The following is a 144,179-nucleotide window of genomic DNA, read 5'->3' on the forward strand; positions in this document are numbered from 1 at the left end:
CAAAATGATGCCATTTGCAGCAACATGGATGGACCTAGAGATTATCACACTAAGTAAAGTCAGACAGAGAAAGACAAATATCATATGATATTATGTGGAATATCATATGATATTATATGTGGAACCTTAAAAAATGGTGTAAATGAACCTATTTACAAAACAGAAACAGTCACAGATGTAGAAAACAAATTTATGGTTACCCAGGGGGAAAGTGGGGGAAGGATAAATTGGGAGATTGGGATTGACATATACACACTACTACATATAAAATAGATAACTAATAAGGACCTACTGTATAGCACAGGGAACGCTACTTAATACTCTGTAATAACCTGTATGGGAAAAGAATCTAAAAAAGAGTGGATATATGTATATGTATAACTGAATCACTTTGCTGTACAGCAGAAACTGACAAAACATTGTAAATCAACTATACTCCAATAAAAAATTTTAAAAAATATCAATGGTATTGGGTTTCCCTGGTGGCACAGTGGTTAAGAATCCACCCGCCAATGCAGCGGACACGGGTTCGAGCCCTGGTCCGGGAAGATCCCACATGCCACAGAGCAATTAATCCAGTGTGCCACAACTACTGAGCCTGCGCTCTACAGCCCTCGAGCCACAACCACTGAGCCCATGTGCCACAACTACTGAAGGCCATGCACCTACAGCCTGTGCTCCACAACAAGAGAAGCCACCGCAGTAAGTCCGTGCACTGCAATAAAGAGTAGCCCCTGCTCACTGCAACTAGAGAAAGCCCGTGCACAGCAAAGAAGACCCAACACAGCCAAAAATAAATAAATAAATAAAATAAACTTATTTTTTAAAAAATCAATGGTATTTCTATATACTAGCCTTGAAGATCCTAAAATTGAAATTAAAAACAATGCTACTTACAATAATATCAAATATATGATTTTGATATAATGAGCAGACAAAAGATGTGGAAGATCTGTGCACTTAGAAGTGTAAAACATTACTGAGAGAAATAAAAGAAAACCTAAGTAAATCGTGAGATATAAAGTATTACTGGATTAGAAGACTCAATATTCTTAAAATGTCATTTCTTTCCAACTTGATCTGTAGATTCAGCACAATCCTAATCGAAATCACAGCAGCTTTTTTTTCAGAAAGTGATAAGCTGATTCTAAAATTTATATGAAAATGCAAAAGGGACCTAAATGTCCAAAACAACTCTGAAAAAGAACGAATTGGTATAGATATAGACATAGACATAGATATAGATAGTGGTGAAAAAAATTTTTTAAACTTCAGGGAGTCAGCATCAAGGATACACATTGCTTCTTCTTTAATTCATATTGGGCTTCATGGAGGAGACAGAATTTGAGCAGCAGTTGAAAAGACCAGTGAAGGAGACAAACTGAGGGCTGGTAGACCTGATAAATGACCTGAGGTCTATGTCCCTGAGTGGAGGATGGAGCAGTTCTAAGCATCCTGCTGGTCCAAGGCTAGGTGGACACACAGGATAGTCTATGTTGGCAAAAAACAAGATGGGAACTACACTGGATTTCAAACCACAGAGGGCATGGCCAAGGAAAAATGCATTCATAAATCCAAGTTTTTCTGGTTTCTGTTACCTCTCTTGTTGTGCCTTCTCAATCTTCTGGGTCTCAAAATGACCCTTAAATATTGCTGTTCTTTACAGTTCTTTCCTAAAACTTCTATTCTTTATATCATACAAATTCTTCCTGAGTGATTTCACCCCCTCCAGTGTTTTAAACTATTCTGACAATTTCCACATTTTTATCTCTATACCAGACTGACCCTCCCAGTCTTCAGATTTATATACTCAGCTTCCTACTGGATATCTGCACCTAGATATCCTACAGATATCTCAAACTCAAAATGTTCAAAATTGAATTAATTAGAATGATGTCAGCAATAATGATGTGGTAAGGACCACAGAAAATACTCTCTTCCACAGAAGCAATGAGAACATTGGTGATAATGGTCACAATCAACTTTTTTAGGCCTCTGGGAATTAACAAAATGCTTGCAGGAATCAGAGAGCATTTACTGAAGAAAAGCAGCTAAGTTGTGATAAGAACAGCAAGCTTAGTGGCATTGCTCTATGCCCATCCCCTTCTCTCCAGCTCTGCAGTAACCTTTAAAACTGACAACCCACAATCATGTAGAAAACCAAGAGCCTGGCAGCCACTGGGGGAGGCAAAATGAGGTTAGAGCGCCTTCAAAGTGCTATACCCATATACTTATCATCTGACCTGTCTGATATTTCCCTGGAAGATCCCACTCACAAGACTTGTCTTTATTTGACCTGACTCAGAGTTCACCCAGTGTGAACAGCCTTGTCCCGGAGGGTGTTGACTGAAAATAATAAGTGCCAATTATTTAACGTCATTGCTGCTAGATGCAATGGATAATAGTTGGGACACAATAGGCTAACCGAAAAGCTTAAAAGGAAAAGCGGGGAAATGAAAGATCCGTAGGGGTTTTGACAAGCTCGGACAAATTCCTGGGAATCTAGAAGGCCACACACATGTGTTGGGCTATGTGCATGCTTAGGAAAAACCTAAGGAGGCCCAAAGCTCTCACCTCTGGCTGATTTTGAGGTTCTACATAATCAGGAAATGCAGCTAAGACAGAGTTTCAAATTATCTGGCTCAGTGTTGAAAGCCCCAAAGTGAACACAGAGCCCCTCAATAAATACTGGGAGACATTGATTCCAGGCATTTAAGGAAATCTCTGTCTAATCATTAGCTGATCAGTAAGCCAACCAAGTGAAAACTTCAGTGGTCACACATGACAAAGAATACAAACTTTACAGAATTACTTCAGAAAAGTCATTAACCAAACAAACAGCAACAATAACAAAGACAAACAGAAAAACAAAACAAAACATAAAACACCCTGGGCATAAGAGAGCATCTAATTTCAAGAGTTGCCACGTTATATTTTTCAAACAAAACAAAACAAAACAAAACAGTATAAGACATGCAAAGAAACAAGAAAGATAGGCTCATACACAGGGGGAAAAAGAAGTCAATAAGAACTGTTCCTGAGAAAGTCCAGATACTGGAATTACCAGACAAAAACTTTAAATGAGTTGTTTTAAATATGCTGAAATAAAGGAACTCGAGTCTACTGAAACTAAAGCAAAGTATGAAAATGATGTCTCATCAAATAGCAATTATCAACAAAGAGATAGAAATTATAAAATGAATGGAATAGAAATTATGGAGTTGAAAAGTACAATAACTGAAATGAAAAATTCACTAGAGGGACTTGACAACAGAATTAGCAGGCAGAAGAAAGAATTAATGAACTTGAAGATAGGTCAATTGAGATTATTTTTTAATCTGAGGAGCAGAAAGAAGAAAAGAAAAATGAACAGAGCCTCTGAAACCTCTTGGACACAGTGAAGCATACAATGGGTGACCCAGAACGAAAAGAGAGAAAGAATGGGAAAAAAAGTATATTTGAAGAAATAATGTCAGAAAGCTTCCCAAATTTCATTTTAAAAAAAGAAAACATGAATCTACACATCTGAGGAACTAAATGAATCCAAGTAGGATAAATGTAAAAAGATCCACACCTAGACACATCATAATCAAACTGTCAAAAGACAACGCAAAAAGAGATCATCTGGGCTTCCCTGGTGGTGCAGTGGTTGAGAGTCCTCCTACCAGTGCGGGGGACATGGGGTTCGAGCCCTGGTTCAGGAAGATCCCACATGCTGCAGAGCAATTAAGCCGGTGCACCACAACTACTGAAGCCTGCACGCCTGGAGCCCGCGCTCTGCAACAAGAGAAGCCACCACAATGAGAAGCCCATGCACCACAACGAAGAGTAGCCCCCGCTCAGCACAACTAGAGGAAACCCGCGCACAGCAATGAAGACCCAACACAACCAAAAATAAATAAATTTATTAAAAAAAAAGATCATCTTGAAAGCAGCAAGAGAGAAGTGACTCATTAGATACAAGAGTTACTCAATAGATTAACAGCTAATTTCTCATCAGAAACAATGGAGGCCAGAATGCAATAAGATGACATGTTAAAAGTGCTGAAGGAAGAAGACTGTCAACCTAAGAATTCTATATCCAGCAAAACTTTTCTTCAGAAATGAAGGAGAAATTAAGACATCCCCAGATAAACAAAAACTAAGAGGAGTTATTGCTGGCAGATCTGCCCCACAAGAAATACTGAAGTGATATTTTCGGGCTTAAATGAAAGGACACTAGATAGCAACTTGAATTCACATGAAAAAATAAACTGTTAAATTTATTTACATAGGTAAGTATGAGACACTATGAATGTATTTTTTCTTTATAATTCCTTGTTTTGATCACCTCCTCTTCACCCCATTGGTGAAGGATGGATTCCCCATTCTAGGGTTATGGGGATGGCTAGGACAGGTGAGATGGATAGCAGTTTATTAGCCACATATACTCACAGTCCAGGGGAGGAAGACACCACATGCCATGCAGGGCCACAAGGGGGTTGCACTTGGGAACAGGGTGAACAAACAGGGTCTGAAGGAGTCATACTTTATAGTATCAAGAATATAGGTCTTCCCTGGTGGCGCAGTGGTTGAGAGTCTGCCTGCTGATGCAGGGGACACGGATTCATGCCCTGGTCTGGGAAGATCCCACGTGCCGCGGAGTGGCTGGGCCCGTGAGCCATGGCCGCTGAGCCTGTGCGTCCGGAGCCTGTGCTCTGCAACGGGAGAGGCCACAACAGTGAGAGGCCCGCATACCACAAAAAAAAAAAAAAAAAAAAAAAGAATATGAGGTGACCCTTGGTTTCCACAGAAGGATGTGATTGGCCTGTTTGAATAATTCCATGGGCTGACATGCTACTCAGGGTTAAGTAAGAACTTGCCTGATCCCCATGATAAGGAGAATTTTTGGCTGGGGGACTTTATCATCCATACGAGCAGAGTGAGGAGAGGAACTTGGAGTTAGGCTATTTGAGGCCCTCCTGATTTTACCAGCTGTCAAGGCAGCACTTAATTTTAAGATTTACATTGCAGCTGACCTCTTGAAGGTCTTGATATCACTTTAAATCTTGGTTGTGATTGAGACTTTTAGGGAGTAGAAGTGCCTCCCTAGGAAGTGAAGGAGGAACTTGACCAGGAGAAAGAGGGCCACATGGTGAGGTGATCATCAAAAAATAGTAACTTTAGAGGTGACCCCTTTGTGGCCAATAAACGCATTGGACGGACCTGTGTGGCATTGGTACAGGGAGTACCTGTCCCCAGGGGGCATGAATTTAGACTAATCAATGCCTGTGGCAATAGTGACACCCAGTGGGGGGTCCATTTGCCACTCTGTAACTTAAATAAGAATTCTCTGAGGAGTTCAGTTTGCCTTTCAATTAAACCAGCTTCCTGGGGCCTATTGGAGAGGTGGAAGTTCTGCTGAATGCCTTCTTTAAGAGCCAGCATTGTGTATTTTGAAAAGTGAAATGAGTACCTTTGTCATGATCAGTTATATCTACAACTCCAAAGGAGATAAGAAGTATCCTGGTAAGAACTTGTATTGTGGCCTTAGTATATGTCAACACATGTGTGACCTTGATTTATATTTTGGGTATCTATGAGGCAAGAGATTCCCAGAGTTTTTACCCCAAAGGGGGCAACTCTTAGGCAATGGCCCGAGAGTTTGTAAAAATGTGCAGATGAGACTAAGTTTTGGCTAGGGCATCCACTGTTAAAATGACTACCTGAAGTGTGGCCAATTGTGCTGACTCTTGTGTGCCATCCTTTTCAGAGACATTCTGGTTAAGGGATGAAAAACAGCAACATTCTACTGAACTCCATCAGGTATGACGGTGTGATGCCACCCATAAAGTGTATGAACTCCTATTATTAGTCACTCAGTTGATCCTAAGGGAGTCCCCAGGTAGCCAAGAGAGAGGCTTGACCTCCTCCAGCCTCATGACCTCTGGCAAAGGACTGAGGATAGAGGAGGCCACGCCTCCTGTAGCTGGGATCCACTAGAGGGCCCAGGTTCAGTTCCATCCTGTGTCAAGGAGGCCTCATTAGCTGTGATATGCTTGTGGGGTGCTGCTTCCAAGACCCAAGGCATAATGAGCCGCTAGGTATAAAAGGTCACAGGCTCAGGGACTGTGAGAACCTCAGTTTTCAGGGGATCTCAATATGTGGCCATCAGTTGCTGCTCTGATGGTATATAGTGCAGTCCTATGAAGGGCAATTTCTTACATCAGAAGCCTAGGGACAACTAGGTCATTGTAGGTGGCCTAGAGATTCCAGGAGGTATGAAAGGAGGTTGCTGAAGCTACAATGAAGGAGTCTCTGAGGGCACTAACAGAAGTGCTTGTTGATTTCAATTTGACAGATTCTAGAGCTTTCTGTTGGAGAAGGCCCCATTCAAGATGGGTCAGTTTGCAAGTAGCAGCATCAGTGAGGTAAAATAAAATTTGTAAATGAAGAATATGGTGCCTCCAGAACCCCAAAGGGAGATCAGCTCGGTGCTTTGTGACCGCCTGGAGGGGTGGGATAGAGAGGGTGGGAGGGAGGGAGACGCAAGAGGGAGGAGATATGGGAACATATGTATATGTATAACTGATTCACCTTGTTATAAAGCAGAAACTAACACACCATTGTAAAGCAAGTATACCCCAATAAAGATGCTAAAAAAAAAGAAATACTCAAAGATATTGGACTTGTATTAACATTGTGGGCACTTAAAGGGTCAATAGCTGTTTCCTGACAGTGTCAGAGATAGAGCAGCTCTCAGTTTACTAAAGAATTTTCAGGATTGTACAGAGGTAGTGGGGCCTTGCACTGTGTGTGGAGCGATAGTCTATCCCCTTTTATGAGCTCCTTTGTGAGTATTTGTATGACCTTAGTAAATGTGTTAAATGAATCTCCTTGGAGGAGGACGTCATCAAGGTAATGTCATATCTGTATTCCTAGAGAAACGTGGTTGCAGTTAGGATCTTTCGTGTGATGGCCAGGCCGCTGAGGTACCCCATGAGTAGCCTAGTAAAGGTGTATGTATCCTTTCGGAGGTGAAGCCAAACAACAGTTGAAAAGGTATTGAAGTAGATACTGAACAGAATATATTATCCAAATCTATAATAGCAAAATAGCTGCCAAGTGGATGGAGTCAGTAATTCCAATAATATTGGGTATTGGATATGGGGGCCATAGTGGATGGGGCTGCTGAATTGAGGTTGCACTTACGTACTGTGAGGCACCATTCATTCTTTCCAGGTTGAAGAACAGGCCAAATTGGGATGTCAGATGAAGGAGCAGTGGAGATAATCACCCCTTCACTAGTTCAGTCTTACATATAGTAAGTTCTAATCCTTGAAGGCCCTATTTTAGGTTACATTAGGTCATATTAACTATTTTAACTGGGGAATCCATGGCACCTCACTTAGTCACAGAAATTTGTAAGTGCCAAAACTTTATTTAATTTTAATTTATTACTCATGGGTCAGAATGTCCATGCCCACTAAAGGATATTTTAGGATAATGGGTGCAATGACCATGGAGAATTTAGGCAAAATAGTAATTCTGATGGTTAAGGTGAGGCATACCTATTTGTCCTATATTTTACAGTCAGTAATTTCCTTAAGATTATAGAGGGTGCCTTGTTTAAATTTAACGGGTCCTCAGGTATAACTGTGATTTGAGTCCCAGTATTAGTCCACGAACGTTTGCCAATTGGTGCATTTCAACTGCAAGTGTTGAAGTGAATTCAGAACCTATGTTGTAAAGGTGTAAAAGTGCCCTTTGTCTTTTTTGCTGTATAAATTATTTTAGTAAATTTTGTATTTCCAGTTGTGTTAAATTGTGGACCTTTGTTTCAATTTAATTTTTTTCCTGCAACCCTGAGAATTGAGCTCTTTGTTGCAGTGGAGGCGTAAGCAGCAGAGTGGTATAACAGAAGATCATTGGGTCCACAATTCTACTACAGCCCCACTCTTTCCCCTACAGGGACTTCCCTTTCCCCCTCTCTTTTCTTTTTCTAAAAATTCCCTCATAACAATTTAGATTTCTAGCCATGTAAAGCTGCTGCTTTCAGTTTCTGTCTCTACCCAATCACCTGTGATGTGGACCTTCTTGGTGGTTACAGGGAAAGGTTCAGGGCCCTGGGGCCCACTTCATAGGCAGCTGCCTTCTCCTCCAGGGAATTCCAGTCAATCTTCCCTGAGCTGAGTCCACATCCAGTAAGATCATTTTGTCTATGGCCTGGATGGGATTCATCAAGCCCCGTGATTGCAAGATTAGGACTTTTGGCGTGCTTGTAAGCAGCAATGTTAGGTAAAGCCCAGGCACATTGGCTAGGGGTTATGGATTGGGACAGCAATTAAGTATGAAATACTCCTTTCCATTTTCTTTTTATCATCGGTGCCTGGACCATGGGCCACCATGGATATGCACCTCAATACCTTTGGGGGTCAGGAGAGCATACACAACAGTAGCAAGGGAAGCAGCAGTATAGAGAGAAGTGAAAATGCTACCCTTGCCTGAATAACAATGACGATTAGGCAACTAATAGTCAACTTAATTCTCCCCAGGGTGATGGTCTCCTTCCTTTCCACGAACCTCACAAAGAAGTGTCCCTGGGCCCATCCTGGCAGTGCACAATCATGAACAAGGTATGTTATGGCTGCCCAAGCAGCTAGTGACAGTAACCAGGCTAGATACCGTGACCACAGAGCTATAGCCTCACTGCTGGTGACTGTGACTCAAGTGCCAACTGGTCAAGATGCTGTGTGTGCTGCCTTCACAGGCAGGAGTCTCAGAGACCACCTGCCAAACACGGGCCCAAACCAACAGCATACCATGTTGGGATATAGTCAATTAGCAACCATTCTTATCTTGAGTATTAGAGCATTCAGAGTAGGAATAGATGATAATACCCAGCAAAGACAACACATTGCCTTGCAAGCCAAAGCACAAGTCCACTGGCAATTGTCAGTTCTGTCCCAGACAGTATTTGCCATATCACGGAACCAGTTAATTAGCCGTGAACAGTTAATTAAAGCTGACCCAGTGTCCTTGGTCATGGTTGGTCCATCCTGTTCATGACGCCAGTTGTGTTGATCACCGCCTCTTCACCACATTGTTGAGGGAGGGTTACTGCCCTAGGATTATGGGGATGACCAAACACACAACACCCAACACTGGACAGTTGAAATAGACAGCAGTTTATTTGTCACATATATTTACAGCCTGAAGGAGGAGGACACTGCATGTCACACAGAGCCACAAGCGGTTTGCGCTTGGGAACAGAGTGAACAACCAGGGGTGTGGGAGGCAGGCTTTGTAGTTTCAAGAGGATGGGATATTCCCTGGCGGTCCAGTGGTTAAGACTCGGTGCTTTCACTGCGGAGGGCACAGTTTCAATCCCTGGTCAGGGAACTAAGATCCTGAGTGGCACGGCCAAAAAAAAAGAGGATGGAGTAACCCCTGGTTCCTGTGGGAGGATGTGACTGGTTTGTTTAAATAATTCTCTGGGCTGGCAGGGAACTGGAGCCCACTACTCAGGGATAAGCAGAAACTATGCCTGGTCTCCATAATGAAGATGGTTGTTTGGCTAGAGGACCTTATCTGTGGAAGGAGGATGAGAAGGGGAATTTGCAGTTAGGTCATTTGAGGCATTCTCAGTTTTACCATATGTCAAGGCAACGCAGAATATTAATTTTAGGCCATATACCACATTCCTTTTCCTCCCTTTCTGATTTAATATTTATTTATTTATTTGGCTTCGTCAGGTCTTAGTCGAGGCACGCGGGGTCTTTACTTGTGGCATGTGGGATCTAGTTCCCTGACCAGGGATTGAACCCGGACACCCTGCATTTGGAGCACAGAGTCTTAGCCACTGGACCACCAGGGAAGTACCCCCCTCCCCGTCCCCCACCTTTCTGATTTAAAAGACAACTGTGTAAAGTAATCAGGACTAATCTGTGTTGATGACATACAATGTATAAAGATGTAATTTGTAAGACAATAACAGCATAAAGGAGTGGGGAGAGAATGGAGCATTCTTGGAGCAAAGTTCTTAAATAATATTGAAATTAATTTGGTATTAATTTAAGTTGGTTTTTATAGACTAATATACTAATTGCAATCCCCAAAAGCCACTAAGAAAATAACTGAAAATATAAGAGAAACAAGGGGGACTTTCCTGGTGGCAGTGGTTAAGAATCCGCCTGCCAATGCAGGGGACACAGGTTCGAGCGTTGGTCTGGGAAGATCCCACATGCCATGGAGCAACTAAGCCAGCACGCCACAACTACTGAGCCTGTGCTCTAGAGCCCGCGAGCCACAACTACTGAAGCCCACGTGCCACAACTACTGAAGCCCACACGCCTGGAGCCTGTGCTCTGCAACAAGAGAAGCCACCACAATGAGAAGCCTGCGCACCGCAACGAAGAGTAGCCCCTGCTCTCTGCAACTAGAGAAAGCCTGCGTGCAACAACAAAGACCCAAAGCAGCCAAAAATAAATAAATAAACAATAAATTAATTTTTTAAAAAAAGGTAATCAAAATGGTAGGCTAGAAAATAATCCACTTAACCCAAAAGAAAGCAGTAATGGAGGAACTGATGAACAAAAAAGATGTGAAGTATAGAAAACAAATAGCAAAATAGCAGACATAAATCCTACCTTTTTGCTAATTACATTAAATTCAAATAGATTAAACACTACAATCAAAAGGCAGAGGAGATGGGAAGAATGGATAAAAAAGCATGATCCAATTATATGCTGTCTACCAGAGACATGCTTTGAATTCAAAGACACAATTAAATTGAAATTAAAAGGATGAAAAAAGACATCATGAAAACAGTAACCAAAAGAGAGTTGATATACTAATATCAAAATAAACTTTAAGACAAAAATTATTACTAGAGACAAGGGAGAGCATTTTATAATGATAATAGGGTCACTAATTCAGGAAGATATAACAATTGTAAATATATACATACCAAAAAACACCCCCTCCCCCAGATACATGAAGGAAAACCTGACAGAATTACAGGGAGAAATAGACAATTCAGCAGTTATAGTTGGGGACATTACTACTGACCTTAGAGAAATTTCTTTAAAGGCATACTATGAACAATTGTATGCCAAGAAATTAGATAACATAGATGAAATGGACAAATTTCTAGAAAGACACAAGTTATCAAAACGATTCAAGGAGAAATAGAAAGTCTGAATAGACCAATACAGGTAAAATGATCGAATCAGCCATCAAAAATTCCCACATATACACACATACACAAAAAGCCCGGACCAGATAGCTTCACTGCCAAATTCTACCACGGAAGAATTAACACCAATCCTTCTGCTCAAGCCAAAAACCTAGAAATCTTCCTTGACTCTTCCTTTTTCAGCACCCCTCCCCCATGTATCCCAAGTGCTTAACACAGCACTTAGCACAGAATAGGCATGTATTCATTTATTCAATGAATATTGTGTTCTTACCATATTCCAGGTACTGTTCTAGGCGTTAGACCTACAACAGTGAACAAAACAAGCCCCTGACCTCATGGGACTTACATCTTAGAAAATGAATGAGTGAATGAGTAAATCTTTTAATACTTAAATCAGGCACCACTTCTCCCCTCCCTTCTCAGTCCTCTGTCAGAATCCGGGATAAATCTCCTTTACCATTGCATTTAGTTTTTTGTGTTGAAATTATTATTTTTATTTGTTTATTTTCTTTACAGATCTCTCTCTCCCCCACTTAGCTGTGAACTCCTTGAGGGAATTCCCTGACTGTCCAGTGGTTAGGACTCCATGTTTTCACTGCCAAGGGCCCGGGTTCAGGGTTCAATCCCTGGCGGGGGAACTGAGATCCCACAAGCTGCACCATGTGGCCAAAAAACCCCAAAAACCAAACAAAAAAAACCCTGTGAACTCCTTGAGAGTTCCTCCTTGAGGATTTTATCTATTTATTGAATCTTGTTTATTTCTAGGGCCTGGTACATAGCAAGTGCTCAATAATGGTTTGTCCTATACTATTCAAGGTGTTTTCTAACTTTAAAGACAGTCTCTACTCTCTCTGGTTCAATTCCGCCTCTAGCCCCTCCCACACGGCTGCACAACTTGCTGTGGCCAGGAACACTGGTCAGTTCTTTGTTTTTCCTGGCTTTCAGGTTCATTTCATACATAGGACCCTGGGGCGGTGCCTCAGACCAAGCCTGGGAGTCCTGAAGTACTCCCAACTGCCCAGGGAAAGAGCCTGCTCAGCCCTCTGCATTTAGAAAGGGTTCTTACAGCCCAATCCACTTTGATCCTTTTAGTCCTGAAAGGCTACCCTTTCCACTGTAAACTGGGGCCTCAATAATTCCAAACACTTCCCTCATCCTGGGTCAGGTCCCTGTGGTGATTCTGGGGTACACCCTGGAGGAGTTAAGTGGAAGTTTTTCAAACTGGGGAAACAAAGAGCAGCAAGAAAGTGTGACTAGCTCATTCAACCTGGCTCTACTACTGGGAAAACATCTCAAACCACAGATCCTTGGTGAAGAAGGCCCAGCACAGTCAGCTTGGGTGTAAGGCACACCATGGCATTTGAGTGGCAGGACATGGCAGTCACCTAGGTATCTGCTGCATTTCCTACCTGTTAAGGAGTATAATACTGACTACAGAATTTCTGTGAGTCAGTATAACAACCTCTGTGCTTCTGATGGGAAAATAGACCAAGAAGGGTTAATTAGACCAAGGGACTCCAGTCATTTTGTGAGGAGAGACCATTTTTCATTTCACTTAAGCCTTGAGAACACCTGTGTGGGGAGGGAAGGGACGTATGCTTGTGTGTCTGCGAGAGTGTGCTGGAGGAAGCTGGAGGGGGGAAGCACTAAGAATGATGGACCTGAGGGGACTCAGGGAATGGATAATAATGATAGGAGGGGGTTAACGGAGCTGACAGGGAAGACCCTGGGGGCAGGAAGGTGGCGGACAGTAAAGGTCCTTGGAGTGGGGAGGAGCTGACAATCCGACAGTGATGACCCTACACAGAGCCATAGAAGGGCTGCTGCTGTTTGCAGCATTTCCTTACTAGTTGATCCAGTGTCCTAGTTGGGCCCCCCTGGGCTGGACTTATAATGTACGTGCCCCACTACAATGCCAACACATCAAACAAGCCACCATTAGAACAGGATCATTTTCCTCCAGGCAGCTGCTTGCTGCAATCATTCTGCTGATTAAATTTCATTCTGGAAAGTACTGCACAGACATTAATCAGGTGTCACAGCCACTCCATCCTATAGAGCCAAAGCCTCTCTGACCTTTAAAAATATACCAAACAGTTGCTAGAACACATCTCCCCGGGGAGAGTAGGTCCTCAGGCCACCCCACAGAAATCTCTGCTGTCCTTGCCCCCTTCCAACCGATCTTCCTCTCCCCCGGAGATAGAAAAGGGAAACAAAGACCTTTCTGACATTTTTGCCTGGGGGACTCTGGTCAGCCTTCCATCTTGGCGGTGCCAGCAGCCCCCTACACACGTGGCTTTGAAGGTCTGGAAGGGTTTCCCCATCTCAAAACAGCTTCCCCACTGGCCTGCTCCACTGCCTGACATTTTCACTGTAATAAGCACTCCTCCCAGCTAAAACACTGTAGTCTCCAGAAATCCCCTGTTTAAACAAAATAAAATCAAACTGGTTTATCTGGAAGAGAGAATCCATAAATAATAACGGCACCTTACAATCACAGAACACTATTCCTTGCTTTCAGTGGACCTTCCCCTATGCTACCTCATTTCCTCTCTACATCAACCCAGGGTTGATGAGGATAGAAGATATTATTACTATCCCCATCTTGCAGATGTCAAAATGGAGGCTCAGAGAGATTAACTGATTTGATCAAAGTCCAAGGGGTAGAAAATGGTCTCCTGATGCCAAACCTTAAGCGCTGTCTGTCATGCTAACACAAATGAATACTGGCAACTGAGAGTTCTAAAAAGAGATGTGTTTTGATGGCGGTGCAGGCAATGGCTGAGGTCACCTCCAAGTAGGGTGACCCTTTCCAGAGAAAGGGCCTGCAAACAGCCAGAAGGTTAGTGGAGACAGTGAGCACCTGGGTGTAGGGGAGGGAGGTGGGGAGGCGAGAGGGGTGGAAAGCAGCCTGGTCTCTTTCATTTCAGATGTTACAATTAGTGCTCCCCTATTTCTTTTCCCCAAGCCAGTAGGTGGCAAATGAAGTACCTTATCTCTAGTTGGATCTTCCTGCCAGAAGTGGTGGAGAGATGCTGGGTGGAAGTGGAGGAGGGAAGATCACGTATTTGTGTCTCCCTGGGTTGGTTGGGCTGCCCCTGCTGATGTGTACCAGCAGTCTCTGGCTGCCCCACCCTCTACAGGCAGTACCCATTCAAGTCCAGGGCATTAATATGAAGATAGAGCATTATAACACTGTGTCAGTAATGTAAGACAGTGCCCTGTCCTTAAAGCATAATGTCGTTTAAAATGCAGTATGTAGTAGGCTGCGACTTAATTGGAAAGGATGCTTTGGACCATTCGGGATGCTACAGAACATTTGGCATGGCCATTAAAAACTGTTCTCCAGAGCCCAGGAAACTAATTGCAAATGCTTAGGTAATGCACAGCTGATGGAAAGAAGATTTCCCCTTAAGATGATTCCATGGTATATGTACAGGGATGTTTATTGCACTATTGCTTGTAGCTATGAAAAACTGAAACTAAATTAAATGTCCAACCATGGGGATTTGGCTAAATAAGTCTGAAACATTCCCACGACAGAATGTTATGCAGTTGCTAAAAAAATGAGGTAAACCTATATATACTGATATGGAAACATGCCCATGAAATAATATTGGGTTTTTTAAAAAGTAAGTTGAAAAATAATATTTATAGTTTGGTTCCATTTTTGTTCACTACCTATGTGTGTAGTTCCCTGTGTGTGTATGCATATACTTGTTATATATGCATAGCAAAAGTGGAAAAGTCTAGGAAAATACACACCAAACTTTTAATAGAGTTTACCTCTGAAGAGTGAGATTGGGGAGGGAAAGAATTTCACTTTTTAATTTATACACTTCTGTATTGTTCGAAATTTAGGTGCATATCTCACGCTGGCTGTTTGTTAAAGGAAGGCAGACTTTATTGAGCAACTGCTTCCCCGTTATAGCAGGATCTGGGTTCCTAGCAGAGCTGAGAGGAAGGCATGGAGTTAGGGGCATTTCACCTTCAACAGAACTTCCTACAGGACCATCTGAGCTGCAGTGCTGTATTTCTTTTAAACAGCAAAACACTAAAATACAACCTTACTAATGGTACCCTAATAAACAAAGCTGCTCATTTGATCCCTCTCTATATTCTATCTTTCCCTCAAGTTACAGCCACCTCACCCTACCCCAGGCAGAGTTCCTTTTATCTTCCCAGGCAGGTCAGTTTCCCACAAAGCTGTTCCTTTCAGGCAATCCACAGAGTAGACAGCCCCCTACCGGTGTAATTTCAGGGGCATAGAAAGAGCTGGACCAGAAGAAGTACTTGCCACCTGCCAGCATCAACAAGCTTTAATCACACAATGAAAGAGAAGTACAGATTCCCTTTAGAGAGGTGACACCTTGCCTGAAACTTGTACTCAGGCAAGGAAGACTGAAAGCAGAGCCGTGCGTTTGTGTGTGTATGTGTGTGTGTGTGTGTGTGTGTGTGTGTGTGTGAGTGTGAGAGAGAGAGAGAGAGAGAGAGAGAAGAACCAGAGTAAGTGAGCCCTGAGTGGCCCCAAGCACACACCGCAGGGAGGATAGAGTACAATTATGAAACATTCACCTGTTTGTTTAATTTGTTTATAAAATAGCATTTGGAGGGTTTGGGGGGCTAATGTGAATAATAATACATTCTCACTGGGTATATTTGAAAGGTACAGAAAAGTATAAAAAGAAGGTAGTCGCCTATATTTCCACCTCCCAGAGGTAACTACAGTGAATGTTTATGACTTTCCTTCTAGGCATTTTTCTGTGCATGTGTATGCAATTTTAAACAAAATTAGGATCACACTATACATGCAGTTCTTAACCTACATATTTGCTCATTATTATGGATATTTCTATGTCCTTAATATTTGAAAACCCAATTTTAATAGCTATATAATATGTGCATCATATGGCTGTGGTATCATCTGGTTAATCATTCCCCTAAATTTGGGCGTTTCAGGGTTTTTTTCCCCAATTTTTCTCTTTATTATAAATAACATTGCCATGGTCATCCTTGCACATAAATCTTAGTCCAGATTTCTCTTTCCTTAGTAGAGGTTCCCAGAAGTGGAAATACTGGGTCACAGAGTGTAAACATTTTTAAAGGCTCTGTGGAGCAGTTTGAACTGGGAGCAAATCTATTGCTTCCCAGAAACTACTGAACACAGAAATCCTCTCCAGTCAAACCTGCAAAAAGCAGTTGGACATACACGCCCCTGCCCGCGACAATGCCACATCTAATTAGGTGTTTAATGAATGTTTTTTGATGGGGATAAAGGAAAAGGATGTACTGAGCTCTGTAATTAATTAGAGGAAAGAAACAAGGCAGTTACAGCTTCACTGAATCCTATTCGACGATCCCCACCAACCACCATCTCTGGCAGGTAAACCCGGGCATCCAAACGGTGAAACCCACCAAATGATCTCCCAACCCATTCCTGTGGGTTTGAGGCCACTCAACATCATCTCCTGCCCTTTTTTCCTGATTGTAAAGCAGTACATATGGTGAATTTTTCTGTATGGATTTTTTTCCTTCAATAAATAGTTTACAGTATAAAATATGTTAATTTTATCACTGATCTCGCTCTAACATTAACATTTTGTGATTATTAACCTGTCACATTTATTCTAAAATTCAAAAAAGCATGATCTAGCCTTTTTGAATATCCAGATTTCCCTAGTGTATTATTTCTGCATGCATTATTGTTCTCTGTTTTATGCCTTCAAATTAGGAAAATGTGAAATTCTGTGGGGAAAAAAACACTGATTTTAAAAAGAAACTACCTTCTTTCTGTAGGAAGAAACAGGTTGTTTGTTCTTCAGAACTTTCCTATCAAGAACTTACTAGAAGTATGTATACCTGTATCATTTTTTATGCTTTTGGTAATGTTTCCAAACCACGTACTTTGAAATCACAATCATTTCTTTATATTCATTTTCATATAATTCTCTTGATATTCTTCATCACACATTAGTGATCAGAAGCGAGATGTAATTTCCATTTCCTGCCCATAAGAGCTAAGTAGGTATTGTAATACAAGTTGAAGGGGGTTTTATTGTGCAAGGATGAACTACTGTTGGGTTTGACTGATTGAAGATGAACTTTGATGTGGCATATTGGAACGCTACTAAATGCAACTTACAATGCCTAACAAAAAATATATTATTTTATTATTGAGAAAATTTACTTTTTAAAAGGAGTATTTAACTCTCAAAACAAACAAAAGGAAAAGTATACATGGAGAACAAAACCAGGAAAGATGCACTCCAATCCGTAAATTGTTGTTATCTCTGGGGAGTAGAATTGTGGGGAGAGGGTAATTTGCTGCATCATGCATCTCTGCAGTTTGGAGAATATTTACAGTGTCATGTTTTATTTCAGTAAGCAGAAAAAAGCAATGGATAAAAATTGCCATATATTTAACAAGTATTTAAGTCCCTACTGTGTACCAGGCATAATTAAGTGATCACTATAGAAAGTTTGAAAGCTGCATAAAAAAGAAGACTTTGGGTATGTGCAACAGAGAGAAAGCAACTGAGCAGTTGACAGTTTCTAAGGTACTTGTGGACTGCCCTCCACCTCTGGCTCCTAGATCTGTGGTTCCCACTGGATGCCTAGCGCCCAGCTGAACTCCAAGCTGGCTTCTTGACTGGCCCTTCCGGTCGCTGACTGTAACCAGGTGTGTCTTAAGTGCTAAAACATCTCTTTTGCAAGGTAAAGCCTAGAGGGTGCGAGGCCCCAGGTACTTTCACATGCTGATGGTGGGAATGTACTTTGCTACAAATATTTTGGAGGACAATTTGGCAATATCTATTAAAAACCTTAAATATGTTCGGATGATAAAAATCAGAATACTGGTTACATCTAGGAGGGTTATTGGCTGGGAAGGGGCTCAAGGGAGCCATCTGGGATGTTGGGAAGGTTCAACATCTTGATCTGGGTGATGGTTACAGGAATATAGTTATGTAGAAGCTCATCGATATGTACACGTAAGGCCTGTGCACTTTACTTATGTTGATTAAAATGTTTTAATTGGGAAATATATTTGAAACGTTTGAACCAACAAGTCCACGGTAACGTCGTATCCTATGGAAATAAGGATGCAAATATTTAGTTCATTGTGTTATTTATAATGGTGAAAAATTAGAAACCTCTAAAATATCCCATACCAGGGAATGATAAATAAATGATGTTCCATCCGTTTAAAATCATGTTATTAAAAATTTTGTATCGGTATTGGAAAACACTTATTTATGATATAGTGTTTGGTAACTGAAGCAGGTCACAGAATAGGAAGAAAACAATAACAAGTAAAGACAAGTACCAGCTTTATTCCCTGATGCTGTGGCGATTTTCCTGGTACTCAAAAAAAATGCCCAGCTGACGATGGGAACTAGTCAAGCTTCGTGGGCAAAATAACACCACCAACCATGATTCTCCTCTGATTCAGCTGTTTGTGGTGCAGGCACTGGGTACTAGGCATTGACCTAAGGTAACCTGGTGGGCACAACTCCAGTCTCAATTAGGGATGTTTGGACTCTTTCAGGTTCTCCATTATTCTGAAGCTCCTTTCTATACTTGATCAACTCAAGTCTGCAGCTGAGAGGTAGGTGGTGGTAACCACCGTGGAGAGGGAATGGTTAGGATGTAAATAGGTATGTGTGTGTACATGTGTCTGTGCATTTGTGAATACTTGTGCAGCCACTATTTCAAATATGCATGAATGCATGTATGTTTGTGTACACATGTAGATATGATCCCTCTAGTTTGCATCCCCATATTTGGAATCAGGAAGGTACTATGGTATTTTAAGCAGTCAAACTGATCATCAAAATAAGGGCGTGATGAAGTGCTATGACTATTCCCAGGGCGAACGTATTAGAGGCAGAGCGCCATCTGGCATTTTTCTAGTGGTCTGAAGGCTTCTGGGGAGCGCGCTCATCATTGGTTTGAAGAAGACGGAGAGAAGCAGGCTGCAGCCCCATTGGCAAACGTTTCCTCATGCTATAAAACAGTTTGCAACCTAGGGCAACACTGTATGCTTGATTAAGCTTGCAATGAAAAGGATTTATTTTAAGCCATTTTAATAATTTCTTTTTTATCAGAAGCTAACCAAGCAGTTTTATAGTAGCCTTCATTAGCATGAAAGACCCGTTTCTTCATCTAGGTGGCTTGACTATTGGTAAATTTTACTATGAGCTAATTTATGTATAAAACCCACAAGTGTTCTGACATGAAGGAAATCAGAATAGAGCCCATGAAAATTCGCCTCTTGCGTTTTAATTGTCCATCTCATTCAGAGTTAAAATAAACTTTCTTTTGGAGGAAGGGGGGTCTCTGTGCCAGGCTCAGTTGAAATGTGCTGTGGTTTTTTATCCCCAAGTTCCCCTTCTAGTTCCTCCCCTTATCCCAGATCCTCTGACCAAACAAGCACAGCATCTCTGGGGAGAAGACTGCTACTACTCTCTGAGCTGCCGCAGCTGCTGCTATTGCCACTGCTACTGGTCTCAAAGTCATTTTTAACTTGACTGAGAGCCTGCTGTGTTCCAAGTCCCATACGGTACCCCGAGAGACAGTAAGAAGGAAATATACAGTATGCAGTTCTTTGAAATAGCTAGCTCCTCTAGTATTTTTTAAAATAGTGTTTCATTTTCACGCCAGATTCAGGAATATGGATGTTGCAGAAAGCAAGGCTCACCTCCATTAAGGGCACCTCCCCAGTTTACGGCTTTGATTATAAAGGTCAGATTACATACACTTTCTGTGTCAATTATCCCGTAACGTGCTTCTCTCTAAAGTGAAAAGTCCTCATTCTACGCATCGAAACCAGCATAGTAACAAGTTTCTATTTGGCTTCTTTAGGGATCTCTAGCTGTCTCGTTGCTATTGGGGGGCCCAAATCCCCGAAGAAGGTGTGAAGGTGTCTTTTGCAGCCTGTATAAAAACCTCTTCAAGGCTACTTTCACAGAAACAAAATCAGTTAATTATGAAGTACTCCTGAGAAATCAGTGCTGGTTGCAGGAGTTCTTCGCATTAAATATATGAGATATTTAGACTGGGGGAAGGAAGAGACTAGTAAACAGAACTGGAGACACACATGGCAAGAGTGTACATATGGGGTTTCTCTCTGCCTTTGTGGAGTTTATGGAGACTCTGATACATAAGCCAAACATGCTTAAGACACACACCCCTACAATAGTGGGCATCTTGTCTCTATCTAGGGCATGTATCACAGATTTCTAAACTGCATCTATAGTGTACAGCTGCTAATAATACCTGACATGGCCTTCAGCGTGGCCCCTGGGGTGCCCTGAGTTCTTTACAAAGGGCTTCCTTTTCAACCTTCAGGAAGCTTCTTTTCTTCCTTTGGAAGATGGGAAAGGGCAAGGGCCCTTGGTTCCATTTCCTGGATAAGGAAATGAAGCTTCGCAGTAGATTAGCAAGCCAGAGCTGGAAAGAACCAAGTACTCTCCTTCATCCCATCGACTCTCAGGAGTGTTTTATACTTGATTTGGGGATGTTTTGAGGGTGCACATGGAGAGAGGGTTGCAGCAGTCATCAGGGGGAGATGGTTGGAAGGAGACCTGGCAAGCAGAACTTGGGACCTCTCACTGGGGCAGAATGAGTGCCTTCAAACAGGTGAATTCCCTGCGATGCCAGGCCCACAGGGTTGAGTTTCCACAAGGAGCTGGAGCCCACTGCTCTCCCCTTCCTCACCTTCCTCCTCCCTTGGCCACCAGCCAGATATCTTGGGGCACTCCAAGGAGGCCTCATCCTGTTCAGCCCTTTTGGGGACATCAGAACCACCCTCTAGGCCAACAACGTAGTGATTCCAGCCCAATAGCCTAATGGGGTCTGGGAGGATGGGTTGGGGAAGGACTTGGTTGTTCTCCAAGATCAGGAACATTCCTACCACATCCCCAGTTTCCCTTAGCAATGCACAGTGGGTCTGTCAGCCATGACTTTCTCACTCTTTCCAAGGCTACTTGTGTTTTCATCCTATTTCACCTCTTGGGGCTAATGACTTCCTCAGGTTTTCAATATACTAGATAGAGTAGCGTTTCTCTACTAGCTGCCGTAGCAGGAAGAGCACTGAGCTGGGAGTCCAACAGATCTAGGTTCAAATCCCACCCCTGTCACGTACTAGCTGAGTGAGTACAGGAAATTTTCATCCCTTCTCTGAGACTCAGTTTCTTCAACTGTAAAATGGGGTTATCGATACCTCTTCTTCCTGCCTTGCATGGCTGCTGTGAGGAGAAAATGAGATCCTTAACATAAAAGCACCTTGAACAAAAGCACAAACTTGGGTGCTGATGCAGAGTCATATTTGCTTTAGCTGAATCTCCTTCTAGCTCTTAGGGGGCTATTGGTTCTAGAATTCTCAGATCTGGTGAATAAGGCTGTGTTCCCTTGCTCCATCTCTGCATAATTTTATACACTCTAGTCACATCCCTTCCCAGCCTTCATCTTTCTAGACTAAAGAGTCTGCATTTGTTTAATCTATCTTCATATGGCAGCCCCCTCCACCCTCCCCCATCCTCTTGATTATAGAGTGGCCCTTCTCTGGATCATCTCCAGCTCCATTATGTCATTCTGGAAGCACTAAGACCAAACCTGCACAAATGTGTGTGTGTCTGTGTCTGTGTCTGTGTGTGTGTTCTCAGCTCTGAACCTCTTACTCTGCCCCCTCCCCAATTATAAATCCTAGAACAGGGTGCTTGCCCAAGACCCTCTCTCCAAACTACAGAGAAGACCGGTCGGCCCCAGGTTGTAGCCTCCCCCTCTTTCTCTACGCAGTCCTGGCCCCAAGGGGCTAAAACGGCTCCCTGTCTGGCTTGGGAGGCTGGGAGGTGGATAACTAGGATGGGGGGGCCGAGGGGGAGGGAGGAGGGGGGTCTTGCGCAAGCGCACGTCGCTGCTCGGACCGCCAATGCTGCTGCCTCCCGGAGCAGAGGGGGGCAGGAGAGGAGGGAGGGAGAAGAGGGGAAGGGAGGAGGAGGCGGCACTTGGGCTGCAGCTCGCAACCAGAGGCAGTCTCTCTCAGCTCTCGGGAGGGACGGGGAGCGCAGCCGCGGAGTAGGATGCTCTGCGGGGCGCCCTGAGCCTGGGGCGCGTGAAGCAGCTTCGGGGGCCGGGGCCACAGGGCAGCTTTCACCATGCATCAGTCCCTGACTCAGCAGCGGTCCAGCGACATGTCCCTGCCGGATTCCATGGGTAAGTCTAGCCGCCCTGCCTAGGGGCGGCGGCGGCAAGGGGTGAGTGCGCTGCCCCCTGGACTGCGAGCGCCCCGGCTGCCCCGAGAGCCAGGGAGCGGGAAGCGGGGCGAGGGAGGGGGGTCCGCGCGCCCCAGCGTCAGGGTCCCGGACCCGAGCCCCAGGGGAGCGGCCCGGCGGAGGCGGGGACGACGCGCGGAGATGCGAGCGCCCAGCTTGCGTCGGAGTATCCCTGCCCCGGAGTGCGGGTGTGTGCGTGTTTGTGTGCGTGTGCCGACAGTCTTGCAGCCGGTGGTAAATCCCAGCTGTCTGGGGATCAAAACACTTCCCTGCAACCTGCGCCTTCGCTTTCCATTAGACGCTCCCTCTTTGCAAAGTCCCCGTCACTTCTAAGAGCTCACGACTAACGAGAATTAGAAGAAGCAGGGTCCTCGCCCCCTCCCAACTCTGTCGAAGCTGCCCTGAAATTCAGAGCTGCGGTGGGGGAGGCCTGACTTGCACCTCGCTGATGGGGGGGTTTGCGCAACCCTGGGGGATGGGCGGCGGGGGGTGGGGAGAAGAAAAGGGGGGCTGGCAGGAGGGGAATTCCTGAGGAATCACTCAAGACCGCCCAGCCCTGCCGTCTGCAGCGGCAGGATCAACATTCCTTGAATTCGATTCCTATTTTGCTCCAAATGCCCGGAATTGTGCGTGAGTGTGAAAAAAGAGGGGGGACGACGAGTGAGAGCGCGAGAAAGAAAGCGAGCGCGAACCCGCGCGTCTTCTGAAGTCGCGCTTTTCCTCTCAGGGTGGAAGGGAGAGGGAGGGGGGGGAACCCACTAGCCTGATTTGGTTCAACACCTTTCCTCATGAAAAGTGGGGGACAGCTGCCTCCAGGCACCAACCTGGCTGCCCCTAGAAGCTGCTTTTTGGTAGTTACAAACAAACAAAAACCCCAGTCCCACTCAGCGGTTAGGCACCTTCCCAAGTACTATGATTTCACTGGGCGGAGAAATTAATTTGGAGCCCAGGAGAGCGGGAGGGGATTGTCAAACCATGATCCCACCTAACCTTAAAATTCGCCTCGGATACACTTTAACCAAATCGAACTCTCTCTTTCCAACATACTTTACATTCTGCAAAATCCCTCCGTCCCGAATTCTTGCCATACAGTCGGCTCAGGTCTTCTCCGAAGAATTTGCGGGAACATCGAGGGGAGGGGGCGGGGAGGGGGCTGAAACCCCTACGTGAGCTCCCTACTGCCTGCAAAAGACCTCGTCTCAACAGAAGTCGTTCACCGGAGGGGCCCCAGAAAGTGTTATCTCCTGGATGGTGGAAAGATCCGTATTTCCAGTGGTTTTGCATATTCAGTATAAGAATTTGCTCTTTTTTTATTTTTAAGGGCGTAGTTATTTGCAACGTGGTACAAATGAGGCCAAGGACTCGGGTCCGAATCCAGAACCCAGCAGTACCAGCCCCCCCAGCTCTCTCTCCCCAACACACGCGCACACACACACACACACACACGCACACACGCGCACAAGCACACGCACACAGAATGCACTCCTCACCTTGGCCAGCTGTGGCGCCAACGCAGCCCTGGCTCCCCGACGCCAGGCCAGTGCGCGAGGGAGGGCTGGGTGGAAGAATGCGAGGTTTCGGCCGCGCGCATCCCCGCAGTGGGCCACAACCGCCTGCAAACCCGGCCGCCCGCGCCCGCCCGTCTACCCGTGCGGGAGTGGGCAGGTTAGGGACCCCGGGCGTAGAGCGTTGCTCCTTGGCACCCTGCTCTGTGGGTTGGGGAACGAGATGAAGAGAGCTCTTTCTTGGGCTCCCAGGGGCCCTCAGCCAATCATGCGTTTCCCGAAAGATCTGCGCAACAAGAAGATGAGTGGGTTTCGCCCAGCCCAGACTCGACACTGAGGGGAAAGAATCAGAGATCCCGTATGGACGCGCGAGCCCTCTCCACGCAGCCCGCTTCGTAAAGTGCGCAGACCGAGGGCACTAGCAAATTCCCCAGTCGAGTGGTAACCCTGGGTTTCCAGAGTTTGGACAGGGGAGTCTCCCCGGAGTTCCCTGGCGCTGGTCCCGCACAGCCCGGGCCTGAAACAGCGTCTAGGCTACTTAGGAGCTACGCCCACTTAACTCAGCCCTGGCAATGCCTCCTTCCCTTGCATGGGGGGGAAGGGAAGTGGAGGTGGGTGGGTTTAGTATTTCAGCCTCCAAGGGCAGCATTTCTGAGGGGATTCCCTCTACTGGCAGGACACAACCGCAGCCAAAACAATAAAATATAAAACACACGGACACACACTGCACCAAGGTGCCTGCACTCTACTCTTGCTGGCTGGCTGGGGCGGAGCAGGCGCGTGGCTGGTAATTTGACTCCGGCGCCCCTTCATCCCCTCCCAGCTACCCCCATCTCCCTTTTGGCAACACCGCCCCCAGGCGCTAAGGCACCTCTACTACAGCGGGGCTCTCCTTCCCTTGCAAATAACATATTTGTGATTCACCGGTGGCCTTGGATGTCTCCGGTCAAAGAATTGCCCAAAGGGGGGATTTCAGCACCTTTAAGGAAATGTTTGGGAGACTGGCAGAGCCTTGAGGCTCTTGTGTGGGCAGCCACCTGTTTCCACCGATGCTCAAGGCTGGGACTTCTGGGAGCCTCCCTGTATGGCAAAGCTGACTCAGGTAAGCAAATCCGAATCGGTTCAAAGATCAGCCCGAAGAATTAGCCAGTCAGCAACAACATAGTGCACAGGACAGGATACTGGGCCTCCATCCTTGCTGCACTCTGACGGAGATTACACACCCTATAATCAAGGGGTGGAATCAAGAACAGGTACTAGGTGAAAAAACAAGTGAGCAGAGACAATCATCCTACCTTCTGGCAACCCACACCTTGGTTCCCGTCAGATACGTAATCCTGGAACTGGTGGACATCATATGGGTGGTGGCCCAGACCCACAATTACAACTGTACTTGTAGCAGTTATAATTAATATACTTACTGAGTGACGTATCTAGGAACTCAGGGACATGAAATAATGAGTGATTAGAGTGAGCTTGATCAAGAAAAACTTCTCGGAGGAGGTGAATTTTGAGAAGGTTTCAGAAGAAGGGAGGGACTCAGATTCAAAGACCGCAGTGCAGGTGGGGCTCTGACCAGGGAGGGGACTCGGAGGAGGGAGAAGCTGGCTGTACTGGGAAGGGTGGAGACAGCAAATAATTGGGCCCTTCTAGAGCAGAGCATCCTGGTCGTCACGAATCTGGGGTGGAGGAGGGGCACTGCAGAGAGGGAGGGCTGCAGTAGTTCTGCAGGGAGGCTGCTGGGGGCGGAGGGGGGCAGGCAGTGCCAGTAATGGGATTCAGACTCTCCCACTGCTGTTGGTTGCAGGGCTGGTTGTTTTTGTCTAAACAGAGAGATACTGGGCGCCAAGTAGACAGGCTAGTGAGAGCCACTGGGGTTGCGACACTAGTTGGCCAGAAAGCTTTTAGATCTGGGGAGCCCTTGGGTGTACCCTATTTTAAAAAACCAATTCTATGAGCGTAGCCCATATTTATTCTCACAGTTCCCCCCTACAGCCTTTTTGATTAGAAAGGAAGCTATTCTGAGATGTTGACTTTTGTTTATTCAACGAGTATTGACTGCTCACTAGGTATCAGACACTGTGATGGGCACTGTTTTCACATACCTGCTGCTTTATTGAAGTACCTTATGGTGTCTGAGGGTTTTTTTATATGTTGATTTACTAAACAAAATCGGAATAAGATGTTCCTGTGTTTACGGGAACATCTAAGGCAGGCCCCAAATTGTACCCTAATAAGAACAGAACTCTACTTCTCCCTTCTTAAATAGAACAACAGCCAGGAAAATGTCCTAAGTAGACACAAAGAGCTGCTTTTTTCCTTTAGAGGACAGGTGCATCTTGCTCTAAGTAGATGTGACTTTTCAGTCAAATTGACACTAAAGATAAATGGAAGGGATGATTCTTCACTTTTCAAAGGGTTTCACCCTGGGGTTCCTTAAAATGGTCAACTCCCCAAGTGCAGCTAGAAGTAATTTCATTTTACACAATTTTAGTCCTTATAAGTGTAAAATAAGGGGTGACTTGGGGGAGGATGTGAGGGGACAGAGAATAGATATTCAACCTAGTGATGGGAGAGTTTTCTTAGGAATTTTATCCCAAACTAATCCTGTCTGGAGGCAAGGCCCCTGTGGAGCTGTAGGATCTCTGCCTGGGTTTCTCAACTGACTGGATTTTCAATTCAGGTTCCAAAGCAGGAAAAAAAAATAGATTTTTCAAATGACACCATGTGGTTTGCTGAGTCACTTTTCTGACCTGGCTCCTGTTCTTTTAAGAGTTAGAGTGATATTTGCAAAGGAGACCCAAGAGCTGTGAATAAGATCAAAAGCCAGTTGGCCGGGAAGGAGCAGGCGAGTGATACTCCGAATTTAGAAAGACTGTATACACACACACACCCACATCTAGTCTCTAAGGTGACATGTTTCCCCTGTGAGGTGTTGAGACACTTTGGTGTGCCACAAAGATACCCTTGTTTCCAGATGTTCCCTCACTCTCTTTAGCCAGTTTGGGGTGGGGGGGGAGGGCTAAGATGGTGTAGAAATGCAGACAGGGGTGGGGGGCGATGTTGGTAAGTTTATGTTATTTAGAGCCCCTCTGTGGAGCCAACTGGCAGATTCACTGAGAACTGGCTATCATCAAATGGACTTAGGGATCCTGGTTTGGAGGCTCATTTAAGGTCCCTCGAAATCTAGAGGAGGGGTAACTAACCTTCAGATAAACAGAAGAAATAAATCCCTGCTCTTCTCCCCCCGCACCCTTCGCAGTCTGTGTTTCCCCGCTCTGCTCCTCTGTTTACCAGCAGTCAGCTCTCCATCTGCATCCCAAATAGCCCTCTCACACAAAGGGCCCTGATGTCACAGGTGTCTCCAGCGGTCCCGTTGTTTTTCCCCCTGGAGGCTGGACTCAGGCCCCCCAGGAGAGGAGCCTCGTTTCCCAACTCACTTTACCTCTCCTCCCAGGGTGCGATATGGCGCTTTAGTCTGTGGGTGCCTCCAAACGCTCAAGCCACTTCTACATTTCGATGTAAAATGGTCTTGGAATAGTACCGTATTAGAAATGACCCTGATGAGTCACGGCCCTCACTTTCGAGGCTGACGTCAGGGGAGAGACCGCCAGCCCCTCCCACCTCCCTTGGAGCCTTGGGCAGGGACCGCACTGGGGGAGACGAGACGGATGGTGGGGCTCACCCAGGGTGGCACTTCTGACGCTCTTCTTCCCTCGAGGAGGGGCCATCTGCTGGGGGCTGCAGAGCCAGCCACAATGCCTCCCTCTCAGCACCATCAGGCCTCCTGGGTCTCCCTGGTTTTCTCGCCTCCCTCCCCCTTCCTTCATCCCCTCTCCCCTCCCTCCCAGTGGTGCAGTCTGGGCGGCTTCAAAGGCAGCTGCTTCCTGAGGCTGCAGCGAGGCCTCCCAGAATGGCGGGGTCCTGCGATCAGTCCCAAGTGGCCTCTTTAGGCCCATAAATGACAGCCAAGCCACCTGAGTGGGCAACCCTGTCATAAGGCTCCCCACTAGAGAACTGGACTCTCACAGCAAGTCCCCCAGTTGCTTATTTTTATGAGAACTCCTAGGTGTAACTCATCCCTGGTATTTCCTGTTGAGAACCCCCTCCAGAAAAAACGCACGCAGAGTGTTGAGCAGTGCTTCATTCCTTAGAAAAAAAAATTAAATTCAAAAGCGAGTCTAGATACCATTTTTCTATCTGACTTAATAAGCCTGTTTTCGAAAAAAAATATTGGTTTGCACTATCATGTCCGATAAGCACTGAGTAGAAGAACGGGTTTCTCATCATTTGTATTTATGTCACCCTCACATAAGCCTAAACGGTGTAAGTTATAATCCTCCCCATCTACCTCCCCCGATACATATCTTTGTGGACTAATGGCCTCCAAACACTTACTTTATTACACACATTTGTTATGTGGCAAATCTTGCCAACACACCATTTTTAAAGTTTATACATGAGGTGGCAAATGTCAGAAATAAATGAAAAAAAAATCCCAGTACCTGGCTTGGTTCTGATATTTACACTGAAAATGAAATTTCATATCTCCATCTTATGAAAAAACCCTCCTTAGTTGCATATTGGCCTTAAAATATTTTCATTTAATATCTCCACAGTACACTTTCCATCTATCATGTACCTTATAATTTGGCTTAAAAAAGAAACACTTCACTAAGTGGGTATGATACATCTTTTATTGAATGCGTTTACTTTTTATGTAACTGGTACAATTTCTTCCGTTGTTTATTTTCAAACTGGAAACATATATATATTATTGTAAACGTAACACCTGATGACTGCAAAAAACTAAAGCTCCATCTCTTCCCCATAATCCCACTCCCCAGAGATAACCCCGGTTACCAGTTGAAGTAGGAAAGGAAAACCTTCCTAGTGATTTGTTTCTGGAAGCCGAAATGAGCAATTTCAGTTTCTCTGTGTGCTTTCAGGAGCCTTTAATCGGAGGAAACGAAACTCCATCTATGTCACCGTGACTTTGCTTATCGTGTCCGTATTAATTCTCACGGTGGGCCTCGCCGCAACCACCAGGACCCAGAATGTGACTGTTGGAGGTTACTACCCGGGAGTTATTGTGAGTATCAAAGGCATAGGTAGGTCTCAGTAGCTTGCTGGCTACAGACATTTGGTTCTACTCTGATGGTTTTCAATTCTGTTTGAGTTTCTGTGTTTGCTCAGATTTCCTCTGGGCTGGTTTAGGAGAGCACTGAACTAAGACTCAGAAGAATCCCAGCGCCATCCCTAACTAGCAGTGTGATCCTGAGCAGGTCGTCTCACTCTTTAGGACTTTGGTTTTCTGGTCTAGGACATGTTACTAATGAGCAATGTTAACCTTAGGCTGAGGTCCTTTCCTCTCTGGGCATCTGCTTTCCTAGATATATAATAGGGGTCATCTGACCTTACCTGAAATCTGAGGACCCTTGCAGCTTGACGGTCTGTGACGCACAGCACTGATCTCCAAAGTCATCCTGCCCTCCTCTCAGGAAAAATATGTGGGATGCTTACTCCTCAAATATGTGTAATTATTCATTTACAAATTATATGCATATTCATAACACATACAAAAATGGAAGTTCAAAAATTAGATGAAAATGAAATACACTTTAATTTTTAATATCTTCATACTAACACTAGCTAAAATTTCAAGGAATGGTATGCACTTCGCATGAAATCTCATTAAAGATAGTGGCTGTAAGTCGTTATTTCAAATAGCTTACTAGATAATTTTGAATATTTTGTGCTTTCTTCTCAGATATGAACAGATTGTCATGAGCATCATTGTTTTTTTCATGTGATCTCACAGTGTGGCTGACAAAGAGCTCACCCTGAGAGTTCCAAGGGTCAGCTCTGTCATTTTCTCGCTGTGTTACATTATTAGGGTCATCTTCAACTCATGGTTTATCAACAGGAGTCTTTCCAAACTCCTTGTCCATTTTCTTGGGACTAGTTTAGTGAAGACTAGATAAGACTATCCGGGCACACGTGGTGGCTGCCCCACCACCAACCCTTTGCTGCTTGGAACCTGCCCTCCTCCAGAACGATAGCTCTTGCCTTGTCACCTGACATTCACACCGAGGGAGGGCGCCAGTGACAGTCTGTTCACTGAATATTTGTAACGCGTAATTTCTTTCTTATTCTTTTAGATAAACAAAAAATAGGAAACAAGAGTTCAAATCGTTTCTTTCCATACTTCAGTGGATTGTTTTACGGATCCCCGGGCTGCATGCAATCCACTCTGGAAAGCGCTGAACTCTTTGCATACAAAACCTCATTTTATATCAAATCATCATGTTGTATATGAAATGAAATGAAATATATACCATTTTGTCTGCCAATTATACCTCAATATAATTGAGGAAAAAAGAAAAGAAAAAGAAAACCAAACCAAAACCTCATTTGGATCTACACACACTGCTATCGAACCCTAAAACCTAACTCTAGAGGTTGGATCGTATTTTGAATATCAACTAAATGACTTCCCAATTGTAACTGCTAGAGAGCGGGAAGGAAGGTTAGGGTGGGTTTTTGTTGTTGTTGTTTACATTTTAGGTTATCAGGGAGGGCAGACGGCTTTGTTGCTGTTGTTTTGTTTCTTTTCTTTTTTACTCTTTTTTTGGAGTGGGGGGTGTTGGAAAGAGAAGCAAAGAAAGGGGAAGGGATTAAAGATGGATGCCTTTGACAAACCAGCGCCGGGAGTGACCAAGCCTGACGCCTGTTGCCTAGGTCACCGATTCCGCAGTCAGCCGTCTCAATAGCCCTAGCGGAGCCGGGGCCTGACACTGGGGCCCAGCTGCTGAAGGCCGCCCGCCCTTCCCGGGAAGTTCCTTCGCAGCTCTTGAGCTGAGCCGAGGGCAGGTGTCCCACAGACACCGTCTGGTGCCCTCTGCTAAGCATGTGATGTGAGAACTCACCCGGTCCACTTCCTGTGGTGAGGCAAGAAAACCAGTCATCAGCAGAATTGGGTTTTATTTTTAAACACAAGAGGGGCGGGGGACAGAGGAAGGGGGGGCTAAGATTGCATTTTGGTGGCTTGGGAAAGCAATTTATAGGGTCTACGTGACTTCGTGGGCTTCAGGTAGCTGCATTTAGTAAAAGGTTTCCGACTGATGAGCAAATGCTCAAGCCAAGATTCAGACTCTCCCTGGGTGAGAGGAAGGTATTTTCCATGTCATTTAAGAGTAGCAACTACTATTCATGAACGGTGCTTCTGAACCTTCTCTGTAGAATATCTGCCTGTGGGTGGCTGGGCTGGAATACATTAACAAAGGAAGGAGGGCGCGTGATTGTTGTTATTGGAGTACCTGACGTTCAGCTAGCACTGGAAGTTGAAGCAGTGGGGGCGTGTGTCTGTGCGTGTGCGTCTGGCTAAGAGCTAATATGGAAATCTTAATAGGAGAGCCAGCCCTAGCAGTGTGCCCTATGGTTTAATCTTAATTTTTTTTGCTTTTATAGTTCCTGTAGATTGTTTCTTTAAAATGGGTTTTAGTTATAGGAAGTGAAGGGGGGAAGACTGCAGATCGAAGAGCAGAAAAATCCATTTGAGTTGATAGGTCAGATCATGTTATAACAAATACAATAAACAACTCATACCTCTGAAACAATAAATGCCTGAGAATCCAGATTTATCCGGGACTGGGGTGCTTTCACTAATTGAATAGTTTGGTTATTAGAGAGGTATTATATAAACTCTAAGCCAGTGGTTTCCCCACCTTGGTGTGTATTTTAATAAACACCCCGGGGAGTCTAATTCAGGTGGATTGGCAACCACCTGGAGAACTAAAACACAATAAATAGAATGGATAAAGAAGATGTGGCACATATATACAATGGAATATTACTCAGCCATAAAAAGAAACGAAATTGAGTTATTTGTAATGAGGTGGATAGACCTAGAGTCTGTCATACAGAGTGAAGTAAGTAAGTCAGAAAGAGAAAGACAAATACCGTATGCAAACACATCTGTATGGAATCTTAAAAAAAAATGTTTCTGAAGAACCTAGGGGCAGGAGAGGAATAAAGACACAGACGTTGAGAATGGACTTGAGGACATGGGGAAGGGGAAGGGTAAGCTGGGACGAAGTGAGAGAGTGGCATGGACATATATACACTACCAAACGTAAAATAGATAGCTAGCGGGAAGCAGCAGCATAGCACAGGGAGATCAGCTCAGTGCTTTGTGACCACCTAGAGGGGTGGGATAGGGAGGGTGGGAGGGAGGGAGATGCGAGAGGGAAGAGAGATGGGAACATATGTATATGTATAACTGATTCACTTTGTTATAAAGCAGAAACTAGCACACCATTGTAAAGCAATTATACTCCAATAAAGATGTAAAAGAAAATACCCACAATAAACAAAGTATGCTTGCAATAAAACCAGAATGAGCAAAATGTGTCATTTTCAGATTCCACACTATCAAATTGGTCAGTTTGAATATAAAGATCATGGTATAGATTTGTGGGAAAATGTCAGGTTATTTGGAACTCTGCTGTTTTAGGACTCTGGTTAAATGTGCACATGAGAATTTAAAATTTTAAAACAAACAAATTAGGGAGCAGTTACTAGATTTAAAGACGACTTAAAGACTACTTACCATACAATTCATTTAAATATTGAGATCTCAGGCATTGAAAAATATAATCGCGTTTGCATAACTCTAAGTCATGCAAAACTTTTCTGAGCCATCTTTATTTTGCCAAACGAGATGCCCTTGTACAGTGAGGTGCATTATGATAGGGTGTTAGCTACTCTACCTGAGCTAGAATGTGGTATCATCATCCTAAGACATGTATGCAACAGGCATCTTTACAGATGTGCTCATCTGTACGGGCTAAAATGTAAAATTAAAAAAAAATTAAAACCAACACAGAAAGACAAACTGGCTTAGGATTTTTACTGTCCTCGAATGTTCAAGACATAGTCCGTTCCAGAAGCGTTCCAGTGAGCTTTCTACTCTGGAGGCCTAAAGAAAACCAAGAGCCTCGGTTGTATGAAGATGGAAAATGCAGGGGAGAGAGCCAGGTCCTTCTCTATAGCTCTCTAACCTTACATCCAGGAGAACAAGGCCTCTACATGTGTTTCCCATGCAACCCGCAAGATGGAGTTGGCCACCTGATCAGTGCTGAAAGCCTTTCACTCTAGAACCTTCTCCACCAGCTGTTATACTGCTAGGGCCCACACCAGCCTGGGTTTTCTTTTAGGAAAGAAACCAGGAGCTTCTGTCCCCTCTCCCAGGCGGGGGAAGGGGGGGGTGTCCAGTTAATTGAAAATTATATCAGAGTTGCCATGGGGTAGTAGGATACAGAGACAACAGGGATCATTCAAAACAGTCAGTAGGTCAGAAACCTCTAGGCCAGCGTGGCTTCAGCTTCACATGTGAAGACTCTTGATAAATCCAAGAAAGTTTTGACTAACTTGAATGTTCAGGAAGTAGAAGGAGGTCTGGATAGTGGGATTTTGTGGTTTATTGTGAATTAGGCAGAAATTTTTTCTACCTCCTGTTGAAAATGTTTCTAAGATACAAGATCATTCTAAGATAAAGTTCCTAGCTTAGTAAGTACATTTCAGAGATGACACTTGAGCCTTGATTTACTAGATAAGACTAACCTTCATTGGCTTCCTGTTGCCTCCTTAGCATTGTCATTCAAAGCTCTCTGAAGATGCCCTTGGCCTGGTCTCCCATACCTTTCTTTTACCAAAATTGTCAATTCACAGTCCCCTGAACATGACTTGGGCTGGAACGTCCTCCCTGTGCTCTCTCTCTCTGTTTATCCAAATGCTCTGTCCTATTCCAACTTAAAGACACAGCTAGGACATTTCTCAGCTACTGGGATCCACAGTGGTGTCTACCATCTTTGAACTCCCTACCGTAGATTCCTTCCACTCATAGTTCTTGGGAAATAGTCACATTCTGCTTTGTGGGATGTTGGGCTATATTCTCATTTAGCTTTGTTTATACAGGTCCACAATCCCTTATCTGAACCCTTGGGTGAGATGTGTTTGCAACTTTAGACTGTTTTGTTTTGTTTTTAATTTCAGAAAGATAATAGACTGCATATATCATATATTATCTAACATCCCAGTGGGGTCTTGAGATATACCCCATAATCAAGCACCTTCATCTTTCTACAATAAACTGTGAATTTTTACACTAAGTAGATAAACATTATAAAATAACCTCACGTCAGTTCAAGGTCAGGTTTTGCCACCAAGTTAGTTACCAAAAACCCTTTTGGTTTTAAGAGCTTTGTTGATTTCAGTATTACAGAAAGGGATTGTGGACCCATTATGTAATTACAGCTCCTCCAGGCCGAGTCTTGTTGGTCTTGGTATCATACCCCACCCCGCTTCCTGGCCTCCATATCACAGGTGTAGCACAGTGCCTACCACAGAGTAGATGTCCAATTAATACTTGTTGAATGATTAATCCATTTGCACCTCAGTCCCAGTGGATGGGAATAGGCATAGATTATAGGGTGCAGCCTAAAAAGAGCTCTTGAAACTGAGTTCTCATGATTTGCCTTTTTTTCTTCTACAAGTGGAGGGCAGCCAAAACAAAGCAAACTGGTTATTTGTTCAGGTAATGGGGAGTCAAGATGGAGTTCCAAAGGTCTGAACATTCCATGATTCCGGGCAGTTCTCGAGCAAGGACCACAGAGCTTACCTTTCGGAGGCCTCAGGAGAGCAAACAGTTGATTAGAAGCAGCTGCCCATTTTCAGGAAATTCTGTTGATTTTTCCTTCTTTACTTTCACCCCCTCAGCTCTTCCTCAAATAGGACTTCTCACTCCATCCTTACAGGGAACTTCTTCCCTGGGGGGCAGAGGTGAAGGTCACTATTCTGCTAACACTGGCCACAAATACAGCAAAGTGTGGCTGGAAGAACACCAGCTGTTAGGGTGTTCTTGAGGGCTCGTCCTGGCCCTGCCGTGAACTTGCTGTAAGAGGGGATGAGCCCATACAATTCTCTAGGCCTCCGTTTTGCTATCTATCAAATGGGAATGATATGAGCTCCACCGAACTCCCTAACATGACTGTGACCAAGGCAAGCGCTTCTTTAAATTCAAATGCTCTTCAAATGTAAGGTAGTTTTAGTGATACTGGTGAGTTAGTTCATAAACCTGTCATCCAGATGAATGAATTCTTCCAGCCAGGACTCAATTGATATTAGTTCCCCACCTGGTGAACTCTACCTGTCTTTGACCCCATTTATCCCCTCTGTGAGATCTGAGAACGACCATGTATATGTATTTAGCAGCCTACCTTATGCAGGTCACGCTACGTACATACCTTATCTCATTTAATCCTCACAGCAGTCCTGTGTGGTCATGACCATTATGATTCCCATTTAATAGATGAGGAAAACGAAGCACAGAGTGGCTAAAGAACTAGCCCCAGGTCACACAGTTTATAAGTAGCAGAGCCAAGGATATAATACAAAATGAATTATTCTCTGCTCCTTCAGCACTTTGTTTCTACCTCGCCTGTGGTCCTTAAGCCACAGTCTGCCTCTCCCTCACTAGACTATGCACTCCTGCAGGGTAGGGGCCATGTCATCTTATTTATCTCCCAAAAGTACTCAGTGAGTGTTAGAAAATGGAATGAGTTGGAGTGGAATAGAAATAGAATGGAAGGAAAGGGGAGGGAACTGGATGAATTAACTGGTTGGCCTGGGATTTCCAGTCCCAGAGCACCTTGTCTTTCCGGCCAATTCCATGAGGCTTCAGGCCACCTCTTCCGGTCACTGCCATCAGAGAGTTATTTGAGAGTGTCAGGAAGAGCGAGTGTCTTTGCTTCCCGTCTTAAGGCAAAGACTGCTGTTGAGGCTCAGAACATTCAGTGAATATCTGTGGAAACTGATGAACCGCTCAGTGAAAGGACTTATTTTCCATGTAAGAAACTGCCCTCTGACTTTCTTTCAGTCTCCACAAATGGCCCAGAGTGTCATAAGCACAGGCTATTCATGGAATTCTTCCTGAAAAATAAAAGCTGTGCAACATATTGGGAGGGGAGATAAGACAGAATACAAAACTCTTATGAAATAGAGCAGATAATGATAGGATTTGCCAGCTCAAATCAGGTTAGAGCTGCCCCAAAGTTAGGTGTCTTTAAAAATAGTAATAATAATCACTAGAACAATAACTCGTATTTACTGAGAACTTACTGTGTGCCAGGCCCTGTGCAAAGTTCTTTGACTGTATTGTCCTGGATAATCCTTATAAAAATCCTATAAGACAGCTACTACTATGGTCCCCATTTTCCAGATAAGGAAACTGAGGTTTAGAGAGGTCAGTCAGTTTGTTCAAGTCGCACAGCCACAAGTGGAAGAGCTGGGGTTAGAAGCCAGGCTAGTCTGATGACCAGGTTTTAATCACTATACCTCATCACAACACATTTTAATTACATTTCAAATAAGACCAGGCGGGAGACAGGTATAGTTTAACCGTTGAGTGAGGATGTTCTCAGTAGAGTCTTGGACGGCATGGGTTACACCTTTATTCTCTTCAGCTTCTATTTCTCAAGAGGGGTTGCTGGCTGAGTGGCCCTGCAGAATGAGTCCTTGGAAATTTGTATTCATTCCTTCCATTCATTCTCTTCTTTCATGCTTAGGTTTCTGAGGCAAGCACCCAGTCCCCCTACACTGCCCCACCAGGCTCCTGCCCAGCCCTTGGGTCCATTAGATTTCCAAGACTTGGTGTAAGGCTTGGGGGCCTCAGACTGAAAGAGATGTCCCTGTGAGCCAAGGTAAGGCGGCAGATGGAAGGCCAGATCCTTAGTGAGGCTCAAGAGAAGTGTAACTACATTGCTGGACTTGTGTTAAGATTTATTGGTCCATTCCCACCACTTTTTACTTCTTCCACTTTCACCCCTGACAGCAGCCATCGGTTAGTGATCATTTTCAGCTGAGAATGGCAGACTCAATCCACTAATGGCAGAACTGAGAGCAAAGTGGAATCTGCTACCCCGAGCCATCATCCCAGCCGCTTAGGCAGGGAAATTGTTTTTCAGGGTTTTACACCGCCATTTCTATTCACCCTTTAATGAATGCTTTCTGTCCATAAATGAAGCAGAGATGGAAGAAGAGGTGAATAAGTGCTAACATAAATGGCAGTGGGTCAACCACAAATACAGGCTTTCAAAAAATAGTTCTTTTTTTTTTTTTAAGTCTAGGTTAAGGTGCTTGCTGATTTCTAAAGTACTTCCTGCGTTTGATTAGCGTGTCTGATGCATCAGAAATCGCTATTTCAAACCTTTATTTTGTAATTCGTGCATCAGGATAGAAGGTCTCTTTTCAAAGAAAAGATAAAGATCAGAATATAATGCGTGCTTTTCACCATTATCCATCTCTTACTGACTCACCAGTCACATGCTAGGTAATGGATATTGAAATTGAAATAAGCAGCCTCTGAAAAGCTATGGTTGACTTTTACTTTTAGCTCCTGGGCACACGAGTTTCTTTTTAGGTGTGATTCATATCTACGAGGAAAAATTGGCAAATGGTGGGAGAAATACTTTTCTTACTCATACTGTATTTGTGTAACAGCTGCACGGGTTTAGCATCTGTACCCCGGGTATTTTCTGTTATCCTGAATTGTATCCCAGGGGTGGAACGACCGTGCGGTCAGGCTAACCATCTTCCCACGTGCTATCTGTGCCATGTTGCTTTGCAGCTCGGCTTTGGATCATTCCTTGGAATCATCGGATCAAACCTCGTGGAGAACAAACGGCAAATGGTAAGTTTTCATCGTTATAGAATCAAATTCTTCACCTGAAAAAGGTCAACATTTCTGTGGATAAGTGACACATTTCTTAAGGTTGCCCAAATTGGGCCACAAAAGAAACAGCTACTTTACTTTTCTCCTAAGCCTCCGGGGAACTTGTTTTAAAGTGACCCTGTGGTATGGGACTTGTTCTCACCCTGCCTGATGATGTTCCCTCAGTGGCCCAGCTAGTCTCCTTAAGTCACAGGGATGGAATAATCTGGATCTTGCCTTTTGCTTTTCTCCTCCTTCGCAAAGGAGTGTGCCAGCCTATCCAGTCAGGCCAGTTGTCCTCGCATCAGATGCCTTTGCGTCTTCGATTCCTGCTGCTGCAGCCCTGGCTCACTGGCGACCCTCACACCTTCCTCTCTGATGCATAATCTTGGAGAGGAGTTTTCGCAGAGGGTTCCTGCCTTTTAGGAGATTCCAATCTAGGGGACTTTAATTAACAGAACAAATATATTTAGGGCGCAAGAAGACGAAATGAAATTACGAAGCCAACCTCAAGTATTCCCATTACCCATACATAGTTCAAAGCTAAGTATGTGTAACGTTGAGAGGAAGGGTACGCATATAACAGGAGGTAAAACTCACAAAGTTCTATGTCCGAATGGGGGCCCGCAAGGGCAGACTGTTGTATTTTCTTGCTTCAGCCTGAGAAGGCTTCCTAGAGGGCAAGAGAAGACGGTACAGACCGAATTGCAAGCATATTGCAGTTTTATGGGCTTGTAAATCAAGATGCCTGGTGAGTTGTCAGATGGTGGACTGATTAGGCTTCCCCGTACAAGTCACTGTGGCATCTAGACTGATGCTAGGGTCTATTCAACAGCAAGTTTAATCAGATAACGTAATAGCTCCAGGGACAGGGAACTCTAACCGTGTGTTCTCCCCCCAGCAATGTAGGGAATCACCCTCAGAGGGGTTCTAATAGTTCTCTTCTTCCATTTCACCTGGGCTCTCCGCTGCCAGTTGTGTTTGCACTTTGGGTTTAAATTATTCAAAATGACAGGGGAGTTCTAATTGTAGAGCTGATCATAGCATAGCTGATAATGCCAATTTCATGACATCTTTCATCCATTATTTACCAACTCTCGGTAGTGCTGTGAAGCGAGATTTATGGGGCGACGTTTCTGAACAACTCCCAAATGAGATCAGTATTACCTTCTAGCCTGTGAGATGGGAGGACCTTAGGGTGGCCTTGACTGTGATTTCCTCCTTCTCCCTGGGGAGCAGCTTAATGCCATGCTATTTCTCTACTTTAGCCCCCAAACACCTCAAAGAGGGTGTTTTGAGGGTCAACACGGGCAGATGGTGGGCTTAGGCAGTACCTATCCCTGCCCCTGGTTACGCCTTGAAACACCTACCCCCACGTTGGGTTGTGGTATCGCCCTTGTAATGGAAGACAAATTACTAGGAAAATTTCTGTTATCTAACACGATCAGAGAATAGGGCAGTCTGCTTCCAGCAAACATTTCTCTTACTTGAACTTTTTTGTATGTACCACACAGAGTTGATCAATTTCAGAGACTTCAACCCTTGTAAAATGTCTTTGACACCTAAGCCATAATAAGTTGAGTGTTCTCTTTCTTCAGTGATGCAGGGCCATGTAGGGTTGCGCAGGGCCTCAGAATCATCCCTTCTTCATCATTGCCCACCATGAGGGGCTGGGAAGAACACTAGACTAGGAGTTGGTGGGCACAGGCTCTTCCATAGACTGGATAGTGACCTTGGACACACCACTTCCCCTCTCTGAGCCTCCAATTCCACAATAAATAAAATAGGGGGTGGGACTTCATGATGTCAAAGGTCCAACATTTTTCTGAGTCTGAGAATGGAAGAGCCATGCAGTCTAGTTCCTCAGCCTTCTCTTCCTTGGGCACTCATAGACTCCTGGAGTGAATTTCTTAGCTTGCCCTGAAAGTGTAAGAAGTGCTTCAATGGCCCCTTCTCCGCGTCGCCCTCCCCCGCTCCCACTCGTGCTGCGTGACTGAAAAGGGCATTCACTCTTCACACGGGCTGGCAGGCCAGAGTTCTGCTTTGGCTGGCGGTGTCTTGGGGATCGCCTTGTCTCCAGAAGCAGCAATAGTGGAGGGCTAACAGACACTTTTGCTTTGTCCCCCACCCCTACTCCCACAGCTGGTGGCTTCCATCGTCTTTATCAGCTTTGGTGTGATTGCAGCCTTTTGTTGTGCCATAGTCGACGGGGTCTTCGCTGCCAGACACATTGTGAGTATTTTTAGTCCTGGGTTAAAGTAAATGGGCAATACAACAAGGCTTCATCGAGTGTGTGTGTGCTGGGTGTGTGCTAAGGGCTGTGAGGGGTACAGGAGAGGGAGGTGACATCACCGGCCTCAAGGAGGTGACGTCAAAATGAGGACATCCCTGGACACACACGGGCATCTAGAGAAATTGGTCTAAGCTGGGCATATAAACTCTAAGTGCCCAAGTGGTTTACCTTGGATCAGAGCAGGCTTCCCCATGGTGGAGGGGTTGGAGCTAAGCCTTTGTTGACACGTGGGTGACATTTGGAAAAGTCAGAGACAAGGGCCAGGGGACTGGCTTGGAATTGGTGTTGGGAGTGAGCAGGTAGGGAGAGAGCCGCAGGAAGCCACATGACTTCCTGAGAGCCTTGGAGGTGGCAATAGCTGACCTCCCCCACCTCCAACAGTGACAAGAGCAGCCCATGAGGACAGACACCTTTTCTAGGATACCTGAACTTCGCTGTCTTCATGGTTGGAGAGGAGTGATGTGATTGGGATCCGGAGGAAGCCCCAGAGCTGGGAGTCTCCAAAACGAGCCCAGTTCTGGAGTAGAGGCGCCAAATGCTTCCTGTTCTGGAGAAGCTGTGCCTCGAGTAAGGCTACTTTACTCCTGAAACCCAAACCTGTGCTCCTTCTTGGAGAAGCCTGGGATTCGGGTCCTTCCCACAGGGCTCCCTGCAGGAGCCCTCACCCCTCGGTCGGCGCTTTCCATCTCTTACGATTCCAGATATCTGGCCTAGGGCCGCCTTCTCTGTTGGGCTCAGCAGACAACAGTGCCTGTGACCCACGGACTTTCAGGGTCCCAGAAAAATATGATCATTTCTTTTCAAATCAGAAGAAAAATGATGAACTTTTAGGCCAAAAAAAATGTTTTCACACATAATAGAAATTTGTCTTTATACCAATGCAGTCATAAGATATAATCAAAATAAATGAAATATCATTTTCAACAATTTTTAATGGAGGAAGCTGTCCACAAAAGGCAGAAGTCCCAGGGAGGTCATAGTATAGCCCTGATCTGGCCCACAAACCCAAATCGAGAGCAAACCAAGCAGCTTCCTGAGCTCCCACAAAAACCTCAGATACTCATTTTTTCCCCCAAGTGAACCAACATTGAAAATGAAAACATCCTATGAACTAGTTGGAATTATATGTTTTCTAAAACAATTGAATTAGAGAAAAATTGTATTATCAGAATATTGTGTGGATCCATCATATTTTATTCCGTTTCAATCGTTGGCTAATAGTGCAGGTCATCCTGAGGGAGTGTCCTGGGTATGGATGGATCTGGGAAAGGATGATTTGCATTATTAACATAATATTAACATTTGCATATGATTAACATTATTATTTCAATCCCAACTTGCTCTTGGACTCTCCTCCTAGACATAAGAGTCAGTCCCTCATTTGCCAAGATTAGTGGAATTCCTATGGTCAGTGCTGGCATGTCAGGAGATAATTACTGGGCAGGGGGAAAAGTATGGGATGGAAGAGAGAAGCTTTTAGCCCAGTTTTCTTTTGGGGTCAGGAATATGTCAGCCCCTACATCAGACTCATCCCTTTTGAGTTTAGCTGAGAGAGCCATCTTTTTCTTCATCTTTTTCTTTTTGAAAAGGCAAGTGACACAACAGGAACTTGTAACATCCACTATCCTACCACCCTAACATAGCAATTCTATTGCATATGCAATTTTTGCATATTACCCTCTGAGTATATACCTATTTTTGTAGCATGCTTGTAAGACAATCATAGTACGTGTGCTATTTTGTTTCAACAGGCGCCATCTTAATAACAATAATTCCTTGTTTTTGTATAGTGAATTTAGTGTTTCAATGTGCCTTAACATCTATTATCTCATTTGAGACCCACAGCAATCCTGTGAGATATGTAGGGCAGGTGTTATTATCCCCATTTGACAAGCGCTCTTCACTCCGAGGCAGTCTCCATGGCAACATAGGCCTAGTGGCCAAGAAGCCTGCAGTAGATTTTCATGGCATCATGAGCTAAAATGGCTTCCTCCTTTTCCCTCCTCCTCCCACTCCTAATGTTTCTTTTTTTAAACATCTTTATTGAGATATAGTTCACGTCCCATATAATTTACCCATCTGAAGTATATAATTCAGTGGCTTTTAGTACATTCACGTGTATGTGCAAACTATCACGTCAATTCTAGAAGATTTTTATCATCCCCCAAGCAACCCCATACCCTTTAGCTATCACTTCCCTATTCCCCCTGCTCCCCCAAGTCCTAGGCAACCACTACTCTACTTTCTCTATAGATTTCCCTATATTAATTAACATTTCCTGTTAATGGCATCATATAATATGTAGTCTTTTGTAACCTGACTTTTTTTACTTAGTATAATGTTTTCCAGATTTATCCATATTGTAGCATGTATCATTGCTTCCTTTCTTTTTATGGTCTAATAATATTCCATTGTATTGATATACCACATTTTGGTTATCCATTCACAAGTTGATGGACATTTGGGTTGTTTCCACCTCTTGGCTGTTATCAATAATGCTGCTATAAACATTTGTGTTCAAATTTCTACGTGGACATATGTTTTCATTTCCTTTGAGTATATACCTATGATTGGAAGTACCGGGTCATATGGTAACTACGTTTAACCTTTCGATGAACTGCCAATTTTCCAAAGTGGCTGCACCGTTTTACATTCGCACTGGAAGTATCTGAGTGTGCCAGTCTCTGCACATCCTTGCCAACTCCCGTAATTATCCGACTTTTAAATTCTAGCCATCCTAGTAGGTATGAAGTGGTTTCTCATTGCGGTTTTGATTTGCATTTTCCCGACTCCTAAACTCCTAAAGGTTTTGATCACTGGCCTCAGCCAAAGGCAATGCGAGAAAAATCCAAATTATATTTATTGGAAGTTTCTTCCAGCTTCTGAGTCTAGGCCCTCTGTACCTCCTGCCGTTAGTGGCTTGCAGTAGAGCATTTGATTCGGGAGGTTGGAGTAAGGCTGGAGGAGTCTTTGAGAACAACTTTTTGCCTACATTGTACCTGTCCTAAGACATCTGCCAGTCCTCACTGGTACCCAGACAGTTTTGAGGGAGAAGGCTTTATTAATCTATGGTGATGTCTGTTGGCCAGTTTAAATGAAAGGCACGTTTGGACCCCAGCACCGCTCGGGTGGGTTAGAGCCAGCCTTTCCTGTTGTTGGAGCCCTTTAACCTCCTGGTGCCCTGTCCTTTGGCTTGGGGACATGTGCACTTCCCCTTAAGACCTACTTCCTGACCCCCCTCTAAATGTGTCTCATTCCTTCTCTCTCGTCTCCAGTTTCCTTCCTTTCCCCTCCCCGAATATAGCAATTAACTAGCTGGGAAAATCCCTTTCCCTCCTCATGCCCAGTCTCTCCTCTTCCACGTGGATGTGATAGTAACCTGGTTGCCTCTCAGGGTTAACATGAGGACGGTATGAAATAATGGGTGTGAACGCGCCCTGAGAGGGCCTCGCCCAGAGCACACTGACACTCAGCAAGAAGCAGTCTCGTGGCCAGCCCTCCACTCCGGAGTCGCTAGCCCTTCGGATGGAAAAGGCTGCGCGGCTAAGTGGCCTTTTCTTACTGGCCAGTCACATGGGCTTGTTCCTCCCCTGGGGCCTCAGTGCACAAGAGCACCCAGAGGCAGCATATGGGCGACCATCACACACACACATCTGTCTTCATTTAGGCAGTTGGTGGCTGAATGCTCTTTGGAGAACCAGGAGGTCAGGAGGGCTCCGACCAGCACATCAAGCCTCCCCTTCGGCAGGATGATGATGACTTCTGCCATTGCCCAAAGTCGGAAAATAAACCCTGCTGGCAGTGACCATGAGAACCCTCATTCCTTTCCAGCCTGACTCCAGGCTGAGCCCACAGGGCAGTGTACTTTCAGAACACGGAGCGGTCAGGACATTCATGTGGAAGCAGCTGATGGAAGGTCCTAGGTCCTTGACGGGGCAGCAGGCAGGGAGGCAAGGAGGCACTTGGGTGTCTGGTGCAGGAGATGCTCAATCACATGTGTGGGGAAAAGCAGCCACCAGGATTATTGAAAACGGTGAGAGAAGTGGGTTTAGGGGGAAGGAGGGGCAATAGATAAACTCCCTCTGCCAAGGTGCTTTTGGCCGAGTTCCAAAGGTCAGTTTGCATAAACTGCTTGTCCTGTGCTAACCTGCTTTTGGTCGAAGCCCCCTACCAGTCAGGGGATGTTTACTGTCCCCCGGAAAGTGGGCAGCATCCCCTGACTGACAGTTTCCAGGTAGCACTGGATTGCATCTATCTGTTCCACCCCAGTCCCTGTGTCTGAGAGCTCCCTCACCAGGAAGCTGCCCAAGCCAGCAGGGTTAGTCAACTGTCCTTGAGCCCCATGTTAGTTTTCTGGGCTTCAGTGGTATTTTTGGAGTTCACTGTCTTTAATCTGTGTAATTGAGTGAAAATGGCTCATCATTCAGTTGAGTTAAAATCTACAGCAGGCTCCATGGCTACCCATCCCCCTGGGGCTTGCTTCCTGAGCTCTTCCTTCTGAAAAAGCTGTGGCAATGACAGCAGAGGGTGCATGTCAGCCAGCCCTGGTCCTGTCCCCAGGTGATAATGAATCCTCATTGTTGGAGCTGGCCTCCCTCCGATTGGGAGTGTGATGTTACAATAACTTGGAGTTTTGACTTTTGTTCCCTGGGGACTCTTTGCAAAGAGACAAAGACTAGAAATAAAAGAAAACCAGAGTGGAAATTTCAAGAAACCCACTTCTCAGTCAATTTCCTAATTTCTCATTAACCAAGTGGCCCAATAGAAAGCAGTTATTAGAACATTTTTATCTGATCCTCACATTCTCAGGCTCCGTAGATGGGCAGCTTTCAGAAATCAACCCAACCCACTACCTGCTCTGGGGTGTGTGTGCGTGTGTGTGTGTGTGTGTGTGTGTGTGTGTGTATTCAAATCTTTTATTACCAATCAGAGCACTTGCTGCTCTATTTTCCAAAGCCAAAACCTATTTGGTTTGGTGTTTCCGTTTCCAGGATCTGAAACCACTCTATGCTAACCGGTGCCACTATGTGCCCAAGACATCCCAGAAGGAAGCTGAGGAGGTAAGAGCCAGAAGGAGGCTGCACGTCTTACCTTTGGGGAAAGTCTCCTGTTCTGCCTGGAACCCCTTTTCTTTTACTCTTTTTCCCAGGCCTACAGCTTGCTACAAGGTATGTTTAGTTGATTTGTTCAGTGGGTCAGAGCACAGTGCTAATGGGGCCATGGTCATAGGTTAGAGCCTCATGAGGCCTAATCAGATTTACTTTGTTCTGTGGCCACAGGCTGCCCCTCTGACCCCAGCAGGCAGCCTCTCAGTGTGTGGCTTTGATCCCGAGAGGGACAGACGAAGAGTACAGAGGCCACAGGGTAGGTCCCTCCCCCATGTCCGTGGATGATGGTTCAGCTGCCTGGACTTGATGTCCAGCTGGAAGAAAAGTGGGAGCCCCACCAAGGCAGCAGGCCTGGACCGGGGAGGCAGAGTCTGAGTCCCACATATGGGAGGGGTCAGGAAGCCAAATGAGGGTCACTGAGAAGCCTTGTCCACTTTGAGGCTCTGGGGAGGCCTGTCACGACACGCCCGGAGGCCAGTCTGTTGCTGCTTGAGTGGACACGTGAGGGTGTGTCTCTCCTGCCCCGCATGGCTCTCCTTGGGTTCCTTGTTGCCTCACACAGAAGCAGAGGCAGTGGGCGGTGAGGTGAAGCTCGGCTCCAGGTCATTTTTGGAGAGCTTTCATTTCAGCTCACATTCACCTCTCTCCAATCCAGAGAGCCCTTTAATATAAAACTCTACCATGTGCTTCTAGCAACCTCGACCATTTGGTTCTCTATTAACTTCAAATTGAAAGTCAGTGCCCCCCCCCGCCCCTGAGAATAGTTAGAAAAATGGTAAACTTGTGACTGTTAGAAAAAGGTGGCAAGTGGATATAAAATGGTGACTGCATTGCATAACTTCAGGGGAAGCTGTTTTCCTTGACATACAGTGTGAACAGTGCCATCCACTTGCCCCATTTTCCTTCCCCAATCACCAGTTTACCATTTTTCTAACTATTCTCGGGTTAGAAAGGAGTAGAAAGATGTATGTGCCAACAGCTTATCAGAAAGGCATGAGCTTTTGGATGAAGGACCCAATATAGAAAAAAGTGCGCGTTTACCACCAACATTCTCTATAACACAGTGAAACAAATTTACAAGCACTTCATTGCATCCATATGGGGCGGGGGAGAGCCTGGAAGATTTCTCACAAATAAGAGATGATAAATGGAAGTTAATTTTTACATTTTTTTTGCAAACACGAGATGTGTAAAATATCATTGCTATTCTCTGGATTTCATCGTGTTCTCATTCTTGTGTTAACTTGGTGACTGTAAAAATGTTAATAATGACTTCCATAGGTTCACTTGTAACCCTGGTCCCCCTAACCCTATTTTTCCTATATAAGGTCATAAGTTCCTCAACCAAAAATTCTCCTTCTGCGAGGGTTATGAGGAACCTTACCCAGGCAGCTCGAGAGGTACTACTGTACTTCAAAGTGCATGTGATGGCCCCTCTGTCTTCCTTCCCATCTGGTCCCCTTTCCCCCATACCCTGATTTCCCGCCCCTTGTATCCTCATTTCCTACCATCCATTTGTTCTTCTGTCCGTCCTTCCATCCGTCCTTCCTCCTCTCCATCTCCACCCTTCAGGGATGGGGCCCTGAGGGCTGTGGACGAGGCTGCACGTGAGCCCAGCTCCACAGTGACTTGCCTCACACACGAGTTCAGCCAGCCACCTGCCCAGCCCCATCCTGCCCGTGCATTGGTGTATTCATTTCACAGCCATCCTTACCGTCTCCATCAGTCACTAACTCACAGTGCCAATCCCAGAGGGTCCCGCCTCCCATCCAGTGCCAGCTCACCTACTCACTGTGGTGTGTCCCCAGGTGAACTGCCCTCACCTCAGCCGTGGATTCTGCACACCTCGCATCCGGGGCAACACCTGCTTCTGCTGTGACCTCTACAACTGCGGCAAGTGAGTGCCGAGCCCCTGATGGTTTGACCACAGTGGGCACGAGCAGGGCTAGGGTGGGGGAAGGGCGCACGGTAGGGATCAGAGAAGTAGAAGACATTGGTCCTCAAAGGATTTCAGCTGACATGCATTACCTGCCTTCTCTGTGCCAGGCATTATGCTAGGTGCTGTCAAGTATCTGATCTCATTTAATTCTTACCTATGATGTATGTAGAATTATTATCCCCATTTTACAGATGATAAGACTGAGGCTCAGAGGAAACAGACAGCTAGTTCAAGGTGACACAGAGTTCGAAAATGGTAGAGGTCGGGTTCACACTCAGTTCTGTCTAAGTCCAAGTTCAACAACATTCAACAAATAGCCTGACTGTGTTCCAGACGCTAGAGATTCAGCAGCAAACAAAACAAAATTCCTTGCCCTCACAGAACTTAGATTTTGGTGCTAGTTCTGTTACAACCACTCTGGCGCTCTGCCCTTCAATTGTTAAAACATCATTTATTCTCTTTCAAGACATATTTAGGTGCCAGGAATACAGAGAGTCCTGCGGAGAAACTCGCAGACTAGCAGGGATGACCGACCTGTGAGCCATTGATTGCAGTCTAGTGTGAGAAGTGCAGTGCGGATCTGGGGGCTGTACTGGAGACCCTCTCTATGCAAATGACTGGAAGTCAGAGTCACTGGGGGCAAAGGGGGGCGTGTCAAGGAGGAGGGTATGTGGGAGCTGAGATTTAAAGGATAAGGAGGGAGTTAGGAAACAAACCCAAGTGGGGTGGAGGTGAGGAGGGTCTTCCCAGAAGTTGTGGGGGAGGTGAGGGCAGAGCGCTGGTCACAGATCAGATCATGGAGGGCTCACTGGCCATAGGAATGCCTCTGGACTTGACCCTGTGAGCAACTGGGAGCCATTGAAGGGTATAGCGTGCAAGATGGATTTGAGTGGTTAGAGACTGGAGGCTACTAGGGGGCCACTGCAAGAGTCCAGGCCAAAGGGAACGGAGTCTAGATTAAGTTGGTTTGGGGATGGTGGAAAGCAAGGAGTACTTTTAAGAGCAATTTAGAAGGTGGAATAGACAGGAATGCGTGAGCAGGTGATGCAGAACGTAAGTAAACGGCCCTGTACGTGGGGTGTGTCAGCCAGTGCCTGCCATGCACGTATTTTTTTTCAGCTATCAGTGCAGGGGTGCTGAGGAGGGGGAGGGTGGAAGGGAGGGAGGAGTTGGCAGAAGGGGCCCGGATGGAGCTAGGTCCAAAGAGGTCAGCAGGATGCACCCCTCCTCACTCACACTCCCTACTCATGGTTTTGGGGGGCTAGTGTCTCCGGTTTGAGGATTAAAGACCTGACAGACCAGAGGCAGTGGAGCGATGGGAGGAGAAGGGGGACTCTCGCCAGCCCTTTTACTTTCTTTGCTAGCACCGGTCTCATTTCGGTCTCATTTCATTAAAAGGTTTGGCGGTGGAGGAAGAGAAACTTAAAGACTCAAATGAGGTTTGGGGATTATCTGGGAGATTCAATTATTCATGTTGTAATAATAACTAACACTTGTAAAGGACTTCCCTCCTTAGCGGTGATGGAGAGCTGGCTATAATTGTACTTCCTGAGCCCATCCTTCCAAAAATGATCAAAGGAATGTAAAATAGGTCCTAGGGGAATTGGGGTTAGTTCGCTATCTTTCCTCTTGCCTCCCCTTGTCCATCCCCCTCCCCCTGCTCAGTCCTCCGCTCTGTTTTTACCCCCTCCCTCCTTTTGACACCCCTTCCTCTGGCCAGCTCTCCTCTCCTTTCCCTTTCCGTTCTGAGATCCCAGGAGGAGAGAGGAGGCCCGCTGAGAGGGCTGAGAAGTGATTCCTTATGGGCACACCTTTCTCTCCACAATTAGGTGTGTTTCTGAAAAAGGTCTGAATAAACTAAATCCTACCTTAAATTCCATTTAGCTGAGCCCTTAGGTGAATTTTTTTTAAGTGGAGACTCAAGCCCAATTTATCTTCCTGTCAATCTGAACTTCATAATAACTGACTTTCTTATAGTCGTGCCAGGATCGTCTTCAAGGCCCTAAAGGAATTTTATGAGGAGCTCTGCTAAACTCTGGGCTCCCTAAAGGCAGCGAACACAACTTCATCTTATCTTTATCCTCAGGCCCCGGCACAGGACCAGGCTTGAATGAAAGACCTGATGATAAGGGAGTGACATGTGTTAAAAAGGATCAAAAAGGAACACCCTTTTCCCCAGGAAAATAAACTATTGGACCAGACAACTAAGAGGGTTCATGGGGACACTGCCCCTAACGACCTTTGAGCTGGAAACGCTGTTCACCTACCTGATGCCTGGGGACCAGCCTCAGGCGGCGATCGAGGCCTTGCCCAGGTCTGTAGCGTTGAGATTCCAAGGGCAAAGCCACTAGAAAAGCACTTACTGAGCTTTTCATCAGGACACAGTCCCATGCGGTCAGAAAGCAAGGCGCGAGACTTAAGAGGTGATGATCCTACAATAGAAGGAAAAGATTTTCTTTGACCCGAGACTTTTTCCAGCCAGCTCGAAGGAGACCTAATCTCCAGGCCTAAATATAGCTAGCTGCAAGCATTCTGAGGCTCGGAGACTTTAATTTTGCCGAATGCGTATTTTTTTTTCCTCACACGAAGCCTATTTTTAATCAATTACCAGCTCCTCTAGTCCATTTCCTGGAAAGGAGGCCAAGAAAAAAACAAGTGGGAACAAAAACATCAGGCAGTCATTTGTCCAGCGCTACGGAAACAGAGTTTCTGCTGTCCCCTCGAAGCCACAGACCTTCTTTGACGTCAGGGGCAGCGAGGTTTTAATACCAAACATAGACGATTCCATTTCACCCTGTGCAGGAAGGTGGTTTCTCTAGGACGCAGCTCTGCAGCAGCTGCCTTTCAGCCTTCACTCAGCTTTGGAGAGGTCAAGTCAATATCACTGGTTTTCGGTGTGTAACCTAAAGGACGCGAAAGGAAATGGGCGTGGTTTGTGAACTGCCGCAGCTGACGATGAATAAAATGAAAGATGATAGCTCACTTTCATCCATTCCTCCCTTTGCCAAACTTTTACTGAGCTCCTACTGTGTGCCAGGGACTGTTCTAGAAGGATAGATATCCTTAAAATAACATTTTGCCCTTAAGGAACTCAATTTACCAGGGGGATTATGGGGAGGGGGGTTTAGACTGATACACAGAATACACGCAGTGAGAGAAAGGTGCACAGAGGCTGCCCATAGCCGCTGCCTGTCCACCAACAGTTGGTGAATAGTTCCAGGCCCTTGTGGAAGAGCAGAAGGATGCCCTTTGGCTTTCTCCAAGATCTGTTGCCTCCTACTCTGTTGAATGGGGACTGAAACACAGAGAGGTTATCTGTTTCTCCAGTCACACCCGGCAAGTTGGGAGCAAGGGGGTAAAAGCCCGCACTGGGTAATCAATCTTATGATCAATGCAATGATCCGTCTTTGAACTCAGTTACTCATTCACCAAGTATCTGTTGATGACCCATAACATTTCTACCACCCAGCTAGGAGGCAGTGAGGGAGACACAAAAGAAGTGTAAGAGATGACCTTGCCCTCCAGAGGTTAGAATTTAGACGGAGCCGTCGTGTCCACCTTGGCCTTGGTTGTGGTTTTAGCACCCAGCACGGTACTCAGCACTGGGTAGGCTCTCGGTAAATATCAGATGAAATGAATAGCTGAATTATTGACATATGCAACGTGCCAAACTGAGAAGAACAGACTGAGGCTGTGGGAGTCCAGGTACAAAGCTAATGAATAGGTGCTGGAGTCCTTGAAGAATGAGAAGTGTGTGTTGAAGCTTTGTGCAGCGGGAGAGATCAGGACAGGCAGAGAACAGAGCGCAGTACCTCCCACGCAGGGGGAGAAATCTGAGCAAAGGTCTGGAATAAGTACCCAGCATGGCCAGTTTGGTGCTTCTGAGGATTCCAGCCTGGCTGGAATGTGGATTCCATTTTGGAGTTGGATTATGGCAGACTGAGGAATTGGGATACTTTTTCCTGAAGGTAATGGGGAGCCAGGGAAGGCTTTTGATTAAATGAATGACTTAGTTTTACAAATGTGTTAGGAAGCTGAACCAGGCAGTGATGGGGTCCGGCAGGAGGGCGCTGCAGTCACGGAGGCTTGAGGGTGGGAGCAGTGAGAATCCAAACGATGGAATATCAGGCAAAGCTCTGCCCAGAGACTGAACCAAATGGAATCGTGAATCTCAAACAGAAACAAACCACATTAATTAGCTAAACCCTGAACCAGATCTAGTATTAATGTTCTTTTGCTTCACGGTTCAGTTAAAAAATCATTTTAGTAGCTGCTGAACCCACTCAAACTGAAACCAAATATATATTCTCTACAATTAGTGAATACTTTTAAATGAACTACTAACCTAGCCCCATGTTGTGGTCTGTGCTTTTAAAGCGTCACTGCCTTTAAGAACATGATTCAAAGGTTTGAATCATTTTGCCAGAGGTTGGCTCTTAAAAGGGAAAAAACACAGCTACATGTTTTGGGGGGGGCCCTTACAATGTGCTAGAGTACTGCTTCCGTGCATTCGCTCATGAAATCCCCTGGGCTCAGAGAAGTTAAGAAAGTTGCTCAAGGTCAGACAGCAAATAAGTGACAGAGCCAGGGTTCAAATGCAGTCTGACTCCAGAGTCTGCTCTGCTGTACCACCCATCTATATGTGCTACCAGCCCACCCTCGGTGTTTTAGGACATAAGCAAAGATACCTGGGGAGAGGTCAGAAGCTGATTCTCAAGCCTCCCCTGCACCCCTACAACCCCACACTCGCCCTTATACACAGGCCTGCCTTTTTCAGGGGAGAGTCCTTGTACAGCGGTGCCTTTTTGAGCGGTAAGTAATCTGTGTATCCTCCCTGCCCCATCCCCAGGCTCGAGTACCATGCCAGCTAATAGGAGACACTCAGTGTATGCTTCCAGGTGGTGTCCAGCTATGTTCCCGAAAAACCTGAAATCTAGCTCAAATTCTGATGAATTGAAACACCATTAAAATTTCACTATGGAAGCTTACTATTTAAGACAGCGGGTCTCAAATATCAATGAGCTCATTAACACAGATTCCAGAGGCTCACCCCAAGAGATTCTGCCAGATTTAGTAGGACTGTGGCTGGGCCTCAGAATCTGCATGTTTAACCATCTCTTTCTCAAAGATGCATGCACACACACACACACAGACACACAGAGACCCCCACAGGCACACACAAATAACACAGTGACATAGGCAGGCACATAGACACACAAACACAGATTTTGACGCAGGCTGTCCTGTAACCACACTGATTTCAATTCTTTAAAGAAGCACTGGTTTTAAAGAATTCTAAGATAATTCATCTGTAAAGTTTAAAAGTCTTCTGTGAATAATCTCTCCCTGATTCATTTTGGAGGTTAACGTTTAATTTTTTTTTCTTTTTCATTTTCTATATTCTTATAGCAGGGGAGTCACACATAACTATCCTGATGCCAGGGGGTTTGGTTCTAAGTTTAATTGTAAGAATCACAGTGTTTAAGATTCATTATTGATTCCAGTGGCCAAGTTGTAAACTAGTTTGCAACATCCAGGAAGACAGGAGCTTCCATTTAATTAATTTAACCAGTATTTATGTAGCACCAACCATGTGTCCAACACAGCAATGAACAAAACAAACCAAGTCCCTACCCTCATGGAGCTCACATTCAAGTTAGGGAGACAGACAGTAATGAAGCACACACATTAGTAAGGAGTAAGTGCTGCAGAGGATTTAGGGAAGGGAAATTAGCTTGGGCTGCCATAACAAAATACCATGGACTAGTTGGCTTAAACAACAAATCTTTATTTTCTCATAATTCTGGAGGCTGGAAGTCCAAGATCAGGCACCAGCATTGTCAGGTTCTGGTGAGGGCTCTCTTCCTGGCTTGCTGATGGCCACCTTCTTGTTGTGTCCTCTCGTGGTCTTTCCTCAGTGTGTGCATGCGTGTGGAGAGTTCTCTCTTCCTCTTTTTGTAAAGCCACCAATCCTATCAGATTAGGGCCCCACCCTTATGATCTCATCTAACCTTAATTACCTCCTAAGAGCCCTTCTCCAAATACAGTCACCTTGGGAGTTAGGGCTTCAACATATGAATTTTGGAAGGGAACACAATTCAGTTCATGGCAAGTAGTGGGCTAGAGAGTGACCAGGCTGGGTGGGGGTGGGGATGTCTTTGGACAGAGTGGTCAGGGAAGGCCTCTCTGAGGAGGTGATATTCAGATTTTGTGCAGGAACTCAGCTTTAGTACTTTATTGGGATGTTGTTTTTTGTTTGTTGGTGTTTTGTTTTGGGAGAGGAAACACTGAAATCTTTGAAGCCTGAATTCAGATCCCAGCTCTACCGCTTACGACTTGAGGAAATTCCTAACCTCTCTGTGCTTCAGTTTCTTCATCTGTGAAACGGGAATGGTGGTAGTACTTACCTCACACAATATTGTAAGGATTTGCAGCGCAGCCTAATAGAACTTTCTGTGATGATGGAAATGCTGTAATCTGCTGTGTCCAGTACAGTAACCAGCCACTAGTGTGGCCCTTAAAATAGTGGCTGCTGAGCACTTAACATGTGCCTGGTGAGACTGAAGAACTGAATTTTTTACTTAATTTTAATAGTCACCTGTTGACTAGAAGCTGCCATATTAGCACAGATGTAATGAATTCATGTCTGTAAAATGCTTAGCCCCTTGCCGGGCACATAGCAGGTGTCGATAATTGCCACCTAGGATTAGCCTTAGCTGATGGTAACAAGTGTTTCTCTGGCAGGTAGGAGGGTTTCAGGGATAAACGGTAGTCACACTTTGATTGATTATCGTATCTTGCTCCCCGAGTGCATTGTTGGCTACGATGTCCCTTACGATAGCTCCCCACCTGCCCATCTGTCTTTTCACTGAGCCGCATGGTAGCCAAAGCCCTAGAGGGACAGCCTGCTCCCTGGAGACTGACTGGATGTGCTTCTCCCCGTCCAGCCGGGTGGAGATCACCGGTGGCTACTATGAGTACATTGACGTCAGCAGCTGCCAGGATATCATCCACCTCTACCACCTGCTCTGGTCCGCCACCATCCTCAACATCGTCGGCCTCTTCCTGGGCATCATCACTGCCGCTGTCCTGGGGGGCTTTAAGGACATGGTAAGGAAGGAAGTGACTTCCCATCCCACAGAGGCCCCTCCTCCTGTCAGGGCTGGAGCGAGGCAAGACGGTTGGGGGCAATGGGGACCCACGCTTTGAAGGGAGGAACAGAAACCGTTGGTTCAAGAATGTAGCTGCCTTTGGGACTTCCCTGGCGGTCCAGTGGTTAGGACTCCGTGTTTCCACTGCAGGGCGCCCGGGTTCGATCCCTGGTCGGGGAGCTAAGGTCCTACATGCCATGCAGTGGGGCCAAAAAAAAAAAATGTAGCTGGTTTCAAACAGCTCAAGTCGAAGGAGCCAGGTGATGCCATCAGCCTGCAGGCATTTCTTGTTAACATGAGTTGCCTGTGTGTTTTTTTTTTTTTTTTTTTTTTTTTTTTGCGGTACGCGGGCCTCTCACTGTTGTGGCCTCTCCGATTGCGGAGCACAGGCTCCGGACGCGCAGGCCCAGCGGCCATGGCTCACGGGCCCAGCCGCTCCGCGGCATGTGGGATCTTTCCGGACCGCGGCACGAACCCGTGTCCCCTGCATCGGCAGGCGGACTCTCAACCACTGCGCCACCAGGGAAGCCCGCCTGTGTTTTTTGTGTTTTGTTTTTGTTTTTGTTTTTGCGGTACGTGGGCCTCTCACTGTTGTGGCCTCTCCCGTTGTGGAGCACAGGCTCCGGACGCGCAGGCTCAGCGGCCATGGCTCACGGGCCCAGCCGCTTCGCGGCATGTGGGATCCTCCCGGACCGGGGCACGAACCTGTGTTGCCTGCATGGGCAGGCGGACTCTCAACCACTGCACCACCAGGGAAGCCCTGCCTGTGTTTTTGAGGCACATTCTGGGGGCGGGTGGGGCTCATGCTAGTTATGTAAACATAGCCTTTAATTACCGCCCCCCACTCCCTCCACACACACACACACTTTTAGTAGAAACCTTTTTGGGTGGTATTTCCATTAACAGACTTTGTGAGAGCTGGAAGCAAAGACGTTTTTAGCTACAGGTAAGAGTACTGCTCGTCTCCCCCTCCCCAGGAATTTCCTCCTGGAGTTTCTCCAGAAAGAGCCTCCGGACTCTTTCTGCATGTGAAGGCCCAGCCCTAGGCTAAACTGCTGGTCAGGTCTTGTCCTCAACCTTAACCTCACTCTCAGTCTCCCTGCGTCCCCCGTGCTCCCTTTCAACTCTATTCCATGTTTGTGTGTATGTCTGAAAAGGCACCCCAGGACTCAGCGCCCAGTAGGTGCTCCATAATAGTGGGGTCCTTCCTTCTTTTGCTTTTAAAGCATTTCAAAGCATTTATTTGCTTATTTAATAAACCTTGATCTCTAATAATGGAGATAATAGCTTTAGAGCTATGGTTCTCAACCTGGCTTCAGATTAGAATGGAATCACCTGAGGTGCTCTAAAAATTCAGACTGCCCGGACTGCTCCTCCAGAGATGCCAATTTGATTGGTCTAAATTGAAGCCCAGGCATCAATACTTTTTAAAAGCCCCCCAGGTGACTCCAACTGTGGCCATGGTTGAGTATGGCTGCTTTAAAGAAATGTCCCACCCACGTCTAGGGAATCATTTTGTGCCTAAAAAGCGTTTTCCTTTGACCCCAGAAATGAGGCAGATAACCCCTAGGCCTTTGGCTGTTTCTGTCCCATTTGGGGGGTCACTGAGGAACAGGAAGCTGAAAGACAGTTTGTAGTTTGGCCCTGGACTGTCAAAAGGATGAGTAATGGAAAGTGAAAGGTGCGGTAGGACCAGGGAAGAGAAAAAACTGCAGTTTTGGGCACCAAGTCCCCAGGAGAACCGGGCTAACTGGAAGTATTGAGTGTTCCCGCTGGTGACCCTGCTCCTGCCCAGCCCGACTGTCCTTCTCTTTTTTCCCCTCCCTCTCTCATACGCGCATTTCTCATTCCCGGGCCCCTCCTCCCACTCGGGAAAGCCCAAGCTCGGGGGAAGCCTCAAGGTAGGGGGGCCCCTTGGAGGGAGAAGGCTGTCCTGTAAGTTCAGGCCTGATGGAGCATTGGGGTGAGAAAGCTTCAGAAAAGCTGTTTCTGGGTTGGAGCTTCTTTGGAGAAAAGAATGCCCTTTGTTCTTGGAGACTTTCCCCAGGGGGGCAGGTGAAAGCAGAGGCCTTGTGTAGAATCTGAGCCGCTCTGGCTGGAAACGAAGCTTCTGGTTGGGGCTGGCGAGTTGAGATGGGACATCAGGGTGAGTGTTAAGGCTTCTCTGAATTATCCCTCGAGCTCTCGGACATGGACAGCCAAGTGCCCTGATGTACAAATGGAGTGGCTGGCGGCCACTTGGTAGGCTCTGTGGGGCTCCTGCAAGGACTGTTGTCAAAACTCAGGTGACCATTGATGTTTAGGTTTATTTCTGAACTCTTTTTAATTGTTGAAGTATAGTTGACTTACAATAGCGTATTAGTTTCAGGTGTACAGTCTGCACTGTTAATTTCACTGTGACCTTGATCTCTAGGGGAATAGGGGTTTGTTGACAGGCTGTCCTGAGAGGTGCCAGTAATGGCCCCTTTACTCTCCTCTTTCTCTGCTTCTCACCACCACTAGTACCTCCTGAAGTAAATATTACTCCCCCCATTAACAGATGAGGAAACAGGCCAACAGAGGTCAAGTTACCTGCCCAGGGCTAAATAGCAGAGCTGGGAGTGGAACCCTTTCTGGTTTTACAAGTGTTTTAACAGATATTACCTCCTTTGTTTAGTTGCTTTCATTAAAAAAATTAAAAGCAAGTTGTTTCCACCTGTTGGGAGCTTCTCCGAGAGGAAAGGAGGAGAGCGAGGGAAGACCTGAGCGTCATCAAATGCCAGGCCTGGGAACCCAATCAAGGGCCAGTGGGGAAAACGAAAGATAAGGCAAAGAGCAGGGGCAGGAGATTTGATTCATGACGGGAGAGAACAAGCGGGAGTTATAAGATGGGAGCACCAAGGAGGAACCATTGTTTCGATCACTTTATTAAAATGAGGCATGGTGTGGAAAATCCTGGAACATCAAGCAGGTAGGCCTACATAAAATCCTCGGCCTGGGTCCAAATGTGCTTGGTGACTCTTGGCTTGCCTCCGCCTTGAGTAGAATGCCTTGGGGGCTGCAGGGAGGCCCAAGGGTGCTGGCTGATGAAGGGCATTCCTGAGGAGGGAGGCCGGGAGCCCGAAGCTGTGAGCTGGCAGCCTTCAAAGAGATCAGCTCAGAGCATCGTTTCCAGAGTTGTGGGAACCTGAAAGGAAAAAAGACGTCTTCTTTCCCTGACCAGAGGGGCTTGGTGAAAAGGGTCTTGAACAAATGTTTGATGACCAAAGTGCTTGCTGCCCACAGATATAAGAATTTGAGGTGAATCTTTAAAAGGTGATGATATCTTGCCACTTTCTCCTACTTGATGTCTCTGGTTTAGAGTAAAGTGAGGAGAAGTCAAAGCGGCCTTCTCTCCAAAAGTCCGCAATTGTTGTCTCAGAAGAGACTCAGTGTTGTCCAGGAGAGACGGCTTTGACCATTTCCTGTGCTACCTAGTAACTGTTTGTTTCACTGGAGCTCAGAATGCTACTGGTCAAAAAAGGGGCTCTCATAACTTAAGCCCCAGAATTATTGGTACAGAAATACACACACTCCTATATGCACACACAAGTAGAGATGGAGCCCAGCTTTATTGGAAAATCAGAATTACTGATTTAAAACATAACCAGACCATGGGACTTCCCTGGTGGTCTAGTGGGTAAGACTCCATGCTCCCAATACAGGGGGCCCGGGTTCGATCCCTGGTCAGGGAACTAGATCCCACATGCATGCTGCAACTAAGAAGCCCACTTGCCGCAAGTAAAGATCCCGCATGCCGCGACAAAGGATCCTGCATGCCGCAACTAAGACCAGGAGCAGCCAAAATAAGTAAATAGTAAAAAGAACAACAACCATAACCAGACCATTATTTGGGGCCATCCCTTTTGCTTCTCCCCTGCCTGACTCCTGACTTCACCCCCCTTCACTCCCTCAACCTCTCTTGGTGCCCGTCCATTTTCTCTACGTCCTCTACACTTCTCTTCTGTGGCTTTCTTGTGCTTATTTAATCTTCCGCCTGTGTTTCTTTCTCTATAATAGTCAACTTCCTTTCAAAGATTATCCTGGACCCCCAGCCTCGCTGCACGCACAAAACCTTTTCTAGATAGAGTTTACATTGCATGATTGCTTCTCTATGGTTAGGCTTAGTTTATTTGCATAGAAGAACTGGTTTCGTTTTGCAAGAGCTGGAGGGTGTGTTTTTAACTGACACAAGGCCAACGGAACATGGTTTCTCGGACTTCCTCAGGGATGACATTTCTTTTTGGAATCCTTGTGGAGAGGTAAGGGCATTTCTGAGCACTCTTCTGTAACGCGAGCCAGCCCTTGGAATGGTCAAGATCTAAGTTCTCTCCCACACAAGAGAGAGGCTGAGAAACATTTCTCTGGTTGTCTGTGAGCAGCATCATAATGACTGAGGCTTGTAACTCTTCAAACCTCCTAGAGATGTAAACAGTAACCCACTCCAAGGAAGAGAGCAACAGACTGTGTTGAAACTTGCTATAAGGGAGTTTCCTCTGCCAACATCCCACCATGGTTGCCTGTGACATTGCCAAAGCCTGCCCACACATTTTCATCACTTGAGAGGAAGCTTCTGCTCTCCGTTAGTGCAAAGTCGATACATACCAGAAACAAGACATGTTGATTTTACAGACAGCTGTCGATTATCCACATGAATGGAGGGGGTGTCAATGACATGGATGATGGAAAGAACATTTACCCACACCTTGACCCATGTGGCACTCATAAGGTACAGCGCACAGTCCTGCTTGGGAACTAATGAGCGGTGATGGCTTCCTTGAGCAGTGTTTTGGCCTTGTTGAAGTCTGCAGCCCCATCCTGGATAAGATTAGCTTTAACCCTTGAAGGGCTACACATGTCACCGTGTTATGAGAATGGTATTAAATTCTTTCTGCATTGCTTTGTTTTCCCAAAAAGTGGGGGTGGAATCTGCAAGAATCCTTACAACTTTTATAAACCCTTTGTGATCGATCACATTTCTGTCACAGGAATAGCAATAGCCTTGTCCGTTTGGCATTTTGTATTTGGGGTCTCAATTTCTTCTTTTTTGTTTTTGAAAATCATACAAATGATTTCAACTTTTCTATAGGTTTGAATTTTTCAAAATAATAAGTTGTGGGGGAATGACACAAGTAATACATATTAATTGTGAAAACCTTGGCTATATAATTGAAAGTGAAGAGTCCCCATTTACTTCCTAGTACTGCTGCCCTCCCCAGAGACAACCATAGTTAACAGTCTGTTGTGACTCTTTCCAGATTAATTTCATTGACAAACACACATATGTGTATAATTGAGTCTTTATTTTTTACATAAACTGGGATTATGCTACATTAATGTAACATGGTGCTTTTTTTAAAAGATTTTATTTTTTAGAGCAGTTTTAGGTTCACAGCAAAATTGAGAGGAAGATAGAGAGATTTCCCATGTACCCCTTCCCCACACATGCATGGCCTCCCCCATTACCCACAGCCCCCACCAGAGGGGTGCATTTGTTACCAAGGATGAAGCTATATCGCCACATCAGAATCACCCAAAGTTCATAGTTTACCTTAGGGTTCACTCTTTTTTTAAAAAAATAAATTTATTTATTTATTTATTTTTGGCTGCCTTGGGTCTTCGTTGCTGCGCACAGGCTTTCTCTAGTTGCGGCGAGTGGGGGCTACTCTTCGTTGTGGTGCACGGGCTTCTCATTGCGGTGGCTTCTCTTGTTGTGGAGCACGGGCTCTAGGCGCGTGGGCTTCAGTAGTTGTGGCTCGCGGGCTCTAGAGCGCAGGCTCAGTAGTTGTGGCGCACAGGCTTAGTTGCTCCGTGGCATGTGGCATCTTCCCGGACCAGGGCTCGAACCCGTGTCCCCTGCATTGACAGGCGAATTCTTAACCACTGCGCCACCAGGGAAGCCCCAGGGTTCACTCTTGCTGTTGTAATTCTATGGGTTTGGACAAATGTATAATGACATGTATCCATCATTATGGTGGCAAACAGTATTTTCACTGTCCTAAAAATACTCTGGGCTCTGCCTATTCATTCCTCTCCCCAACCCCAACCCCTGGCAACCACTAATCTTTTTATTGTCTCCATAGTTTTGCCAATGGCTTGTTTTTGTTGTTTTAATTTAACAATATATCCTGGACAACTTCCCTGTCACTAAATATAGGTGCACATCATTGTTTATCAGTAGCTCCATAGTATTCTGTAGTACGAATGTACCATGGTTTATTTAACCATTCTCCTAGTGATGAACGTTTATGTTGTTTCTAATTTATGTTTTTCTGCAGAACCCAGCTCTCCCAGCACTGAACTGTTCTGTTGAAAATGCCCATCCGACTGTTTCTTACTACGCTCGTCCTCAAGTGGCATCCTATAATACCTACTACCATAGCCCTCCTCATCTGCCACCTTATTCTGCTTATGACTTTCAGGTATGTTTTGAGAGAAAAAGAACTCTCCATTACCCTTGCTCTCACTCATGCTGTCTCGTTCTCTCCCTAATTATGGACCCTTCCTAATATATATGACGTAGCCAGGCTCTCTATCCCTGAGGGCCTTTAGCAGCCTGTGGGTACCAGTGACTAGCTTAAGGACTGCATAGGCAGGCAATGATGGGAGAGATGGGGAGTGTGGGAAAGACACAAGAGGAGAAGAAACAGAATGAGGGAAGAAAAGGGGAGAGGAGATAGGATCCAGGTGTCCCAAGTTGCCTTGACCTACACTGAGGTACTCATGAGTATGTCACCACGGACCCCTGTCCAACAATGACCTTTTCCATTTCTCTGCCACTGGGAGAGGCCTGCCTCCTTAGCACAAGGGCATTCTGAGCCACACACGGGTTTGAATCAAATCTGTAATGAGGAAGAAGTCCCTTCTTTTTCTCCAGACTTCCTAACTGGGACTCTACAGAGAAAATATTTTTTATAACACCCTCCTCCCCTTCTTTTGCCTTGTTATCACGTGGGTCAGAAATAAGTGTTACCAAATTTGCCCTTTACCGTTTTCCTTTTGAGCTAAGACTAAGCACAGAAGAACAGAACCCAAAAGGCACTTAATTAAAAGGAATTCATTGTATGCAGAGCACTGAACTAGACACTTCAGGAAAACAAACGAAACAGTCTTTTAGGCATTTACAGTGACCCTAAACCCTGGACCACAGAAGGATGGGATTACACTCAAATCTGGTTAATTCAAAATTTGGGGACCAAGGAAATGCCTTTGAAAGGAGGGAAGCTCATAATGAATTTACTTCTATTGACCAAGAGCCCTGAATGCTCCAAGGGGACATAAAAGCATGACTGTTTGGGGGTGGTCCCAATTAACCAGCCAGTTGAGAAAAACAGAGCCCTTGGGCAACCTAATTTCCACTTCAGATTAACAAAATAATTGAAACTGAAAAACCCCCTATTTAGTTGAATAAAGTGTACTTTGGTTTGGTTTACATACTGTACAGGGAGGTCTGGGACTCTATATGGCAATAGGAATACGTATCTATAGTGTGAAGATGGATTTGTTTGCTGTCATAAAATATAGCACCAGCACAAGGAGGCATCCATTAAAGCTTGGGAAAAGATGTTAGAACTTGTTTTAAAGCCTACTGTATTCACAGGTAGACAACTCAGGGAACTTGTTCCCCAAATAGGCAATATAGACCGGAAAACACAAATAAGTTCTAAAAGGGCATAGGTAATTGCAGTAGTGACAGAGGCAAAGGAATCCTTTAAAAGAATGCAGGGATGTTGAACCTAGCACAGGAGGGTCACCATTCTTTGGGGACGCCCATAATAAAAACTCATCCTGGGACAGAGGGGCCATGCATGGCTCCCAAGAGGCTGCTTCCATTTTTTTATATCGAAGTAAATTATATTGACTATATTGATTTTAGGACTTTTCACTTTATAACGAACCCCTGAAGTAGTAACAATAACCTCCTTGGTGATGGCTGCTGCAAGCCCTGAGACAGGAAGCCCCTGTTTAGGGGATGGAGCCATCTCTCTGTCCATCATTCCTCATTCAAACACTACCCCAGGCATGAAAACAAGATTACCAATGCTAGTGGTGGCCCAGGCTGTTGGTTTCAGTTCAGTCAATGTTGACTCTGTGTTCCCATGTGCCAGGAACTGTGCCAGGAGCTATGGATGTAGAGATTGAATGAGACATAGGCCCTGCATTAAGAGACCAGTCTAGGGACCTGAAGGGGACTGGTTAGGGGACAGCAGTGGGGACAAAACAGTAAGTAGACTATTACCCAGAGTGCTATGGAAACCCAGACACAGGGTACCTAACTCAGAGAAGGGATCCAAATCTAGCCACCTAACCCAACCCTACGCCGTGGGCTCAAAGCAGGCACTTCAGGGATTTGTGGAAGCCTCTGCTTTTTAATGACAGCTCCTATTCAATGAGCACCTACTATGTACCAAGCACTGTGCTAAGTGCTTTACAGATATCATCTCATTTTTGTCGTTTGAGGGAAATAACTCTTGTCATTGCCATTTTTAAGTTGAGATGACTGAGTCATGGAGGAAGTAAGTAACCTCTCCACAGTCACAGAGATGGTAAGTGGAGGACAAGAATATGTATCCAGGTCTGTCTGATGCCAGAGACTGGCTTGAGGGATTCTTTGGAGAAGCTATAAGTCTGAGTATAGCACTGATCTTTTCCCCAGTTAATTTTAGGATATTTACGCATTCTACTGGTTTAAATTATGGGCTTCCTAATCATGACTCAGAAAGGGTCTCTTTACTCTCTCTCTCTTTTTTCCATTTGGCTGTGCCATGCGGCTTGTGGAATCTTAGTTCCCTGACCAGGGATTGAACCCGTACCCTTGGCAGTGAAAGCGCGGAGTCCTAACCACTGGACCGCCAGGGAATTCCCTTTACTTTCTCTTAGTATGCTATTAAATTGCTCCCCACTCCAAGAACTTCTGGGACACTTCTTATACCTCTCCTGGTTCTTTCTGTAGGTTCAAGCCATCTTTTGTATTTCGTTTTTGGAGATTTTATAAATTTATGGGTTTTAAGGTGTATGTTTTTAAGTGATTTGTTTCCTTCTAGAACTTACAAAGTATTTCACTTTAGTATTTGAGTGGAGCTTTCTTTTGTTCACCAAGTTCCATTCCCTTATTGTTTCATAGGAGGAAATACCAGTCTTTCCCCAAGAAAGCCAAGAGGATGAAGGAACATCTGTTATGTTCCCAGATAAATAGAAAGTAGTCAGCAAAACGCACACCATCTCTGACAATAAAACCACCAGAAGCACAGACCTACCCAAAAAATAAAAAGCCAGAGCTCCCTTAGTCTCATCTCAGATTGTAAAAGGGCCCAAATCATAGCAGGAAAACTGACCTTTCTAGACTTTCTCCTGAATGACTTCCCCATTCTGGTCATTTCCAAATAGGACTATTTATGTCACTTTGCCTTTGAAGACTTCTCTTTCCTTTTTATCCCAAGGCTGATAGAAGGAAGAGGAGATTTATAGGGTTTTGTTTTCACCCCTCAAAGTCATGCTCTTATTGGGTAGCTGTCCAGTCAGGAAGCTTGGGAAACGTTTCTTGTGGTCAGACGGGAGCGAGGACGTGGGTCTGGTCAGCGGCCCTGAGGATGTTGTGACTCTTGCAAATGTTGGACTCCAAGGCGTCCAAGCTTAGAAGTCAAGACTGCTGGTGCCTCCTTGCTCACCTCCCCAGCGCTCACTTCTCTTGCCCCTTGCACTCATTTCCCCATGGCCAAGCAGTCCATATCCTGTAGGGTATAAAGCATCCGTTTCTACTTCTGGGAAATTCAACCCAGTGTAGCTTTGGGGTAAATCCCTTAAGGCTTCCAGCCATACTCCCCAGTCTGGCCTACTGGGCCAGACCCGCTATTTCACTCTAGCCATTTGGTGAATCGCCAAGTTTAGCTTAAAACAAAAGCCTCTGCAAAATGCGAGCACCTCTGTTTATGCTCTTTATTAAATCACATGAAGGTACTCTAGGTTTCGTCGTAGCCACTGAACAGGACCCATTATAAATCGGGCCCCTTGAATGAGAGAGTCGCGCTAGTCCGGGGGGAGGCGGTAGATGGCGTAGGTTGCTGAGAGCCTTAGGAGGCCGCCGCTGCTGCCGCCACTCAACTTTTTATTTCCCCTCTCCTGCTGAGGTTCTCCTTGCCTCTCCTCCTTTCTCTTGTTTCTGATCCCTCCCTTTTTCTTCCTCTTCCTTTTCTCTACTCTTCTCTCCGTCTCCCCTGGCTTTGCTTTCTGGGTCAGAAGCAGAGGGGGAATGCAAAGAACCAAGAGACCCTGGATTTCACCCTTGGGACACAGCATCTTTTGCTGGTACCCTTTATCACCCGGCCAGTTCCGGGGCTCTTTTTGGAGTCACTGCCTCCCAGTGCTTCCGAAGAGAGAAGCACACGTGACAGAAACGCACAAGGGTCTTGCGGACTGTGGGTCTGCATGGGGCAGGGAGGGGCAGGCTAAGGCGGGAGAGAGAGCCCGCTCCCTCCTCTGTAGCTCCACCGCCCTAGGCCACCCCAGCCTCTAAGCAGCAGCTCGGGAAGCTCTAGCTGACCAGGCCCAGCAGTAGGCTATTTAGATGCTTTTCATGCTTTTCATGCTTTGTGGTGCGAAAGGATTCAAAGCTCTGTTCTTCTGAGCTGCCTGTCCCTAGTCAAGTCGACTCTTAGGCAGGAACCAAAATGCGCCGGGCCAGCTCTCCAGCTGCAACAAAGCCAGATCTTTCCCAAGGTGCCTGCCTGTTGCTAGGAAACTATGCACTGGTACGGTGGGCGACCCCCCCCCCCCCCCCCCCCCGCCCGCAACAAATCCCAAGGGTGTGTGTGGACTGCAGCCAGTTAGCTCCCTAGCTCTGCCAGGAGCCCTTTGAGTTTATCCCTAAGACTCCCAGCATCCTCAAAGGGAAGTGAGAAGCATCCCACCCCCTTCCCCCTTAATACTTTCCCAAACATGAAACTGAGAAGTGAAAACCCAAGGCCGTTGTACCACCCCCTCTTATTATCAAAGTGTACAACTGCCACCCACGGCAGCTGCTACCCACGGCAGCCTTTTACTGCCTCTCAGGACGGAACGGCCTTTAGCTCCACCTTCAGAAACTTGCCCCTCCCTTCTGTGGCTGGGCCACAGAGAACTGGCCTCCTGGCTCTCACTATCCTGGAACGGGATTTAGAAGGGCAGAGTGGCACATCCCCGGCCACAGAGATCTTGTCCCTGGTGGGTTTTTGCTCTCCTCTCTGGTTTAAGAGGACAGCGTTCTTAGTTGAGGAAAGCAACAGAAGAGGGGGGAGAGAGAGGAGAGAGTTGTGCAGGGCGGAGTGGAAAACTAGGAAATCACGATTCCAGTGTCTTAGAAAGCATATCTCCTCCTGGAGGGAGGAGAAATTTTGAGATTTTTGGAAGGAATCTGGCTTGTCTCGAGTCCACTGCCTCAAGTTCTTTTGTCTTTAAAGGCTTTCTATGACCCTGTCATTCCTTCTCTCAGATCGAAAGGATGGATGTGATGGGGAAGGAGGGGATGTTGGCCGCTACGGCCTCTTCTCAGTCCTGACATTATGTGGTGAGAGATGGAGATTTCAGTGTCTCAAGCAAGACCTAGAAAGCAGGACAACGCTTTCTAAGGAGTGCAGAGGTCAGGACTGGTGCTAAGGAGAATCAGCCAACTGGTCTCGGGCTCCAGATACCTCATGGCAAGGCTGACTCTAGATTGCTCTAGGCCTGAAAATGACGTGATCTACTTAGACTCCGGCCAGCTGAACAAAGAAAAGGCATTGACCTCCCCAGACAGCACTTGAACTCTTGAGAAATTTTTTGATTTAAGTGGGTCTTTTTTTTTTTTAATATAGCAGTTCCTCCTAGAGCTAAGGCACAACAGAAAATTGCAGTTCTGCAGCCCCGTTCGTTGGCTTACGTTTCCTCTTCCTGAGAGCCTAAAACTGGCCTCCTGCCTCTTGCCATCCCTATAGACCCCTCCAGCCTTCAGGCCTCAGCCATGCTCCACCACTGGAGCAAGGCAACAGTACCCACAAGATGTGACCGTAGTCTTTGAAAATAGATTTTATTTAAAAAAAAATCATACCAAGTTCATCTTCTATGCTCCTGAAGTTAGAGTACCTCCTACTTGCCAAGCACTGTTCTGAGTTCTGGGGGAGAGAGCAGTGAACAAAACAGGCCAACTCTCCTTGAGCAGGAAAATCATTAGGGTCAAGGGTATATACATGGGCCAGGGAAAGAGAAGTGGCAGATGACTCCTAACACTCCAGTTCACTGGGTATTTTTTTTTAACCCATATCTCGCTCCCTTCCCAAAGACTACAAAAGTTAGACAGCACAAAGTAAGAGTCCTCAGTGTCCTTGCAACCTGGTAGATCGCTCCTCACTCTTACCTTTGTGATTCTTACCTCCACACCTTTGTTCCTCTTTGCCCTCCGACATACCCTGCACTTTGGGGTGGTGGGCTACAGTTAAGATGAAATAGAAATTGTTGGACTTCAAGTTAGAAGACCCCAGATCCAAGAAAGCCATTTAACCTCTCTGACCTTAGTTTTTTGGTTTTGTTTTGTTTTGGTCTGTGAGATGGGCTCTGTGATGATATATTTTTGTAGCAAAGACTTTCCCAGGTATTAATGGCTTAACCTCAAATATTCTTAAGGCCCAAACTACCTTTTTGAAGACTAGTTGGGATGCTGTTGCCATGGCTCAGGGGGTAGTTGTTGGAGGCTTGAGTTATAAACGTGGTAAAGGGAGTGATGGATTCCAGAGACGACACAGAAGTAGGAGCAACAGGGTTCGGTAACTGACTGAATGAGGGGTCCAAAGGGAGGGGTGGGGGAGGATTCCAAGGCCTCTCTGCGTGAGCTCTGCAGCCTGAGTGACTGAGAGAAGGTGGGACCAGCTCAGTTTCGTGCCCCTCATTAACCCTGCGAGGTTTAGGAACTCTTGGTTGTTCCAAACAGAAACACACTGGGTCCGTATTCATTTTAAAATAATGACTGACATTGGAGAAATGCAACCTCGCTGCCTAAACTGATGTTGTTCTATTTTGATTACACAGCATTCCAGTGTCTTTCCATCCTCCCCACCCTCTGGACTTTCTGATGAGCCCCAGTCTGCCTCTCCTTCGCCCAGCTACATGTGGTCCTCGAGTGCTCCACCCCGATACTCTCCACCCTACTATCCGCCTTTTGAAAAGCCACCCCCTTACAGCCCCTAAAGAGGAATGTCTGCTGGCTATTGAGATTATTGTGGCTTTTATATTTCTGCTTTAGTGGAAGTGTGTAGGGTACAAACTTTAAAGTGTGATTCTTATGCATAAAGTTTTGCAATGGCCTGCCAGGCTAAGGAAAGATAGGGAAGAAGCTTATTTGTTATCAGTGCAGAGCAGGGGTGGCTAGACTGAGCCCAGCACTTCCAAGAAGGGCAGCGCAAGGCTGGAGAGCCATCCCAGCAAGCAGCTTGTCTTGTTTGGACCTGCATTACCCTATGGCCCCGCCTCTGTGTGCAGCAGAAGTGTGGTTGCCATCTGCTTCACTTTGTGTAAATGGAGTGTTGTCCTCCGGCCGTTGGCAGATCGCCACCCTAGCACCTTGGTTGAAGCGCCTGGCTTATAGGCCCTGTCTTTCCCTACCACTAAAGTCAGTCCCTAAGGAAAATTTCCCAGATGATGGGGCTACACGGTAGTTCCAATGCAGAGAGTTCTAAGATTTTGTTTGCTTGTGTCTGGATGCTGAAAAAAGCTGCCCATGTCTCTTACTCCTTTCTTCTCTGTATTGTAAAAATGGCTATTGTGATCATTCAGCTCAGCTTTTGTGATTGGTACCTCCCAAAGGGAAAAGTGCAATAGTCCTTTGAGTAGTGGGGAACAGGATTGATTGTTCAAGAAGCACTGAAAAACACAGAACATGTGAGATGTTTTAAGTGGATCTCAGTTATACATCGGGTAACTTAGGAGACAGCGGTTCTACTACATGTTGCATTTGCTGCAGGAGATACAAATCTTACGGTTAAAATTGAGTTCAAAAATGCTAGATTAGGTTCTTGGGTCGTGTTATGATTGTTACTAATCTTTGTGACTGTTTATCTTCAAATATTGTGCTTCAATCCCAGCAAACCGCACGTATCCTGCACCCCACCCCAAAAGAATCATCTGTATTTTAATGCCACTGCTCTTATTGGTCCTTTTTTCTGTTGAGACCAATCATGACAGTGTTCAAGGTTATGAAAGTGTTACAATGCCGCTTTGTCTGCAATACCTCAAATGTAGCCAACTTGACAAATTCTTAAGTGTTATCGTAGATTTAAAATCCATCTGGCACATTGTGGTAGGTATTTGTACAGTTCTTTTAATTATACATAGCTTTAAACCTCAATCTGATGAATTTAACACTTCGGCACCATGCCTTCATTTCAGAATGAACACTTTCATTGTGATCTTATGTTAACCTGAGAATCGATTGATTTAAAGGAAGATTGATAATCCTATACTTGTACAACATAAAAATACAGGGCTATAGGAGGGTACCTAATTAGACAGTTCTGCAAACACAGAACACATACAGGAAAAATTTCCAGCCAATTTCGCTACCTCCCAACTTCATGGATTAGAGGTAGCAGGCAAATGCTGGTGCTCCCATCTACCTTGTAGACACCCAGCCATCAAGAGTTACCAAGGTACAACCAGTGTGCTCATTGTTCACAGTAAATGTTTGCAAAACATTCAGTTTAACTTTCGGCATCACGACTGATGTCTCATCTGGATTTCAAATCTGAACAACTATAATCCTTTTGCGTTATATAAAGTTACTATTATTTTCTACAGTTCTGAGCATATTAAAATTCTATTGGATTTCAAAAAGGGACTAATAACCAATTGACTTACTATACAAATATCAACTTGTAATACTCAATGAAATTTCTTGCTGTTTACACTTTACATTTTGCTTTAGTGAACGTGTATGGGTATTTAATTTTTTTAAAGGCACCATTACATAGTATATCCTACATTTATCACATTTCTTAAAGTGTCAAGATTCTATGACTCATTTCTATGTATTTTTCTTACTTTACAAAGTAACTTGAAACAGTATAGATTTTGTAACACTTAATTTGAGCAGCTTCTTTTTTTAATCACATTGAACTATAAAAAGTGCATGTTACCTTAGAAAAGTTAATATTTGCTGCTTTACTCTTTTGCAAAAACATTTGCTGTAATGAAGGAATTTGTATTTCCAAAATGTACCTTGACTGCATTTTGTAATATTTACTGCTTTATTCCTAATTCTGCTTTAAAGTATTGAACTGGGCATGAAACATTAAAATATTAATCCAGAACCTGTATAACTGGATGTTGCTTAAAATCTGTATCACTGCCATGTTGGAAACCCAGACTGCTTTTGTGATGTTTCAAATTAATAAAACTATCCTCCTCCTTATCAACTTACATGTGTCTTCATGGAATCAACAGAAGTATCACAAACACTCTAAAGCAACTGACAGCAGCTGACTCACTTTTGACTATTATGGTTCAAGATACAATGGGCATGTGATTAACCAACATATAAAACCTAATGGGAAATTCTGTCATGCCGTCATCAGAAATACAGTTCCAGTCTCCTGCTACAAAAACTGAAAAACAACAGAACATAAGCTATGTAATTTCTGAAAGAACATCTTGTAAAAAATGCACTCAAAAATCAGAATTAAAACATTTTATTTTTGCCATAAGAAGCTCTACGAACTAATATCAGGTAACGGTTAATGAAAAGTAGAACTTAAAGTCATGACAGAGAAGAGTGAACAAGTATGAACATTACAGTATTGGATGGAAATGAACAAGGTTTCATATGATTGACAGAGATGAGAAAGCCAGTGCTGCTGAATTAGTATTTAATTCTTTAGAATATGCACGCCTTGACAATACAAAATACCTTCATCATTTTTACCATTTGTTTTATCTTTTTGGTACAATGGGAAAAACCCAGCATCAATTCCTCATAGCGGTTGTGTGTGTGGGATCATTACCACCAAAATGATAATCATTTAAGATTTATTCTAAAGTGAATCTTGCAAGATTGCTACAACATTTAAAAATCTTTGCTTAGGGGCTTCCCTGGTGGCTCAGTGGTTGAGAGTCCGCCTGCCGATGCAGGGGACACGGGTTCGTGCCCCGGTCCGGGAAGATCCCACATGCCGCGGAGCAGCTGGGCCCGTGAGCCATGGCTGCTGAGCCTGCGCGTCCGGAGCCTGTTGCTCCGCAACGGGAGAGGCCACAACAGTGAGAGGCCCGCGTACCGCAAAAAAAAAAAAAAAAAAAAAAAAAAAAATCTTTGCTTTGTTTGAGCACTTTCATTTTGTCATCTTTTAACAAATTGCTATTTCAAAGTTCCTATCCAGAATATTTATAGGTAATTTAGCATAGGAGCAAATCTGAAGCCAACTTAAAAGGAAAAAAAGGAAGTTCAATTGCCAGAAAACTAAGTATAAAATAGGAACACCCCATGACAAGCTTTGAACAGCCTCTTGCCACAGATTTCCAACCCCATAAATATTGGGGGTGAATGGTTTTAATCCCAAAGGAGTATTCTGCATGAACTCTGAACTTTGTATATAGAGACTTGTAGAAAAACAGAAGACCCTGACATACATGCAAGTAAAAGTCTTCTGGCAAAAATACAATTTAAAGTGATTTTTCCAGTTTTCCTCCTCCCAAAAAACTCTAGAAGATACCTTCAGTAGGCCAAGTTGAAATTTCACCCTCAGAATTTACATAGAGCACAGCAGCAGCAAATAATTATATCCAGATAATTAAGAATGGATAGTTTTCCATTATAGAATTAACTCCTGGTTTGTCATAATGGCCTTGTAGAAACCACCAAGTTTTATTATGACAAACTAATTTACCTAGCAGTTTAGTCTGAAAGGACTGGAAGCTCTGCTGATATCAGTATCATTCACACTTGTAGAAGAATTATGTCTAACTGGTAAAACAGCATTAATGAAACAAACAAATTTCCACTGAAAAGATTTCAGAGTGTACCCTATAGTCAAAGAGTAATGTTATCAGTACCTACAAAGAAAGGAAACAGATATTGCAATTCCAGAGATCAGACTCTTAAGTTGTAAGGTAATTTAAAAATTTCCAAGGATTAGTTTACAAAATGGTCTTAAGGTCTCAACTCACAGAACAGAAAACGGAAAGATGCACATCATTCTAATCCTTGGTAAAGCAAAGGAGTATATTATTTTTCTTTCTTCTCATATTACTGCAAATACTGATGCCTGATACCCTCAGCTACCATCTTAAGAAACACTGAAACCATTATCTTCAAGTCTAGATTACTGTAAGAATGACGTATACATGAGAAATTATGATTAAAGCTTTAAGTTCAAAGTCAAGAAATAGACTATTTTCAAAAATACGTGGTTAAGGAGAAAGAAAATATCTATGTTGAATTAAGAAATACTTAAGCAAGGTTACAAATGACTAATAACTATGCACAACAATCTTTTTCAATATCTATTAATTTTTTTCCTTTGCAAAAATTCATTTACAGAAGTTCGACAAGTCAATCCTGTTATAAATGCTAGGCTATATATTTGTTCCAACCTGCTTCCCTTTTAGTACTAGCACTTCAATAAGTTTTTACTTTATTTTCTAAGTGTTTAAATATGTGTCATTTTAAAAGGGAGAAAGGTGGTATTTATTGTTCTCAAGATAAATGGGAATCAACAAGCCTATTTAACTTCCATGTATAGCTTCTGAATGCTATAATACTGCAGCAATTTGCAGATGGAATGGAACTTATTTTAGAAGGAGTAAAAACCTAAAAGGTCTTGCTGAAAGGAAAATACTAGATCACTGACTCAACTATGTCAAATAAAAACTTCCTATTAGAGATTCTAAGTAATATGAACATTTAAAAATATATGCCAGTAGCCTCCCGCCCAAAATATACAGGCGTCTCATTTGTGAAATTTGTCATTTATAAAGATTTATACATAAAGATTAATTTGGTGGCTTTCAGATTCAAAATTTGAAAAATGTCATGGGAATATTTTTAACCATAACAAGCAAAAAGGAAATCTCCATTTACTTCCATTCTCTGTCGCTATCATATAAGAGTGCAGAATTCAAAACAAATGCGACAGATCATTTCACCTCTTCCTGTCTGCACTACAGAGATTTGTTTTCCTTTAGTATTTTTGCCCATGGAAACCACACTGCAAAGGTATATATACAGTAGTCCAGCCACAGGTCTTTTCCAGACTATGGCAATAAAAGCAAGGTTTAATTCTAATTAGCTAAAACTACTTCATTGTTCAAATGAGAGATTTGTCTGCACGGCCATTTTCATGAGGGGCAGGAGGTTGCTATCCATTTGGGTTAGCAGAATACACAACCAAGCAGAGATTTATTCTGAAAATTTCCAGGACAACTTTAGAAGTTCTTGTTTACTTTTTATGCCATATATAAGACACGACACATTTATAGTCTCAATAATAAGAAAATTGAGAATCATCAGTAAAGTGCTAACACGGAAGGGGAAAGTTGCAAGATATACTAGGGTATGCTAATAACTCCAGTTATTTTCAAAGAACATTCAGACTGCTTCAAATTCTATTCAGGAAACTATCTCTCCAAGCTTTTTTTTTCTTTTTGCCTCTTTTAAATGTGCTGAAAGCTAACTATAAAAATGGATACTTGGGGGGGAAAAACTTCTCAATCTCTATTCAAACTTTCAGAATAATTTGCTTCTAAAAAATTATCAACAAATAATCCAACTAGACTACCTTCAGATGACATGGCAGATCAAATCAACTTGTTTTCACCTTTGTTTTACAGGTCTTCTGAAAGCCCTGACCCTTAATCCAAACCAAAACTTTCTGATATTTCAAAGGAGTTCAATAAGATTCTGGTATTATAAATTCAAACTCAGTACTGCCATCTGTTACATTCTGTTTAAAAATTGAATCATTTTCCTGCTGAATAAAAATATCTTCCCAGGTCATTGGCTTGTTCTGAGGAGTAGATGTGGTCCCTACTGGAGGTTCTTTCCCAGCATCAACCTTATACCCAATACCATCATCCTTCATGACAGGCATGGTGCCTGACTTATCAGAAAGGTATGCATATTGTCTGATCTGTAAAGACCTGCATGGATGTAAACGATAAAGCTTTGAGTCTCCAGAAGGATCTTGACTATGAACTGACTTTATGTGTGAAGACATAAACTGATAGTTGATGAAAGACTTGCCACAGGCCAAACACTGATACCTTCTCTCCCCTGTGTGATGAATTTCATGCTTTGTGCGATATTCTGCAAGAGGAAATACCTTCTCACAGTAACGGCAAGGATACTTCTTCTCCCAAGAATGAATGTTAAAATGTCTCCGCAAGCTTGTCAGACAGACATACGACCTTTTGCATACAATACAGATATAATAGACCCTTCCATCTACTATTAACTCATAGTGATCATCATGTTTTACCTTCATACGTTTATTTGCCGTCTCACTGCTAGATGTTTTTGGTATCTCATTCTCAAGTCTGGCCTCCCCTTCGTCAGGGTCATCTTTGACAGGGATCACTATATCATAAGTATCTTCACCAATATTTGCATAAACCTTGCAACCCGTCGACAAGCCTTCAATTTCAGTAGCTGTATCTAAAGTAATAATCTTCTGACCCTCCATTAGATGTTTTGATCCTAAACCTGGATCATTAGTGTTTCTAGTAATTATATCTGAAATTTTTAAAGAATTAGAAAGTGGCTCTTGCAGAAGTGTAGGAATCTGCATCTTCTGTATCAACGATCCATCAAAAGCGGTATTTGGGGGGATCTCAGCCTGTGGGACCAAAGATGTATTACTGACCGCCGAGTCTGGACTGGAGCTAATAGTGTCATCATCATCATCTATAATTTCCTCCTCCTCCTCTTCATTGGCCTTGTTTCCTGTTAAAACAGCATTGTTTGGTGGCTGCTGATTCTGCACAAGTACATTGATTGAAGGAGACATATGATTTGGAAGTGAAGAACTGACATTTGGTGGTGTAGTAAGTGATGTCTGATTTAATAAAATGATGTTGGGAGTCAGATGTGTTGGGGCCGAGGATACCAATAATTTTTCACTTCCTTGTGTTTGGTTCAGAGTTGCCTGATTCACAGAAGTAGGAAGTTTCTGAGTAGGTGTGATATTTGTTAAAGGGGGAGAGCTATTGCTCGCACAAGGTGCAACATCTGAAATAGCAACAGAGCCTGGGTTAGGCTGGACCTCTGCCACTGTATTGGTACTTGGCAAAGTCTCCTTTGCAGGCAGAATCTCAGAGCAGAAAATGACGTCATCGTCGTCATCATCTGAATCGGTAACAATGATCTTTTTCATCTCATAATCTTCAGCAGATAAGGAAAAAGACTCTGTTATAATTGGCATTATAGTGGCCCCATTTTCTTGGGCTTCATCTTTTGATTTTTGTATTTCAAGGTTCTTGTCACTAGAACCAGGAGGTAAGGTTTCTGCATTACCATCCTGAGCTGTACCTGAGATGCTTTTAACCTGTGACAATGGGACACCAAGCTCTGCTATAAATTTAACTCCTAATAACTGCCCTGATTTAATTAACTCATCAAGTAAATCTGATCTAACACGAACAATTTTAGAACTATAGATATAATTGAGAATTTCTGCAAAGATCTCTGCTCTTATAAAGCTCAGTTCAACAACTTGCCCAGCAACTGAGAAGAGCTGATGGAAGTAAGTACTAGAAGCTGAAAGGATGTTCCTGTGGGCTCGGAATTTTCGGTCTTCCACAATAACGGTAACATCACAGAAGAGTCCATGGCCGCGTTGCTCATTCAAGGAGTTCAGCAGACTGCCAGAGTATTGAATGTCTGTAGCAGAAATCAGTTTTCTACTCTCCATGCCTGTAAGAGAAAGGGAGGGGGAGGATGGGAGATTAGGAAAGAAGGACAAAAGCACTTCATCATTCAGAATTTCAGCTACAGCATCATTAACTAGTTTACTGGAGTTTTACCCGAAGTTTGATATAACTTTTTGGTTTTTATATAAATTATTCTTACAGGCTGGTTTTTGGACCACATGTCAAATCTCATGACTTTCCCCTGAGAAGAGACAAGCCAGTTTTAAATTGATCTACAGATTTGAACATTAATCTCTTCCTTTGAATCTTAGATTCATGCATCACCACTAGGCTAGTTTTAAAGACTAAAATTAATTTTCTTAGTTCCAATTTTGGATTTTCTCCTCAAGAAGAGTTAAGAGTTAATTTTTAACTGTCTTAAAACTTTAAGAAAAATCTTCATCATGAACACATAAAAGTTATTTCACCTGTAAATGAATGTTTTGAATGTCAGAAAAGCTTGGTGTGTGCAACACTGAGTCCAAAATATGTAGTCTTCCTAAATTTTAACTTATCTTTAAGAACATATTCAACAGCTATTCCCTGCAGCCAGTGACTAAATCAGAATTTATAAACACTGGCAATTATTACCTCTATTATTTTTCTATTCTTACTTTGATTGGGATGCCTCATCTGGATAAACTATGAAACACCTTTCTTACCCTCTCCTCTTTCTTCTTCCCCTTGCCACTTCCCCTCACCTGCCTACCCTTACAATCTCCAGAGATGGAATGTTAAACAGAGTGCCAAATGAAGTCAACAGATGCTGTTGTGAAAAAATAAAACAAAGGAAAAGAAAAGTTTACCATTTCTTAAAGCTCATTTGCATGAAAACACAAAACATTGAATTTTGTTGGTAAAGAATTATGAGCATTGATAGAACTTTCTTCACACCAAATGAACTAGTGAAAATTAAGATATAAACTTACTGGAATAGAGCAGACATCACTCTAGAAAAAAAGGGGAGGGGGACTGTCAATAAATAGTATTGCTGTGTACCACCCCCAAAACAATTTTTGGCACTTTGCAGAAGATATATCCAATAACAATGACACGGAATTTAAATAAATAAATAGATAAATAAATACATGTATATATAATTAAAAATTAGTTGACCTGAGAAAACCATAATTCAAAAAGAGTCATGTACCACAATGTTCACTGCAGCTCTATTTACAATAGCCAGGACATGGAAGCAACCTAAGTGTCCATCGACAGATGAATGGATTAAGAAGATGTGGCACATATATACAATGGAATATTACTCAGCCATAAAAAGAAACAAATTGAGTTATTTGTAATGAGGTGGATGGACCCAGAGTCTGTCATACAGAGTGAAGTAAGTCAGAAAGAGAAAAACAAATACCATATGCTAACACATATATATGGAATCTTAAAAAAAAAATGGTTCTGATGAACCTAGGGGCAGGACAGGAATAAAGACGCAGACGTAGAGAATGGACTTGAGGACACGGGGAGAGGGAAGGTTAAGCTGGGATGAAGTGAGAAAGTGGCATGGACATATACACACTACCAAATGTAAAATAGATTGCTAGTGCGAAGCAGCCGCATAGCACAGGGAGATCAGCTCGGTGCTTTGTGACCACCTAGAGGGGTGCGACAGGGAGGGTGGGAGGGAGACGCAAGAGGGAGGGGATATGGGGATATATGTATATGTATAGCTGATTCACTTTGCTGTACAGCAGAAACTAAACATTGTAAAGCAATTATACTCCAATAAAGATGTTGAAAAATAATAAAATAAAATAAAATAGATAAGCGGGGGAAAAATTAGTTGATAAGTACTTTTGGTAAAGAAACACTTTTTATTGCTAATATTCTTTCTCTTTAGAGTTACCAAAGTAGTACCACTGTCACAGTTCTTAAGTTATATACACGTGGAAGACAGGGCGTCTCAAATATCTTCTAAATTTTTCAAAATAATAGCTTAAAAACAAAAAATAGGAGAAAAGTCTAGAAATCAAGGATTTAAAACATCATGTTATAAGGCATTGCTTGTTAACGGTACCAAGGAATTCCAGGTTACCATAAAGGCATTCATCAGAAAGGGTGACCTTTGGACAGCGAGCCAGCAACCTGGGCTACCGAAATATGGGGATTTCGACACAAGTCCCTTTTCAGTGGATAGATAGGTTTTCTGAATACGGTCCCACTATTTTTGTCGTTTGCACATGGGTGTTCCCAATGGGGGAATGATTTAAATGTACGTGTCCAGGTGACACCGGGACTTGGTTTCATTTTGTTGTTTAGGTTACCTCCTCTTCCCTGTTAAGGTGGACCCAGGAACAGCACAAATCGGTCTGAACCCACCCTAACCAAGATTTGCGACCCGACTGTGGAAAAGCCGTTCCTCATTCCTGTGAGACAAATCCTTGACCGAGGGCAGGTGAAGGTGGGAAAGAGAAACACCACCCGCGAGACTGAAACAACCGACACGCGGCTCCCTGCGGCAGCTGAACCCCATCTTCCTCCTTCCACCCCCTCTTCCCATTCGCACCCGGCCGGCTGCAACCGAGGTTTTTAACCCCCATTCACGCGGAAAAGCAGCTTCTCGCAAATACAGATGGAGGTCCAGCCAGCACAGTCAGGGCGGGGGTAGTAAGGCGAGGCGAGCCGGGGAAAGTAGAAGGTGGCGAACCGGAGGGTGGGGTGTTGGGAGGGGATGAGGCCAAGCAGGCGGCATTGTTATGCCCTGGGAAGGGGACGGAAGGGGAGGATGGGCCAGGCCGAAAAGCTCTAAATCAAAGGGCTAGGAGGGGAAAAGAGGCGCAAAAAAGGCAGGCAGAGGGGCGAGGAAAACGCCGAGCGGTTCTCCGCGGTGGGCTCCCCACGCTCCGGGCCTACCCCGGGCGCCGGCAGACCCTCGGCCCCTGACGGCGGAGGGGACCGCGCCGCGGCCCTCCCGGTTCGTCCCCTCCTTCGCTCCCGGGCCCACACAAAGAAAGGGCCGGAGGAGCGGAGCCTCCGTCTCCGCCGCTTCCTGGTTCAAGTGAGGAGAAAGCGAAGGCAGGCGCGGCCCAGGGACGGAGGAAGCAGGCGCGATCCCTCGCCCCCTCCCGGGTCGCGGCCGGCTCCTCACCTGCTTCCCGGCGCTGCAGCTTCTCGTCGTCGGGCCGCGCGGAAGGGTGGGAGTCCTCCAACAACCAGAAGCCGGACTCCGCGGCGACTCGGCTCCTTCTTTAAACGTCGCTCCAGTCTTGGTCGACGTCGACGCGGCTACCGCCTCCCGCCGCCACCACTGCCACAGCTGCCCCAAGCCGCCGACAGAGGGCACCGCGCGGGGGCGAGGCGCCAAAGGCAAAGGCGCCCTCCTCTTCCGAGTGCGGTTCGGCTCTTTCCGGAGGGGCCCGAGCGTTAGGCCGCGCCGCTTCGGCGTCCCACTCCGCCTTCGGCTCCTTCCGCAGGGGGCGGAGGAAGACTGGGAAGTACCGGGGGAGCTCGGCCCCTTCCGGAGGGCGAAAGGGTGGGAAAAAGGAAAGATGGGGTAATGCGGTCACAAACGGTTGGGATGCGAGGGAAGGTAGTCGCTTTCGTCTACGTTCCGTGTAAGCTTCTAGGGAGTAAAAACTGAGAGACTAGACGGGTTTCATTTCTTTTGAAAGTTTGAAACTGCTCTATTTAATAGCCTGTTAGATGATAAACCACCTTGAAATATAATCAGAATAAATATAATCAAACAATGTATCGACTCATTATGATTTATGATAATCCAAGTTCTAGGATAACACGATGACAACTGCATTATAATATATACTTTGAAGAAATAAATTCAGTTTTTGGACAAGTACTATCTTCTTAACTGAATACTAAATGATGCAACACTATGTTAATTCCTTCATTTCAACTATCGTTTTCTGACCACCTGTTTGATCTGTACCAAATCTTATGTTAGGTTCTGTGGAATACAAAAATGAATAAACCAAGGTCTCTACCTTTTCAAAGAGCTCAGTAGATAGGTACTCAAACATCGACAAAATATTTGTAAGGTACAGAACACAGAGAAAGGAGTAGCAAACTGAATTTGAGCTGCATCTTGAAAGATAAATAATATTAACACTTGCATTGTTAATTTATTATTCTTATTTACATAGCATTTCCTCCTCAGAGGGCTTTACTGTCTGACACATGGTAGGTGTTCAATAATTGTTTAGTGAATGAATATATGAATGAGTTGTGCTAATTTTAAAAACTCTTCTGGTAATACACTTCCGACTGAGTACCACGATGAATGGAGCAATGGGATGGGTGTTTGGAGAGCAAAATATTTCCCTTTAGGCTGGTTATTGATCATATTCAACTAAAGAACAAAATAGCAGCATTTTCTTCAACAACTAGAGCCATGCACTACCTTCATTTTCTTTTAAAAAATACGTATAGGATAATATTGCATCAGTTTCCAAAAACTTGAATTGGCACTTATTTACCATTCAGTTGGAATGTCCACCAGGCTACTCACTATCTCTAATTTTCTTCAACATAAAATCAGACAAAGATGTCATCATCTATCGATCTCTCATCTATTCTACATTCTCCTCAATAAAGTAAAGCCACATAGCATAACATCAAAGTAGTGTAATACAGCTGTATTTTCACATGGAGATAAGAAATCCAAATTAAATTCCTTAGGCGTTTCTCCAAGGTTTGGTATTGTGGGAAAACAATCTATGTGGGAATTACTGCATTATTAGTTTTTGATTATGCCTTAAAATTATGAAAGTTTTATTGTTTAATATAAAAACATTTCATGGAAAATAGGAGTGTGCTGTTGTAAAAGAAACGAAGACAGATGGTAGTATTTTCCTGGTAACTGAGCATTTAACAAAACTAGTTAGCAGATTAATGACCATTTTTCTGAGTCATCCTCCCCCAAAATTTAGTAGCAAAAAAAAAAAAAATTAGGAAATAAGACAAAGTACATTTTGAAAGTTTAGGATCTATTTATCTTTCAGTAGCTTAGTTGACTAAAACTAAAATGAGACATTTCTTTGAAATACAGATCACAGTGGCAGTAGCTGCCACTCTTGATATCAAATGTGTGTTGGTTACCTCTCAGTAAATTGTAAGATGCAATACATTTTCTTTTGCACCAGCACCAACAACACCAAGGCCCCCAACAGAATTGCCTTCCCTTTGTCCCTTTCCTGAAAGGGCTTTAAAAGTGTGGAGCCACAACTGAGGTATGATGAAGGCCTATTACTTCGAAGTGCAGGAAACTGTCTCTTCCCTTCTGTCCATGTCGCTCAGCCCCTAACTCAGCAAAAACTAAGCTAAAATTTAAAAGCTACCTATAACCCATGCACCTAAGGTCAATTAATCTATGACAAAAGAGGCAAGAATATACAATGGAGAAAGGACAGTCTCTTCAACAAGTGGTGTTGGGAAAGCTGGACAGCTACATTTAAATCAGTGAAATTAGAACACTCCCTCACACCATATACAAAAACAAACTCAAAATGGTTTAAAAACCTAAATGTAAGACATGACACCATAAAACTCCTAGAAAGGTACATAGGTGAAACATTCTTTGACATAAATCGTAGCAATATTTTCTTAGCTCAGTCTCCCAAGGCAAAAGAAATAAAAGCAAAAATAAATGGGACCTAATCAAACTTAAAAGCTTATGCACAGCAAAGGAAACCATCAACAAAACTAAAAGAATGGGAGAAAATATTTTCAAACAATGCAACTGACAAGGAGTTAATATCCAAAATATAAAAACAACTCATACAACTCAATATCCAAAAAACAAACAACCCAATCAAAAACATGGGCAGAACACCTAAATAGACATTTTTCCAAAGAAGACATACAGATGGCCAATAGGCACAAAAAAAGATGCTCAACACCACTAATTATTAGAGAAATGCAAATCAAAACCACAATGAGATAACACCTCACACCATTCAGGATGGCTGTCATCAAAAAGTCTACAAATAATAAATGCTGGAGAAGGTGTGGAGAAAAGGGAATCCTTGTACACTGTTGGTGAGAACATAAATTGATGTAGCCACTATGGAAAACAGTATGGAGGTTCCTTAAAAAACTAAAAATAGAACTACTATGTGATCCAGCAATTCCACTTCTGGGTATATATCAGTAAAAAAACAAAAACTCTAATTCAAAAAGATACACGCACCCCAATGTTCATAGCAGCCCTATTTACAAAAGCCAAGACATGGAAACAATCCAAATGCCCATCAACAGATGATTGGCTTAGAGATGTGGTACATATATATACAATGGAATATTATTATTCAACCATAAAAAAGAAGGAAATATTGCCATTTGCAGCAACATGGATGGACCTAGAGAGTATTATGCTTAGTGAAATAAATCAAAGACAAATACTATATGATATCACTTATATATGGAATCTAAAAATAATACAGATGAATCTATATACGAAACAGAAACAGACTCACAGACATAGAAAACAAACTCATGGTTACCAAAGGGTAGAGGGAGAGGGGGAGGGACAAACTGGGAGTATGGGATTAATAGATGCACACTACCATGTATAAAGTATATAAGCAACAAGGATTTTCTGTATAACACAGGGAACAATACTCAATATCTCATAATAACCTATAATGGAAAATAATCTGAAAAAATTAATATATATATATATAAATAACTGAATCACTTTGTTGTACACTTGAAACTAACACAATATTGTAAATCAACTATACTTCAAATTAAAAAAAATTTAAAAAGAAAAAAGTTACCTATAATTAAAGGGGATCCAATGATCAGGAAAGGAATTTTTTGGTAGGAAAAGCAGAGCAGACCAAGAAATCTGAGTGGCCTTAACAGCTGCTTTTGGGACAAGGTCTTTGGAAAGTTTCATTAATTTTCTGTTTCTCAACAAGTTATTTCACCTTTCACTTTCTTTTTATCTGAAGGCTTAACCCTACTTCAAACAACATAGTAGCTTTTAAAGACAAGAACCTTTATCAAATGGATTTGGAGGTATCAATTGTTTCACATTCTAAAAAGATTTTTGATTGGCTGATAATGGAATCAGGTTTTATAACCATGTGTCAGTTTGCTTGCCTTTGCCTTTTTTGAACTTGATTATGAATTCCATGAGGCCAGCAACTGTCCTCTCCTGTGTTAAAATGTCAAGAATCTTGTGGATGCTTAATATATATTAATTGATGACAATAAAAGATAAAAAACCAGGACTTCCCTGGTGGCGCAGCGGTTAAGAATCTGCCTGCCAATGTAGGTGACACGGGTTCGAGCCCAGGTCCAGGAAGATCCCACGTGCCACGGAGCAACTAAGCCTGTGCACCACAACTACTGAGCCTGCGCTCCAGAGCCCGCGAGCCACAACTGCTGAGCACGCGTGCCACAACTACTGAAGCCCACGCGCCTAGAGCCCATGCTATACAACAAGAGAAGCCACCGCAATGAGAAGTCCGCGCACCGCAATGAAGAGTAGCCCCGGCTCGCCGCAACTAGAGAAAGCCCACGTGCAGCAACGAAGACCCAATGCAGCCAAAAATAAATAAATAAATAAATAAATTTTTAAAAAGATAAAAAACGGCATTCATTCAGTCCTAGAGCCCTTCCACTGAGTTATGCTTAGCTACACAGATTTAGTAAGGTCACTACACAAGTATAAAAAGAAACCACAGTAAGGTATAGTGGAAATAACAAAGACTTGGGCAGATGTGAGTGGGTTGGGATTCTGGTACTCCCACTTAGCTGTGTGACCTTGAGCCTGATTCTTCATATGTAAAATAGAGATAATAATACCTTCCCATAGAGTTGTTTTGAGGATTAAATGAGTTAACTACCGATAGTGTCAAACTGTGTACAGTTTCCAAAATATGACATGGTGTTTACTGCTTTCATGTCTGTGCCTGGAACCCTAAGCCTGTAATAACCATTCCTTTTGTATTCACACTGTGCCTCTCCTGTTGTTTGGCAAGTGCCTGGTCTTCAAGAAAGACACAACTCAAACACTAACATGTTTGTGAAGCCTGCCTTGATGGTAGATGATAGACAGATATGGTTACTTAATATTGAAGGAATGAGTGTCTGGAACCCAGTAAGTTCTAAATATATGTTTGCTTTTTCATCACTCTCCCCTTTTCTGCTTTATCCCAACAATTCTCTCTTTAAGTGACTTGTTTGATACAGTTGATTCTCCTTTTCTTCTAAAGTCAATTGGATAGGGATATATAACCCTCCTACTGAGAAAAAGGAAGTGGATATTGCCGACAATAATACAATCTACCCCCCAAAAGCAACAGGTAGCTTATTTCGAATATGAAAAAAGTTGAGGGAATATACTACAAATGTGTCCTTTGTGAAAAATTACTTGGCAATATGAAATCAAATCTGATAAGAAATGAGTCAAAATGAAGAATTAAGAATGGACATTTTGCAGTGCGCCAGTCTATGTAAATGGAGGACTAAGACCAAACAACAAGGTTATGAATATGTGATAGAATGAAACTATTATAAACCCTGACACAATAAAAATCCATTCATTCATTTGTTCATTAAATACATATCACTTAGTACCTACTCCGTGCCAGGCAATGCTCTACACACTGTGGATACAATCATCATCAAGATGAAGTCGCAGTCTTCATGAAACTTAGATTCTAATGGGAGAGACATACAGTAAACATATTATCTAAATATATAACATAATATCAGATAGTAATGAGTGCTATGAAGAAAAATAAATAGCATAAAGGGGGAGAGAATAATGAGGGTGCTATTGTAAATAGTGTGGTCAGGGACGACCTCTCTGAAAAGATGATGGATGAGCAAAGAACGGAATGAACTAAGGGAAAGAGCCATGCAAATATCTGGGGAAGAGCACTCTAGGCAGTGGAACATGTCAATGCCCTTCAACCAAAGACCATCAGGAACTTACTCATAGCTGACAAGTTGGGTTTATTATTCTTTGCAGGCAGGGAGAATGAACACCATAGGGAACCATGGGGTGTTTCAGTAAGAGAATGTTAGAAAGAACCTACTATAGTATTTGAGTGATTTACGGGAGGGTCTAAGGAAGTGGCAGTTCGCTCTAAATCAGATGCTGTCAGAAAGCAGGGCAATTGTATGATTGGGCATCTCAATAACCTCATACATAGGGAGGGCAGACTAGGGCAAAGATAAAGCTGTAATTGATAAAGTAGCAGTCACCCATTTTGGCCAAGAGAGGGGGTGTTTGGTGTTTTCTGGGTGGCACAGTGACTTTTTTTTTGTCTGTGCTTAGACAAAATTATGAAGTGGTCTTATTTCGTCTCACGTTGTCAGTCATCTAGTGACCTTGTCTTAGATTGGTGTTCTGTGAGTTTACGTCCAACAGAAGAACATGGCCTGAGCGCTAGTCAGCTTCCAGATATCAGGGGCTGCTTCCCAATCCATTTTCTCTAACAACAAGTGAAAAGCCTTAGAATATAAGGAATAAATTTTAGAGGTGGCGGGAGAGGAGGGAGGAGGTATAATATTGGCTATCTCCTCATCTTTAGTAGAAAATAGTTAATAGTGCATTATTATTGTATGGGACATACTTATACTAAAACATTATTCATTGTTTAGCTGAAATTCAAATGTAAGCGAACCTACTGTATTTTTTTTCTTTTTGCTAAATCTGACAACACTAAAATAAAAACACTGTCAGCCGCATAGGAAATACTTTGAATACTTGGTGCTTTTTCTTCTCGTCCCACTTAGATTTTTATTTGAAATCAGGATAGACTCAAAAAAATATGTAATTCGATTTGAGCCATTCCTATATATTCTACATGTACATATACGCCCACATCTGTGCATATATTGATATTATGTATATGTACGTATGTACATACATACACACACACGAGAAACAGTAAAAGCATCCAATAGTATAGAATATGTAACACACGCACAGAAGGCACCTGGAACACAAGCAGAATTGACTGTGTTGGTGATACGGCCACTCAGTGAAATGTATCTTGTGGTCTGTCATCCTTCCTTTCGGTCATTTCAAGTACGAGGCTGAGAAAAACACGGTCTCCGATCCAACTTGGACCTGGCGCGCCTCCTGAGGAACTGGAAGGATGAGAGGAACCGATTGCAGCGGCGGTTTATTTACACGGATGCACACACCCCTTTCACGTCGGCGGGAGGCCACGTAGGCCTGGGGAAGGATTTTGCCGGCGTACCCGGAATGGTTTCCTCAGCGTTGGTTGGGCGGGGGAGGGTAGCGCAGCGGCGCGTTCTGGGAGCCGAAGAGACCGAGATCTTCCCGGGCTCTTGAGAGTGTTACCTCTTTCGCGGCAACAATGGCTCGAGTGTCTCGCTCGCGCGGCCCGGAGTGGGAAGCATCGCAGTTCGTCGAAGAGCCCCGAGCCCGCGGGGCAGCCGCTCTCGTTCGCACTCTTGCTCTCGGCCCGGGGACCGGAATGGCCTCAGCCATCAGCTGGGTGGCCTCAGCCGAGGCTCCCGAAACCAGCTCTGCGGCCCTGGCTTGCGGTGTCGTTCGCGAGAGCTGCCCTCGGCACCTCGGTGCTCCCCTTCCGCTTCTGCGTCCTCGTCCGCTGAGCGCTGCCGCCACTCGCGCCGCTGCGGGAGCGACGAGCCGGGACCCAGCCTCCTGGACCGGGAGGAGGTGAGTGATGCGGCCGCACCTTCGCTCTGAGGAGCCCACTTGCCTTCAGAGTTCGCTTCATCTCTCATCCCGCTTCTGAACGGTTCCAATTAAGCATTTTCTACCTTCTTTGCGCCCATTTCCATCTTTTGCTTCAGTCCACGACAGCTCCTTATTTGCCCTTTTTCTCCCTTAATTCTCACTCATCCTTGGGCTCCTTCATACGGTGCTGTGACCCCTCCACCCCCTTTCACCTCTGGTCTGGCAGAAGACATGGCCAAGGGTCCCAGACCTATTTACGTTGTGTTATCATTTGTGAGCAAGTTTTTATTCCCCACTAGACTGAGTTCGTGGAAAGGAGGAGCCCGATTTTACTCATCACAGAATTCGCAGTGCCTAGCACTTAGTAAGAGCTCAACCATTGTGTGTTGAATGAATGAACAGATTGGTTTGAGATGATAACAGGATGTGTAAGTGGAAATTCTTTGTAGGCAGTTGGGAAGGGTTGAGATTAAGGGTTTAAACTGGAGAAGAGAAAACCTTCCCCCACGACAGGATTGGATGAACGTAGGAAAAGCAATGTGCGTAACTGCAAATGGGGCTACCTTGAGAAAGGTCTTGTTAAATGGTCTCAATCTTGACCTTGAAGAATGAGGGAAGGGTGAGATCAATTTTCCTCTAATGAAAGTGAGTATTGGAGCGGAAAAATAGTTTAAGAAGGAAAAGTTCTAATTATTGCTGTGTAAGTAGTCATACCTCCCAAGTGCCTTGAATGTGTTAAAAATGAGAAATTTACAAACATTACAGGCATTGAGGGGCAGGTTGAAATTACAACAGTTGGGAGATGTCTTGATTTTTTTTCTTCCAGCAGTGGAAGGTAATAAAGCATAGTGAGGAGGAAGATAGTGGATGGATTCAGACTGCCTGAGTTTGAAGCCCTGCTTTGCCACTTAATACCTGTATAACTTTGGGTATTGAGAGTTTACCTGAGCTACTCTGTGGTGTTGCTGCCTCAGCGTCCATTTTGTTTGCAGGGTCTAGCCCTCTCCTGTAAGCACATGCCCTAGATAGCAACCCGTAAAATCACAAGCAAATGTAAGTTCCTGATATGACTTCCCTAACAGCCCCTGTGATCTGCAGTCTCCCCTGCCTCCCAGTGCCGGTATGCTGTATGGCCCCCTTAGAGAAGACCCTCGTGGGGCTTACCAAAACCCCCGCTCTTTTGGTTTAAATTGACCAAAATGTCCCTAGCCTGGGAACCCCAAAGCACTCCACCCACAGACTGTAATAAAAGCATGTGCCCCAGGTCCTGTCACTCTCTGCACCCTATCTTGACCTCCCCATGTAACCCCTCGAGGTGTGCTGGATACTTCCTACCGGACCTGTGAGTAATAAACTTCTCTATTTCAATTTCTCTTGTGGTCTGTTGTTGAACTTTGGCTCACCATCTGGCACCCTGTGCTCCACTTAACAAATGTTAATTTAAGGAAGTCAAAACATTGGGCAAATTACTTAACCTCTCCAAGGTACATTTCTTCACCTGTAAAAACAGGGATAAAAATAGTGCTGACATTTTTAGGGTTGTTGTAATGATTTAGTGCCTGGAACATAATACACATTATGTTTTAGCTATTAGGGTTTCACACCTGGGAGGAGGAACAGTAAAAATAGTCCTGAGTTATATTGGAGACCTACCTCTCCAAGTTATATGTTTCAGAAAGGTCACCCACAATCTGTGTCAATCAAAAAGCAAACAGGTTATTTTAGAATACCAACCAAAAGGTGTAGGAACAGCTTGGATGAAATTTGCATTTGTGCATGTAGAAGATAATTCATCTTGAGTCCAGATGAAACCAGGTAGCAGCAGGGACTGTTTTAATGGTCTCTTATTCACCCTGTTGGTGAGAGAGGTAATCCCTCCCTAGGGTTATGGGGCAGCTGAACATAGGACACCTGACACTGGACACATAAGATCCACTATGCAGGGATAATCTGGAACTGCACCTGTCCCTTTAATAAAGAGGGTTGTTTGGCTAGGGGACCTTTTCTGCAGGAGCAGAGTGGGAAGGGGAATTTGCAGTTAGGCCGTTGGAGGCCCTACTGGTTTCCCCAGATGTCAAAGCAGCACATAATATTGGGCCTTAATTTTAGGCCCTACACCACAAGGACTGTGTGTCTTTACAGTCTGGCAGGCATCATTGGCCCCTATACTTACATATTCCAAGGGCTATTATTTGTATGTTTACTTTTAGATTATCTGCTTCTGGAACTGGGTGACCCTCTGAGTCCAAATCTGCAGTTATAATACCTTTTCCTCTGAATAAAGAAGTAAAAAATAATTTATTTAAGCAATGAGACCAAATATATTTATTTTGTAAGGATTAAAAAAAAAACAGAGACACAAGCAGCTAATCTTTGGAGAATTGAGCCTCTTGTTAGTTTTCTCCTTTTCTTTTTTTCAGTTTATGAGTAATAGTAAATACTAAACAGAAGAAATGACAAACATTATAATAAAACAAAAAAAATTTAATGTCCTCCAAAGAACAGATAGACAATGTACTCCTTTTCCAAAAAGGAACTAAAGGAAAAACAAAGAAAACAAACCCTGGATCTCATTGAATACAACTTCTGTCACATAGAACTTTTCAGAGCTCCCTTTATTTTCTACTTCTTGTAGTGCTTCATTTTTTTTCAAAATTGAAATATTTACTTGACAGAAAATTTTTGAATTTGGTAAAGAAATGGCAATAACTGGTACATACATTAATTCAAAATATTTCTACTAAGCACCAAATAGTTCCCAAATTTTTCACCAAGAACCTCTTCATCACTGAAAGAATGCCTAAAATGTAATCAGTTTAGTTAGGTTTTTAATCAAGAAATCTAAAGATGCCAATCAGTAGTGCTTCATTTTTAAAAGCTGTCTTTACTAGGTCCTGGGTTTCTGAAAACTAAAGTTTTAACCAAATTGGAACAGACTTCTTTTTCCTTTCATAAATATGCATAAACAAATGAAGTTATTTCCAAATGTAAAACTGTTTCTGTCACATATTGCAGAAGATGAAATGAGCAATTAGGAGCTCTGTCATGCATGCGACAGAAGGGATGCGCTTGACAGCCTCCCAGGCTGCATTTCTAGCCTGGCTGTTCAGGCTGTCTGTAGTCTGTACCATTTGATGGTACTATCAGAACATCAGACCCTAAGTGTTAAGTTTACATTTATACCAAGTTTTTTATTAATTTAAAGTTTAAAACATAAAGGGAGAATAGAATAACTGGACTTGTTGAATTTGAATATATATAAAATTTATATATATATATATATTTATATATATATATATATATAAAATGGAATTCAGCTTTTTTTTTTTTTGCAGTACGCGGGCCTCTCACTGCTGTGGCCTCTCCCACTGCGGAGCACAGGCTCCGGACGTGCAGGCTCAGCAGCCATGGCTCATGGGCCCAGCCGCTCCATGGCATGCGGGATCCTCCCAGGCCGGGGCACGAACCCGCGTCCCCTGCATCGGCAGGCGGACTCTCAACCACTGCGCCACCAGGGAAGCCCGAATTCAGCTATTTTTAAATTTTTTTATTTCCATATTTAAATTTATATTTCATAACATTTCTACCTATTGAAATCCATGAGTTCACACCAGTACCTCAAATTCCAATCCATAGCACAGCATTCATTCTAGCTTTCCCCGTTTTTCTAGAATTCACCTATTGAGTTATAATTTACATGCCTATATCTTCTGGAAAATTAAGTGAGATAGGATTAGAGAATTGGGAGCTCCTGAAGTATGAGGACTTTCTGCAAAGAATCCTTGTTTTAGACTGAATTGTGTGCCCCCAAAATTCATATGTTGAAGCCCTAACCCTCGAAGTGACTGTAATTGGCAATAGGGCTTTTAAGGAGGTAATTAAGTTTAAATAAGCTCATAAGGATGAGACCCTAATTCAGTAGGACTGGTGTCCTTATAAGAAGAAGAGACACCAGAGATCTCGGTCAATCAGTATCTCTCTGTCTCTCTCTCTCTCTCCTTCTATCTCCCCCTTATCCTCCTCTCTCCCTCTACTCTTCCTCTCTCCCTCTCTCCCCACTCCCACCTCTCCTGACCTGAGCACAGAGGACACAGAGAAGAGGCCAAGCAAGAAGGTGGCATTCTACAAGCCAGGAACAGAGGTCTCACCAGAAACCAACACCGATGTCACCTTGATCTTGCATTTCTTTTTTTTTAAATTTTATTTATTTTTTTAAACAGCAGGTTATTAGTTATCCATTTTATACATATTAGTGTATATATGGCAATCCCAATCTCCCAATTCATCCCACAACCACCACCACCCCCCGCCACTTTCCCCCCTTGGTTTCCATATGTTTGTTCTGTACATCAGTGTCTCAATTTCTGCTCTGCAAACTGGTTCATCTGTACCATTTTTCTAGGTTCCACGTATATGCGTTAGTATACGATATTTGTTTTTCTCTTTCTCACTTACTTCACTCTGTATGACAGTCTCTAGATCCATCCACGTCTCTACAGATGACTCCATTTCTTTCCTTTTTATGGCTAATATTCCATTGTATATATACACCACACCTTCTTCATTCATTCGTCTGTCAATGGGCATTTAGGTTGCTTCCACATCCTGGCTATTGTAAATATTGCTGCAATGAGCATTGGGTGCATGTGACTTTTTGAATTACAGTTTTCTCTGGGTATATGCCCAGTAGTGGGATTGCTGGGTCATATGGTAATTCTATTTTTAGTTTTTTAAGGAACCTCCATACTGTTCTCCATAGTGGCTGTATCAATTTACATTCCCACCAACAGTACAAGAGGGTTCCCTTTTCTCCACACCCTCTCCAGCATTTATTGTTTCTAGATATTTTTATGATGGCCATTCTGACTGGTGTGAGGTGATATCTCATTGTAGTTTTGGTTTGCATTTCTCTGATAATTAGTGATGTTGAGCATCCTTTCATGTGTTTGTTGGCAATCTGTATATCTTCTTTGGAGAAATGTCTATTTAGGTCTTCTGCCCATTTTTGAATTGGGTTGTTTGTTTTCTTGATATTGAGCTGCTTGTAAATTTTGGAGATTAATCCTTTGTCACTTGCTTCATTTGCAAATATTTTCTCCCATTCTGAGGGTTGTCTTTTGGTCTTGTTTATGGTTTCCTTTGCTGTGCAAAAGCTTTTAAGTTTCATTAGGTTCCATTTGTTTATTTTTGTTTTTATTTTCATTACTCTAGGAGGTGGAACAAAAAAGATCTTGCTGCAATTTATCTCAAAGAGTATTCTTCCTGTGTTTTCCTCTAAGAGTTTTATAGTGTCCAGTCTTACATTTAAACTCTAATCTATTTTGAGTTTATATTTGTGTATGGTGTTAGGGAGTGTTCTAATTACATTCTTTTACATGTAGCTGTCCACTTTGCCCACCACCACTTATTGAAGAGGCTGTCTTTTCTCCATTATATATCCTTGCCTCCTTTGTCATAGATTAGTTGACCATGGGTGTGTGGGTTTATCTCTGGGCTTTCTATCCTGTTCCATTGATCTATGTTCCTATTTTTGTGCCAGTACCATATTGTCTTGATTACTGTAGCTTTGTAGTATAGCTAAAGTCAGGGAGTCTGATTCCTCCAGCTCCGTTTTTTTCCCTCAAGACTGCTTTGACTATTCGGGGTCTTTTGTGTCTCCATACAAATTTTAAGATTTTTTGTTCTAGTTCTGTAAAACATGCCATTGGTGATTTGATAGAGATTGCATTGAATCTGTAGATTGCTTTGGGTAGTATAGTCATTTTCACAATATTGATTCTTCCAATCCAAGAACATGTTATATCTCCCATCATGTTTGTATCATCTTTAATTTCTTTCATCAGTGTCTTATAATTTTCTGCATACAGGTCTTTTGTGTCTCTAGGTAGGTTTATTCCTAGGTATTTTATTCTTTTTGTTGCAGTGGTAAATGGGAGTGTTTCCTTAATTTCTCTTTCATATTTTTCATCACTAATGTATAGGAATGCAAGAAATTTCTGTGCATTAATTTTGTATCCTGCAACTTTACCAAGTTCATTGATTAGCTCTAGTAGTTTTCTGGTGGCATCTTTAGGATTCTCTATGTATAGTATCATGTCATCTGCAAACAGTGACAGTTTTACTTCTTCTATTCCAATTTGTATTCCTTTTATTTCTTTTTCTTCTCTGATTGCCATGGCTAGGACTTCCAAAGCTATGTTGAATGATAGTGGTGAGAGTGGACATCCTTGTCTTGTTCCTGATCTTAGAAGAAATGATTTCAGTTTTTCACCATTGAGAATGATGTTTGCTGTGGGTTTGTTGTATATGGGCTTTGTTATGTTGAGGTAGGTTCACTCTATGCCCACTTTCTGGAGAGTTTTTATTATAAATGGGTGTTGAATTTTGGCAACAGCTTTTTCTGCATCTATTGAGATGATCATATGGTTTTTCTTCTTCAATTTGTTAATATGGTGTATCACATTGATTGATTTGTGTATATTGAAGAATCCTTGCATCCCTGGGATAAAACCCACTTGATCATGGTGTCTGATCCTTTTAATGTGTTGTTGGATTCTGTTTGCTAGTATTTTGTTGAGGATTTTTGCATCTATATTCATCAGTGATATTGGTCTGTAATTTTCTTTTTTTGTAGTATCTTTGTTTGGCTTTGGTATCCGGGTGATGGTGGCCTCGTAGAATGAGTTTGGGAGTGTTCCTTCCTCTACAATTTTTTGGAAGAGTTTGAGAAGGATGGTTGTTAGCTCTTCTCTAAATGTTTGATAGATTTCACCTGTGAAGCCATCTGGTCCTGGACTTTTGTTTGTTGGAAGATTTTTAATCACAGTTTCAATTTCATTACTTGTGATTGGTCTGTTCATATTTTCTATTTCTTCCTGGTTCAGTCTTGGAAGGTTATACCTTTCTAAGAATTTGTCCATTTCTTCCAGGTTATCCATTTTATTTCCATAGAGTTGCTTGTAGTAATCTCTCATGATCCTTTGTATTTCTATGGTGTCCATTGTAACTTCTCCTTTTTCATCTCTAATTTTATTGATCTGAGTTCTCTCCCTCTTTTTCTTGATGAGTCTGGCTAAAGGTTTATCAATTTTGTTTATCTTCTCAAAGAACCAGCTTTTAGTTTTATTGATCTTTGCTATTGTCTTCTTTGTTTGTATTTCATTTATTTCTGCTCTGACCTTTATGATTTCTTTCCTTCTACTAACTTTGGGTTTTGTTTGTTCTTCTTTCTCTACTTCCTTTAGGTGTAAGGTTAGGTTGTTTATTTGAGCTGTTTGTTGTTTCTTGAGGTAGGATTGTATTGCTGTAAACTTCCCTCTTAGAACTGCTTTTGCTGCATCCCCTAGGTTTTAGATCGTTGTGTTTTCATTGTCATTTGTCTCTAGGTATTTTTTGATTTCCTCTTTAATTTCTTCAGTGATCTCTTGGTTATTTAGTAGTGTATTGTTTAGCCTCCATGTGTTTGTGTTTTTTACGTTTTTTTCCCTGTAATTGATTTCTAATCCCATAGCGTTATGGTCGGAAAAGATGCTTAATATGATTTCAATTTTCTTAAATTTACTGAGGCTTGATTTGTGACCCAAGATGCGATCTATCCTGGAGAATGTTCCGTGTGCAATTGAGAAGAAAGTGTAATCTGCTGTTTTTGGATGGAATGTCCTATAAATATCAGTTAAATCTGTCTGGTCTATTGTGTCATTTAAAGCTTGTGTTTCTCTATTTATTTTCTGTCTGGATGATCTGTCCATTGGTGTAAGTGAGGTGTTAAAAGTCCCCCACTATTATTGTGTTACTGTTGATTTCCTCTTTTATAGCTGTTAGCAGTTGCCTTATGTATTGAAGTCCTCCTATGTTGGGTGCATATATATTTATAATTCTTATATCTTCTTCCTGGATTGATCATTATGTAATGTCCTTCCTTGTCTCTTGCAACATTCTTTATTTTAAAGTCTATTTTACCTGATATGAGTATTGCTACTCCAGCTTTCTTTTGATTTCCATTTGCATGGAATATCTTTTTCCATCCCCTCACTTTCAGTCTGTATGTGTCCCTGGGTCTGAAGTGGGTCTCTTGTAGACAGCATATATATGGGTCTTGTTTTTGTATCCATTCAGCGAGCCTGTGTCTTTTGGTTGGAGCATTTAATCCATTCATGTTTAAGGTAATTATTGATATGTATGTTCCTATGACCATTTTCTTAATTGTTTTGGGTTTGTTTTTGTAGGTCCTTTTCTTCTCTTGTGTTTCCCACTTAGAGACGTTCCTTTAGCATTTGTTGTAGAGCTGGTTTGGTGGTGCTGAATTCTCTTAGCGTTTGCTTGTCTGTAAAGCTTTTGATTTCTCCTTCAAATCTGAATGAGATCCTTTCTGGGTAGAGTAATCTTGGTTGTAGGTTCTTCCCTTTCATCACTTTAAGTATATCATGCCACTCCCTTCTGGCTTGTAGAGTTTCTGCTGAGAAATCAGCTGTTAACCTTATGGCAGTTCCCTTGTATGTTATTTGTCATTTTTTCCCTTGCTGCTTACAATAATTTGTCTTTAATTTTTGCCAATTTGATTACTATGTGTCTTGGCGTGTTTCTCCTTGGGTTTATCCTGTATGGGACTCTCTGCTTCCTGGACTGGGTGGCTATTTCCTTTCCCATGTTAGGGAAGTTTTGAACTATAATCTCTTCAAGTATTTTCTCAGGTCCTTTCTCTCTCTTTTCTCCTTTTGAGACCCCTATAATGTGAATGTTGTTGTGTTTAATGTTGTCCCAGAGGTCTCTTAGACTGTCTTCATTTCTTTTCATTCTTTTTTCTATATTCTGTACCGCAGCAGTGAATTCCACCATTCTGTCTTCCAGGTCACTTATCCGTTCTTCTGCCTCATTTATTCTGCTATTGATTCCTTCTAGGAATTTGTATTTTTCATTTCAGTTATTGTACTGTTCATCTTTGTTTGTTTGTTCTTTAATTCTTCTAGGTCTTTGTTAAACATTTCTTGCATCTTCTTGATCTTTGCCTCCGTTCTTTCTCCGAGGTCCTGGATCATCTTCACTCTCATTATTCTGAATTCTTTTTCTGGAAGGTTGCGTATCTCCACTTCATTTAGTTGTTTTTTTGGGGTTTTATCTTGTTCCTTCATCTGGTACGTAGCCCTCTGCCTTTTCATCTTGTCTCTCTGTGAATGTGGTTTTTGTTACACAGGCTGCAGGACTGTAGTTCTTTTTGCCTCTGCTGTCTGCCCTCTGGTGGATGAGGCTATCTAAGAGGCTTGTGGAAGTTTCCTGATGGGAGGGACTGGTGGTGGGTAGAGATGGCTGTTGCTTGGTGGGCAGAGCTCAGTAAAACTTTAATCAGCCTGTCTGCTGGTGGGTGGGGCTGGGTTCCCTCCCTGTTGGTTGTTTGGCCTTAGGCGACCCAACACTGGAGCCTACCTGGGCTCTTTGGTGGGGCTAATGGCAGACTCTGGGAGGGCTCACACCAAGGAGGACTTCCCAGAACTTCTGCTGCCAGTGTCCTTGTCCCTGTGGTGAGCCACAACTGCCCCCCGCCTCTGCAGGAGACCTTCCAACACTAGCAGGTAGATCTGGTTCAGTCTCCTACGGAATCACTCCTCCTTCCCCTGGGTCGTGATGTGCACACTACTTTGTGTGTGCCCTCCAAGAATGGAGTCTATGTTTCCCCCAGTTCAGTCAGAGTCCTGCAATTGATTCCCACTAGCCTTTAAAGTCTGATTCTCTAGGAATTCCTCCTCCCGTTGCCAGATCCCCAGGTTGGGAAGCCTGACGTGGGGCTCAGAACCTTCACTCCAGTGGGTGGACTTCTGTGGTATAAGCATTCTCCAGTTTGTGAGTCACCTGCCTAGCAGTTATGGGATTTGATTCTATCGTGATTGCACCCCTCCTACCGTCTCATTGTGGCTTCTCCTTTGTCTTTGGATGTGGGGTATCTTTTTTGGTGAGTTCCAGTGTCTTCCTGTCGATGATTGTTCAGCAGTTAGTTGTGATTCCAGTGCTCTCACAAGAGGGAGTGAGAGCACGTCCTTCTGCTCCGCCATCTTGAACCAATCCTCGATCTTGGATTTCTAACCTCCAGAACAGTGAGAAAATAAATTTCTGTTGTTTAAGCCACCCAGTCTATGGTATTTTGTTATGGCAGCCCTAGCTGACTAATACAATACTGAACCACAGTAAGTCTTTTAAAAATGTATTTTTAAAATATGTTATAACATTTATTAAATCCAGTGCCTATTTTAAATTTTTTAATTAAGTGAGGAACTTTAAGTGCGTCTCACATATTTCTTCTTTCTTGTGATTTATCCTTTTATGTCCCTTAAGTTTTAAAAATATGGAACATACCTAAGAATTAAAACATGTTGCCAGTGGATTTTAGCATGCTAATTGTTCTTTTTAAATTATAATTCATGGGGTGCTAATTTCCTATTCATAGAAGGGTTCAGTGTTAAGACAAATAATGCATTTATGTTATTTTGAATTTTTTTTTTCTTCAACTAACCCAATAACAGATTGCATGCCAGATTTTAGCATTACAAAGGGATTTTAAAGATGAACATGCCAGTATGGTTTTGTTTAGTTAATTTTCCTATATACAATACTATCTGAAGGTTTAATGCTTCTTCTTTTTCCTTGTTTCTTTTCTCTTTGGTGCTCTTTATTAGCTGCTGCTTCCCTCCTCTATTTCCGTGTCTACTTTAGGTTGAGTTGAGACAATGTGCTTCACAGATAAACTTCTAATTTGTGACTAGTTGATAAAGCATTATTATTAGAAACTTGTACTTACAGATATCCGTATAAGAACATGAAATCAGAGAATTAGAGTTGGAAGGTGCCCTAAAAATAATTTTCTAGGCAATACCTAAATTATTCCAGATGTGATGTTAAGAGGAAAAGACTGTGATACAGAAATGCCCTTTTTAAGCTATTGTAGAAGGCTAATAATACTCATTTTCAGAATTCTCTTACAACAGGATGAAATCTCTATACTGTAGTGTGTTAGGTTCTTACTCTGGGGAGACACAACAATTGCTACTGTACCGTATGTCTGTTCCACATGTAGAATGAAATTATGAAGTCTTCCCTCAGCCTTCTTATGTCCAGTTTCTTTCATCTTTCCTTATGATTCCTATTTCCCTGCATTTGCCCTGTGGTTTCTTCTGAAAATATAAATCCTTCATGCTGCTTTCAGTGTGAATAGCATTTTGTTAACTCGAAAGCATTATGCAAATGTAAATGATTATTCTACTATTTTGAAGGTGGTTGGCCAATAAGCTGTACTGTTACAAAAGCAGTCAGATGCTGGCTTTGAATGGTTCTTGGACAATCAGTTTGTTACTGAAAATTTTTAAGTGTATATTTTTATACTCTGTGGTCCATATTTTATCACTTTTCTGATTCTTACTACAGTTTTCTTTAAATTCAGCTCTGATGAACATACAGCAGTACAGGACAAAGAGCCAAAGAAAAGCACCACTTTAGCTTCTACTTCAGAAGGTATTTTTTAAATATAGGACTTTTTTATTGAGAAGTTTAAAAAATACATTTATAAATAGTTGAATATTAGACTTTACTCAAATCGCCTGTCATCAATTCCTTTTCAGTATTTTTTTTTTTTTTTTTTTGCGGTACACAGGCCTCTCACTGTTGTGGCCTCTCCCGTTGCGGAGCACAGGCTCCAGACGCTCAGGCTCAGTGGCCATGGCTCACGAGCCCAGCCGCTTCCCGGACCGGGACCCGAACCCGTGTCCCCTGCATCGGCAGGCGGACTCTCAACCACTGCGCCACCAGGGAAGCCCATCTTTTCAGTATTTTTAATACAATAAAATTGATGCTCAGAAATACTTCTTTAGAAGTTAGTTTTTTATTTGTATTTTATGTAGAAGAAAAGAAGAAGAAGAAGTCTAGTCATTCAAAAGAAAGGTCCAAGAAAAAGAGGAAGAAAAAATCATCTAAAAGAAAACACAAGAAGTATTCTGATGATAGTGACAGTGACTCTGATTCTGAAACAGACTCCAGTGGTAAGAAAGCCAACATCCTTCTGTGAGCCTTACTTCAAAACTAGTTGTACTTCTTGAAAGCTTATTTTAGAAGCAGGTTCTTAAAAACAATAATAGCCAAGAGTTTTGAACACTCACTGACTTTGTGTTGGGCACCCTGCTAAGTGCTTGATATGCATTATTGCTATTTAATCCACACAGTCACTGTAGGACACATCTTAGAGATGGAGAAATGGAGGCCCAGAGCAGGTTATAAGTACCGCACCCAAGGCCACACAGTTGGGATTCAAACCTAAGCCGTGTGACTCCAGATTGGTTGTGTGTAGCTGTACAAGGCATGTGGCACCGAACCATGTTGGGGTTAGTCTGTGAGACGTGTGGTGCTAAACCAAGCCACAGGGGGCTGCCTCAGCCCAGTGGAGCAGCTCTTTTGTGAGATTCTCACACTTAGTGGGCACCTTTGTGCAATTTTCAAAAAGGTACACCATAGGGGACTCCCTCTGGCCAGCAGCTGATTTATGTATCACACTTCCTGTGGGGCGGCACATCACAAAAAAGTCACCTTTTTGTGCCCTCTCCTGGCTGATGACTGACAGAGGGTGCCTCCTCTGGGGACACGTTACACTAAGGCACCCCTTCCTCTGATGTCACCTGGGTTTCCTGGCCCTCACTGTCACCTTTCTTCCTCACTGCTAGAAGCCTGAGCTTTCTTGAAGCGCAGATCTGAGCATGGCGGTCCCTACTTAAAATCCTTCCACAGTTCTCCATGGCCTTCAGGGTAAAGTCAGATCCCAATTGTAGAGGAATAACTGAGGACATGGAAAGGAGACGTGACCCATGAACCCCTCGGCAGACCGAGGGTTAGCGAGTAAGCCAGAACTGCAGGCAGTCCTGGATACTTTGGGCGCTGATCCATGAAATGACCTCAGTATAATCAGAATGATGGGAACACAAGGAGATGTCCTTGTGCTGCTTGTGAGCTCAAGGATGAAGCACGGCATGTCTTCAAGAAAGCCCACTGTTGCTTGTCTAATCAATACAAGCATATATTGCTGCTTTGGCATTTCTGGAATGTTAAAATTTTAAGTCTTAAGATGTAAACATAGATAATGCTTAAATAAAAGTCACCACAGCAGGATGAGACGGCGCTGTATTGCCTGAGCGAGCAGCAGCCCTCTACTGCTGTGCTTCTGCACAATTCATCTCGTGTGATGAGCTTACTTTCAGCCCTGTCATAAGAAAACTGCAACACCAATTGATCTCTCGCATCACGTACCCTGTGGCTCTCCTGCAGCGTCCTCTTTGGCCTAAGGATGACTTTCCATCTCCTTGATACTGCACGTCCTTTCTCTTGACTCTGTCGCTTGATACAGAGAGTCTGTCTGCCTACAATGCCGGTCTCTCCCTGCATGCGGCTTGGCTTACTCATTGCTATGATGGGCATGCATTACGTTTGTAATGAAACTGATTTTAAAAATAACTAGCTTAAGAGTCACCTTTTCCTGGTCAACCATTCCTCAACCACTATCCCCAAATCAGCCTGATTTTGAGACTCCTCTGTATGCCCAGAGCACCCCATGCTTCCCTCTCACTCAGATTCTAGTTGCCTCTTTCCCTGTGTCTCCTCCACTAGAATGTGCTCCTGGAAAGCAAACCCTCAAACACACACATCATGAAAATACTCAAACATTGAGAAAAGTAAAGGGAGTAGTAGTATTAATGCCATGTACAGTACTTGTCACTCAGGTTTAACATTTGTTAGCATTTTGACATACTTGCTTCAGATAGGGATTTTTTTGTTGAGATAGTCAAGGTAAAATACACTAAATATTTCTGTCTGCAACGCTTTAAAAAATGACATTTTCCTACTTAACTACAATACCATTATCTTACCAGTAAGTTAATAATTCCTTATATCATCTAATACCTAGTGTGACTTTAATTTCTATGCTTCCAGTGCCTAGCACGGTTCGTGACACAAGCGTTTGAATTTCTCTGATATAACAAATGGGACAGGAAAAGCATATTTATCTTGTCAAAGGTATTAACATGGGGACTTCTCTGGTGGCACAGTGGTTAGGAGTCCGCCTGCCAATGCAGGGGACTTGGGTTCGAGCTCTGGTCCAGGAAGATCCCATATGCCACAGAGCAACTAAGCCCGTGTGCCACAACTACTGGGCCTGTGCTCTAGAGCCCGCAAGCCACAACTACTGAGCCCACGTGCCACAACTACAGAAGCCTGCACGCCTAGAGCCTGTGCTCTGCAACAAGAGAAGCCACTGCAATGAGAAGCCTGTGTGGCACAACGAAGAGTAGCCCCAGCACGCTGCAACTAAAGAAAGCCCGCACGCAGCAACGAAGACCGAACACAGCCATAAATAAATAAATAAATCATAAATAAATTTATAAAAAGGTATTAATGTTTAGAGGTAAACTTTTTTTCAATTTTAATGTGTTTTAATTTTCAGATGAAGATACAAAGGAAAGCAAAAAAAAAGCCCAGCAAAAGAAAAAGAAGAAACACAGATGATCAGGTTTTTTAATTTAATTTTTGTTATGGAAAAGGTCAAATATATATACAAGTATAGAGAATAGTGTAATGATCTCCCATGTACATATCACCCACTTGAACAATTATCAACTTGTGAGAAGTTGCCACCACCTCCCAATTATTTTGAAACAAATCCCAGATATCATTTCATTTATAAACAATTCAGCATGCTTCTCTAAAAGAGAGACATTCTTTTTTAAACATAACCACATTACCATTACTATGCCTAAAAATTTAACAGTAATTCCTCAGTTTTTTATCACACTTCATTTGTATTTTGTTTTCTAGCCTGGCAGTTTCACATGAGGAAGACAGCATGAAGAAAGCCAAGGTCTGACCACTTCTTTTCAGTGATCTATTAATCTGGAATATTAATCAGGGCCTCCCTCTTGCTTCCAGCAGCAGTAAACCAAAATGTTCCCTTTTAGTGTTTAATCGTCAGATCTAGCGTCCTTTCAAGGACGCTGAATGAGACAAAATACATTTGAAGGGATAATTGTCACTTCTGAGCCGGGGAAGACACAACAATATGGCTCCTGTGGTGGGGGGAGGGGTGAAAAGGGAGAAGAGCCTCTTTCTGGCCTCAATGGAGGCACCTCTTGTGTTCCCTTTGAAGCAGCAGTTCCTTTGGGCCAGAATGGTTTGTTCCCCTATATCCTTCACAAAAAGGGAGGGTAGTGAACAGAATCTGGAGCATCTAGAACAAAACTAGGTGAATATTTGGATGCTACCTTCCCATAAAGCCCTATGAATAGTAATTTCTTAGGAAGCTTCCTTTAGAGTCCAGGCTTGTGCCTGAGCTCCTCATCATGAATGGAGCTTGGTCCCATTTTGCAGCACACTGTTCTCTCACTAGGGACTTTTCCCACCTCATCTTACATGTGTATGTATCTGAGAAGTGCAGGGTCTAGTGATAGTGCTTAGGGACGTCACCTCATGAAAAGAGACCTTCTTGACATTCCTTAGCAATTCTTACCCATATCATACTAACCCCATTTGGCACATAAAAACAAGTATACAAGAGAATTCACATCTTTACTGAAAATACAAAAAATATGCCCTATTAAAAACACAGTGCACTGTTTTCATTTATTCAGTTCATTTATTAGGCATTTGGTGAACTGCTCTTGAGGTGCTATGAAAAATTTCAATCTGGCAAAAAAATACTTTGGAAAAACTCATAGAAAACATGTCTTACAAGATAGGGACTAGAAAATGAATGCTGATGACAGGGACCCATGCCAGGCCAAGCAAAGCTAAGCCAAAGGAAGACATAGGTGGAGGAGGCAAGGGCAGACAAGGCAAGGATGGCATGGGTGGCCCAGGTATTTGGGGCTGCAGTGGCACCAGAGGAACCCAACTCCAGTTGGGTTGCAGAATAAATATGGCATTATAGGGTCCATCCAGGATTATGATGACAGGGTGACCCATGGCCAAAGGGGATGTATTTCTGAGAATTAAACCCCTCTGATATCTCCAACACTTGGCCCTCCCATTCTTAAACCAAAACTTTAATCAGAGGGAAAAAAGGTATTGGTTTAGTATATTGAACAGTTAATGTCTTAATAGAAAAACACAATATGCAAATCTATGTGCTATTGATGAAATGGAAGAAACTATTTCATTATTGCTCAAATATCTTAGGAAAATTAATACTGCACCCCTCCCTTCAGCCCAACCTTAGTGATCGTAGGCTATACATGCCAAGCTCTGGTCTAGGCTTATTGCTTTGTTCCTGTCCTCCCACTTTTAGTATTCTTTAACTATTTTCCATGTCCTACATGCAAACCAGCTAGTGAATTGCACTGTGTCCTTGCTGTTAATGCTTTGCCTGGTAACAGGGTAAAGACATGTTAGTGTTCTGACAGCAGTCGAGCTGCCCTGCCCCTCCTCACTAGAGACAATGTCACCCTGGTGATGGGGGGAGCTGAACATGTTAAAAATTCAACCCCTTTCAAAGTCATACTGAGGGAGGCAGCCCCTATTTTAAAACCCCATCTTCAGTCTGAAGTAAATAATTAATAGGAAGGAACATGTTGGATTTTTAGACAGAAGCCTTCCTTCAAGGATGACTAAGGAGTCATTCACCCTCTGAAACATCTTAAAAGTTAGAAAGGTGGTCTGGCAAGAGGGGCCCAGTGGGGTTTTGACTTGTCTTACTGGGACGTGAGAGTAGCTGAAGATCTGGTCACTGCCTTGATATCTTAGTCTTTAATGCTAAGGAAAGTTCAACCTAACTAGGTTCAACTCCATTCAAACCCAGTTTCTGCCCAGCCAATAATTCGGAGGGAAAGAGGCAGACCACTGTCAATTCTGCATGTGCCAACCTGCCCCCACCCTCCAGTCTTCATGGGCTCAGGACACTGTCAGCTAACCCGGTTCTACCTCCAGGTTCAGGATTCTGGATGGAAGGTGATGTTGCCAGAGTAGGTCCTGCCAGCCCTACTCCTCAACTAGGAGATCCCAACACCAACAAGAGTTCTAAGGCAGGAGAGTGGAACTAGGCATTTTAGAACAAGGTCAGCAACAGTGTGGCACCCCCGTGTTCACTGCAGCATTATTTGCGATAGATAAGGAAACAACCCAATTGTCTATCTACGGATGAATGAATAAAGAAAATGTGTATACAGGCACATCTCAGAGATATTGTTGGTGTGGTTCCAGACCACTGCAACAAAGTGAATATCGCAATAAAGTGAGCCACATGGATTTTTTGGTTTCCTAATACATGTAAAAGTTATTTTTACACTATACTGTAGTCTATTAAAGTATGCAATAGCATTATGTCTTAAGAAACAACATAAAGGGCTTCCCTGGTGGCCCAGTGGTTAAGAACCCGCCTGCCAATGCAGGGGACATGGGTTCGAGCCTTGGTCTGGGAAGATTCCACATGCCATGGAGCAACTACGCCCGTGTGCCACAACTACAGAGCCTGCACTCTACAGCCCACATGCCACAACTACTGAGCCTGCGAACCACAAATACTAAAGCCCGTGCACCTAGAGCCCATGCACCGCAACAAGAGAAGCCACTGCAATGAGAAACCCGGGCAACAAAGAGTAGCCCCCACTCGCTGCAACTAGAGAAAGCCCGTGTGCAGCAACGAAGACCCAATGCAGCCAAAAAATAAATAAATATTTTTTTAAAAACCCACAACGTAAATACCTTAAAAATACTTTATTGATGGGCTTCCCTGGTGGCGCAGTGATTGAGAGTCTGCCTGTCGATGAAGGGGACATGGGTTCGTGCCCCGGTCCGGGCAGATCCCACATGCCGCGGAGCGGCTAGGCCCATGAGCCATGGCCACTGAGCCTGTGCGTCCGGAGCCTGTGCTCCGCAATGGGAGAGGCCACAACAGTGAGAGGCCTGCGTACCGCAAAAAAAAAAAAAAAAACTTTATTGGCGAGGAGCTTCAAGATGGCAGAAGAGTAAGACGCAGAGATCACCTTCCTCCCCACAAATACATCAGAAATCTACATGTGGTACAACTCCTACAGAACACCTGCTGAACGCTGGCAGAAGACCTCAGACCTCCCTCCCAAAAGGCAAGAAACTCTCCATGTACCTGGGTAGGGCAAAAGAAAAGACAAAAGAATAGGGACGGGACCTGCACCAGTGGGAGGGAGCTGTGAAGGAGGAGAGGTTTCCACATACTAGGAAGCCCCTTCGTGGGCTGAGACTGCGGGTGGCGGAGCGGGGAAGCCTTGGAGCCATGGAGGAAAATGCAGCAACAGAGGTGCGGAGGGCAAAGCGGGGAGATTCCCTCACAGAGGAACGGTGCCGACCAGCACTCACCAGCCTGAGAGGCTTGTCTGCTCACCTGCTGGGTTGAGCGGGGGTCTGGGAGCTGAGGCTCAGGCTTCGGAGGTCAGATCCCAGGGAGAGGACTGGGGTTGGCTGAGTGAACACAGCCTGAAGGGGGCCAGTGTGCCACAGCTAGCCAGGAGGGAGTCCGGGAAAAAGTCTGGAGCTGCTGAAGAGGCAAGACACTTTTTCTTGCCTCTTTGTTTCCTGGTACACGAGGAGAGGGGATTAAGAGCGCAGCTTAAAGGAGCTCCAGAGACGGGTGCGAGACGCAGCCATCAGTGCGGACCCCAGAGATGGGCATGAGACGCTAAGGCTTCTGCTAGAGCCAACAAGAAGCCTGTGTGCAAGCACAGGTCACCGCCCCTGCTGGGAGCCTGTGCATCCCACCACTGCCAGGGTCCTATGATCCAGGGACAACTTCCCCGGGAGAACGCACGGCACGCCTCAGGCTGGTGCAATGTCATGCCGGCCTCTGCACCTGCAGGCTCGCCCCACATCCATACCCCTGCCTTCCCCCGGCCTGAGCGAGCCAGAGCCCCCGAATCAGCTGCTCTTTTAACCCCATCCTGTCTGAGCGAAGAACAGACGCCCTCCGGCGACCTACACGCAGAGGCGGGTCCAAATCCACAGCTAAACCCGAGGAGCTGTGCGAACAAAGAAGAGAAAGGAAAATCACTCCCAGCAGCCTAAGGAGCAGCGGATTAAATCTCCACAATCAACTTGATGTACCCTGCATCTGTGGAATACCTGAATAGACAACAAATCATCCCAAATTGAGGAGGTGGACTTTGGGAGCAATGATATATATATTGTTTTCCCTTTTTCTCTTTTTGTGACTGTGTATGTATATGCTTCTGTGTGTGATTTTGTCTGTATAGCTTTGCTTTTACCATTTGTCCTAGGGTTCTCTCCGTTTCTTTTTAATTTTATTAAAAAATTTTTTTTCGTAATAATTTTTATTTTAATAACGTTATTTTATTTTACTTTATTTTATCTTCTTCTTTCTTTCTTTCCTTTCTTCCTCCCTTTTATTCTGAGCCATGTGGAGGAGAGGCTCTTGGTGCTCCAGCCAGGCGTCAGGGCTGTGCCACTGAGGTGGGAGAGCCACGTTCAGGACACTGGTCCACAGGAGGCCTCCCATCTCCACGTAATATCAAACGGCGAAAATCTCCCAGAGATCTCCATCTCAACGCCAAGATCCAGCTCCACTCAACAACCAGCAAGGTACAGTGCTGGACACCCAATGCCAAACAACTAGCAAGACAGGAACCCAACCCCATCCATTAGCACAGAGGATTCCTAAAATCACAGTAAGCCCACAGACACTCCAAAACACCACCAAACATGGACCTGCCCACCAGAAGGACAAGATCCAGCCTCATCCACCAGAATAGGTACTAGTCCCCTCCACCAGGAAGCCTACACAACCCACTGAACCAACCTTAGCCACTGGGGACAGACACCAAAAACAATGGGAACTATGAACCTGCAGCCTGCGAAAAGGAGACCCCAAACACAGTAAGTTAAGCAAAATGAGAAGACAGAGAAAGACACAGCAGCTCAAGGAGCAAGGCAAAAACCCACCAGACCTAACAAATGAAGAGGAAATAGGCAGTCTACCTGAAAAAGAATTCAGAATAATGATAGTAAAGATGATCCAAAATCTTGGAAATAGAATGGAGAAAATACAAGAAACGTTTAAAAAGGACTTAGAAGACCTAAAGAGCAAACAAACAGTGATGAACAACACAATAAATGAAATTAAAAATTCTCTAGAAGGGATCAATAGCAGAATAACTGAGGCAGAAGAATGCGTAAGTGACCTGGAAGACAAAATAGTGGAAATAACTACTGCAGAGCAGAAAAAAGAAAAAAGAATGTGAAGAACTGAGGACAGTCTCAGAGACTTCTGGGACAACATTAAATGCACTAGCATTCGAATTATAGAGGTCGCAGAAGAAGAAGAGAAAAAGAAAGGGACTGAGAAAATATTTGCAGAGATTATAGTTGAAAACTTCCCTAATATGAGAAAGGAAATAGTTAATTAAGTCCAGGAAGCGCAGAGAGTCCCATACAGGATAAATCCAAGGAGAAACACGCCAACACACATACTAAACTATCAAAAATTAAATACAAAGAAAACATATTGAAAGCAGCAAGGGAAAAACAACAAATAACACACAAGGGAATCCCCATGAGGTTAACAGCTGATCTTTCAGCAGAAACTCTGCAAGCCAATAGGGAGTGGCAGGACATATTTAAAGTGATGAAGGAGAAAAACCTGCAACCAAGATTACTCTACCCAGCAAGGATCTCATTCAGATTTGACAGAGAAATTAAAACCTTTACAGACAAGTGAAAGCTGAGAGAGTTCAGCACCACCAAACCAGCTTTACAACAAATGCTAAAGGAACTTCTCCAGGCAGGAAACACAAGAGAAGGAAAAGACCTACAATAATAAACCCCAAACAATTAAGAAAATGGGAATAGGAACATACATATTGATAATTACCTTAAATGTAAATGGATTAAATGCTCCAACCAAAAGACATAGATTGACTGAATGGATAAAATAACAAGACCCATATATATGCTGTCTACAGAGACCCACTTCAGACCTAGGGACACATACAGACTGAAAGTGAGGGGATGGAAAAAGATATTCCATGCAAATGGAATCAAAAGAAAGCTGGAGTAGCTATTCTCATATCAGACAAAATAGACTTTAAAGACTATTACAAGAGACAAAGAAGGACACTACATAATGATCAAGGGATCAATCCAAGAAGAAGATATAACAATTGTAAATATTTATGCACCCAACATAGGAGCACCTCAATACATAAGGCAAATACTAACAGCCATAAAAGGGGAAATCGACGGTAACACAATCATAGTAGGGGACTTTAACACCCCACTTTCACCAATGGACACATCATCCAAAATGAAAATAAATAAGGAAACAAACTTTAAATCATACATTACACAAGATGTACTTAATTGATATTTACGGACATTCTATCCAAAAACAACAGAATACACATTCTTCGCAAGTGCTCATGGAACATTCTCCAGGATAGATCATATCTTGGGTCACAAATCAAGCCTCAGTAAATTTAAGAAAATTGAAATCTTACCAAGTATCTTTTCCGACCACAACGCCGTGAGACTAGATATCAATTATAGGAAAAAATATGTAAGAAACACAAACACGTGGAGGCTAAATAACACACTACTTAATAACCAAGAGATCGCTGAAGAAATCAAAGAGGAAATCAAAAAATACCTAGAATCAAATAACACTGAAAACACGACGACCCAAAAGCTATGGGATGCAGCAAAAGCAGTTCTAAGAGGGAAGTTTATAGCAATACAATCCTACCTTAAGAAACAAGAAACATCTCAAATAAACAACCTAACCTTACACCTAAAGCAGTTAGAGAAAGAAAAACAAAAAACCCCAAAATTAGCCAAAGGAAAGAAATCATAAAGATCAGATCAGAAATAAATGAAAAAGAAATGAAGGAAACGATAGTAAAGATCAATAAAACTAAAAGCTGGTGTGTTGAGAAGATAAACAAAATTGATAAACCATTAGCCAGACTCATCAAGAAAAAAGGGAGAAGACTCAAATCAGTAGAATTAGAAATGGAAAAGGAGAAGTAACAACTGACACTGCAGAAATACACAGCAACATGAGCGATTACTACAAGCAACTATATGTCAATAAAATGGACAACCTGGAAGAAATGGACAAATTCTTAGAAATGCACAACCTTCCAAGACTGAACCACGAAGAAATAGAAAATATGAACAGACCAATCACAAGCACTGAAATTGAAACTATGATTAAAAATCTTCCAACAAACAAAAGCCCAGTACCAGATGGCTTTACAGGTGAATTCTATCAAACATTTAGAGAAGAGCTAACACCTATCCTTCTCAAACTCTTCCAAAATATAGCAGAGGGAGGAACACTCCCAAACTCATTCTACGAGGCCACCATCACTCTGATACCAAACCAGACAAAGATGTCACAAAGAAAGAGAACTACAGGCCAATATCACTGATGAACATAGATGCAAAAATCCTCAACAAAATACTAGCAAGCAGAATCCAACAGCACATTAAAAGGATCATACACTATGATCAAGTGGGATTTATCCCAGGAATGCAAGGATTCTTCAATATATGCAAATCAATCAACGTGATACACCATATTAGCAAATTGAAGGGGAAAAACCATATGATCATCTCAATAGATGCAGAGAAAGCTTTTGACAAAATTCAACACCCATTTATGATAAAAACCCTCCAGATAGTAGGCATAGAGGGAACTTTCGTCAACATAATAAAGGCTATATATGAGAAACCCACAGCCAACATTGTCCTCAATGGTGAAAAACTGAAACCATTTCCACTAAGTTCAGGAACAAGACAAGGTTGCCCACTCTCACCACTGTTATTCAACATAGTTTTGGAAGTTTTAGCCACAGCAATCAGAGAAGAAAAAGAAATTAAAGGAATCCATATTGGAAAAGAAGAAGTAACGCTGTCACTGTTTGCAGGTGACGTGATACTATACATAGAGAATCCTAAAGATGTTACCAGAAAACTACTAGAGCTAGTCAGTGAATGTGGTAAAGTTGCAGGATACAAAATTAATGCACAGAAATCTCTTGCATTTCTATACACTAATGATGAAGAATATGAAAGGGAAATTAAGAAAACACTCCCATTACCCATTGCAACAAAAAGAATAAAATATCTAGGAATAAACCTACATAAGGAGACAAAAGACCTGTATGCAGAAAATTATAAGACACTGATGAAAGAAATTAAAGATGATACAAATAGTTGGAGAGATATACCATTTTCTTGGATTGGAAGATTCAACTTTGTGAAAATGACTCTACTACCCAAAGCAATCTACAGATTCAATGCAATCCCTATCAAACTACCACTGGCATTTCCTCCAGAACTAGAACAAAAAGTTTCACAATTTGTATGGAAACACAAAAGACCCTGAATAGCCAGAGCAATCTTGAGAAAGAAAAACGGGGCTGGAGGAATCAGACTCCCTGACATCAGACTATACTACAAAGCTACAGTAATCAAGACAGTATGGTACTGGCACAGAAACCGAAATATAGATCAGTGGAACAGGATAGAAAACCCAGAAATAAACCCATGCACATATGGTCACCTTATCTTTGATAAAGGAGGCAAGAATATACAGTGGAGAAAAGACAGCCTCTTCAATAAGTGGTGCTGGGAGAACTGGACAGCTCCATGTAAAAGAATGAAATTAGAACACTCCCTAACACCATACACAAAAATAAACTCAAAATGGATTAAAGACCTAAGTGTAAGGCCAGACACCATCAAACTCTTAGAGGAAAACATAGGCAGAACAGTCTATGACATATATCACAGCAAGATCCTTTCTGACCCACCTCCTAGAGAAATGGAAATAAAAACAAAAATAAACAAATGGGACCTAATGAAACTTAAAAGCTTTTGCACAGCAAAGGAAACCATAAACAAGACAAAAAAACAACCCTCAGAATGGGAGAAAATATTTGTAAATGAAGCAACTGACAAAGGATTAATCTCCAAAATTTACAGGCAGCTCAATATTGAAAAAATAAACAACCCAATCCACAAATGGGCAGAAGACCTAAATAGACATTTCTCCAAAGAAGATATACAGATTGCCTAACAGACACATGAAAGAATGCTCAACATCATTAATCATTAGCGAAATACAAATCAAAACTACAATGAGATATCATCTCACACCGGTCAGAATGGGCATCATCAAAAAATCTACAAACAATAAATGCTGGAGGGGGTGTGGAGAAAAGGGAACCCTCTTGCACTGTTGGTGGGAATGTAAATTGATACAGCCACTATGGAGAACAGTATGGAGGTTCCTTAAGAAACTAAAAATAGAACTGCCATACGACCCAGCAATCCCACTAGTGGGCATATACCCTGAGAAAACCATAATTCAAAAAGAGTCATGTACCACAATGTTCACTGCACCTCTATTTACAATAGCCGGGACATGGAAGCAGCCTAAGTGTCCATTGACAGATGAATGGATAAAGAAGATGTGGCATATATATACAATGGAATATTACTCAGCCATAAAAAGGAATGAAACTGAGTTATTTGTAGTGAGGTGGATGAAGTAAGTCAGAAAGAGAAAAACAAATACCATATGCTAACACATATATATGGAATCTTAAAATGGTCATGGAGAACCTAGGGGCAAGATGGGAATAAAGATGCATACCTACTAGAGAATGGACTTGAGGATACGGGGAGGGGGAAGGGTAAGCTGGGACAAAGTGAGAAAGTGACATGGACATATATATACACTACCAAAAGTAAAATAGATAGCTAGTGGGAAGCAGCCACATAGCACAGGGAGATCAGCTCGGTGCTTTGTGACCACTTAGCGGGGTGGGATAGGGAGGGTTGGAGGGAGGGAGATGCCAGGGGGAAGAGATATGGGGACATATGTATATGTATAACCAATTCACTTTGTTATAAAGCAGAAATTAACACATCAATGTAAAGCAATTATACTCCAATAAAGATGTTAAAAAAATAATAAAAAATAAATAAATTTCTGTTGTTTAAGCCATGAAAAATAAAAAATACTTTATTGCTAAAAATGCTAACCACCATCTTGGGCCTTCAGCAAATTGTAATATTTCTGCAATAGAAACAGAGATCACTGATCACAGATCACTATAACAAATATAATAATGATGAAAAAGTCTGAAATATCACCAGAATTTCGAAAATGTGACACAGAGACAAGAAGTGAGCAAATGCTGTTGGAAAAATGGCACCAGTGGACTTGCTTGATTCAGGGTGGCCGTAAATCTTCAATTTGTTTAAGAAAAAGAAAAAACCGCAATATCTGCAAAGTACAATAAAGTGAAGCACAATAAATGAGGTGTGCCTGTATATACAGTGGAATATTTTTCAGCCACAAAAAAGAATGAAATCTTACACTTGCTACAACATGGATGGACCTTGAGTGCATCATGCTAAGTGAAATAAATCAGAAAGACAGATAATGTGTGATCTCACTTTTACATGGAGGAATCTAAAAGCAACAAACAACAACCCCCCGTCAATTAAAGAAAACAAGCTCATAGGGGCTTCCCTGGTGGCGCAGTGGTTGAGAGTCCACCTGCCGATGCAGGCAGGGGACACGGGTTCGTGCCCCGGTCCGGGAAGGTCCCACATGCCACGGAGCGGCTAGGCCCGTGAGCCATGGCTGCTGAGCCTGCGCGTCTGGAGCCTGTGCTCCACAACGGGAGAGGCCACAACAGTGAGAGGCCCGCGTACCGCAAAAAACAAAAAAGAAAAGAAAAGAAAACAAGCTCATAGAACAGATTGGTGGTTGCCAGAGGAGGGAGGTAGGAGAAATGGGTGAAGGGGGTCAAAGGTACAAACTTAAGTCATGGGGAGTGTAATGTACAGTATGCTGACTACAGTTAATAGTACTATTGAAAGTACTAATAGTACTAATTTGAAAGTTGCTAAGAGAGTAGATCTTAAAAATTATCATAAGAAAAAAAATTTGGGTGTGGTGACGGATGTTAACTAGACTTATTGTGGTGATCATTTTGCAATATTTACAAATATCAAATAATTATGTTGTACACCTGAAACTAATATAATGTATATCAATTATACCTCAATTTTAAAAAAAGAGAGAAAAGGAGGTTCTTTGGGGTTCATGCTGTAGTTTGGAAATAGATGAGAACATTCTTTTTCCTTATTTTTTTCTTGTGGTTCCTTTTCCCTTCAGAACTCCATTAAGAGACCACTACGTAAACCCAGGAGAAGCAAGCCACCAAAACTTCAGTTTCTCTTTTCCTCTGAGCTTGCTTTGCCTGCTTGAGAAAGCAGAGGCCTGCGCCTCCCAAGCCCTGGCCAGACCTGACTGTGAGCCCAGCCCGTGGCCTTAGGCCGCCAGCACTGCTTTCCAGACCCCACCACCAGCTCTGCAGCCCGTGTCCATCACTGCCCTCACACACGCTCTCTGCAGCAAAGCTAATAATAAGCTCATCCTGATTTTTCCTCCTACCAATACTTCCTTGATGCAACCTAAGGTTTTCTGTGATCTTAAGTAGTCACCTCTTGATTCCATGACCTAGAAATAAGTCATCCCTGCTTGAGGAAATGAAAAGGTACTTCAGATTAACACAGGTCCAACTCTACCCTGAATTGACAGCCACCCCACCAGCACCAAAAAGTTCCACAAAACCCACTTGTTCCTAATTGTACCACCAAAAGGGAAAAAAGTCCTTAGATGAGAAGTTCCTCAAGAGAATATTCATTTATGCATTTGGTAGTTTCATAACATTGATTTTGTGTGATATCTCCAAGGCATATTTTGACAATATATTAGAATTCTCATTTTCACCCTTTTTGGGTCAGTGGAATTTTATCCATAATTGTTCTTTTTTGTTTTTGTTTTTTTAGACAACTTTAGGGCTACCACTCCCTACCTTGCTTTACCAAATGCTGAAAAACAACAGCAGGAGGACTTGAACTTTAAGCTCTCAACCCCATCCGTCTCATTGCAACTAAACAGATGCTAGTTACTCCTATAGTGTGCTCTCTGGACCAATTACTCCCTTGCACCAGTGCTGAAATGTTTACAGAATCACTCATTTTACCTCAGAGTTTATGCTTGGTTTTGAATATTTTAAATAATTTAGCACTGTTGAACCCTCTTATAACCCAGCTTCTCAGTGTATTAATGTAAATACTTCCAGGTCAGATTGAGTCCCAACATGACTGCATGGAAGATAGAAGTATTGCTTTAAGGAGGGCTAACATTCTCCCTAAAGGATACTTGTGTTAGGAGGACTTGAATTTTATTGGAAAAAACACATATCTATATATATTCAGATGGATAGATACCACAGGTGTAGGAAAAGTGGCTCTGTTCTATTTTTTCTTCTTTGGGAATGATGGGCAGTTTCCATAAACTGGAATTTACTGATCCCATTTACTACCCCTTAAAGTCCCCAAAGTTCAAAAACTTATTTTCCAATCATGGAAAAGGCAATAAAAACAAACCCACGTGAGAATGTCCATGACAAAGATGTCCAAGTCCCAAAGCAGGTTTTAGGATGGCTGCCCTGCCAGGTTGTTTTTTTCAGGTTTACTCACCTGCACCTTGGCTTCAGTATCATCCATGTGTCTTGCAAGCGAGAAGAAAATCACAAATGTTCAGTATTCTGAGATGTGGATGAAATTAAATATATGGATGTTATTTCATTCTTGTTTTAAATTTTCTATCCCCTTCATGCCCCCCACCACAGTACACTTTTCTGTAATACCCAGCTCCAGGCTCACCTTAGCAGGTGGTTTTCCCTCCCACGCAAAATTTAATGGGACACCAAAAAAATCAGTAATCAAGATAAATAATGTTTTAGTGTAGTATTTAACAAATACCAAAATTAGTGCAAAAATAGCCCATGATGAAAATATTACCAAAATTTAAACATAGGTAGAATCTGACCCTGCACTTGCTCCACGGTGCCTCATGCACGGTTCCAACAAAACGTTATTTACAAAACGGGCCTCCGGCCAAAGTTTCCCTACTTGATGGATTTAAATACCGCATGAAAATATTTACCTTGATGCCCGGTAGGTATTGCCCTCACCCCAGAGTCCTGGGGGAGGGGGCCCTGGTGGCCTTGGGCCCTCTAGGTGGCTTTTGGCTCAGACTCCGGAAGAGAGCCAGAGACACCCAGAGACAACCGAGCCCCCTGGAGAGCTAGGCACCTCCAGGGCTAGCCGCGTACATGGGGAACACGGCGGGGTATCCAGTGCGGTGTAAAAGGCTCTCCATCCGTAGCTGCAAAGGGGTGAATGTGATGCGGTAGAAGCGCCGCTACCTGTCCCCAGGCTTCCGCCCCTCAGGGACCTGGGGAGGTCAGCTCCTGCTGCTGCTGCTTTGTGGGCTCCTGGCCACCGCCTCCTTGTCCTCCCCCGCCCCAGTTCGGACCACACTGCCTCCTCTTCACCTCCCGCTACCATCCATCGCTGAGATCACGGAGGGCTTCATATCTGAAAAGGGGGAAAGGCAAAGAGAGAGCCTATAGGGAGGCGAAGGGCCGTCACTGAGCCGCAGCAGCGTCCTGTCCACTCGCCTCTCCCAGGGAAAGGGCATTTCCTGGGCTTCGCCAAAGCACCTGTCCCGGTCCGGGCACTGGCCTTGTGGTTCTTCCCGGTCCTCACCGACTCAGGCTGTGATAGCCAGTATCATCAAGGCTACTCCACTGCCCCGCCCCCACACGAGCTGAGGCTCCACGTCTTGAGTGCTGTGGATAAAGCTGCGCTGGGATCTGTGGGGATGCCCTCGTCGGGGATAGAGCTAGGGCCAGTGGCCGGGTCAGGTCCTCTTTTTGGCGCCTGGTCCCGGTTATAGCGTGTCTGTCGCAGGTGCAGTGCGTACCCGCTCATGGTTAGGTGCCCGTCCCCACCTGGCCTGCGGTGGGTAGGACCCGCTGAGGCGTGCACGAGGCCAGGGAGTGACCGTAGAGGGGTGCCAACTTGAGGCAGGGAGGGGCATGGGAATGAGACCTCACTCGCCCCTGGGGCCCGGGAAAAATGTTGGGAGAACATCTCTCGGCCTGGCCCCTCCATGGGCGCAGGCTCGTTGCCCTTAGTTACCCTGGAGCAAGAGACACAGAGGTGGGGCTGGAGAAAGCACGCGGGGCCCCAGCAGCCCCAGCCCGGTCACCACCCCTTGTCGTGTGGGCTCTGAGCACGACTCTCCCCCTAACCGCCCGAAAGTCGGTAACTAATGGATGGGACTCTGGTTCTGTTCCATTCGCCCGCAAAGTCCACGAATTGGGCTAGTGGTTCATATGAAATGATCAGGGAGCTGCTTGCTCTGGCTCCCTGGGGCGCATTATAGTGGGAGCTTGGGGCTGTGTTTGCAGAGCACTCTGTGTGCTCAGATGCCTGCTGCAAGAAACCCAACCTGTCCCTTGCCGAATGCAACAAGTGCTCCAGATTTGTACTAACCCACGTCAGAGTGCAAGTGTAGAACCCTGCCAGTGATCAGTGCTCCCAAGAACGTTTACAGTGCAAGGGGCCCTTCCTTCGACTTTGGACGTAACTGTGGAGCTATGCATCGTCCGCTGGACTCTGCTCCACACCTCTGGCTGCAGGTGCCCTACATAGGTGCATGTTTGCCCTTTACTTGGGCCTGTATTGTAGACCAGGGAGAGTTTCCATCTTCCCCATGCCGCCCTTTTCTCCTGCACCCCATCTCCCACCCCACCCCTCCCACTCTGTCTCTCCTCTAACTTCCGGAATTCCTTTTTTTTTTTTTTGGTAGCTCTCTCCTCTTTTTTTTTAATTTAATTTTATTTTAACATCTTTATTGGAGTATAATTGCTTTACAATGGTGTGTTAGTTTCTGCTTTATAACAAAGTGAATCAGTTATACATATACATATGTTCCCATATCTCTTCCCTCTTGCGTCTCCCTCCCTCCCACCCTCCCTATCCCACCCCTCTAGGTGGTCACAAAGCACCGAGCTGATCTCCCTGTGCTATGCGGCTGCTTCCCACTAGCTATCTATTTTACGTTTGGTAGTGTATATATGTCCATGTCACTCTCTCGCCTTGTCACAGCTTACCCTTCCCCCTCCCCATATCCTCAAGTCCATTCTCTAGTAGGTCTGTGTCTTTATTCCTGTCTTGCCCCTAGGTTCTTCATGACCTTTTTTTTTTTTCTTAGATTCCATATATATGTGTTAGCATACAGTATTTGTTTTTCTCTTTCTGACTTACTTCACTCTGTATGACAGACTCTAGGTCCATCCGCCTCACTACAAATAACCCAGTTTCGTTCCTTTTTATGGCTGAGTAATATTCCATTGTATATATGTGCCACATCTTCTTTATCCATTCATCTGTCGATGGACACTTAGGTTGCTTCCATGTCCTGGCTATTGTAAATAGAGCTGCAATGAACATTTTGGTACATGACTCTTTTTGAATTATGGTTTTCTCAGGGTATATGCCCAGTAGTGGGATTGCTGGGTCGTATGGCAGTTCTATTTTTAGTTTTTTAAGGAACCTCCATACTGTTCTCCATATTGGAATTCTTGTTCCCCACCAAGAAGGGCCAAATGAAAGCCAGGCCAGATTGAGGGTTTTATGGTTCTTCAAGAGGTGTTTACAGGTCCCCAGGGGCGTGTTAATATCCTGAATATTAAGAATAGCTTCTAACCATGGGTCCTGTGCTTGACATTGTACATGACTTATCCTATTTCTACCTTCACAATCATCATTATCATCATCCCCTTTTTAAAAGAAATTACACCAGGGTGGAATGGCTCAACCTCACTCATAGACAAGCCCTGCCCTGCCCTGATGATGAAGTGGTTCCACTCACTGCACTTTCAGATGTGGCCCCTCGTCCACCAGTGAGTTGGAACAGAGAAGGAGGAGCTGATAGACAGAGCCTGGGCTGCTGTGTCAGCCAACCTGCCTTTGAGGGGACAAGGGGATTTGATTAAGCAGCCTCTTAGGTACCTTTACCCTGGAGGACATTAATCATTTTTTGTCATTAATTAATTCCATTTATAAATTCTTTAAATGTCTCATTCTTAATGACAATTTAGTGCAGGTGTGGAGGAGAAGAGGTGACGTGAGATTTGTGCACGCATCACTGATGTGCTCTTTGGAAGCTTGTCTTTGGGAGTAGCGGTTACTTACATCATGGGCAGTAACACTTTGGGATTGAATATTTCTAATAAAACTTTACAGATGACCACACCACACTGCTTTATATTCACCACTTCAGTCACTTTCTATTTATTTATGTATTCATGAGGGTCTGTAAGAGGGGAGATGGTTATCCTCTGGTGGTTCTCAACGAGGACAGGATGTTTTCCTGCGAAAATAATGTCCCTCCTGCCGCTTTCTGTACCTGTGAGCATCAGTCAGTAAGCCTATGTCAGCTGCTGGTATACAGGGCCCTGTGCCAGGCGATGTGGGGAATGTCACAATGCCTGACCCAGCCATCGTGCTGTGGGTTCTCAGTCTCGAGAGGCAGATCGGCCCACACCAGAGAAGGAAGCCACAAATTATGGAGGCAGATTGCCCAGCCCCACCATTTACTCACTCTGTGACCCTGGGCAAGGCTGACCTCCCTCTGTGCCTCAATTGCCACATCTGTAGAATGGATATCATGATGGTACCTGCCTTACGGTGTTGTGAGGTTTAAATAACGTAATAAAGATAAGGCCCATGGGCTTCCTTGGTGGTGCAGTGGTTGAGAGTCCGCCTGCCGATTCAGGGGACACGGGTTTGTGCCCCTGTCCGGGAAGGTCCCACATGCCGCGGAGCGGCTGGGCCCGTGGGCTGTGGTCGCTGAGGCTGCGCATCCGGAGCCTGTGCTCCGCAACGGGAGAGGCCACAACAGTGAGAGGCCCGCGTACCGGAAAAAAAAAAAAAAAAAAAAAAAGATAAGGCCCATGGTGAGCACTCAACCAACATCAGCTGACGCTCAAGTAAAGGGATCAAGAGTGAGGTCAGTCTGTATCCACGTCCGCACTGACATGAAGATGTCAGGTGAGGAGTTATTGGGAAGAACACAAGAATGTATACATGTAAAACATGTAGAACAGTGCCTGGCACAGTAGGTAAGTACTTGAGCCATGAGAGCTATTGCTATTATATGTATTGTTATTTTCATGTTATTGATGAAAACTACCTCTGATTCAGAGATTCTTACCCAATTCACTAGCTAGGAGTGAGAATTGAGCCTGGATAGAGAGGATGGTTAGGAATTCAATATAGTACAGAGCCCAAGCAGAAAAGACTTGAGCCAAGGCCCTAGGCTGGGAGCAGGCAGGTATGTCCAGGGATCCATAGACTGTGCATGCTGGGAGATTGGAGTATCGTAGGACATGAGGTTGAAAGGGAAGGAATCAAGATGTGGCTGTGCTGTGCAAAACTGGCAGGTATTTATTATATATGTAAGGGGGAACCAGGAGATATTTCCAGCAAAGAAGTTACATAAACCCATGCCTATTTTGGGAAAGTAACACAGGCTGCAGGGGGTAGGAAAGGAGATAGGTGGAAGCTAAAGTTAGGAATCAAGTAGGAGTTTGTTGTAATAGTAAGTTGTAAAAGTAAGCCCAAATGAGGGCCTGGCAAGGGGAACTGGACGAAGGGGAGAGTCAGAGCACTCATGGACTTGAAGATGATTAGAGGGAAGAGTGTTGAACAGCTCTGAAGTTTTGAGCAGGACGACTGAAGGACAGTGATGCCATTATGCAATTTAGGGAACACTGACTTGTGGTGGTAAACAAATAGTGGGGGTTACACACGTTGAATCTGAGATTCATGTGCAACTCAATGAACGCTTAGAAACATGATCCTGGCATTCAGGAGAGACAGCAGAGATAAAGACATAGATTTGTAAATCATGAGTGTGAAGGGATGATGGTTGAATCCATGAGAGTAGAGGAGATCATAAAGGGATAAAGGGTAAAGTGAGAATTCAAGAGTGCTAAGAACTGGGCTTTGGGCAACAACTACACCTTGAGGAGTGGGGAGAAGAAAAGTCAGCAAACAAGACAGAGAAGGAGCAGTTGGAGAGAGAGGAGAAAATCCCAAAGACTGCAGATTACAGAAACCAAGAGAGGAGAGAAATTCAAGAAAAAGAAAGCAGCCAACTGTGTAAAGAAGTACGAAGAAGAAATAAAGAAGACTGAGACCTGGATGTGCTGTTTGGTAAGTCCCTACTGAAGTAAAAAAGTGTTTTGTAAGGGAGGAGTCATATTCAAGGGATTGTAGAGAAAATGGGAGGAAGAAAAATAAAATAAGTTGGCAATAAACGTAGAGTACAATTTAAAGGAGTTTGACATCAAAACGAAAGCAAGGGTAATAGATGGTTAGTTAACTGTCACATACAAATCTTTTTTTTTTTCTTTTGAAAAATCAAAGGTTCTTTTGTCAGGCACAGTAATCAAAACACCATGGTGCTGGCACAAAAACAGACACATAGATCAATGGAACAGAATGGAGAGCCCAGAAATAAACCCACACACCTATGGCCAATTAATATATGACAAAGGAGGCAAGAATATACAATGGAGAAAAGACAGTCTCTTCAACAAGTGATGTTGGGAAAGCTGGACAGCCACATGTAAATCAATGAAATTAGAAAACTCCCTTACACCGTATACAAAAATAAACTCAAAATCGTTTAAAAACCTAAATGTAAAACATGACACCATAAAACTCCTAGAAAAAAACATAGGCGAAACATTCTTTGACATAAATTGTAGTAATATATTCTTAGATCAGTCTCCCAAGGCAAAAGAAATATAAGCAAAAATAAACAAATGGGACCTAATCAAACTTAAAAGCTTATGCACAGCAATGGAAACCATCAACAAAACAAAAAGACAACCTACTGAATGGGAGAAAATATTTTCAAACAATGCAACCAACGAGGGGTTAATATCCAAAATATACAAACAGCCAAGACATGGAAACAACCCAAGTGCCCATCAACAGATGATTGGCTTAAAAGGATGTGATATATATATATATATATGTGTGTGTGTGTGTGTGTGTGTGTGTGTGTGTGTGTGTATGAATATTACTCAGCCATAAAATAGAATGAAATATTGTCATTTGCAGCAACATGGATGGACCTAGAGAATATTATGCTTAGTGAAATAAGTCAGACAGAAAAAGACAAATACTGCATGATATCACTTGTGTGGAATCTAAAAAATAATACAAATGAATCTATATACAAAACAAAAACAGACTCAACAGACATAGAAAACAAACGTACGGTTACCAAAGCGGAGAGGGAGAGGGTGAAGGACAAATTAGGAATATGGGATTAACAGATACACTCTACTATACATAAAATAGATAAGCAACAAGGGTTTACTGTATAGCACAGGGAATTATATCCAATACCTTGTAATATAATAACCTATAATAGAATATAATCTGCAAACAAAAAACTGAATCACTATGCTGCACACCTCAATCTAACACAATATTGTAAATCAACCATACTTCAGTTTTAAAAATTCTCGGGCTTCCCTGGCGGTCCAGTGGTTAAGACTCTGCACTTCCAATGCAGGGGGCGTGGGTTCAATCCCTGGTCGGGGAACTAAGATCCCACATGCCGCACAGCGCGGCCAAAAAACAAAGAAACCATTCTTTTGTCATGTCTGTAATCCTGTATCTGACTTTCAAATTTGGGTATAAAATAAGACTCACCTAAACACAGTTGTAGGGTTTGATCAGAGAAGCGGAGTGAAAGGCAATGAGGGAATTTATTATAGGGATTAGATCTCATGCAGTTGTGGGAGCTGAGGAAGAAGTCTATGAAAGGCTATTGCCTCTGCATTTGACGGTGGCCTGAAGTCAATGCACATATTCAAGGCCAATAGTTGGGCAGATAAGTGCATGTGAAATGGGGGAGAGCAAAGACCAACTGGAATCTGCAAGGATTCCCTTGAACCCATGAGGACAAACTAAAACCCATGAAGACACAAAACTTTGTGGACCTTATAACTGCCTCTTACTGTCTCCAATCTAGAGAAGGAACTGCCATCCTTTGCCACGGAGCTGCACGCGCACCCGGCCCAGGATCTGGAGACGTTGGAGGAGATCTTGTGGGTGGAGTTGCTGCGGGCCCCACTGCTGTCCCACGCCAAAATGATATGCCAGAGGGTCAGTGCCAACGTGCACAAGTGGCAATAGCACCTGGTCTTATACCAAATTTCAGAACATAATGGCTGTGGCTTCACTTCTACCTCCCAAATCTTGCCCCAATTTTTCTTCCAGCCAACCCTAATTCAGGACAGGGAAGGCAATCCTGGGAAAGTTCTAGCCTAGCTAAATTGTCAAAGCCACTACAACAAGCGTGAGACACTATAATAGAGTATAACTGGTCATTACTGGAAAGAAGGATGGCACACCATGGCAAAAGACACACGGGAGGTCATTCCGGGCCTCAGTTATAGGCAAGGATTTCCCAGCATTTGCTGCTCAGATTCCACAAGAGCTGTGTCCAGGAAGGACTCATTTAACCACCACATTTACTCCACCGATCCTGTTGAGTGTCTCTGTTCACAGTGTCAGTGGAGCAGAAGAGGAAGGAACCGTAAGTAAGCACAGAGTTACTGGCAGCATTTTGGAAATCTTCTGGCCACCATGAATTTTGGTCACTGACTGCTGACTTCTGAGATAGGCCATCAAACTCTGAACATTCCATCCAGCTTCTCAAAGAGGGTGAGTGGTCCTGGGTATATATCTGAAAACAAACTGAAAACACTAATTCGAAAAGATACATGCACCACAGTGTTCATTGCAGCATTATTTACAATAGCCAAGATATGGAAGCAACCCAAGTGTCCATCAACAGAGGAATGGATAAAGAAGATGTGGTATCTATATATACAATGGAATATTATTCAGCCATAAAAAGGAAAATTTGGCATTTGCAGCAACATGGATGGACTTAGAGAGTATTATGCTTAGTGAAATAAGTCAGAGAGACAAATACTATATGATATCACTTATATGTGGAATCTAAAAAATAAAACAAACTAGTGAATATGCCAGAAAAGAAACAGACTCACAGATATGTAACCGAGAAAGACCCTATGAGGCCTTCCCAGAATAGACCCCTACCCATGTCCTCCGCCTGCCTTTTGTTTGTAGAAAAACTTTAGTCAGAGAATAAATTAAGGGACTTCCCTGGTGGTGCAGTGGTTAAGAAGCCACCTGCTAATGCAGGGGACACGGGTTCAAGCTCTGATCTGGGAAGATCCCACATGCCGCGGAGCAACTAAGCCCATGTGCCACAACTACTGAGCCTGCTCTCTAGAGCCCATGAGCCACAACTGCTGAGCCTGCATGCCACAACTACTGACGCCCATGCGCCTAGAGCCCATGCTCTGCAACAAGAGAAGCCACCGCAATAAGAAGCCCGTGCACTGCAACGAAGAGTAGCTCCTGTTCGCCACAACTAGAGAAAGCCCATGGGCAGCAACGAAGACCCAACAACGAAGACCCAATGAAGCCAAAAATAAATAAATAAATATTTTTAAAAAGAATAAATTAAATCAGAGAAGTGAGAAAATGCAGAAAGGAAAACAGTCAAGCAAGACAAAATAGTAATACTTTAGCCATTAAACAAAGTCAAAGACCTTTAGTTCCTCCTCAAGGACTATAGATAATATTGAGCCATCTCCTTTGAGCTGTTTTGCAGAGACTGAAACTCCCACCAGGTGAAGGAGTTAACTGTATGCTGCCCACAAGCACGGAGACCCCAGACCGGTTGGAACCAGAAGGTTGATGATGCTGAGTCCTGATGACCTCACCACCAACCAATCAGAAGAATCTGATCACCCCCTGCTCCTTGAACACTATAAGACTCCTCACTACCCCCTCCAGGGTAGGTCACACAGTCTTGAGGGCATTAGCCTGCTGTGGCCCCCTTTGTCTGGCAAAGCGATAAAGCTGTTTTTCCTACTTCACCCAAAACTCTCTCCACATTTCTATTCAGCACCTGTGAACAAAGGCCGAATTTTGGCAACAGATATAGAAAACAAACTAGTGGTTACCAGTGGAAGAGACGCAGTAGGGAGGGACAAGATAGAAGAAGGGGATTAAGAGACTCAAACTACTATGCATAACATAAATAAGCTACAAAGATATATTGTACAGCACAGAAATATAGTCAATATTTTATAATAACTATAAATGTACTATAACCTTTAAAAATTGTGAATCACTATGTTGTACACTTGAAACTTATTGTACATCAACTATACCTGAATTAAAAATATACAAATCAATCAATCAATAAAACAGAGTGAGTGTTTCCTTATTTTTTGACAGCCCTTGGAGAAATAAGGTTAACACAGGCTTGGGTTAACTGTATAGGCTTTGGTAGGAATAGTGACTAGTTTCCAAAGTTTCAGATGGGAATATGAACCTGAAATCTGTCCCAGTGTGACTCATGGTGTCTTCCCATATTAAAAGCAAAGTTTCAGAGGCAACAACTTCTGCTTCTGTGCTCTCTCCCACACCTATTAAGAATAAGAAATAGTGGGCCCATGGATACAAGAGAAAATCAGAAGAGAATAGCTTGAAGGCACTGGGAAGCTGCATAGGTGATAGCATAGATATTCTGCTGTTTTTTTGGGATAAGCTGTGCTTTGAGGATTTTCCACAGAAGAAAGAATCAGGGGTGGTTTTATTTGTCACAAAACAGTTGATTTTTACATAAGAACCTCCAATGAAAAGCTATCATTTCCTGGTTTGACTGACAATAAACCTATTATAACTAGAACATGGTTAAGTAGCTCTACAGCCCACACTTTATTATTTATCCTCTGGATAAATGAAGTTAGAAATAGGAAATATTCATTTAACTACTAAAGTTTTACACCTAAAAACTTCTTCATGAAATTCTGATTACTCTCTTTTAAAGAGTAATAGAAACTATGGGAGTCATTTTGAAGAAACAGCCTTCTTCAGGGGTCATGGTGGTAATAATAATAATAATAATGGCTAATATTGATTGAGGATTTGCTATGTGCTAGGCACTAACCAATTATTTTACGTGTATTATCTCATTTAATCCTCCCAATAGCTGTAGGCAATCAGTAGTCTGATTGCTTCCACTTAAAGATGAGGAAACTGGAGCCTAGAAAGGCTGTGATTTGTGCAAAGACACACAGTAAATTCCAGAGCTGGAGTTCAAACCCAGCCTATACCGTTGCACTACATTCCTACAAAAATTCAAGCTGAACAATAGGCAGACATCACTTCAGCAAAAGATGTACAAACAGGAATGTTTAGTGCAGCATCTTTTATAAGAGTTTAACATTAGAAAAAGCTTATATGTTTATCATAAGGGACTGATTAAATTAATAAAAGTCCCTCCATCCAACAGAATAGTTATGCATCTGTTAGGAATTATATTGCAAAGAAGTATGGATAGAATGATCCAATTTTAGTAAATACAGCATTTTTACCAGTATTTGCATACATGAAGAAGTCTGGAATATTATACAGCAGAAATACAATGAGCATTTCGAAGTGGTAGGACTCTAGGTAAATTCAAACGTTAACTTCTCCCAACTTTTCCTACAATAATTACTTAATAAAGAATAAAATCCTTAAGCATCATACTACTGTCCTTTCCCTGAGAGATACTGCTTCCCACTTGAGCTCCAGACTGGAAATCAGCCCTGACTGCACACAGGTGTTCCGCGACTTTGACCGACACTTATCCTCTCTGGGCCTTCTGTTCCACATATATAATAATGAGAAGGTGGTTTAATTTCGAAAATTCCTTCCAGGTCTAATGTTCTTTGACTTGGTCAATTTCATTCCTAGAGAAGTTCTTTATTTAAAAAAAAATACAAAAAGGGCGTGTGGGGGTTTAAATGTCAATAAACGGTCTCCTCACACCTTATCTGTTTTCCTCGGCATATGAAGTTGTTGTTCCCATTATCCCCTTCCCATCAGTTTTTTGTGAAGGGAATGTTAATGCATTTCTCCAGAAATGTGTCAAATCACTCTAGAAGAATCAGTCTTTTCCCAGAAAGACAATTTTTAAAATTCATTTTTATTGCAGTATAGTTGATTTACAATGTTGTGTTAGTTTCAGGTGTACAGCAAAGTGATTCAGTTATACATGTACATATATCCACTCTTTTTTAGATTCTTTTCTCATGTAGGTCATTACAGAGTACTGAGTAGAGTTCCCTGTGCTATACAGTGGGTCCTTATTAGTGATGTATTTTATATATAGTAGCGTATATATGTCAATCTCAATCTCCCCACAAAGACAATTTTTAACCTATACCTTAAGAAACAGACAAACAAAAAACACTATATGCCGAAATAGCACACCCTGCAACCCAAACCACAAAAGAAACAAAAGCAAACTACCCAAACACAATCTGCACTTCAGTTCTTATTCCATAGACTCTTGGCTTCTTTCTTAAGATCACCTGTTACCGATACATGTGATAAATGATAATAATAATAGCAATTAACCTTTATTTTGCAGCTATCCATAGGGCCATTCAAAGTAGCGAACTCACTGCGGAGCCTCGGAAGTCGGGAAGAGTCTGTTTCTTAGAAGGGCGTGGCTGGCGGCCTTGGCTTACTACCTGCCTGCGAGCTACCCGGCATGGAGGCGGCCCCTGCGCGCGAGCGTCCGGCGGGCCGGCGCTGCGAGGCTCTCCGGCGCCCTCTGCTGTGGAGTCGGCTCCACGCCGCCGCTGAGCGCGGACTCCCCACAGCCGTGCCTTCCCTGCAAGCTTCTCGCCATTCGTGGGTTGATGTGAGACTGCTAGGTGACGTGGGGTGAAGTGGGGCTCGCGGAGGGCTGCGGTGGGGGGCGTGTGGAGTCTGAGAAGTAAGGTGCAGGCCGGCTGGGGGTGTCGTGGAAGGGAGTCTTTGCGGCGGGGAGGGATGTGCAGTCTGTGGGGCGCCATGCCACCAAGATCCACTTTCCCCTGCGCGAGTGTGGTCCTGGCGCCACCCGTGCCCACACATCTCTTACGCCCCTCAGCCCTTTACTTGCTTAGGGAAATGGTAGAAAGCTGGGGGCGGTTTCCCTGTCGCCTTTTAAACCTGCCTCCTTCCCATAAATCGGAAAATCTGTCCTTAGAAGAAGGATAATTTTCTATTATCCTTCCCAGCCAGGGTGAAAACAGAAGATAATTTTCAACATGTAAAATGCTGAACATATGTGTTGCAGGTTCTCCCCTCCCCCTCCCTCGGGGACCATTTCCCTGAGAGTGACTGGTCTGGAATCGTCCAAATTGCCTTGCTCCACACCCCACTCCTCCCCCACCCCTACTTTCCATCCCCTTAGCAAATACTTTCCTAGATGGTGTGTTCACCTAAGAACTGTAATTCTGAGATCGCACCCATTTATGTCCACTTGCTAGCTGTGTGGCAGTCACTAAACTACTCTGAGGTAATGGCATCAACCTCACAGAGTGGATGAATAAACCTCCTTTATTCACTCATTCCACATGTGTCAACTGAGCACCTACCTACTCCAGTTGGGCCCTGGGCTAGGTGCTGGGAGTACATCAGGGAGCAAGACAGATGCTTTCCTTACTGTCATGAAATTTACCTCCCTACTAGGGACTCAGACAATAAACTAATAAATACACGAATGGTGGTAAGTGTGTCCACGTAAGGAACATGGTACAAGGAGAGAGAATACAATGGATTCTGATTTAGGTTGTGAGGGCAAGGAAGGCCACTCCAGGAAGGGACACGAAAGCTTAACCTGAAAGATAAATAAGCCAGATGAAAGGTGTTGGGCAAAAATCCTGAATTGGGAAAGTTTCATATGTTCTATGAAAGGCCGTGTGACTGGATATCAGGAGTGAGGAGGAGAGATGCTCCAAAGGAGTTTGGAGAATGAACCAGGGGACTATTGGTGTTATGCATTCTGTGGATTTGGACAAATGTATTATGACATGTATCCATCACTATAGTATCAAACAGAATATTTTCACTGCCCTAAAAATCCTCTGTGCTCTGCCTACTCATCCCTTCCCCGACCCCCGACCCCTGACAGCCACTGGTCTTTTTTTCTGTCTCCATAGTTTTACCTTTTCCACAATGGCATATAATTGGAATCATACAATATGTAGCCTTTTTAATTTTTTTTAAACATTTATTTATTTGGTTGTGCCAGGTCTTAGTTGTGGCAGGCAGGCTCCTTAGTTGCAGCACATGGGCTCCTTAGTTGCGGCATGTGAACTCTTAGTTGCAGCATACATGTGGGATCTAGTTCCCCGACCAAGGATCGAACCCAGCCCCCTGCATTGGGAGTGCGGAGTCTTAACCACTGCACCACCAGGGAAGTCCCAGTATGTAGCCTTTTTGAGTTGGCTTTGTTCATTTAGTAATAATGCATTTAAGGTTCTTCCATGCCTTTTCATGGACTTTTATCAGATATTTTAATATGTCCAAAGAGCTAAAGAAAACAATGTCTAAAATCTAAAGGAAAGATTCCACTCCAATAAGTAAAGAACTTGCAACTTATTCCCACCCTCACAAGAAAAAATATGAACAGATTAAAGATCAATGACTAGAGATTGGTTCAAGATGGCAGAGTAGAAGGATGTGCTCTCACTCCCTCTTGCGAGAGCACTGGGGTCACGGCTAACTGCTGAACAGTCATCAACAGGAGGACACTGGAACTCACCAAAAAGGACACCCCACATCCAAAGACAAAGGAGAAGCCACAATGAGATGGTAGGAGGGGCACAATCACAATAAAATCCAATCCCATAACCTCTGGGTGGGTGACTCACAAACTGGAGAACACTTACACCACAGAAGTCCACCCACTGGAGTGAAGGTTCTGAGCCCCACGTCAGGCTTCCCAACCTGGGAGTCCGACAACGGGAGGAGGAATTCCTAGAGAATCAGACTTTAAAGGCTAGTGGGAATCGATTGCAGGACTTTGACTGAACTGGGGGAAACAGAGACTCCACTCTTGGAGGGCACACACAAAGTAGTGTGCACATCAGGACTCAGGGGAAGGAGAAGTGACCCCATAGGAGACTGAACCAGACCTACTGGCAAGTGTTGGAGGGTCTCCTGCAGAGGCGGGGGTGGGGGGCTGTGTCTCACCATGAGGACAAGGACACTGGCAGCAGAAGTTCTGGGAATTCCTCCTTGTAGAGACGTGGATGGATCTAGAGACTGTCATACAGAGTGAAGTAAGTCAGAAAGAGAAAAACAAATATTGTATATTAACGCATATATGTGGAACCTAGAAAAATCATACAGATGAACCGGCTTGCAGGGCAGAAATTGAGACACAGATGTAGAGAACAAACGTATGGACGCCAAGGGGGGAAAGTGCTGGGGGGGGGCAGGGTGGTGGTGGGATGAACTGGGAGCTTGCGATTGACATGTATACACTAATATGTATCAAATGGATAACTAATAAGAACCTGCTGTATAAAAAAATAAATAAAATGAAATTCAAAAATTGAAAAAAGGGCTTCCCTGGTGGCGCAGTGGTTGAGAGTCCGCCTGCCGATGCAGGGGACACGGGTTCGTGCCCCGGTCCGGGAAGATCCCACATGCCGCGGAGTGGCTAGGCCTGTGAGCCATGGCCGCTGAGCCTGCGCGTCCGGAGCCTGTGCTCCGCAACGGGAGAGGCCACAGCAGTGAGAGGCCCACGTACCGCAAAAAAAATTTAAAAAATTAAAAAAAAAATCAATGACTATTCTTGGCCACATCAGAGAATTGAGGTCATGGGACAAATTGCAACCACCAAACTGGAGAAACAGGTGACGCTAGAGATTACAGATTATAGTGAACACAGATCAACACACCTGAGGCAGAAACTGCTGGAATCTGTAAAACTGGGACTTAAATGGTAGCTTCAATGAATTGCTGGTGACTGAGTGTGGACTAACTTGAGAATTAAAACTCCTGGGGGCCTAATCTAAGCACCCCCCCATCCCCGACAATCATGGTGTTTACCCTTTGGATCCTCGACAGGTTTTCTTGGTAAATATCAGAGAAAAATTGCCTGCTGTTTGGCCAGGGAGAGGGGAGAAGTAACCATTTTGAAATAAGCCAAGAGCATTTTCCATACAATGGCCTACCCAGCAAGGGAGAAGACTTCACCAGAGCCTTCTTGGACTTGGGGTAAGGGAAATTACTAAACTTCAGACCCTCTGGCCATCCGCCTTCACATAAGGGAAGAAAAAACCTGAGAAGTACTTGTGAAGGTCACAGCCCGGGGGACAGGCATACTAAACGACCGAGACCAAATCATAGGATTACAGAACGTGTCTCCTCAACACAGACCTGATGAAACTTCAGTAAGGGCTCCTTACTCTTTCAGCTGTGACAGTGGGTCACAGCTGGAAAGAAATGAAGGCTCAGACTCAATGGGGTTTGTAGGGGAAACAAAAGATGCCAGCAGACAAAATCAAAGATGCTTGTGGAAATTGAATCCTCTGATACTACAGATACAGAAAACAGTAAACACAGCATATCTCCTGGCCAAATAAAAGTAAGATGTCATACAAAGTTCTGTCTATGTCCTAATACCTGACAATTCATGATTGGCTTTCAACAAAAAAATTACATGGCATGATAAAAGGAAAGAGTCTGAAGAGAAAAAGCAAGTGTCAGAACCAGATTCAGGTATAGCAGAGATTATGAAATTATCAGACTGAGAATTAAAAATAAATGATTAATATGCTAAGGGCTCTAGTGGAAAAGGTGGACAACATGCAAGAACAGATGGATAATGTAAACAGAGATAGAAACCCTTAGAAAGAATATAAAGGAAATACTAGAATAAAAAACACTGTAAAGAAATAAAGAATACATTTGATGGACCCATCAGATGATTGGAAAGGGCTGGGATTAGAATCAGAGAGTTTGAATATATATCAGTAGAAACTTCCCAAACTTAAATGTAAAGAGAAAAACATTAAAAATGGAATAGAATATCTCCAATCATTGTGGGACAATTACAAAAAGTATAACACATGTATAATGGGACTACCAAAAGCAGAAGAAAGAAAAGAAACAGATGAAATATTTGAAGTAATAATGGCTGGGATTTTTGTAAGATTAATGATAGAAATCAAACCACACATCTAGGAAGTTCAGAGAACACCAAGCAGGATAAGTGCCAAAAAAAACACCCCAAACCCGCCTAGGCATATCATATTCAAATTGCAGAAAACCAAACACAAAGAGAAAATCTTGAAAAAAAAGTCAGAGAATAAAAACACCTTACCTAAAGAGGAACACAGATTGTTTCCACAGGGAGGCTTGTTCTGTATGCCAGTCTGAGTCTTGCCAGAAGGCTGACCAAATGGCAAGGCCATTAGCCACATCCATGAGTCAGTGAAGATACAGAAAGCCTTCTTTGCTGAAGCGACCTGGACAGACATCCCCACTGCATGAAGCTCTGCCCATTGTGCTGAGCATCCCTTACCATGCTCGGTAAGGGAAAGGTCGTTCTCAGGTTGGATGGCAGCTGCGCCCTATTCCTGCTCGTTAGTAGTTAACCGGGAGGAGCCATCAGGTGTGCTGATCAGGCCCATTTATGGTCCAGGGAGGTCTTTGTCTCTGCACCCTCATAGGGCCAGTGGAGGCACTGGCTCTTCGGGCAGTATGCCAGACAGCCAAAGGGACACTCCTGAGAACTTCCAGGGAGTTCTGAGACCCCATCTGGGCCGAGTTTTGCACATTCCTATATGTACCATTTACATAGAAGATTCCTGAGCCACCTCCACGAGGTGACTTGAGACATCTGCTTGTATCCATGACATGATTGGAACTTATGGTCTTAAGATTACTTCACAGCCATGAATCATGTGCTCAATATCCACCAAGACCCAATAACAGGCCAATAATTGTGTCCGAAGCTAAGACAGTGGAGCTCTCTCATTCATCTTCAGACTCACCAAGAAAGGCAAAGGGCTATCACCATGCAGCCTCTCCAGGTAATCTGGTACCTGGCCCCGAGTTCCTAAATGGGGAGCCCATCAATCTCCCTTGAGGCCCCATTATTGAGTGACCAGATCCAGAGACGTCTTTGGGAAAGCCCTTGCCCAGATTGTCCAGAAGAGGGCGCGTGAACACCATTTTTACATTATTCTTTTCGTTGGTCAAGTTTTGCTATTTTTGCAGTAAATTTTTTTTTTTCCTGTGCCCAGAAACAGGGCAGAGCTATGGTTTGGGGCCTGCTGTGGCACTAGAAGGATCATAGCAGTTAGTCTTATGGGCTTTGTGGGATTCAGACAAGTGAGCAGAGCTGAGGCCAGTCCCCAGCAGCAGCAGCAGTATTCATAGCTCTGCAGCTTGTGTGCTCATCAATGAGTGTCCATACAAATCCTTCTTCCTTGGCTGCTGGGCATAGACCCTAATGAGTGACAGCTCAAGACACATCTGTCCCTGTAGTACTGAGAAAATTCTCCCAGCTTCAGGGAAGCAGTGGGCTCCTTCTGATTCCTTTACTGTTTTTTTCCATCTGTTGTTGTTAGTGTCTTATTTAATCATCATCACGGTAGCTAATGTTTATTGAACACCTACAGCTTGCCAGGCATTGTTCTGAGTGCTCTACATGAATCTCTTCATTTCCTCTTCTTTTCAGCCCTATGAACTATTATTAAGATCCCTTTGTATGGATGAGGCTCAGAAAGCTGAAACAGTCTGTTGAAAGTCACAAAGCCAGTACGTGGCGGAGCTATGATTTGAAACCCTCTGAGCCCGAAGTTTGTCTTCTTCCTATTGAGCCACAATGCCTTCTACACTTCCTCCTCCCAAACTGCATGCCTCTACCACTCCATGCCATCTCAGCAGCACGTCTGTGTGGGTCCTGGGTTTGTATGGTGTCTTCCAGGCAGTGAGCTCAGAGATGACACTTAGCAAAGCACTTTCCTTTCTTTGTTGGAATTGAGACAGATTGTCTTACATGAGACACCAACCACTCCATATACAAAGCACACTGGTTAAGGGCAGGGGATCCCAGCCTGAGAGATTTCATAGACTAATAATATTAGTAACATAAAACTGGGTTCTGACATAGGTCATTATCTTTGAATTTTACCAATTAAGACCATTTAAAAGACGAGGGAGCAGGGGACAGTCGGCTTCTCTCCCAGTTCTGTTCACCGCCTTCCCTGTTGTGTAGGGCACCTGGGGACAGAAACCACGCTAGCGGAGGGGGAGGGGCCTACCTCTGCGAAGGTAACACAAGAGGAGACTGTCCAGGCCCGCATGCGGCTCTTCTCACCCCCTCTCCCCCACCCCCAGACGCGGAAAGCATATCGTAGCTCCTTCCCCAGCTCAGAGCTGACGGATGATGTGGCCTTCAAGTGTATTTTGTCACCTTCAACATCCTTGGGAGAACTCTGGTTCCAGCTAATTCAACACTGAAAGGGAGCCTCTTGGGTGAGTGTTGCCTGAAGCCAGGAGGTGGTGTGGTCCCTGAGCACTGATCCGGGATAATCACTTTATTTAAAAGAAGCAGGTAGGGCTTCCCTGGTGACGCAGTGGTTAAGAGTCTGCCTGCAAGAAGGTCCCACATGCCGCGGAGCAACTAAGCCCGTGCGCCACAACTACTGAGCCTGTGTGCCACAACTACTGAAGGCCGCACACCTAGAGCCCGTGCTCCACCACAAGAGAAGCCACTGCAAAGAGAAGTGCCGCAACTACAGAAAGCCCACGCGCAGCCACAAAGACCCAACACAGCCAATAATAAAATAAATTCATTTAAAAAATAAAAATAAATAAAAGCAGCAGGTATGGGAACATATGTATATGAAAAACGGATTCACTTTGTTATAAAGCAGAAACTAACACACCATTGTAAGGCAATTATACTCCAATAAAGATGTTAAAAAAATAAAAATGAAAAATAAAATAAGAGCAGCAGGTAGACCTTACGTTTGTTCACGGGGCCTTCTTCAAATGGAACTGCCAGGTAGAAAACACACAGGCACACACACACATACTACACAGGTGTACCCTACACCCAGGAGACTAGGGTCAAGCGATAATCATCTGGATCATTATATAAAGTACCTTCAGTGAGTCAGAGAACAATAAAGTCAAGTCCTTTTTATAAAATAGCCAACATGCGATAGAAACTATTTTCCGGGTATGTTTGTGCTTCTATCACAGACATGTGCTATAGGGTGCACACCTGTGTAGTATCTGTGTGTGTGCGTGTGTGTTTTCTACCTGGAAGTTCCATTTGAAGAAGGTCCCGTGAACAAACGTAAGGTCTACCTGCTGCTCTTATTTTATTTTTCATTTTTATTTTTTTAACATCTTTATTGGAGTATAATTGCCTTACAATGGTGTGTTAGTTTCTGCTTTATAACAAAGTTTTTCATATACATATGTTCCCATACCTGCTGCTTTTATTTATTTTTATTTTTAAAATGAATTTATTTTATTTTTGGCTATGTTGGGTCTTTGTGGCTGCACGTGGGCTTTCTGTACTTGCGGCGCTTCTCATTGCAGTGGCTGCTCTTGTGGTGGAGCACGGGCTCTAGGTGTGCGGCCTTCAGTAGTTGTGGCACACAGGCTCAGTAGTTGTGGCGCACGGGCTTAGTTGCTCCGCGGCATGTGGGATCTTCCCGCAGGCAGACTCTTAACCACTGCGTCACCAGGGAAGCCCTACCTGCTTCTTTTAAATAAAGTGATTATCCTGGATCAGTGCTCAAGGACCACCACCTCCTGGCTTCAGGCAACACTCACCCAAGAGGCTCCCTTTCAGTGTTGAATTAGCTGGAACCAGGGTTCTCCCAAGGATGTTGAAGGTGACAAAATACACTTGAAGGCCACATCATCCGTCAGCTCTGAGCTGCGGAAGGAGCTATGATATGCTTTCCGCATCTGGGGGTGGGGGAGAGGGGGTGAGAAGAGCCGCATGCGGGCCTGGACAGTCTCCTCTTGTGTTACCTTCGCAGAGGTAGGCCCCTCCCCCTCCGCTAGCGTGGTTTCTGTCCCCAGGTGCCCTCCACAACAGGGAAGGCGGTGAACAGAACTGGGAGAGAAGCCGACGGTGCCCCGCTCCCTCTCCTCCATAGAGCCCTATGAGTAGTCACTGCAGAAGTGTCCCTTGAGGTCCTCCTTGTACCTGAGCTGGTCACCATGAATGGGCCTCAAGCCTGCTTTGAAACACACTGTTCTCCCATTCGAGACTCACACCACCCGTCTTGCACATCTAGGTGGTCCCGATGGGGCAGCGTGCGGGGAGCATGGGTGCTGGGGGAGAGGGTGGAAGAGAACAGGTGGGTCTATGTAAACCCCTCACGGGCACCTGGCAAACTTCTGAGATGTGCATGGCCTATGATGGTGACTCAGGGCTGTTACTGCATGAAAGGAGGCCTCCTGGGCATTCGGTCTGAATGGAGTTGGCTTAGCCGTTTCCATCAAATTTACTAACCCCATGTGACACAGAGAACAAATATGCAGAGGACTCACAACTTTATTGAAAATACAAAACATGCCCTAAAACAGTGGGTCAAGGCCTCTACTTCTATTTAATATACTTTGCAGGCATTTGGGGAACTGCTCTTGGTGGTGAGGTATGCAGAATTTGAAACTGGCTCAAAGGCCCTTTGAAAAAAACTGTCATGGACACCATTTAAGAGGAAACTAGGGCTACCGTAGGACTGCCAATGGTTAGGGACCAGGCCATGCTGCATGAGGGCACCTACAGGGAAGCAAGTGTGGAAGAAGCCTGGGTGGAGAAGGCAACGGCATTGGAGGAAAGGGCTGCATGGGCATCATGTGTGGCATGGGTTGCACGTGCCACAGGGGCGGCTCGGGCAGCATGGGCGGCACGGGCGGCATTGGTGGCATGGGGTGCACGGGCCACATGAGCTGCATGGGCGGCATGGGTGGCACGGGCGGCCTGGGCACCACAGGCCGCATGGGTGGCATGGGATCCTCGGGCAGCACGGGTGGCACGGGCGGCACGGGCAGCATGGGTGGCACAGGTGGCCTGGGTGGCACGGGCGGTCTGGGCAGCAGGGACAGGTCCATCAGCAGTGGCTCCAGAAGATCGCATGACGAATTCAGCTCCTGACGCGAGACGGCAGGGCAGGGCTCACAGAAGCTGACGACAACAGGGAGCATGAGGGGCACGTTACTGAGCATTAGTGCCCTCTGATGTCTCCTCCACTTGGCCCTTTTCCTCTTAAACCAAGCCTTCAAGCAGAGAGAAAAAGAGATTGATTAGTATATTGAGCATTTCATGTCAGACATGAAAAATCGCAGCAGGGAGCTCTCGGTGCCTTGAAGATTTGAAAGTGCATCAGGAGAAGCGATTTCCTTCTTGCTAAAGTATCTTAGGATATGTAGCTGAAGGCGCTCCCTTCAGCCGCCCTCCCCCCCAAGAGCGAGCACCGACTATGTGCCAGGCTCTGGATTGGCATATGGCTTTGTCTCTCCCCTCCCACCTTTTCTATTATTTCCCCCACTCTTACACGCAGGTGGAGCTGACCAACTGCACTCTGTCCCTGCTGTTATTACTGTGCCTGGGAGGTCTGCGTCCTGACAACTGACCGTCAGCTCCAGCTGCCACTAATCCCTACTCATTGGGCAGGTGTCACCTTAGTTATGGGGGAAGTTGAGCATAGGAAAAAGTGGGTGCCTTTTAAAATCATACTGAGGGGAACGGTCCCCATTTTGAAAAACCCATCTTTGGTTACAGTAAATAATCAATAGGAGTGGGTTGGATTTTTAAACAAAAGCTTTCCCCAAGGATGACTAAAAAGGGTCATTCATCCTCTGGAGCCTTGGGATGGTTATAAAGAAGGAGATGGTATTGTGAGGGAGGTTTGGTCATGGGGGGCCCAGGGACTTTGTGGCTTGTCTTGCTGGACACCGGCGGAACTGAAGCCCTGGACACTGCCTTAATATTAGACTATAGGGGTAACAAATGCTTAGACGAACTCACCCAAATTTACTAAAACTCTTAAAATCTTTGCCCAGACAAGAGTTTGGGGGGAAAGAGGCATACCATTGTCACCTCTGTCAATTCTGCACTCTCCAACCTGCCCCACCCTCCAAACCTTCCTGGGCTCAGGACCAGGTCAGCTCACTCTGCTCTGGCTACAGTTGCAGGGCCTTGGAGCAGAGCCTCTGGTGCCCAGCAAGGTTGCGCCCTCTAGGAGCTGCTAATCAACCAGGAGATCCCCATCCTGTCCCTTATGCTTAAGTCAAGAGGGTGCAACCTGCATTTTAGGAAGACAGCCGACAACCACGTGAGTGAGGGGTCACAAAACGGCTCCCCCCTAAATATCTGCCAACTATTAACAACTGAAAGTAAAACCTGTCCTGTGGACTCCACTGCTCCCTCAGCATCTCAGTTAATGGAATTGTGCCATATTTAGTATTTTTGAATGTTTCCACTTGGCAAATTTTACATGAGACCAAGGGCCTCCTCTCTCTGTCGCCCCATCTTCCCTCTCCCATCTTAGTATTTGGGTCCTTCTGCTGCATGAATATGTAGTCGAGAAAAGCCAGTGTAATAGAGCTCATTTTGGGGGGTTCGAGTGTACCAATGGTCAAATCTGCATAAATATAAGCAATGTGCAAAGCTGGCTATGTGAGGTTCAGGCTGACACTACTTCCATATTTCCAATACTGGTTTCATAAAACAGCTCCTACTGTCCTTGCAAACCAAGGGAGGGTGTCCATTAAATGTTTCTTTGGGACGCTCATGCTGTAGAGTTTGGAAACAGATGAAAACATTCTCCCGTCTTCTTCATTTGTTTCTTGTTGCTCCTTTTCCCTTCAGAACTCCATTAAGAGACCACTACGTAAACCCAGGAGAAGCAAGCCACCAAAACTTCAGTTTCTCTTTTCCTCTGAGCTTGCTTTGCCTGCTTGAGAAAGCAGAGGCCTGCGCCTCCCAAGCCCTGGCCAGACCTGACTGTGAGCCCAGCCCGTGGCCTTAGGCCGCCAGCACTGCTTTCCAGACCCCACCACCAGCTCTGCAGCCCGTGTCCATCACTGCCCTCACACACGCTCTCTGCAGCAAAGCTAGTGAACCCATCCTGATTCTTCTTTCCTTCCTTCCTTCTTTCTTCCTTTCTATCAATCTTGTGTTTTAAAAAAATATTCCTCTTCCACAACAAGCGAAGCCACTGCACTGAGAAGCCCGCGCACCACAACGAAGAGTAACCCCGGCTCTCCTCAACTAGAGAAGAGCCCACGCACAGCGACGAAGACCCAACGCAGCCAAATATAAATAAATAAATATATTAAATATATATATATGTAATATATATATATACACTCCTTTGATACAACTTACTGTGTTCTATGGACAAATAATCAGCTTCTGTGCCATGAGCTACCAACTAGTAACCACTACCTGAATGAATGAGCAAGTATTTCAAATTAACACAGGTAAGCGACTAGCTGAGAGCCAACCACTGACCATCACAAACAAATTCTTCGAAACCAATCCCTCATAATAGTATGAAAACGGAAGAAAAAAATTCTTAGACATTAGAAATTGCTGAAAATAATATTCACTGATACACTCGGTAGTTTCATAATGTTGAATTTACGCAGTATCTCCAAGACATATATCGATAGTATCCAATTATTCTCAAACCCGTCCACCTTTTGAGGTCAGTGGAAATTTATTCAAATTTGTTCTTTTTGTTTGTTTTATTGTTTTATATGTTTAGACAAATTCCTAAAGGTTGCAAACCTTTCCCCCCTCTCCATCATACTGCACAACCTACTATGTTAGCAATGTTTTCAGGCTGCACATCAAAAAATTTCAGAAAATTAAAATTTACGGCTGAAACTCTCTACACTGCTCTACCAAACACATAAAAACAACAGCAAGAGGACCAGGCACTTGGAATTTTAAGCTATTCGCCTCCCCATCAGTCTCACCTAAACTAAACATATATTAGTTGCTCACATGTTGTGTTCCAAGGTGAGTTATTTATTCCCTTACCCAATTGCCTGAATACTTGTAAATTCACTCCTTATACAAAGAGCTTAGGCTTGGCTTTAAAACTTTTAAATAATTTAGTATACTTGAACCCTCTTCTAACCCAGCTATTTGGTGCATTAATTTGAATAACTGCCAAGTCAGAATCAGCCCCAACATGATTCCACAGAGACTTGTCCCCTAAGGGATACCAGTTTTGGAAGGAGTTTAACTTTACTGAAGATACATATATTCTGGCCCCAAAGCCCCAAAAGTCCAAACCTTATTTCCAAAACATCGACAAGTGTACAAAAACACACCAACTTGAGAATGTCTAGGACAAGGTATCCAATTCCTAAAGCAGGTTTTAGATTGGCTGCCGTGCCAAGTTGCTTTTTTCAGGTTTACTGACCCACACACTGGCTTCAGTCACTCCCAGGCGTCTTGCAAGCTCCTTTCTGAGGGGAAAAATATTGAAAATATTCAGCACTTGACATTATGGATGAAACGAAATATACAATGCACATTTTATGCTATGTTAAAATGTTTATTCAGAGAGTAGCCAAGATGATGACATAGGAAAAACCCCGAGCTTACCTCCTTCCATGGGTACACCAAAATTACAGCTATTTACAGAGCAACTTTTTTTTTTTTTTTTTGCGGTACGCGGGCCTCTCACTGTTGTGGCCTCTCCCGTTGCGGAGCACAGGCTCCGGACGCGCAGGCTCAGCGCTCATGGCTCACGGGCCCAGCCGCTCCGCGGCATGTGGGATCTTCCCGGACCGCGGCACGAACCCGTGTCCCCTGCATCGGCAGGCGGACACTCAACCACTGCGCCACCAGGGAAGCCTACAGAGCAACTATTGATGAGAATGACCTGAAGACTAGCAGACAAGAGCTTCCACAACTACAGATATAAAGAAGGAAACACAATGAGATGGATAGGAAGGGCCGAGATGTGGTATAGTCAAGACCCACACCCCCAGGTTGGCGACCCATAAATGGAAGGATAATTACAATTGCAGAGGTTCTCCCCAAGAAGCAAGGGGTCCAAGCACATTAGATTTACGAACTGGGAGAAAATATTTGCACACAATGCAACTGACAAGGGCTTAATTTCCAAAATATGCCAATAGCTCATACAACTCAATAACAAAAAAACAAACAACGCAATGAAAAAATGGGCAGAAGACCTAAATAGACATTTCTCCAAAGAAGACATACAGATGGCCAACAGGCATATGAAAAGATGCTCAACATCACTAATCCCATATCTGGGCATATACCTGAAAAAGATGAAAGCTCTAATTCGAAAAGATACATGCACCCCAATGTTCAGAGCAGCACTGTTTACAATAACTAAGATGTGGAAGCAACCTAAGTGTCCATCAACAGATGAATGGATGAAGACGATGTGGTATATATATACAATGGAATATTACTCAGCCATAAAAAGGTATGAAATCCTGCCATTTGTAACAACATGGACGGACTTAGAGAGTACTATCCTAAGTGAAGTAAGTCAGACAGAGAAAGACAAATATTACATGATATCACTTATATGTGGAATCTAAAAAACAGAACAAGTGAACTTATTTACAAAACAAAAACAGATTCACAGACATAAAAAACAAACTTATGGTTACCAAGTGGGGGGATAAATTGGGAGCACAGGATTAACAGATGCACACTACCATAGATACCAGATAAACCACAAGGATTTATTGTATAGCACAGGGAACTCTATTCAATATCTTGTAATAAAATATAATGGAAAAGAATTAAGAAAAAAGAATATAGATATATACATATATATGTATAATCTAATGCACTCCTATATATAAACCTCATGGTAACCACAAACCAAAAATCTATAATAGATACACACACACACAAAGAGAAAGGAATCCAAACATAACACTAAAGATAGTCATCAAATCACAAGGGAAGAGAGCAAAAGAAGAAGGAACAAAAAAGAACTCCAAAAACAATTAGCAAAATGGCAGTAATTACATACCTACCAATAATTACTTTAAATATAAATGGAATAAATGCTCCAATCAAACGACAAAGAGTGGCTGAATGGATACAAAAACAAGACCCACATACATGCTGCCTACAAGAGACGCACTTCAGATCTAAAGACTCAGACAGAAAGTGAAGGGATGGAAAAAGGTATTCCATGCAAATGGAAATCAAAATAAAGCTGGAGTAGCATTTCTCATATGAGACAAAATACACTTTAAAATAAAGACTATTACAAGAGACAAAGAAGGACACTCCATAATGATCAAGGGATCGATCCAAGAAGAAGATATAACAACTGTAAATATTTAAGCACCCAACGTAGGAGCACCTCAATACATAAGGCAAAGGCTAACAGCCATAAAAGGGGAAATCGACGGTAACGCAATCATAGTAGGGGACTTTAACACCCCACTTTCACCAATGGGCAGATCATCTAAAATGAAGATAAATAAGGAAACACAAGCTTTAAATGATACATTAAACAAGATGGACTTAATTGATATTTATAGGACATTCCATCCCAAAACAACAGAATACACATTCTTCTCAAGTACTCATGGAACATTCTCCAGGATAGATCATATCTTGGATCACAAATCAAGCCTTGGTAAATTTAAGAAAATTGAAATCATATCAAGTATCTTTTCCGACCACCACGCAATGAAACTAGATATCAATTACAGGAAAAGATCTGTAAAAAATACAAACACATGGAGGCTAAACAATACACCACTTAATAACCAAGTGATCACTGAAGAAATCAAAGAGGAAATCAAAAAATACCTAGAAACAAATGACAATGGAGACACGATGACCCAAAACCTATGGGATGCAGCAAAAGCAGTTCTAAGAGGGAAGTTTATAGCAATACAATCCTACCTTAAGAAACAGGAAACATCTCAAATAAACAACCTAACCTTGCACCTAAAGCAATTAGAGAAAGAAGAACAAAAAAACCCCCAAAGTTAGCAGAAGGAAAGAAATCATGAAGATCAGATCAGAAATAAATGAAAAAGAAATGAAGGAAATGATAGCAAAGATCAATAAAACTAAAAGCTGGTTCTGTGAGAAGATAAACAAAATTGATAAACCATTACCCAGACTCATCAAGAAAAAAAGGGAGAAGACTCAAATCAATAGAATTAGAAATGAAAGAGGAGAAGTAACAACTGACACTGCAGAAATACAAAGGATCATGAGCGATTACTAGAAGCAACTATATGCCAATAAATTTGACAACGGGAAAAAATGGACAAATTCTTAGAAAGGCACAACTTGCCGAGACTGAACCAGGAAGAAATAGAAAATATGAACTGACCGATCACAAGCACTGAAATTGAAAGTGTGATTAAAAATCTTCCAACAAACAAAAGCCCAGGACCAGATGGCTTCACAGGCGAATTCTATCAAACATTTAGAGAAGAGCTAACACCTATCAATCTCAAACTCTTCCAAAATATAGCAGAGGGAGGAACACTCCCAAACTCATTCTACGAGGCCACCATCACCCTGATACCAAAACTAGACAAGATGTCACAAAGCAAGAAAACTACAGGCAATATCACTGATGAACATAGATGCAAAAATCCTCAACAAAACACTAGCAAACAGAATCCAACAGCACATTAAAAGGATCATGCACCATGATCAAGTGGGGTTTATTCCAAGAATGCAAGGATTCTTCCATATACGCAAATCAATCAATGTGATACACCATATTAACACATTGAAGGAGAAAAACCATAGGATCATCTCAATCGATGCAGAGAAAGCTTTCGACAAAATTCAACACCCATTTATGATAAAAACCCTGCAGAAAGCAGGCATAGAGGGAACTTTCCTCAACATAATAAAGGCCATATATGACAAGCCCACAGCCAACATCGTCCTCAATGGTGAAAAACTGAAACCATTTCCACTAAGATTAGGAACAAGACAAGGTTTCCCACTTTCTCACCACTCTTATTCAACATAGTTTTGGAAGTTTTAGCCACAGCAATCAGAGAAACAAAAAATAAAAGGAATCCAAATTGGAAAAGAAGAAGTAAAGCTGTCACTGTTTGCAGATGACATGATACTATACATAGAGAATCCTAAAGATGCTAGCAGAAAACTACTAGAGTGAATCAATGTATTTGGTAAAGTAGCAGGATACAAAATTAATGCACAGAAATCTCTGGCATTCCTATACAATAATGATGAAAAATCGAAAAGTGAAGCTAAGAAAACACTCCCATTTACCACTGCAACAAAAAGAATAAAGTATCTAGGAATAAACCAACCTAAGGAGACAAAAGACCTGTGTGCAGAAAATTATAAGACACTGATGAAAGAAATTAAAGATGACACGAATAGATGGGAGAGATATACCATGTTCTTGGAATGGAAGAACCAACATTGTGAAAATGACTCTACTACCCAAAGCAATCTACAGATTTAATGCAATCCCTATCAAACTACCACTGGCATTTTTCACAGAACTAGAACAAAAAATTTCACAAATTGTATGGAAACACAAAAGACCCCGAATACCTAAAGCAATCTTGAGAACGAAAAATGGAGCTGGAGGGATCAGGCTCCCTGACTTCAGACTATACTACAAAGTTACAGTAATCAAGACAGTATGCTACTGGCACAAAACCAGAAATACAGATCAATGGAACAGGATAGAAAGCCCAGACATAAACCCACGCACATATGGTCACTTTACCTTTGATAAAGGAGGCAACAATATATGGTAGAGAAAAGACAGCCTCTTCAATAAGTGGTGCTGGGAAAACTGGACAGGTACATGTAAAAGTATGAAATTAGAACACTCCCTATCACCATATACAAAAATAAACTAAAAATGGATTAAAGACCTAAATGTAAGGCCAGACGCTATCAAACTCTTAGAGGAAAACATAGGCAGAACACTCTATGACATAAATCAGAGCAAGATCCTTCCTGACCCACTTCCTAGAGAAATGGAAATAAAAACAAAAATAAACAAATGGGACCTATTGAAACTTCAAAGCTTTTTCACAGCAAAGGAAACCATAAACAAGACCAAAAGACAACCCTCAGAATGGAAAAAAGTATTTGCAAATGAAGCAACTGACAAAGGATTCATCTCCAAAATTTACAAACAGTTCATGCAGCTCAATAGCAAACAAACAACAGCCCAATCCATAAATGGGCAGAAGACCTAAATAGACATTTCTCCAAAGAAGATACACAGATTGCCAACAAACACATGAAAGAATGCTCAACATCATTTTTTGTAATTAATTAATTAATTTATTTATTTTTGGCCATGTTGGGTCTTCATTTCTGTGCGAGGGCTCTCTCTAGTTGCGGAAAGCGGGGGCCACTCTTCATCGCGGTGCGCGGGCCTCTCACTATCACGGCCTCTCTTGTTGCGGAGCACAGGCTCCAGACGCACAGGCTCAGTAGTTGTGGCTCACGGGCCCAGTTGCTCCGTGGCATGTGGGATCTTCCCAGACCGGGGCTCGAACCCGTGTCCCCTGCATTGGCAGGCAGATTCTCAACCACTGCACCACCAGGGAAGCCCTGCTCAACATCATTAATCATTAGAGAAATGCAAATCAAAACTACAATGAGATGTCATATCACACCGGTCAGAATGGCCATCATCAAAAAAATCTAGAAACGATAAATGCTGGAGAGGGTGCGCAGAAAAGGGAATGCTCTTGCACTGTTGGTTGGAATGTAAATTGATACAACCACTATGGAGAACAGTATGGAGGTTCCTTAGAAAACTAAAAATAGAACTACCATACGACCCAGCAAACCCACTACTGGGAATATACCCTGAGAAAACCATAATTCCAAAAGAGTCATGTACCACAATGTTCATTGCAGCTCTATTTACAATAGCCAGGACATGGAAGCAACCTAAGTGTCCATCAACAGGTGAATGGATAAAGAAGATGTGGCACATATATACAATGGAATGTTACTCAGCCATAAAAAGAAACGAAATCGAGTTATTTGTAGTGAGGTGGATGGACCTAGCGTCTGTCTTACACAGTGAAGTAAGTCAGAAAGAGAAAGACAAATACCGTATGCTAACACATATATATGGAATCTAAGAAAAAAAATGACATGAAGAACTAGGCGCAAGACAGGAATAAAGACACAGACCTACTAGAGCATGGACTTCAGGATATGGGGAGGGGGAAGGGTAAGCTGGGACAAACTGAGAGAGTGGCATGGACATATATACACTACCAAACGTAAAATAGATAGCTAGTGGGAAGCAGCCGCATAGCACAGGGAGATCAGCTCGGTGCTTTGTGACCACCTAGAGGGGTGGGATAGGGAGGGTGGGAGGGAGGGAGACGCAAGCGGGAAGAGATACGGGGACATATGTATATGTATAACTGATTCACTTTGTTATAAAGCAGAAACTAACACACCATTGTAAAGCAATTATACCCC

At 43.6% G+C, this 144,179-nt stretch overlaps 3 protein-coding genes across 4 annotated transcripts in view; 1 reads left to right on the forward strand and 2 right to left on the reverse strand.

The window, feature by feature from the left end:
* Window positions 1-22,172: 22,172 nt before the first annotated feature.
* TMEM255A (transmembrane protein 255A) lies at window positions 22,173-69,653 on the forward strand. 2 transcript variants are annotated; one of them, XM_067722455.1, is made up of 10 exons: window positions 22,173-22,393; window positions 28,907-29,049; window positions 37,645-37,707; window positions 39,871-39,960; window positions 45,013-45,081; window positions 46,458-46,529; window positions 46,938-47,026; window positions 54,016-54,178; window positions 60,516-60,659; window positions 67,273-69,653. In XM_067722455.1, the coding sequence occupies exons 1-10, from the start codon at window positions 22,336-22,338 to the stop codon at window positions 67,429-67,431; spliced, it is 1,050 nt and encodes a 349-aa protein (XP_067578556.1). In that variant the 5' UTR covers window positions 22,173-22,335; the 3' UTR covers window positions 67,432-69,653. The 2 variants fall into 2 exon arrangements, with proteins under 2 accessions (XP_067578556.1, XP_067578557.1); XM_067722456.1 differs by lacking the exon at window positions 46,458-46,529 and having other exon boundaries at window positions 22,174-22,393.
* Window positions 69,654-69,910: 257 nt separating this feature from the next.
* On the reverse strand, window positions 69,911-78,878 carry ZBTB33 (zinc finger and BTB domain containing 33). The gene is made up of 2 exons (XM_067724653.1): window positions 78,236-78,878; window positions 69,911-75,139 (listed from the first exon to the last, which is right to left on the reverse strand). Exon 2 carries the CDS (start codon window positions 75,135-75,137, stop codon window positions 73,119-73,121), a length of 2,019 nt encoding a protein of 672 aa, XP_067580754.1. The 5' UTR covers window positions 75,138-75,139; window positions 78,236-78,878; the 3' UTR covers window positions 69,911-73,118.
* Window positions 78,879-134,431: 55,553 nt separating this feature from the next.
* Window positions 134,432-144,179, reverse strand: part of LOC137216587 (homeobox protein ESX1-like) — a 21,752-nt gene continuing 12,004 nt past the window's right edge. Inside the window, exons 3-4 of the mRNA XM_067722681.1 lie at window positions 138,121-138,166; window positions 134,432-134,959 (exon numbers count right to left, since the gene is read on the reverse strand). Of these exons, the coding sequence (XP_067578782.1) occupies window positions 134,432-134,959; window positions 138,121-138,166 (574 nt within the window). The remainder of the gene's footprint in view (window positions 134,960-138,120; window positions 138,167-144,179) is intronic.

The sequence above is a fragment of the Pseudorca crassidens genome, chromosome X (assembly GCF_039906515.1).
Source record: "Pseudorca crassidens isolate mPseCra1 chromosome X, mPseCra1.hap1, whole genome shotgun sequence".
NCBI lineage: Eukaryota > Metazoa > Chordata > Mammalia > Artiodactyla > Delphinidae > Pseudorca > Pseudorca crassidens.

Coding starts and splice junctions, on each gene's coding strand:
- ZBTB33 (XM_067724653.1), bottom strand. CDS start 75,137: ATGGAGAGTAGAAAACTGATTTCTGCTACAGACATTCAATACTCTGGC.
- TMEM255A (XM_067722455.1), top strand. CDS start 22,336: ATGCATCAGTCCCTGACTCAGCAGCGGTCCAGCGACATGTCCCTGCCG. Junction 37,708..39,870: donor TGGAGAACAAACGGCAAATG/GTAAGTTTTCAT, acceptor CTACTCCCACAG/CTGGTGGCTTCCATCGTCTT. Junction 45,082..46,457: donor CCCAGAAGGAAGCTGAGGAG/GTAAGAGCCAGA, acceptor TTCCTATATAAG/GTCATAAGTTCCTCAACCAA.